Here is a 126719-nt window from a genome sequence, read left to right on the forward strand (position 1 = left end):
CTGTGGCACTGCTGTCAGTTTTATTGGGAAAGTAAATTATGATAATTGGCACATGGATGCTTCATATTGTGGTATCTGTGAAGGTGTTTTTCTTTTTTAATAATAGCAGTGCATTATTAAAAAAGTGCAGTACATACCTTATCATTGGAGCACACAACACGAGTTGAGGAGGTTATCATACACTTTTCTTTGCCTTAGTATCAGGAAAGTAATCAATGTCTGACTTTCTGACCGAGTTCCAAGCAAGAAAACAGCCACAACATTGGATACAACTTGGCTCCCTCTAATTTGTTTACAAGATCCTGTCATTCAGAGGCGGATAGAGATTTCATGCCTCGAGGCAGATGACTTCCAATTTCCTATCATGAATGAGGGCAAAGGAATCCTTCTCTTAAGTGATGTGTGCCAATGTTTATAGTTCCCTTTTCTGAGATTCAGCTACACACATGAAGTGATAATGACAGTCTAAAGGTATGCAAAAGAGCAGTTTGGTCATGCAAAGAACGCACCTGAACAACGTGCTTGGTGTACAGTCATCCAGGATTGACTTTGACACATGAACTCAGTTGCAGTTCAAACTTTTCCATTTCAATATGAACTTGCTATGAGAAGAAAGTTTCCTATTATTGTCCTCATTATCAAATGTTACGTTATCATTTATATAAATTCAACCCCTGCCATTAATGTTATCACGAGTATTATAAAGTATCAAGAAGATGCAGCTCTATAATATAGCTTTGTTAACATGATTGCTGGTGAACCTATGTATAATAGCAACAGAAAGCAAGCATGCTACTGTAACATATCTTGCAGGATGACACTAAAAGAGACTATTAACAGTGCTTGAACAAGGTCCTTGGGCAAGGCACTTCACCCTACTTGCCTCAGGGGGAATGTCCCTGTGCTTACTGTAAGTTGCTCTGGATAAGAGCGTCTGCTAAATGTAAATGTAAACTAACTTTACAAAAGATCAATTGATAGATTACACCCCAAGTGAGCAAGACATGCTAATTTATGATCATTTGTGCACCAGGCTACCTAACCTGGAATTAGTGTGGTGCACACATGAAAGGTGTGGCCATATTAAGTCCCCCCAAAATCTAATGTCTCCCTGGCAGTTTTCCACAGAAGTTTAACAAGATTGCTTTATGAGAAACAAGGTTTTGCTCGGGCGGGATACCTCCTCAAAATTATGTGTTTTCTGTGTGTGTGTTTGATTTACACATTTGCCTGCACAGATCAAAAATCTCCAAACAGTATGTTTTATAATACTAAAGCTGTCCTTTAAACTGCATCTCAAAGCCTAGCCAGGATGTCTGGGTTATTGTCAAGGGCAATCGTCCAGTCGTGGTTCAGTATGATGATTCGTGAGCAGTGGAATTTCTCTTTAGTGGAGGGATGATTAGCACCAAGTTGCCAGGCTTGAGTCAACAGGCCTTCCTCATGGAGGAAAACCTGCTTGTTCTCACTCTGCTGCTTTCAGTAACTCAATCTCACTTACATATTTTTACACACCTTTTATCACTCTTCTTCTTCATTTTCTACCTTCAAATTTTTTTCTTCCTGAGTCCCTTTCTCCATCTGTCCCCTCTTTGGTTGGCTCTCTCTTTGACTGCACTGTCTGCCCCAAACACAGGCTAGTCTGTTAACTCTGTCTCCATTTGCCCCTCCCTCTCTTCTCACCCCCCTCCGGGCCAGATTGACTAAACGGCCTCAGTGAATATTTTTAGGGAGTTCCCCTCCCATTACTTTCCACCTTGTTCCACAAACACACGCTCCATTCCACTTGTGGAGGTAAACTCAATTTGCTCACTCGTTACAGCCTCATCCCTCATGCAAAGTTTGTTTCTCTCACCAAATGCTGGTGTTTGCTTTGCCTCCCCTTTCAACAGGTTAGGAGAATATAACCAGATCAGAGCAGGCCCTTGGTGGTTCAGTGTATAAAGAGGATCAAGTTGGTCGCTTGGATATTTGTTGGAACAAGAAAAAAAGGGATGTTTTAAAGGCAAACAGTTTTATGTGACACATCATGGTGTAGCCCTGATCTCATTAGCCGGTTGTTACAGAACATCGACCTGACCCTCATCCAACTCTTTAAATGCATCTTAGGAGCATTTTTCTCGAATCATGTTTAGATGAGTTATAAACTATGTTTTAACCTAGTCGAAATTTTTACTCTTGTTCCTCTTCACACTGCTGATTCGATGTTGATTATAGAATGTTCAAATGCGATCAACTGTGTTACTGTCAGCTAAGATTTATGAGCCAGGCAGTTGCATCCTTTGACCCTTTGATAACACCATGCAACCATCCAACCAGTTCCGAGGGTAATATGGAAATGTATTCAACATGAATTTAAACAGTTTATTGGCAGTTCAAAGATCTTCACTTCAGGAGTTTGAAAGGGATTATTAAGGTGTGGTCAGTTGCATGTAGACCAGCAGAAGAATAATTGATGTCATTGGTGGAACATGCAGTCCACATCAATGTCTGTTGATCCAGGGATGTGTTAACAATGCCAAAGGAGTAGCATCATTGATACAATTTGTAATTTTGGTTTTTATATGTATCAAACACAAGTTGGTAAGTTAAGGCCTTAGCAAACGTGATGTGTTTGGCTCTGTGAGCCACAGGGAATGGAAATGATAAACGACACTGGACCATACACTTCCTGTTTGTGAACCTGGAGAGCGAATGATGTCCAGGGGAGCTCAGAGACAGGAGGCTGAAAGTCTCCCTCAGAATAGGGAGGCTGTGTTCAAAATCTGTCAGATGGTGTACTTGTGTGTGTGGGGGGGGGGACAACCTTTTGCATAAAGTGTCTTTAAAACTCACTGGGATGTAGGTAACTCTGCAAACTGTTCAGAGACTGGATGTAAGGTCACTTAAACTTGTATGTGTGCGTGTAAGAGTGTGTGTGCAAGCATTCATTCTCAGTCCAAGTCTATTTTTTGACGAATCATCTTCTCATGTAGAATAAGAAAATTCAATTTTGAACATGAAGGTTGGAAGAAAGACTTTTGAGATTGGTCTGGAAGCCCAAGTTTAGCTCCCAGTTTGGAGTCAACATAAGTTGAAGGCTCTCTCAGCGATGCTTCATGCATTGTCACGCAGAAACAGTAACACCTTTTCTCACTGTCGTCCATGTCACCTTTGTCAAGGAAGGAGGTAGTAAGTTGAAGTTTTTAACCTTAAATATCAAATGACTATCTTTCTAGTTAATTAAGCGTGGCAAATATAACATTACAGCAATGAAAGGGTTTATAAAAATATCCTTTTGATACCTAACAGCATTCCATTTTAGGTTCTGTGTAGTTAGTGAGACCTAAATGAATCCCTTCTAGGATGACCTCACACGGTTGGAATCCTCCTGTTTTTTCTTTCCTTCTACCTCTCTTCTCTCTCCACCCTCTCTCCCTCTCTTTCTTGCTCTCTTTCTGTCTCCCACTGTTTCTCTCTCCCCCACAGTCTCTCTCTCTCTCTCTCTCTCTCTCTCTCTCTCTCTCTCTCTCTCTCTCTCTCTTGCTCTCTCTGTCTCTCACAGTCTCTCTCCGACGTCAACACAGGGCCTTCCTCGACATTCCAATCAGGAAGTGTTGTACCGCAGATAACAAGGGAAAGAATGGGAGGGGGGGCCAGAGTGAAAATACAGATGAAGAAAGGTATGTACCGTATGTTCTCATATGTGCAAGTGCGTGGAAACGTATGCATGTAAATGAGTAAGACAAACTCACAGGCAAGTTTGCCAAAACATTGGACATAGAAATGGGGAGACCCGGGGCTAATGACGTAATATCCACCAGGATGTACGCTTTGTTTTCATTGCTGAATTAGCGGCTTGATCTCAGCTTTATCTCTGCCTGCCAGGTTCCCTGTCCTTGGCCTGAAATAGGCCCCACCCTTTCATGGTTGCTGACCACAATGCACCTGAACATGCGCCACTGGCTGAGGCCTGCCCAATCTGAGCAGGCTCAAGTGGGAGTGGGAGACTTTTGGGAGGAGGACTTACTGTAATTGGCTTTCCACCTTCAAAAGGATGAATCAACAGTTGTGTCAGCTGCAGATCTAATCAGAGGAATAAGTGGTCATATCCACCATTCCTTCAATTCTTTTTACAGTAAAGCTCCTTCAATCCTTCCTTTTTCACCTCGCTACTTCTATCTTTCTCTCTGTATTGTAAATGTGTGGATGTTCTGTTTTTACACACAATCTTGATCAACTAGAATTTTGGTATAATCTTAGTCAAATCTTTTACAGCTTTTTTTTCCTCTTTCCCTTTTTCTATCCATGCTTGATTAGCCCTGGCCGCTAACAGTGTAGCATGGTGACTCTGGGATGCTGCATGGCTATATAAAGCCTTGCAAGCGTCTTCTGCCTCTCCTTGCCCCACAGTCTTCCCACAGTCTCTGCTGCCAAGCCAACCCAGAGTTTCCTGGCTCCGGTTCAGGAAAGTGCAGCCACTCATTGCCGAAGTATGGAAACTTAGCGCAGCTATTTGCCTGGATACAATAAAACATACACCAAACACAAGGGTCTGGTGATTCAGAGACAGGGTTGGATAGACACGGGCTGGCTTTATCAACCAACTTCACTTCTGAATGCTTCTTATCAAGACCCTTCATGGCCATTAGCACGAGACACAGAGCCCCCCCCCTTATAAACAGTAAAGAAACCAAAAATGCTTGGAGCTAAGGGGCGTCATTTATTTTCCCTTTCCTCCTCCTTTCCTCCATTCGTCTCTTTTCCCTGTCTTTCTTTATAGCTCCCTCTTTCTTTGTGGGAATGTGTCTTTTTCTTTTTTCCTTTCTATTTTTGTGCGTGGTGAGTCACTTCTGCCTCAAAACACAGAGTTCCCTTCTCCTCCCTGTTTTCCTCTTGTGGCTGGCGAGGAGGCCTCCGTCCTGCCTAGTCTGTGCTGCCTGCAGCTGGGCCAGGGTGAACCACCTCTACAGCATGTGGCCATGTGGTCAGTGCCTTCGGGAAGACCCCTTTACTTTTTCCACATTTTGTTGTGTAAAATTCTTTCACAAAAACTTATTAGATGGTTTTTAAAGGGTTTTTACATTCAAACATTTCATTTACATAAGTATTTAATCCTGTACTCAGTATTCAACTTTGTTGAAGCTCATTGGGCAGCAATTACAGCCTTAATCTTGGGTACCCGACAACAGACCTGTAACCATTTCTTTTTGTGATAAAAATAAATATTTTAAAAGAACCAAGATGTTACTCTACCAGAGTTAAAACAGTACGGACGGAGATAATTGTTGGAAGAGACAAATATTTGTATTTTAATGTAAAAACATTTGACCTCAGACAATGACCAGGAATCTTTGTAAAGTCTCTTTTTCCTTTGGATCAGAAAGGCCATTGGGCACTTGGTCACCTTCCAAAGCCCTTTTCACCCAGTGTGGCTGTACTGTCGGCTCCTGAAAGTCTTGGTGGTTCCAAACGTTGCATTGAAAAACAATGGAGGTTCTTCAGGACTCTTACTCTAATGCTGTAAGTTTTAAGACATTTCCTTTGTCTTGGTTTTTCTCTGACATGCTCTTTTAACTGTGGGACCTTAAACAGACAGGTGTGCAACTTTCCAAATCAGCATAAACTGAATGTACCGCAGGAAAAGACGTTGTAAAAACATCTAAAGGATGATCAATGGAAACAGGATGTACTACTGTATCAAAGGGTATGACTACTTTTTTCAATTAACTTGTATATGTCCCAAAAAGAGTTTTGGCTTTGTAATTATGTAGTATCATGTGTAGATTGATGAGGGAAAAAATTACTGAGGCAAAGAAAAGAAAGACTGAAACGTAACAAAATGTGGAAAAAGCATAGCTGCTTGAATACTTTCCAAAGACACTGTACACAATATGTGTCATCTTGAGTTTATGTTATTTAATGTTGGGACAAGAGCAGACCAGAACCATCCCACTAAGTCAATGCATCACATGCGGAGTTACAGAGCAATAACAAAGTTGTCTGGCACATTAAAAGATGCATGTCGAGCACATATTTGAATTGTCACTGTTTGCTAAGACACGTGAGCTAAACCAAGGATTTGACTTGTATGTCATGTTGTTAGCACACAGCTAGACGTGCTGCCTCCCTTTACTGCGACTACCCTCTGCCTTCCTTTATCGAGACGAACACTTTGTCACTCGTCTTTCTTCATCTCTCAGACCTTTGGTGCCAACTGTGTTTCCTCGCTCCCCCTAAACCCAACGCATTAGGAAATGGTGTGGCCTCAGACCAGTCACAGGATGCAGACACGTTTCAAATATTTTCCTCTCCGCTGTCTTTCTCATACACATAAAAACCAACTGGCACCACCGTGCTGACTGCCAGCAGTAGTGTGTAGATGACGTAGATCCTACCCCACCACAAGTCCCCCTGGCCTGTGGAGCTCTTACTCCGTCAACACTGTCTCCTACCCTGCACCCCCCCATCCCCTCCCCGCCCCTTTACAAACAAATGGAACCCGCTCACACCAGGTAACCATGGCAATAGTTGGGGTTGTTATGGAAATGTGTGTGTGCGATTCTGGTGACATGCTGAATCGCATGCTTTTGCTTTGAGTGGGTACTACAGGAACGTTTATGGCGCATGCTATTGCAGACAGAGAGCAAAAAATGCTTGGGGCCTACCGACTGACCCAGGGAACTGGTCTCTGGGACAGCAGATGAGTGCACTTGCTGCAAGGCAGTGAGATTGAAGGAGTACTTACAGTATCGAAAGTAAAACTACATGAAAGGATACATTTGGATCTTGTTGGACGTCATCTTCGAAGTGAGGGAATTCCAACCTAATAGTGGATTATTTATTTTTTTACAAATCTACAAACGATGTTATAAAGTCATACAAATACTATACACACACAGACACACGCGCATACATACAGACACACCTGTTGTCCCCAACAGGAACAGGATACATGTTAAGGATGTCATAGAAAAACAACCATGTGACCAAATCCAGATGGATGGACGAAGGGCATGATGGACGATAATGTGTGTTTATGGCCATACCGGAGCCTGGCATTCTAAGTTTGTTAGTATAAAACTGCCAGGCTAATGTGGTCTCTCCGCTGAGCAGGTCACACAGCCAACATACCCTCATCCTATGACACACATTGTTCTTCTTCTTCTGCTGGCACTGTGACCCGCTCAATAACTGGAGGAAAAGATGACATGTCTTGGAACGCCACAACGATACTCCAGAGAATGTTTTCTCATTACGCACGAGGTCTTGGCCGATCACTTCCGAGAATTGTATCAGCGGGGGCCGATGGAGGTTAAACGTTAACGTTTATTAGTAATGAGTTTGAAAATAACTCAATCAAGGGTGAAATAGAAAACAACGTGTGATCAAACATTTATACCACGTGGAATAAAGGGAAAACTTGCAAGGAAAAATTAATTCTAATTGGTTGCCTAAACACATTATAGATAAGTTTGCTTTAATGTTGTTGGTGTATTTGTTTTATAGAACACCTATCGGTTTTCTTTGAGATTCATTCAATTCCATCCTTTCCAAACATACAGACATTTGGGGAGGGTACAATCCAGATATTGGTGCAGAGACATGGTGATTGACTTTCTAATTTGGAAATTATATTGATTTGCTTAAAGGAAAACATTTTTTGTGTGTGTTTGGCCAGTGGAAGAACTCACAATCCCCAAATCTTCAGCCTAAATCTAAAATAGAGTTCGAGCAGTTCCCCCATGGATGTAGAACTGTGACACAGCCCATAGAAAGTCAGATTTTACTGGATTGAAGTTCGCACAATATGCTATTCACAACAGTTATAAACATTTCATTATTCCTGTTACAGACACTGCACCTGCCAAATGATACAGCGTTCTAGTTGACATGATGTTGTTGATGTCATGTACATAATCCTTTGTAATGTAATACTGTTACAATTGTGGACTTCTAGACTTTATGTAAGTCGTTTGGACATACATAACATGTCTGTTGCAGTAAATGTAAGTGTCAAAATATAAAGGTGGATTTGTTTGTTAAAATCCAATAATGCCAGTGAATTCCCTCATAACCGTGTACTACTGTATTGTTCAGAGCAGGGCAACAGCAGTACAATGACTCAAATATCCCCCCAAACAATTTCTAACATCTGAGTCTGGGTGAAACTGACTTCCCAACACTAAGTGGATGTAGGCAGTGTGGGAGGCGTCAGAGTGAATAGTGGGAGGTTTCACAGTGGGCACCTACAAGTTCCTGGGAGTCCACATGAACAACAGGGCTGGAGTGGGCTGGTAACATCACCACCCTCTACAGAAAGTGCAGTCGCTTCTTCCTGAGTTAGCTTCGGTCTTTTGATATGTGAAGCTCACCACTGCACACATTCTACCAGACTGTGGTCTCCAGTGCCATCTTCTACACCGTGGCTGGTTGGGGGATGCTGCTACCATCAAGGCAGATGATGCCAACAGAATGAATAAACGGACCAGGAAGCAGGCTCTGTTCTGGGGACTAACCTTGGCACCCAGGAGGAAGTGGCAGTGGTAAGGAAGGACCCCCTCAAAGCTGTGGGCTACGACACCTCCCACTCACCACCTCCATGACTTGGTACTGGTGAAGTGGAGCATCCCTTCAGCGCGAGACTCATCATACCTCGGTGTCACAAGGAACGCTGTCGGAAGTCCTTCTTAGAATTCCTCACTGTGAGCCGGAACACGGGCCGTGCTGTTGGTCTGGACATGCTTGTTCCTTAACTGCAATAATACTGCGTTGATTGCACTGCTCGGTCTGCACTTTTTAGTTGTTTAGTACAAGAGACTTCTCTCTCAGTGTTCTCCCTCGGTCAGGTTTTCTGTATTTGTATTATTTACTTACCAACGCTCATCTTTACAGTGCATGCTGTTCACTGCTTACATGCTATTTACGTGTTATTCAAGGTTAGCAGTATTGCCTGCATTATCTGTGTGTTTCCCTGTGTGGCAGCTACTTTCAGTTGTTTTGTCAAATCAGGATCTGTCTAACAATCTCATTAATGTTCTTACGGGATAAATACAGATCAATGTGTGGCTGCCTGCCCCTGGATGACCTCATCCACAGAACGTTCCCCACTAACGGAACTTCAGACTCCTGGGCTTCATTTGGTGGTTTCCTCTGATGGATAATGTCTCCCCCTTTTCTGCTGCAAAAGAACTGCCTAATAAGAATTGACTCATTACTACTGAAGACATTCCACATAAAGGCCTGTCCTTGACCAAGGTTCAGGCTTAATCAGGCTTTTAATATCTTTCCTAAGCAATTACTAGACAACATACTGTTTTATTACTGATAAATATTCCAGAAATAAGAGTTTTAAGAACTATTGATTCTATATCATTTTATTAAATTCCCTTTATTTGATATCTTTGAGATGGAGCAATGTTTTGTTCATGCAAGGGCAATGCGTGTGAATACGTTTAATAAAACGTTTGGTTCAACTGTGTTATAAATAATTTTACACTGTGGATTTGAATAAGGACATAAATTAACCTTTAAATAAACGTTTGGGTGAAATTATTGTTTTTAGGCAGTAGGGTTAGTTTTTGGTTACTCAAACAGAAAGCAGCATAATAGCACATTTGATAGAATTTAACCAAAGACACTCATGCCCCATTTACTTGAAACAGTCATGCAACTTATCTTGATCTTTATATCTTGCTTGCTCTCTAAGACATCACATCGCACAGGGCCTGTCAGACAATGTAAACGTTCCTTGTGAGATGGGCAAACATACCACACACGGGGCACTTCTACGGGAATGTAAGGAATGCCCCTGTCAAAGCCAAGACTAATATTTGAAACAATGGTGTGGAGATAATGCTTTGCATCGGGAGGGGGAGAAAAGTAAGTGCATATTTTCCAGCTGAGCTCAATAATATTGGTTTCATCTCAAAGCTGTGGCTCAGTAGGGTGTGGCTCAACCACACACACACACAAACACAACACACACACACGGACACGTACACACACACACACACACAATCCTTTTCACACACAAACACGATCTTCAGTGCACTTCGAAGCACAAACAAGGGATGTCGCATGGCAACCAGAGGAAGAAATCCGAGCAGTAATTAATTGCAAAGCTCCACAGTGTAGTACAATGTGAGAGATTACAATTTATTACTCTCAGAGGGGCCATGTGTACACTTCAATGCTACAATTGTGCACAGAGAACAGTACCTCTGCTATTGATGTGTCTCTTTGGAAAAGAAATGGGCAGGGGCTTTAGGGAGACACTACACAAACCCTGTATGCTTCATGGGAAAAAGGCTCCTCTACTGACACTGAAAGTCAGAGTAAAAAAAAACAACTTTACGGATTGTCTTGTTTAATTCTGTTACTGTAATTGGATTAACTATATCTATTTGTCTCACATATGTAGACATTCTCAAATAGTACTCAGCCTAGGATAGCTGCACCAAATATCCCCTTGGCCAGCGAGGCAACGGTTGACATTGTTGCGCTAACCTCGTCTAAATCAGGTCCTGAAATGTATCACCTTGACACAGGAAAAGGAAAGGGGGGGTCACATTCTTCGCTTTCCAATGTAGCCCTCAGTGATCTGCCTTGAGGGAGGCACAGTGTGTGTGTGTGTGTGTGTGTGTGTGTGTGTGTGTGTGTGTGTGTGTGTGTGTGTGTATGTGTGTGTGTGTACGTGTGCTGTTTGTGTTTGTGTGACTGGCACGTATGTGATTGTGTGTCTGTTTTAAGGAGGGGGGGGGGGGGGAACTGGGGGAATACCTTTTCCTAAAAGCTTAACGCATCATACAGAGGAATTTTCCAGCTGTCCAGTTGTGTGTGTGTGTGTGTTTTGGGTGTGTGGCACAATTGTGTCATTTCACAGTGTGTGATTCCACTTCCCTCGGTTGGGCTCTCCCGCCCCTTGTGCTCTAGCGCGGCCAGTGGATGGCAGGACAGAATGTGACAGTGATCAGCTAATTACATTGTGGAAAGTAAGGTGGCTGGCTCAACAGGGACTTGTTCACAGGGCCCAGTCACCATCGGAGGGGCGGCTGCACAGGGCCTTAAAGCTCCGTCTGTTTAGATGATGTGGTTGGCAAACACACCACCCAGTCAGCAGAGATCTCTGCCAGTTAGCCTGAAATTCTGTTAGCAAGCCAATCAGTCAGCCAGTCAGTTAACTAGTCAATTATCTGGCTTGTCAGACTGTGAGGCGACTAGTTTTTTCGATGTACCTCCTAATAAATCAGAAAGCATTAGCTGGACGTTAGCCATTACTGGAGCACAACTTAAATGTTCTAAGGCTAATGTCTGTTTGCTTGTTGCATTGCAACAGTGTTGTAGCTTAATGAAAGGAGCTGGAAGAGTGTTTTCATTCATCGTCCCTCCCATGCCTCGAGAAAGTTATGCAGCCGAGGCAGAGAAGGAGACAAGCTTGACTCTGCCTATCAGGCCTGAATGCCTTCCAACTCTTACCTAACTGTCTCAGAACGGAGAGAACACAGTTTCTGAGAAAACATGTTTTGATATGTCTTGTCTTGATAGAAAAATCCATCTTTTGCTCTTGTGAGTAAGCTTAGTAAGACTTATCCGGTGCACCCTGGCGCATGTACCGAGCATCCAGTGTCTTCCAAAATTGGCCACAGCTTCCACACGCTGTCATCAATGTTTTCATTCCTAATCTTCTGTAAAGCACTGTGACACCCTGGCTGGCTTGTCATTAGAGTGAGATCAGTGTTGGAGTATGACAGCTATGTAGTTGCAGAAGGGCTGCATGAAGCAGGTTTGTCCAGACCAGGACACACACACCTCGCCAGATAGACACCCAGAATAATCTATAATATAGGGGTGTAAGAGATAGAAGACTGCTTCATGCAACCTACTTAACCTCTTGGGACATTCCATGGTTATTTTCTCAACTGTTTGTCATGTTCACTAGAATGTCATTACCTACAGTTCAGGAACAAGACGTTATTATCGCTCACGGGATCCATTTGGTTGTTGTCCCTTGGTAATTTGAACAAAAGGAACACGTTATCACACCACCACAAATACATCAAGATTTCACATCAACATTGAGTGTGGTTTCAATAAACATTCAAATGTAGACACATAATGCTTTATACACAACTTGAAACTGACACATTTCAAGGGAAAGGAAAATCTCAAGCAAGGATGAATGATATAATAATAATAATAACAATGTTGCAAAAATATTTTTTTCTCCCTGAAGCAACAAAATGGAATCTGGTCCTCAACCAGGGATGGTCAAATTAACAAGACCCGGTGCATTGTGGGATGTGTGGCCTTTAACTGATCAACTATAACTGTCTATTATATCATTTTAGGTCAACTAGCAAAGCTTTATGGATAAATAACTCATTATTTGGCAATCAAAGTGTCAAGGCAATTTTCTTACTGACTAATGAAGACAGCTCATCTCATCATTATCATTGAAAATCTTCTATTAATCAGGCGAGTGTGTCTTTTGGAGGCCAGACGGTAGAAAGAAAAAGCATTCCAGTAGGAAAGTGCAGCCAAAGGTGGTAGGTCATGAGCCTGGCCAGAGCTGTCACCTACTTCATCATTCTCTACTCTATGTGTCTAAAGGTCTAACACTGGAACTCTCTCTCAAACACCATTTTTCTATTTCCAGACGATGTCCCACTTGAAACGGGAAGGAAGTATGCGCTGCCCCATTCTCCCCCAAGAGAGAGAGCAAGGGAGAGCTAGTCGGAGAGGGGCTGGGGGGAGGGGGTTGGAGGAATCCCCCTGAAACGGCATTTCATAGGACGCAAGTTCCACAAGTACACAATGCACCTAGGTGTCTAAAGCCCCTTCGGTCTCTCTGACCAGGAGGTTCACACCACCGTGGTTCTGATGGTTCCCCAAACATCGCACTCTCCACTCCCTGTTCATTGGAAATACACAAACATGCCATGCTTAAAAGGTTTTGGCCCCTGACCAGTTACAACCCCTTATGGATGTGTGCGTGCGTGCGTGTGAGAGCGAGAGAGAGCGAGAGAGAGAGAGAGAGAGAGAGAGAGAGAGAGAGAGAGAGAGAGAGAGAGAGAGAGTGAGAGAGAGACTGATTGAAAGAGAGAGAAAGAGACAGTGTGTGAGGAATGTTCCACAACCATATATTCCTTGCACTGCAGTGCTTGATGGTGGGAAGGTGGAAAGGTCTGGGATATTCCTCTTCTTCACTTGTTCCTCCAGGGGTGTGGAACAAGCCTTGCTAGACTCACTGCCAGAGAATTTCTTTTAAAGAATAAAATGAAACTCATTGCTCAATTTGTATTACCATACAAGGCATCCCTGCATTCCTGCAGTGGACATTTATTGGCTCTCAAACAGTGTGTTCCAGGGTTTTGCCAAACTTGGGGGAGGAATTCTTATCTAGCTAGTAGGAAGCTTGGAAAAAAGGGTATGGGTGCTGGTAATTAAGCAAAATCGAGACTGCAAAAAGTGCACTAATTTCTCCTTACACTGTCTGTATGTGTTTAAGTGTCAAGTACATGCATCAACTTTATATGTTCTTGTGTCCTGTATGTACAGGATATATAAAGTATATGTATGTATATTTACAGTATAAATATATATGCTAACACTTTAAATGTACTGTAAGTGGTGTGTGTGTGTGTGTGTGTGAGAGTGCGAGCATTGGTGAGTTTGTGTGTGTGTGTCACATTTCAGGTGCTGTTCATGGTTTCTGCTTTTAATAAGAGGATTACACTTGTCTACCAGGCAGAACGGAGCATTGAAAAAAGTCCTCCACAGTTGACTAAGGAGCCGATGGGGATACTGACTGGGAGAGCAATTCTGTATTCATGACATGGAACAGTGCTTCGGTAATGAGGCACGGTTTCACTAAGCCCACTCTGTGTAGCGTTTTGGAAGACACCAGCGTTTGTGGGGAAGACACTGTACGTCTTTGCTGGTACTTATGCCTTTGAGTGTGTGTGCTTGAAAGAAAGAGAAATGGGGCGGTTGCACCCGTCACCTACGGTCTTCTTCAGACAACCGCCTGGTGGTCCCACCGCTCAAGACCGCCCGGTCCCAACACAAGCTCTTCTCCTGCCTGGCCCTCCAATGGTGGAACCAGCTCCCCACCTCCATCGGGGACACTGACTGTCTCCCCACCTTCAAGAAAAGGCTCAAGAGGCACTTGTTCCGGGAGTACACTGGCACTTAGGAATGCTTGATTGGACCTGATGTTAGTTTCCTCCAGGATCACAATGACTCTTATTGAGAGACTTGTTGCTCTTGTACAACCCCCATGTGCAACCCGCCCTCAAATTTGAACAACGGAATCCTTAGTTACAACAAAGTTAACTCTTGAACTCTTGTACTCGCTGTGATTACTGTTGATTGTTCTTCTACAGGTACAGTCCTGCACTTTTTGGGGGTTCATGTTGATTTAATTTGTAACTTGTATAACTGCATGCTCTTATGGGACTTCCCATAAGATGGCACTTGTTTGGTTTTTCCGCAATGTATGCTTCATGTTTTGGCTGCTCGCAATGTTTGGGACCACCTTGTTGTTATGATCAGTGACCTATGCTCTTTTGTACAGCTCTCTCTTGGAAGTCGCTTTGGATAAAAGCGTCTGCTAAATGCATAAATGTAAATGTTGCAGACTAAGGGGAGTGAGGAGAGAGTTTGCTTAAGCTCACTACCAGTGTGTGTGGTACACAGGTCCATTAGCACATGTACACCTATGTGTGCAGTACAAATCATGATAGCATACGCTTGCCAGGAACGATGTCAGGCCCTCCTTGAAACATACATTTCAAACACACTGGCTTATGTCTTCACTTCGCACTGTATCAGTTTATCTTCAAGTCGTGTGTAGCTCCATTGGTAAATCATGGCATATACACAACCAGAGTTCGTTTCAGACGTGTCTCTGAAGTGTGTGGCCTGTATGGTGGAGAGTCTTTGCGTTAATATTACATAAGCTCCATGGTTAGTCAGATGACAGATGTACAGTGGATGAAGGTGGTGGTGGAGGGGCAACTCTATCTACGAGGTATGGCTGAGGGCTTAACACCTGGCTTTACTGCCTCCCACCCTCTTCTCCCCACTCTGCTCTACCCAGCATATGTGCCTCAGAGCAGCAGCTTCAGCCCACTCGTATCACAACACGTGCTTCTCCTCAGAACCTTTTCTCCGCAGGGTAGATTGCATCTTTGAGGTGCGGTTTGCATGATTCAAAATGGCCACATCTGGTAAAACATTCCTGATAAGAATTTAGCAGGGGTGCATCTAAAAGTGGACAAGGATTCTCACTTTTTGGGCTTTACGCTACTGCTGTAACCTTGAGAGGATGGTTGACCACGCAGTTTACAGTGTATGAATACTAGCAGACTTTTTCCAGCATTGGAAAGAGGAAGTGCTGTGGTTAACAATGAGAGGAAAAGGAAACTTGTAATAAGAATCGGAGTCCTGGCTGCTCATGTTAGCAGACAGAGTGCCATGTTGCTTGCAGGATATGATAGTAATCTGTACTTCTAAACAACATTTTCCCTTATTGAACCTGCAGTACAGTATGTGTGCCAGTGACCTGTATTACTAAGTTCCATAGCTGTGATATGGTTTAGGAAAAAGGAAATTGATTGAGTCATTCATTTCCAGGTGAGAACAATCATCTACAAAATGTGTGTACCCATTTTTTTTTCTTGAAGAACAAAAGAAATAGAGTTGTGGTAATAAAGCTTATGGCAAATGGGCAGGCAGTGAGTGATTCATTACCTCCTAAACAATCATTGTGCAGCTTTTTAGCAATAAAGGCTCATAAACTCGAAAGCTTTACTGTAACTGTGAAGGTATTCTGTGTATTGACATTTGTGAAGATTGATCTTTGACTATAAACTTTGAATGCCAGAGCCACAGCTGTCAGACCACAGTATAGACCAAGCTGTAGCTTTGTGTACTTTAGTCCGCAAAAACATTTGTTTGACTTCACAACCAACCAAGAAGTATCTTTCTACCATGTGGAAAAGCAAGATTGAGTATCACCTGGACAACTGAAAGAATGTCTTTGTTCCTCTGTCGGAGGTCAGTGAGTTTTCAAGGGAGGGTTGTCAAGACAAGGGATGAGCTTGAACTCAACTGCTCCGTTTGATATTTCCACAATGTGAAAAAAGTAAACAGACATTTCTGGGTTTTATCTCGCTAGCTCTGTATATAATTGGCTCTGTCTCCATGGAATCACAGTGATGTCACTTCTGCTGAAGTTTTAAGCTGTAAATGATATTGGTACTCCAGCCATTTGCAGGTGTTGCTGCCATGTTGGAGTGGATGAAGATGTTTATGAAAATGGATTCTCACACCAGGGTACCATAATATCTTGACAGTAGCTGGGCAGTCAGCAAAAGGTTGTACAGAGGCCCCCTACTGGCCAGTGTTCTCCCTGCTCTAAGGTGAAGAGAGAGTGAATGTGAGGTATGTGGGGGTGGGAGGTTTCCTCCTGTTGGAAAGGGAGTGAAAGAGTGCAAGACGGTGAGGGGAGAGGGGAGGGGAGGGGTGGGGAGGGGAGGGGAGAGAGAGAGATGCTTAGGTGGGATCAGCATGTCCCGGGTCATCAGTCTTGTCTGTCTTTTCTGTCTCCACATTGAAATCAAGTGAAGAATCTGGATGCCATATGGTGTGAGATACAGAAACACCAAACTCTTAAAGCAACAGGCATCCCTGCCTCTGTTTCTGGTAATGCTGTGAAAATGGGGGTGTGCGTGAGAGCAAAACCACATTTTAGAGGTCAAAAAAGGAAGGCGAAAGATAAAGAAAAGGAGAAAGAGAGATAGAGAAAGAGGAAAGAGGAAAGAAAAGCAGTGAAACAAAGTATAACAGAAGATTTTGGTGAATAGAATATTAGGTTAATAATTAATGATCGTGAATGATAAGAAATAACAGCAAGGGGCAACATCTTAGGACTGGTATGAATAAAGCGAAGAAAGAAAGATAAAGTTGGTCTTCTCTTTGCTCCAGACGGACCGAGGTGGAAAGGTAAGAGAAGGACAAGAGGAAGAAGGGAACACTGTGCTCCTGGAGCCTGGGGTTATGGTTATTCATAAACAAAACACTGGGGAAAGCGCCCAAAGTGCTCACTTCAAAAACGGATACCTCTTCACATGGGTTGATCCCTTGTGAAATCCTGTTGGGTGTAGGCAAAGACATTTCATGATCAAATGTATAATTAGCAGGTAGCAACTTTTGAAACCAGTTCTGGGAAGTTTTTACCCTTTCAACATTTTATTTCATGATTGTCTGTGAAATGAATATATTTTAATTACACGAAAAGTGGAGCTACTTAGTATTATAGTTATCGTGGTGTACTTGTGTACACTGGGTGGGAAGTGAACTTACAACAAAATAAACTGGGTTTCAACAGGGGTTCCTGGGCACCTGATGAAACTTGCAGTACCAGAATCTCACTGTGACCGGTGAGTGGTGTTGAAGGAAAGCTCAATCCAGTTGATCTGAAAACTCTTTAAATACAAAAAACCTTCCTTCCCAGGTCCTGATTGACAAGTCCAGAGACATTCAATGACGATGTTGCTAAAAAATGAGGCGTTCCCCCTCCTTGCTCTCTCTCCCTCTCTTACATTTACGCTTGTTCCAGGGAGATAAGGAATGCAGACTATGAGGAGTTTTTATACTGCTGACATTTGCCCTGAGATGGCTGCCGCTTCTGAAACCTGTGGTGACTACGATGTTAAAAACATCTTTACATATTCTTTCAGCCATGAAGTGCTGCTCCTTAAACTACCCATCACACTCTATGCAATGTTAAATAAGACGCTGATGCCCAAAGATGAGCAAGATCCTGTAATGTTTCATGAGGTTCGAGTTAATGTTGGCGAGAATTTATAGACAGGGATTTGAGACTATTAATCTAAACAGAAATCCTCCAGATCTTCAGTCCTACGTCCTTGCTTGTGGTCTCTCTGGTCTTGAGCCCTCCCCGCTCAAATCTATGTCAGTGAACAATTACTCGTGGAATTGGAGTTATGCTTTACACGGTGTTTCTGCTAGAAAATCAAATACCAAACCTGCTAGTACTTGAATGGTGTGAACTGCATGTAGCCATGAGTCTCCAATGCCTTTGGAAGTCAAACACACACATCCTCCACCATACTTCATGCTGGGGATTAGGTTGGTTACTGCATGACCATGGCTATTTGACACTAAATCCACCTCCTTGTTAGTTCAGTCTCATCAGACACGTCCAAAGGTATTTAACCCCACATGCTTACATTTGTGGCTTGGTGACAAAAAAGGTTTTCTTTTGGCTATCCTATTATAAAACGTATTGGCAAAACGTGTTTTGATGTGTAAGGGAAGGGCAGTACAGAGGCCTGGTTGCCATGGTGCTTGCATGGTGGGTGACATCAGGAGGAGGAAGGCACTACTGACTGCGTTGTCGATCCAGGGAGTGCATCCCGAGGAGGTCCAGACTGGACCAAAGACTGAAATGGACCAGTAGCACCGAATGTCCTGGCTCAGAACCTGTTTACAATCTGGGGCAGTCGGCATGTCTCCTGCCTATGCATTGTTCTGTAGGCGTTGAGAACCATGAAAATGAATCAGCACATTAAGTATTCTCCAAGGATTAGCATAGAGGGAGAAAAACAAGTTGAGTTTTAACAAGAGGCCGGTAGGCTGGACACATGCATTATGGAAGAGAAGGGAAATTGCATAGAGCTGCCGTTCAGGTTCCTCCAAGTGTTTGGGCTTCCTTGAATTGTCCCCCTGCTTCCAGTGTGGGTGAAAAGACAATCCAGTCAGAGGTGGATTTTCCATGAGCCGTCCCTACTACATACAGAAGGAGCCGTCCCTACTACATACAGAAGGAGCCGACCCTACTACATACAGAAGGAGCCGTCCCTACTACATACAGAAGGAGCCGTCCCTACTACATACAAAGGGAGCCGTCCCTACTACATACAGAAGAAGCCGACCCTACTACATACAGAAGGAGCCGTCCCTACTTCATACAAAAGGAGCCGTCCCTACTACATACAGAAGGAGCCGTCCCTACTACATACAGAAGGAGCCGTCCCTACTACATACAGAAGGAGCCGTCCCTTCTACATACAGAAGGAGCCGTCCCTACTACATACAGAAGTCCCATTGATGCAATAGGGCTGCTATGCTAGCCGAGCCCCTTAGTAAGGTTTGGTTGTGTGTTAACACATTAGCAGCCATTCGCACAAGTGGAGTTGTAATAAGTGATCTGTTGTTAACGCCTCTGGGAGTTTACAAGACCTGTGAATATGAACTAGGCATGAGGTAGTTATTGCAAAAAAAACATTTATTAGGGTCGTTAAGAGTGCAGAAAAAAATATGAAAGTGCAAAGAGGGGTAGGTAAGGTAGACACAGTACATAAGAACTGATAAAGTAAAGAATTTAAAAGTGGTTATTTTTGCTTATTTGCATTGCACTGTACATAGTTGGTCCTCATTTTAATTAGTACATTGTTTTAATGTAGTCTGGAAATGTTGTAGTCTACATAAAATGCATTAAGGGTTTTCAGTGTATTGGACCCATTGCATCAGATAATTACATATTTCAGTGAAATTAAAAGTTCACAAGCATGGCGATCATCGCGTTGACAGTTTGTGGCTGCAGAACAAAAATAAAGCACTTGTTTCCTCTTGAGCAAATATTGCTAACAAAGTGTACTGCTATCGCTAAAGATTCAACTGCATAAAGGTGGACATCAGTAGTACATTCTTTGTGACTTCTAGAAAAAGCATTGCAGATCAGTGGCATAGTACCATAGCACTTTATAGGATACTAACAGCTGCTTCTATCGAAGGACAGTCCTGAAAATAGACTGAAATGTGTAAGGTTGACAAACGTAATCTCATTAAAGAAAAGAAGAAAAAGTGTAAAGTGAAAGATGGAATGGAACCTTTCATGGGCAAAAGAAGGCATGGATAGATCGATATTAAGGCAGTATTTGTTTCACCACTGAGTGTGCTGGTTTTGTTTGGATGTAATATGCATCCTCAGTATTCAGTATAAACATTCAAATAGTCTAAAGAGGAAGTATGAAAAAAAAAAAAAAAAAAAGGAAGTCCATCAGAGGAATTCTACACAGATTTAGTTCAATTTCACTTGATAAGAAAACTCTACAGTTAGCTAGCACGCTAGCTAGCACTAGTCAGTAGGCCTTGGCTAGTAACTGATGGAAGATTGACAACCTAAAGCAACACTCGTTGGCTCGAATCAACACTTTTGATCAGTCCACACTTGACCCATCTAATGTTGTCTGGACAGGGTTTGGAACTTCCAACCAGGCCCGGCCCTAGGCCAGGGTCTTCTTCTTGCACTCCACCGAGCAGAAGAGCATGCCCTGCATGGCCATGAAGCGCTGGCCGACGAGGCACTTGGAGCAGCAGGAGCACTGGAAGCAGTCGGGCTCGGCGTGCCAGTGGTGCTCCCCGTAGGAGACGCGCTGGGCCTCCGGCTCCACCGGCTTCTGGCAAGCCACACACTTCTGGAGAGGGGGGTGAAGGGGGTTAAAGGGCTTCGTGCTTTGACCCCTTATGGCCCATGTGTATGTGCATCGTCAAGCTGGCCGAGCCAGACTCACCACAGCATGGCTCTTCATGTAGCAGGGCTTGCAGACAGGCTTGTCGTTCTCCATGACGTAGGTCTCCCCGGCCAGCACGCAGTCACAGTCAAAGCAGCAGAAGTGCTTCAGGTGCCAGTTCTGTCCCTCCGCCTGTGTGTACTCATTACTGAAGATGAGCTACGTAACACACACACACACACAGACACACACACACACACACAGTTAAAACAGAATACTGTGTATTTAGTACAGAATCAAAGGGTCGATGGGATATCTAGGAATATAACTGACAGCTGGAGAGAAAAAAAATGGCCGCCCAAGGACTGGCTAGGATGAGCTAGGACTGCAAGTCTAACCCACAAGTCACCTCATCACAGCCTCCACAGCGGGGCTTCTCACTGTCACCATAGTGACGGCCGCAGTAAAGCTTGCCCTTCTTCCAGAAGTAGATCATGTCCACCAGCAGCTCGCTGCAGGTGCAGCATACAAAGCAGCCGGGGTGCCACAGCTGGTCATATCCAGCCCGCTCCGCGTACACCGCTGGCTCGCCCTGCCGCATGGGCTGCTGGCACTGGTGGCAGGACTGGAGGGAGGAGCGGGGAGGGGGGAAAGGAGAACGATGGGAAGGGGGAAGAGGAGGAAGGGGACAGACCGATGGAGAGGGAGGAAAGACGGCGGGGTGGGGAGATGGATGGTTGATGGGAAGAGGGGCGGTGAGGACGGAGGCAAAAGAGATGAAAAGGGACAGGTGGTTGAAAAGGTGAAGAAGAGGATGTGGAACAGTCAATATCAGGATATATCAATATGATCAGGGTTGAGTTACATTTAAATGTATTCATTTACATTTGTGTCTCACTAAACCAATGGCACTTCTGTTTCCCAATATCACCGTGACTACGTTCATTTTTTCCAATGCACATTTTGACACTGCCTGACAGCTGGTGTGAATCAAAATCTATTCATTCAATGGGAGTAAGTAACTTCATATGGGGGCTTGAAATAAGTGGTAATTGGGTAAGTTAAACCAGAGCTCAAATACACTGTTTTTTCCCCAGACATGACTAATCTCAAATTCCAACCAAACAAATGGATCTGATGCTAGGCATAATAAAAAAACATCCCAGGTGAATGTCATTACCCATAATTTCCCTTCTAGCTCCACCTTGTGGCCAATCTATGAATAAAGTCCCATTGAAGCGCATCCAAAGGTACCTTCGACCCATTTGGTGTTACTGAGTTGTGTAAAACTCACACCAGGTTAAATGGGATCAGTTTATTCAGTGAGACACATACAGATGACACTCCTACAGATCCATCAACCAGCTACTGAACATTACACTGCCACATTGAACAGAGTTTCAAGATATATTCTTTTCATGACAGTTTGAGTGCCGGTTTCCGATGGAGGCTGAAGATACTGTTTGAAAAGTGCAACCTAGTTCATTCATCAGTCTTTAGAGGCTGAACATATTGGTGACACATTGTGAAGCATTAGTATACATTGTCTCAGGACCTAAGTCTCGAAGCCTGTCTTCAGTTCTTCATCTCAGATAGTCAGTGCATTGTTAGCAATGCTCTGGGGTTTCTAAGCATCAGTTGAACAAAGCTCTCTGTGTCTGCAGCAACCCCCCCCCCTGGGCAGCCCGTCTCACTCGCACACATCACAGCCACACATCCACACACACACATACATGGACACAAAGATGTCACACGTGCGTTCTGAGTCATACTTACAAAGGTCTGTCCAGGAAACTCGGTTGTGTGGCCACTGAGGGCTCCTGGTGTTCCAATGGCTCCAGCTCTGGTGGCAGTGCCCATGTCCCCTGTCTCTCCATATCCCCCAGGAGCCCCAGGACCTCCAACCCCCCCAATCCCAGGAGCCCCAGGACCCCATACCCCAGGACCCCCAACCCCAGGAGCCTCAGGACCCCCAACCCCAAGACCCCCAACCCCAGGAGCCCCAAGACCCCCAACCCCAGGAGCCCCAAGACCCCCAACCCCAGGAGCCCCAGGACCCCCAACCCCAGGACCCCCAACCCCAGGAGCCCATACCCCAGGACTCACAGTCTGTGCTGTCCGAAGACTACCAGGCCCTCCAGACCCTACGCTCTCTGGAAATCTGGTCACAGGCCCACCGCCAGGCCTCACCCCCTGGCAAGGGTGTCCGGTGAGTATAGCACCAGAGCCCACAGTTCCATCCCTGTTCCCAGCCCCAACACCACCAGCTCCAGGACCATAGCCAGCTCCAGCATTGACCCCCCCCACTCCAGCTCCCGGCCCAACCCCAGCCCCAACTCCACCTTCCCCAAGCCCTCCAGGCCTGTTCTCTGGCCCTGGTCTTCCTCCGGCAGCCCCGGGGCCTCCTGGAACCATCGTCTCAGGCAGGCAGATGTCTCCCACTCCCAGGGCCTCGTCTTTGTACTTGCGAACAAACTGCTGCATCTGCTTGACCTCGCCAGGGCTCAGCTCGTGGCACATGGACGGGTCCTGGTCGTGCTCAGGCAGCTGGTGGGCCATCTGCTGCCGACGGTAGGCCGCTCCAACTGTCCCGGCCACTGGACGCCTCTCTGGTGGCAGTAACTCGATGTAGCGCACCGCCTGTGGAACCAAGCGGAGAGGAACTACTGATTAGGTAAGAACCTGGGAAGGGAGGGATATGTGGACGTGGAAAGGGAGGTTCCATGAAACAGACAGAGAGACAGATGGTGAGAAAGATCGGGCAACAAGGAGTTCAAAGTTCGCCTCCCCTTGGCTCGTGACTAAAATGAAGGCCTACTGATGTGAGAGAGAGAGCTGCTGAGATATTACACAAAAATGATTGCTATTTCATGCTTTCATTTTTCAGGGTGAAAACTTTCCATGACAATTGTCTGGATTTAACAGGAACTCATGGATTCCATATGCAGACATAATTAGCAATAGTTTAATTAAACATTAATTCTATAGCATGCTAAATCAAGCTAAAACCTAGATATTACGGTATGAAAGCGAAACATAAGCTAGCAACAGAACTACATAGAATGTAGGCTCACTAATATAATACAAATTGAACAGAATATGTGCTTCTTCGCCAAAATCCCGGACAGAATGTCTTCAGTTGCGTATCATCTTGCTAAGAACTTTCTGTACATGTGGTGTAGGAAATAACACATACTGTGCTGGAAGCCTATTTTCATTGTGCTGCAAGCACTCAACTTATCGAATATACATTTTACTAATCCTTTATTTATTAACCTTGCTTATTTAATTAATGTTTAATTAATGTTTTTTATTCCATTCTAGAGATTCACCACACATATGCAACCCTATATACACGTATGAATTAATGATAGAACAAATGGGCAATGCAAATAGGGCTAGTAATCTGAAGGTTGCCAGTTCGAATCCTGGCCGTGCCCATTGACGTTGTGTCCTTGGGCAAGGCACTTCACACGACTTGCCTCGGGGGGAATGTCCCTGTACTTACTGTAAGTCGCTCTGGATAAGAGCGTCTGCTAAATGACTAAATGTAAATATTCAGGGCACTGTATCCTTACCAGGTACTGGTTAGCTCCCGGCGGCACCCACTCGTAAGTGACCGACTGGGCGGCATCCCTCTTGACTGGCACCACGTTGGCTGATACAGCATTGGGCTTCACTGGCACGGAATTTGCCTTCACTGGCACGGAATTTGCCTTCACTGGTGTGATTTTGGCTGGCATTGTGTTGGCACTGACGGGTACCGTACGGGAACCTGCACCGGGAACAGCTAAGGCAGTGACCTGAGGTGGCACGACAGCGCCCGTGGAAGGTCTTGCCAGGGTGATGGTGACCATGTTGCCCTTGTATGTGGGGACGCCGTCCGTCTTCAGCTTGGCGATGAGGCCTGTGTACTTGGTGTCCTCAAACAGCTTGCCCACTTTCTTGTTTTCTTCAGAGTTCATCTGGACGTCGTGTTCGGTCAGGCCACACTTGCAGTTCCGGCAGATCTTTCTGAGAGGGGAAAACAAGGGAAGAGAGCGTCTTGATACTTTATTTGATGCTAGAATGTCTGTCAGGTTTTATGCATAGGATCTGTGGAAGTGAGGACATTAATTTGTTTTCAAAATTTTCAATTGTTTAGCAGTTTCAATGTCTGAACTATATTCATTGTCGGGGGAATCAAGGATTGCATGTGCATCACAATCAATAGATCCCATTTTGCCTTATTAATGAATTCCTTGATATACGTGCTCCTGTTTTAACCTATCTTGTGTACTGATGATAGTCATGTGTCAGCCTAAGTGTGTAACAAGATGGATCATGGGCATTTGGTGGAGCTTTAAGGGGAAAACAAGCATTATCCTGGTGTCCACTATCTTTTGCCTTGTTTTCACATGCGTTTTGCAACCTAACATTCAATGAAGGATGCTTCACTCATAATTTCAGCGACACTGGCTTGTCTCTGTACAACATACCCCAGATAAGAAGGACTAGGTCATTAGCTAGGACTGCAAGACATGCTACGGCAAGAGCTGGCCTGTACATACAGAATCAAACTGGAAAGGCAGCTCTTAGATATGAAAATTACTATCACTAGACTATCACTTAAGCCAAAAGACAAAGAGTTGCTGCACTACTACAGCTTAACGGGGAGGGAGGTCAGGGGTTGATAGGGAGATCTGTGAGGTGGAAGGAAAGCGTTGATGATTAAAACAAAATTGGTATAAAATACCATAATACTGTATAACATGTCACACTGTAATTATTATTTCAACATTTTCCATTAGCTATTTTTCCATGAGACATTGGTTTAGAAAATGGATGCATTGTGAAACTGTGGAAAACAGGTGTTTGCCAGCTACACCTGCTGTGTTTTTGGGGACTAGTCTACATGTCCCAATGCAAAAGGAAGATATGTTGACAGGATAGAGAAATACAGACCTCCAAAAGTGCAGCTCGAAACCCTCGCATTTGTCCTTGCATTTCAGACACGCAGCCCCTGCACCAAAGTCGTGCCCCAGGGTCATCTACAAAACAAAAACAACGTTTGTAATATTAAAACAGCCGTATTTACTCGTCAATAGACTGTCAGTCTAGTCATCCAATCTACATCTCTCTGAATCTTGAAAAAGAGAAAAGTCCCTTCAAGAGTACTTCAAATTGTTCTGCAGTTGGCTGAATCTAAATATTTAGGTTAGTCACTTGGAATCCCAATGGTGAACTGGAAATGATTGAAGAAGTTCTGTTCATGGTAAATTAGGGTGGAACATTGTTCAAGGACTGGGTCCTCCTGAGCAGCTTAAGTGGTAGTTAGTCACCAATGTAGTCACCTTTTTATATTTACTTTCAGCTACCATGTGAGTGACTCATTCTGCAATAAGGCCTGGTCAGAAGACTGTGCCACACATTTCCGAGGAAGGCAAGATTGATAGTGACTGTTTGTTTTAATAATTACACTGGGTATGGTACACGATTCTTCCATTTTACGATGAGGCTAGTGAATATAGGCTGTTTGGGGATTATAACATCAAATACAGTTGAACTCTATGCACTTTTGACCCTTGATATATTGCTGTACTTTCTATGTGCACTATTTGTACGTCCATTTGGATGAAGAGTCTGCTAAATGATGTCCTGCAATTAAATAATGTTTTGATACGTCCACTGTTGTCATTGTGGCCCTTCAGCACACGATGAGCAAAATGCATAAGATTCTTGTAAATTCATTACATTAACCACATTTAGCTAGAGCTACTTGTGTCAAAACGTGGTGTTGTTGCTCATTATGTACAACGAAAAAACAAACCAACTATACTAACGCTATAGCGTTATTGACAATACGAGACCCCAAATGCAAACATTACGCCTCAAAAAGGGATTATAGGCGATGACAGCTATCTGTGCCTTATGACACTTTCTCTCAGTAGCACCTTTCTCTCGGCGTAGCTTTAGCTGCAAAGTTCTCCTGTAATATTTTATGGTTGACTCGTGCAAGTATCTGCTTGCATTTTGCAATATTATATATGAGCACACGTGTCCTGCTAGATCAATAAATGTGCAATGAGTGGACAGGACGGGACACCCTCAAAACAAATACACAGAGCAGCTACAACGACAAAGGACGGATGAGACGCGAATCAGCACCTCGTTTGAACAGGACTTTTAGTGAAACAAACAATGAACAAAAAAGGAGAGGAAGAAGAGAATAAATGTAGTGAATGTAGTTGTCATCCACCTGTCCTTTACTGCTAAAGGTTGGTTCATTCTGTTGGCTACTCAGGCAGCTATACCTTTAAGGGCGTTACCCATTCCATTCTCTTAAAAAGTTTCAAACGATGCCAAATCTTACCTTCTTTACTTCTTTCTCCACCTCCATTTTATGACCTTTTTAGTATACCAAACCGTTAAAACAGGATATTTTTTATAATGTCTAAGACAAATCAGTGGGATTTTGGTGAGTTTACTTCGCTTCCCCACCGGGCAGTTTGCATCAATCTTTGGATACACTGCCTTGGTGACGAAACAGTCTGACTTCCGCTATCATATTCTCTTGACCAATGGGAGTCAGGGAAAGGAGTTTTTTTATTCCTCATGTTTAGGATTGCTTGTTAGTCTGCCATACATTCCTAGGTCCATGCCAGAAAAAGATTCGTTTGTCCAAATAGATAATGTCAAATGCAAGTATGCCAGAATGTCATACTTGTCCATACTATATCCTACTGCATCCGGTCACATTTTGTAGTACGCAAGCCACCATTTCTGGAGAAAGGTCCAGCTGCTGTCCCAGCACTAATTTGTAGGAAATTTAAGCTGAATTTCCAAATATGGTTCAAATGCTGGTTTGGTAAGAGAAAAGCCAGCGTCCAAACCCGCTCGTCCGGTGTTCACAAAGTAAAAATAAAGAAAGCATTTAACAATAATTCGACTAAAACTAGTTATTCAACATGTTATAGTTTTATTTATATAACATAATTAATATGTTAATAATGACTTGTTGGATGTCATACCGATATGGCTCTTTTGCGGAGTGTAACAACTAACTGGAGGACGTAAAGGAAAAACGGAAAAAAATGGATGGGCCACCAAAAATGTATCGCCAACCTTTTTTCAAAGTATTTAAGGTTTGTGCTATGAACTGTGACGGATGCATTTAGGAAGAGGGTCAAAGTTCAAGGCGCAATGTTATGACAAAGTAGTATGTCCCAATTGCCTGCATTCTTCATGCAACAGTACATGATTTGTGAGGGCAGCTGCAGCATTAACTAAGAGTAGAAAGAAGTATGCAAGTTGGGATACAGGGCATACATATTTGCTAAATATTTTCTGCCAATATTTCACTTACAAGTTTGGCCCTGCGTTGATTAATTTGGGGATAGTATTCTTTCTAACATTTAGAACACACATCATTCAATATACAGTATGCCATTATTGGAAAATAGGCCTACATATGCTCCACATTTGTTATGAAGATCAGCAGCATAAACTTCTCACACTGTCTTGAGAGCTGGGGCTTTGACTCTTATGACTGCAGCACATACTTTTTTTGTGTTATACCACACCCCATTGCAATTTATACATGTACTCATCAATTTACACTATGGCTTACTCACAGTAAAGCAAAAAATGTAACTTGCGCACAGCAGTGTCAGCAGTTGTAGGAAGTGTGTAATACTGTGGTTTAGAACTTCCGGTGCATCAGCTTGCCTTTTCAAAAGAAACATACTGCCTCACCCAAGGGGATGGGTGGAGATGGTGTTGTATGTGAAAAAGACTAGTATCTTGCTAAGTAGGCTATAATGTAGTTCAATTAACATGATTTTAGTTGTTGTATGCTAATGAGTACCTGTAACTGTCAACTAACAATGTGACACCCATTGAATCAACAAAGGCAATGTCAATGATACACTTTTTAGGATCAAACTAAAAGTATCTGATGCTATATTTTGTATACATCAATCCTTATTTTAGATTATTTTAATTCATTGAGTTTTGAGAAAATTGAATCAATTTTTTTCAAAACAAAGTATAACTTTGAAAGGTCATTGACAGATGAAGTAGAGTTAAGTATTTAGAGTAGTATTCTGTGTGTTTTTAGGTGTGTCTTTCAGACTTCTCTGTTAATGAATAATACACTTCCTGAGATGGAAAAAACTATTCTGGTACTGGTGTTATCAGCTGGATTGCGTAAAACTATAAAACTGTTGAGTCAGAGAGATCTAGCAAAGTGTATAACTCTCCTCTCTAATAAACATATTTTCCAAATCCAAATCGAGTTATTTTAGCATAGGTCTCAAATTATAACAGATACCAAATGTTGGATGCTTGGAACTGAAAGTGAATTATGTAAATTGGAACTAGGATATTGTACAAAAAGTGTCACTTTGTGAAAGTAAGAATCTTTTGTAGTTCCATGTTACGCTGTTTAAGAAGACTTGTGATATTTGGTTTGAATTACATTACTAATACATTGATTACGTGACACAAATTTGATCATAAAAGTCTGCCTCATAATGTAGCGTGCACCACTAACACCTCATGAGCACAGCAGTTGACTTACAAAAATGTTAAAAGTATTAATTTAACCCCTCAAACTTCGTCACACATTTTTTTATGAAGGAAAGGATAATTAATATGTGGAATATAATAGCTCTAAAAGTGTTTGCAGAACATAGTCTCTGACCCCAAATTATAAAAGAAATGGAAAATTATCAAAAAACAACCCAACATTTCACAGTATGTCCTGGATGGTGTGGGAAACTGAGCAGCAGGTGTAACACGTCGAGAACCTTAGGCAAGGTTGTGGTCAGTGTCATCACACTGCAAGCATAAAAGCTTGGGGATATACAGTGTAGATCCACTTTTGTTGGGCATGATGAAGACACTGCTCATTCTGATCGCTCTGTTTGTGGCCGTTTTCGGCAAGGAAACTTTTGAGGGGTAAGTGGCATTCGTAGAGAGATGAAAGGCTTCAGGAATCTGTAAAACCTCATTGCAGCGCTATAATATTGGACTGTGTAGTGAGTGGTATAATAACACTAATAACATTTAGAATTAAGAACAAATGGTTCTGATACATTATATGTATGTGTAGGGAAGGTTTTAGCTTCAAAATCTTTCATAGAGATTTATTCTGAATAATAAGAAATAAATGATCTTTAGAAGGATGTTTACATTTCTTTAGCAGAGTTTACTCAACATACATGAATGCAACACATTTTAAGCAATCACAGTCTCTCTCAATTTCCCTCTTGCAATATGATCTCTAACATTAGCCAAGGTCTTGACATTGTGGTGTGTCCACAGGGATGAGGTCCTTCGTATCACTGCAAAGGATGAGTCCCAGCTCGTTCTGATCCATGACCTGTGTGAGATGGAGCTGCTGCATGTGCGTTGTGATTGCAGAGCCAATGGGCCACACATCTCATATAATCACTCAAATTAATTAATTTTAAAACTTCAATGCACTCAATATGTACTCAATTTGTCATTCCCATATTGTCAAGCCATAAATGTTGACGGGTAAATATGTTTGTTCTTTTTCATTCCCAGCTGGATGTCTGGAGAGGGCCTACTGATGTTGCCACCCCTGTGGACATCAGAGTTCCCTTCCACAGCCTGAAGTCCGTCAAAGCCTACCTGGAGGCCCGGGATGTGCAGTACACCATCATGATCAAGGACCTGCAGGTACGTAGGGGGTCTCCAAACACTTAGGAGGAGAAGAGCGAAAGACTACAAACTTGCAAACTCCACCCCCACGTTGTCATGTCCTGAAATGTGCCTCTTCAAATGTGAGACTTGGAATTTTGCCGCTTGGAACTTTTTTTTCTGTCACAAGAGTTACAATAATTGGTCTGAATGCCAAGTGATAACGTCATCATCAGCAACCCACCATAACAACATTGATGTCATTGTTTTCGGAAGGCTGTTCTAGATGAGGAGCAGACACAGATGCAGATGGCCTCTCGCGCTGCTGAGCCCAGAAACACTGATGCATTTGACTACTCTAACTACCACACCATCAATGAGGTCAGTAAAGAGCAGAACATGGTAACAAGTGGCAATTTACTTCGTATGAGATATTTATGACATGCACTACTGACACATGCCATGAAATGCCTGTTGTGGAAATCCACATGTTGAACAGAGAGTTATGTCCTTTGTCTTTGTAGATCTACAGTTTCCAAGACATGCTAGTGGCTGAGAATCCCCAACTGGTCAGCAAGATTGTCATTGGCCAGAGTTACCAGGGACGTCCCCTGAATGTACTCAAGGTAAAAATGTGTTAATATTTGTTTGCTCTAATACAGCCTTTTCACATGACTTAGCATTGTTTCCATAGTTAATGGTAACTGTTATTACATGGACGCTTTCTCTTTATTCTCTTTTTTTCTATCTCTTACTTTTTACCAGTTCAGCACTGGCGGAACCAATCGCCCTGCCATCTGGATCGACACCGGTATCCACTCCAGGGAGTGGGTCACCCAGGCCAGTGGTACCTGGTTTGCTAAGAAGGTGCCTTGAACTTTCCATTTTTCTTTTCCATTGCTGCAATTGCTTCTTCATTTGAATATCTCACCATGTCCTTGTTCTTCTCCACATGGCTAAATGACCAATCTTTTCTCTTTGAAAAGATATAATAAATACAAATATCAAATGATATTTTTTTCACCATGTAGATTGTGACTGACTATGGTAGTGACCCCACCCTCACCGCAATCCTGAACAGAATGGATATCTTTTTGGAGATTGTGACCAACCCTGATGGCTTCTTCTACACCCACAACAGTGTGAGTTCCTTGATGCTAGAACACTGAATATGATATAAGGGCAGGGATATATAGATACATTGTGTGTCTCATGAAGCAGTATATTCGGTACATTTGACATTTGCTAGGTATGGGTGTTGAATAAGGTTTCCCGTCTGACCTAGTTATGTCATGAAGTAGATTAAAACTAGCGAACCATGAGTCATTCCAGGGACATTCTCTGTTTACTCAGAACCGCATGTGGCGTAAGACCAGGCAGCCCAACAGTGGCTCCTCTTGTGTTGGAGTCGACCCCAACAGGAATTGGGATGCTGGTTTTGGAGGTGCAGTATTTCTTCTTTGTGTTTTGTTTTTACTTCGCTTTTGCACTGCTACATCCAACTGGATGTTCTCCTTCAACAAAATGGTGATGTTTTTTTGTTTTTTCCATTGTTGTGGTTTGGTCATACCAGCCTGCAGTTTTTTTTTTTACTTGAATGTTTTGGTTGTAACATTGTCAATTTTCTTTTGTTGTCATGTCTACGGTTCTTCAGGTCCTGGTTCCAGTAAAAACCCCTGCTCTGAGACCTACAGTGGCCGATCTGCTCACTCTGAGTCGGAGGTGAAGTCCATTGTGGACTTTGTGAAGGCTCATGGTAACATGAAGGCATTTGTCTCCATCCATGCCTACTCCCAGATGCTCCTCTATCCCTACGGCTACACTTCAACCCCCACTAAGGACCAAAAAGAGCTGGTGGGTCTAAGCAGAGACAAATATCTACTCTAATTTCTCTCAGCCATTGATAATCATGTGTTGAATATACATTCACTTTACATACCATGTCACTGCATACCAAAATCTGTATTAAAACATTGTTAACCAAGTGTTAGCTGTGGAGATGAATACAGAAGGGTTAGAAGGCACGCTGTGGGTTTGTGGTGAAAGGGACACCTCAATGCTGTAAAGCGGCAGTTGAAGTAATACAAAAACAAGATTGTTAACAATGTTAATCCACACCTGGAAAACCCAACCACCCCCAAACAAAGTTTCACTTTTCTAATAACTGATAAATAGCTATAGTTATTTACTTTTATAGTATAGCTTTAGCTATTATTATGTAGTGACATGGTAGTTAATGTGCCATTGGCTTTATTATCATTACGTTGTTGACAGGTCGTACATCAAACAAGGCATATAGAGTACCATGATGAGAACTATGATACTCATTTTAAAAGACTTTAGTTTTTACCTCTAATAATTTAAGAATCCATTACATTAACAGTACAAGCATATTACACAGTATACATTTAGTTGATTGTATTTTATTTCCTCCAATAGCACGCCCTGGCAAGTAAGGCAATCAATAACCTTGCTTCCCTGTATGGCACCCGCTACAGATATGGTAGCATTATCAACACCATCTGTAAGTATCACACATCCATTGGTAAACCACCAACTGCACATAATTGACCATGCACACCCTCTCAGGCCAACCAATCAACTCACTTTAACAACATGATACTCAACATCCAGTTAAATTACAACAAAATCTAAATTGACTTTTGGCTCTCCATTGTATCAGGTGTTGTTATTTTTCTTGCTCTCTTTCTAAGATCAAGCTAGCGGTGGTACCATTGACTGGACTTACAACCAGGGAATCAAGTACTCCTACACATTTGAGCTGAGAGATACTGGTCGCTATGGTTTCATCCTGCCCGCCAATCAGATTCTCCCCACTGCTAAGGAGACCTGGCTGGCAATGATGACCATCATGGAGCACACCAATGCCAACACTTACTAAAGAGGGTCACTATAATGACACTGGTTAATAACACATCTGAGAAACATTCTTTGTTAGAACCTTAATCTACCAATAAATGACATATCTTTTACCTGCATTTGTCCTCTTTTAAATGGAATTTACTTGAGATTTTTTTTAAATAACAAAGCATAATGGAGACACTGTAGAACTAACAACGTTCCATGATTCACTCCCACACTATAACATACAGTATTTTGGTGCTCATTTGCACTGTACACTATGATTAACGTGTCCTACTTAAACTACCCACAGTTTCGAGGACAAATTAATATTGAAGTATGCGTTCACAGTATAAAGCTTGAATTGTCAGAAGAAAAATATAGAACTGTCTGTATACTACCAGCAGGCTTCACTCTGAGGATCGGATGATTTTAGCATGGTGACAAAAAATGTGAATGTGTGTTCACTCCAAAATTAATATTTAACATTTGTGTTTTTGTAAAAATATATATTAAAATGTGGGTTTACTCAATTATTTGGATAAGTGTTCAATATGATTGTATTCAGAGTCCTCCTTGTATCCATATTTTGGTACATTACAGCCTTTAAAGTCATTTTGGTTAATCACAGCCTGCAACTCAACATGACTAAACAGCTTTTTTCCCTCATACCCCGTAATGAAAAAGCAAAAACATGTTTTACGACATTTTTGCAAATGTTTTAATATTAAGAAATAGTAACACTACATTTACATTTATATTGTATAAAAAATACATATATTCAGATCCTTCGCTGTGTTAAAGTTTTTTTGCCAGTAACTATAGCCTTGTGTCTTCTTGGTTATAACTTTACAAGCTTGGTTCTCCTGTATTTGGGAAGCTCCTCCCATTGTTCTCCGCAGATCCAAGCTTGGTCAGGTTGGATGGTAAGCGTCGCTGCACCCACAATTCATTTGACCAAACTCCAAGCGGGCTGTCATGAGCCTTTTACTGAAAAATGGCTTCCATCTCACCACGGTACTATGAAGGCCTGATTCTGCTGCAGAGCCCATAGTTTTATTGAGCCATTCTAGGCAACCCTCCCTTCATCTCTTTTTTGACAAACATTATTCAGCTGTACTATGATGTTTTCAACTGTTTAAAATCATGCAATCTGGACATTTGATAGGTTTGCAAAAATGATTGTGTTGTTAATGTGATTTAATTTGGATTTGCCAACCAGGTGTATTAACAGATACTAAACATACCTAAATTAGGGAAATCATCCTATTAAAATATGTCATTGTAACTGTTGTCTATGATTGTATTACTGTGAACACAAACACTCACTGGCAAAGCACATGGAAAAGGAGAGGCACAGCTGGAGCCAGACCAGAGCCAGCTACACAAGTGTTATACAAGGGTATATGTGGGAAAAACAGCAGCAGGTTTATCAGGCAAGGTCATGGTGAGGTTATTTGGCCAGGGCATCACTCTGCTTGGCAAGATGAAGGGGCTGCTCATTCTGACCACTGTATTGGTGGCTGTTTTCAGCAAGAAGACTTTTGTGGGGTGAGTGAATTTTGTGACATTTGTAGGCTTTCCAAATGACTTGCTGGATGAAAAACATTGTAACTGAAGTCACATCTCTGTCCAACCGAAATTAATTAGTCTCACATTTGTGATGTATTTGAAGGGATCAAGTCCTTCGTGTTATTGCGAAGGATGAGGTACAACTAACTGTCATCCAGGACCTGTGTGAGATGAAGCAGCTTCAGGTGTGTTCATATCATCATGTTCGAAATGAAGGACAAGAAAACATGGCTATATTATCACAAGGTGTGAACTGTGTTTCCTCTCTCATCTTGTTGCCATATTCTAATGATCGATTATCTAAAAGTCAGGAACTCCCGCTAATTCATCAGTGGAAATGTATGGAAGTTGAATCATTGTTTAAAATTATAAACTCAGAGCAACCAAATGTTCAGCTATACATTTTGTGAAATCTGCTCAATCCTTTTCTGAACATTTTTTCAGTTCACAAACAATGAAGCGGAGCTGATTCATGCAGGGGGACGCGAGACATAGTGCCTCAGTAGCAGCGCGTCACTGGCAGCGCGTCATCACTCAGTAGGGGCACACCTTCTTAGCAGGGCGGGCTATTTAATCAGGATATTGCTGCACTCTGCTTTGCGAGTGCGACACAGGATGCTTTCTGTTAATCTGCTGCCTCCGCCTCCCCGGCCTCCACCCTTGGTTCTGTGTTTCTTGTTCAAGGGGGAATGCGTCTCTGCTCTCTGCTCGGATGTCGAAACTGTGTCTCCGTTGGGTGCGGCAGGGAGCCAATGCAAGCAGAACCATTATGCCAAATCAATTGTTACAATGATGTGTTGTACCGTGTGAATAAAGTATCAAGTAAATACTATACTGAGTCCTCCTGCCTGAACCTTCCAACAGGATGCAAGTGATGAACTCGCCCTGGGCGCACAATGTGCTAGGACCGACACTGCCTTCAAATCCATTTTTGTGAATACTGTAAAATGTAGAATGTATTTTAGATTAGACCATGTGCTCCTCATTCCATACCATCATGATCAAGGACCTGCAGGAAGGTAGGGGTCAATTGGAATTGACTCTACCATTTGTTTTTGAATATGAATTGAACAGCTAATATTTAACCCCCAATCCAGTTTCTAATATTTTTTCTGAAATAAAATAAAAATGTAAATTAATTACGTGACACAAATTTGATCAAAACAGTCTGCCTCATAATATGGTGTGCGCCAGAAACTCCTCATTAGCACAGCAGTTGACTTGCAAAAATGTTAAAAGTATCAATTTAAGCACTCAAACCTTTTCAAAAAAAAAAATATGAAGGAAAGGATCATTAATATGTGGAATATAATAGCTCTAAAGGTGTTTGCAGAACATATTCTCTGACCCCCAAATTATAAAAGAAATGGAAAATTCTCAAAAAACAACCCAACATTTCACAGTATGTCCTGGATGGTGTGGGAAACTGAGCAGCAGGTGTAACACGTCGAGAACCGTAGGCAAGGTTGTGGTCAGTGTCATCACACTGCAAGCATAAAAACAGGTGGATATACAGTGTAGATCCACTTTTGTTGGGCATGATGAAGACACTGCTCATTCTGATCGCTCTGTTTGTGTCCGTTTTCGGCAAGGAAACCTTTGAGGGGTAAGTGGCATTCGTAGAGAGATGAAAGGCTTCAGGAATCTGAAAAACCTCATTGCAACGCTATAATATTGGACTGTGTAGTGAGTGGTATTATAACACTAATAACTTTTAGAATTAAGAACAAATGGTTCTGATACATTATATGTTTATTGTAATGTGTAGGGAAGGTGTTAGCTTCAAAACTTTTCATTGAGATATATTCTGTTTTTTATTAATGAGATTTATTAATAAGAAATAAATGATCTTTAGATGGATGTTTATATTTCTTTAGCAGAGTTTACTCAACATACATGAATGCAACACATTTTAGCAATCACATTCTCTCTCAATTTCCCTCTTGCAATATGATCTCTAACATTGGCCAAGGTCTTGACATTGTGGTGTGTCCACAGGGATGAGGTCCTTCGTATCACTGCAAAGGATGAGTCCCAGCTCGTTCTGATCCATGACCTGTGTGAGATGGAGCTGCTGCATGTGCGTTGTGATTGCAGAGCCAATGGGCCACACATCTCATATAATCACTCAAATTAATTAATCTTAAAAATTCCATTCACTCAATATGTACTCAATTTGTCATTCCCATATTGTCAAGCCATAAATGATGATGAGTAAATATGTTTGTTCTTTTTCATTCCCAGCTGGATGTCTGGAGAGGGCCTACTGATGTTGCCACCCCTGTGGACATCAGAGTTCCCTTCCACAGCCTGAAGTCCGTCAAAGCCTACCTGGAGGCCCGGGATGTGCAGTACACCATCATGATCAAGGACCTGCAGGTACGTAGGGGGTCTCCAAACACTTAGGAGGAGAAGAGCGAAAGACTACAAACTTGCAAACTCCACCCCCACGTTGTCATGTCCTGAAATGTGCCTCTTCAAATGTGAGACTTGGAATTTTGCCGCTTGGAACTTTTTTTTCTGTCACAAGAGTTACAATAATTGGTCTGAATGCCAAGTGATAACGTCATCATCAGCAACCCACCATAACAACATTGATGTCATTGTTTTCGGAAGGCTGTTCTGGATGAGGAGCAGACACAGATGCAGATGGCCTCTCGCGCTGCTGAGCCCAGAAACACTGATTCATTTGACTACTCTAACTACCACACCATCAATGAGGTCAGTAAGAAGCAGAAAATGGTAATAAGTGGCAATTTACTTCGTATGAGATATTTATGACATGCACTAGTGACACATGCCATGAAATGCCTGTTGTGGAAATCCACATGTTGAACAGAGAGTTATGTCCTTTGTCTTTGTAGATTTACAGTTTCCAGGACATGCTAGTGGCTGAGAATCCCCAACTGGTCAGCAAGATTGTCATTGGCCAGAGTTACCAGGGACGTCCCCTGAATGTACTCAAGGTAAAAATGTATTAATATTTGTTTGCTCTAACACAGCCTTTTCACATGACTTAGTATTGTTTCCACAGTTAATGGTAACTGTTATTACATGGACGCTTTCTCTTTATTCTCTCTTTTTCTATCTCTTACTCTTTCCCAGTTCAGCACTGGCGGAACCAATCGCCCCGCCATCTGGATCGACACTGGTATCCACTCCAGGGAGTGGGTCACCCAGGCCAGTGGTACCTGGTTTGCTAAGAAGGTGCCTTGAACTTTCCATTTTTCTTTTCCATTGCTGCAATTGCTTCTGCATTTGAATATCTCACCATGTCCTTGTTCGTCTCCACATGGCCAAATGACCACTCTTTTCTCTTTGAAAGGAAATAATAAATAAAATCATCAAATGATATTTTTTTTCACCATGTAGATTGTGACTGACTATGGTAGTGACCCCACCCTCACCGCAATCCTGAACAGAATGGATATCTTTTTGGAGATTGTGACCAACCCTGATGGCTTCTTCTACACCCACAACAGTGTGAGTTCCTTGATGCTAGAACACTGAATATGATATAAGGGCAGGGATATGTAGATACATTGTGTGTCTCATGAAGCAGTTTATTCGGTACATTTGACATTAGCAAGGTATGGGTGTTGAATAAGGTTTCCGGTCTGACCTAGCTATGTCATGAAGTAGATTAAAACTAGCGAACCATGAGTCATTCCAGGGACATTCTCTGTTTACTCAGAACCGCATGTGGCGTAAGACCAGGCAGCCCAACAGTGGCTCCTCCTGTGTTGGAGTCGACCCCAACAGGAATTGGGATGCTGGTTTTGAAGGTGCAGTATTTTTTCTTTGTGTTTTGTTTTCACTTCGCTTTTGCACTGCTACATCCAACTGGATGTTCTCCTTCAACAAAATGGTTTACATTTTGTCCATTGTTGTGGTTTGGTCATACCAGTCTGCGTTTTATTTTTTACTTGAATGTTTTGGTTGTAACATTGTCAATTTTCTTTTGTTGTCATGTCTACGGTTCTTCAGGTCCTGGTTCCAGTAAAAACCCCTGCTCTGAGACCTACAGTGGCCGATCTGCTCACTCTGAGTCGGAGGTGAAGTCCATTGTGGACTTTGTGAAGGCTCATGGTAACATGAAGGCATTTGTCTCCATCCATGCCTACTCCCAGATGCTCCTCTATCCCTACGGCTACACTTCAACCCCCACTAAGGACCAAAAAGAGCTGGTGGGTCTAAGCAGAGACAAATATCTACTCTAATTTGTCTCAGCCATTGATAATCATGTGTTGAATATAAATTCACTTTGCAAGCAGGCTACATACACTACCATGTCACTGCATACCAAAATCTGTATTAAAACATTGTTAACCAAGTGTTAGCTGTGGAGATGAATACAGAAGGGTTAGAAGGCACGCTGTGGGTTCATGGTGAAAGGGACACCTCAATGCTTTAAAGGGGCAGTTAAAAGTGTTACAAAAACAAGATCAATGTTAATATACCCCTGGAAAACCCAACCACCCCCAATCAAAGTTTAACTTTTCTGATAACCGGTAAATAAATAATAGCCATAGCTATTTACTATTATAGTATACCTATAGCTAATACTATGTAGTGACTTAGTTTTTACCTCTAATAATTTAAGAATCCATTACATTACCCTTAGTACAAGCATTTCACATAGTATATAGTTGATTGTATTTTATTTCTTCCAATAGCACGCCCTGGCAAGTAAGGCAATCAATAATCTTGCTTCCCTGTATGGCACCCGCTACAGATATGGTAGCATTATCAACACCATCTGTAAGTATCACACATCCATTGGTAAACTACCAACTGCACATAATTGACCATGCAAACCCTCTCAGGCCAACCAATCAACTCACTTTAACAACATGATACTCAACATCCAGTTAAATTACAACAAAATCTAAATGTACTTTTGGCTCTCCATTGTATCAGGTGTTGTTATTTTTCTTTCTCTCTTTCTAAGATCAAGCTAGCGGTGGTACCATTGACTGGACTTACAACCAGGGAATCAAGTACTCCTTTGGTTTTGAGCTGAGAGATACTGGTCGCTACGGTTTCATCCTGCCAGCCAATCAGATTCTCCCCACTGCTAAGGAGACCTGGCTGGCAATGATAACCATCATGGAGCACACCAATGCCAACACTTACTAAAGAGGGTCACTATAATGGCACTGGTTAATAACACATCTGAGAAACATTCTTCGTAGGGTTAGAACCTTAATCTACCAATAAATGACATATCTTCTACCTGCGTTTGTCCTCTTTTAAATTGAATTTACTTGAGATTTGTTTTTAATAACAAAGCATAATGGAGACACTGTAGAACTAATGACGTTCCATGGTTCACTCCCACACTATAACATACAGTATTTTGGTGCTCATTTGCACTGTACACTATGATTAACACGTGTCCTACTATCCACAGTTTAGAGGACAAATTAATATTGAAGCATGCATTCACAGTATAAAGCTTGAATTGTCAGAAGAAAAATAAAGAACTGTCTGTATACTACCAGCAGGCTTCTTGATTTTAGCATGGTGATAAAAAATCGGAATGTGTGTTCACTCCAAAATTAATATTTAAAATTTTGTAAAAAAAAAAAAAAAAAAAAGAGGGTTTACTCAATTATTTGGATAAGTGTTCAATATGATTGTATTCAGAGTCCTCCTTGTATCCATATTTTGGTACATTACAGCCTTTAAAGTAATTTTGGTACATCACAGCCTGCATTTTTGCAAATGTCTTAATATTAATAAATAGTAACACTACATTTATATTTATATTGTATAAAAAATACATATATATTCAGATCCTTCGCTTTGTTAAAGTTTTTTTGCCAGTAACTATAGCCTTGTGTCTTCTTGGTTATAACTTTACAACTTGGTTCTCCTGTATTTGGGAAGCTCCTCCCATTGTTCTCTGCAGATCCAAGCTTGGTCAGGTTGGATGGTAAGCGTCGCTGCACCCACAATTCATTTGACCAAACTCCAAGCGGGCTGTCATGAGCCTTTTACTGAAGAGTGGCTTCCATCTCACCACGGTACTATGAAAGCCTGATTCTGCTGCAGAGCCCATAGTTTTATTGAGCCATTCTAGGCAACCCTCCCTTCATCTCTTTTTTGACAAACATTATTCAGCTGTACTATGATGTTTTCAACTGTTTAAAATCATGCAATCTGGACATTTGATAGGTTTGCAAAAATGATTGTGTTGTTAATGTGATTTAATTTGGATTTGCCAACCAGGTGTATTAACAGATACTAAACATACCTAAATTAGGGAAATCATCCTATTAAAATATGTCATTGTAACTGTTGTCTATGATTGTATTACTGTGAACACAAACACTCACTGGCAAAGCACATGGAAAAGGAGAGGCACAGCTGGAGCCAGACCAGAGCCAGCTACACAAGTGTTATACAAGGGTATATGTGGGAAAAACAGCAGCAGGTTTATCAGGCAAGGTCATGGTGAGGTTATTTGGCCAGGGCATAAAAGGTAGTGGCAACTCATGGCATCACTCTGCTTGTCAAGATGAAGGGGCTGCTCATTCTGACCACTGTATTGGTGGCTGTTTATAGCAAGAAGACTTTTGTGGGGTAAGTAAATTAGTGACATCTGTAGGCTTTCCAAATGACTTGCTGGATGAAAAACATTGTAACTGAAGTCACATCTCTGTCCAACCGTAATTAATTAGTCTCACATTTGTGATGTATTTGAAGCGATCAAGTCCTTCGTGTTTTTGCGAAGGATGAGGTACAACTAACTGTCATCCAGGACCTGTCTGAGATGAAGCAGCTTCAGGTGTGTTCATATCATCATGTTTGAAATGGATGACGAGAAGAAATGGCTATATTATCACAAGGTGTGAACTGTCTTTCCTCTCTCTTGTCTGAAAGGGAGGAACTCCTGCTAATTTATCAGTGTAAATGTATGGAGGTTGAATCCTTAAAAAAAAAAGAAACTCAGAGCAAACAAATGTTCAGCAATACGTTTTGTAAATTCTGCACAATCCTCTCCTGAAATTTTTTTCAATTCACATTTAACCTTCAAATCCATTTTTGTGAAACATTGTAAAATGTAGACTATTTATATGCTTTGAGATTAACCATGTGTTCCTTATCATTCCCAGCTGGATGTCTGGAGGGGACCTACTGATGTTGCCACCCCTATGGACATCAGAGTTCCCTTCCACAGCCTGATGTCCGTCAAAGCCTACCTGGAGGCCCGGGATGTGCAGTACACCATCATGATCAAGGACCTGCAGGTTGGTAGGGGGTAATTGGAATGGACTCTACCTCCGTTTGTTTTTGAACATGAATTGAACAGTAAATACGATGATTTTAAGTGTATTCAATCCAGTTACGGCTAATTTTTTTGAAATAAAGTAAAAAGGTAAATTATTTGAATGTCAATGACTGCCCATGGTTGAATATGAGACAACACCCTTCTGCCCTTTTGCCAAAGGCTGACATTGACAAAGAGGAGAGACAGATGCAAAGAAGTTCCTATGCAGCCAAGACTACTGATGACTTTGACTATGCCAACTATCACGTCCTTGATGAGGTAAACACCACAGCACCAAAAATGTACAATAGTTGTTTATTTTGCTTCTGTACCAAACACCAAAGTCATGTAATATCCCATGCACATTAAGGTTTCCCTAGGACTGTTGGGGCCAATATGAAAAGCTGTGTGTTTTCACCAGATCTACAGTTTCCAGGATATGCTTGTGGCAGAGAACCCTACATTGGTCAGCAAGATTGTGATTGGCCAGAGCTATGAGGGCCGTCCCTTGAATGTGCTTAAGGTAAGCTGTTAAGAGATAAGAAAGCTTCTGTGTTTATCATATCTGTAAACATCAGGGGTGATGATTAAATAAGAGGATATCAAGCTATTTCCTTTCTTTCTCCTAGTTCAGCACTGGAGGAACTAACCGTCCTGCAATTTGGATTGACACTGGCATCCACTCCAGAGAGTGGATTACTCCAGCCAGTGGTGCATGGTTTGCCAAAAAGGTGACCAAATTCTGATTATTTCTTTTTTATATACTTTAGAGAGAAGATTTACCATCTTGTATTTCCTTGCTGTGATCCTGTACATTTTATTTTGTTCATGATATTGTTCCCTGTCCTGATATGTCCCTGTCTATAAAACTGAAGGGGGTATGATGAGAACTATTTCCCATTCAAAGTAAAACTCATCCATTCATCACCTGCCCTCCCAAGCACTATACAATACTTTATAGTAACTGGTTAAATGTTTAATGGACAGATTGTGCTTGATTATGGACATAATCCTGCCCTGACTGCTATCCTGGACAAAATGGACATCCTTCTGGAGATGGTGGTTAATCCTGATGGCTATCACTTCACTCATACCAGTGTGAGTTAGTAAAAGTCTGATTCCCTGTCTGCTTTGGAGTGCACAGACATTGTCAGACTGTTAACAAAGTTGTCTAACCTGAGCCAATATGCTGACAGAACCGCATGTGGCGTAAAACAAGGAAGCCTAATCCTGGTTCTTCCTGTGTTGGAGTTGACCCCAACAGGAACTGGGATGCCGGTTTTGGAAGTATGTCTAATTGTCTGATACAGTATAGATTTGTGACGACTGTAAAGCAAGTTAAAATGACCCTGACATGTATTTGGACAACGATCCCACCATCTCACCGTTCCCCAGCTGCCGGCTCCAGCGGGAACCCCTGTGATGAGACCTACCGTGGTCCAACTGCTCACTCTGAGTCTGAGATCAAGTCCATTGTGGACTTCATGAAGGCTCATGGAAATATCAAAGCGGTCCTTTCCATCCATAGCTACTCCCAGATGCTCCTCTACCCTTACGGCTACACCAGCACCTCTGCTAAGGACCAGAAAGAGCTGGTGAGTCCAGCAATGTCTTTCTCAACCCTATCAGTTTCTGATAAGAGGGGTGACTGTTTAGTTTGAGCTAGGAACAGCTGGTTAAATTCTCAGATAAATCAAGTCTGGTACAGTACAAACAACATAAAATGTTCAATATTAACTGCATGTGAAACTTTTTACTAACGCATTTTTCACATGAATTAAAAGCAATTTTACAATATATCCACAGCATGAACTGGCTAAAAAAGCCATCACTGATCTGGCCTCCTTGTATGGAACAGCCTACAGATACGGGAGTATGATCAACATCATATGTAAGTAGGCTATCAAACATTCCCTTACACCATCTCACCCCAGGTTTCTTATTGTAAACCTAGTGTAAAGCATTGAAAAAGATGTATTATACTGGAGGTAATTCCCATAATTTCCAGTTTTGCATTCAAGATGTTGCTATTATTCTTGACTTTGAATGAAAATGGCTTCCCCACAAATGACTTGCTTGATTCCTCCCAGATCAAGCCAGTGGCAACACCATTGACTGGGCCTACAACCAGGGTATCAAGTACTCCTACACGTTTGAGCTGAGAGATACTGGTCGCTATGGATTTATCCTGCCCGCCAATCAGATCATCCCCACTGCTAAGGAGACCTGGCTGGCACTAATGGCCATCATGGAGCACATCAATGCCAACACTTACTAAAGAAGGTCACTATAATGGAACTGGTTAATAACACATCTGAGAAACATTCTTTGTAGGGTTAGAGCCTTAATGTACCAATAAATGACATATCTTCTACCCGCGTTTGTCCTCTTTTAAAGGGAATTTACCTGAGCTAGAGGGGTGATTGACTGTTTTTTGGGGGGTATGTCACACTGTTCCTTAAGGTCTCCGAATAGGGTATGTAACATTGGTTGGGCTGAAAATGGCCCAGGGGCTGTTCTATGCCCGCTGATACATCCAGTGAAATTTTCCCGGGAAAAAACGCTAGGTTTTCTCCTCATGAAAATATAGATTGGTTGGTTTACCACGAGTGAAGCTGCGGAGCAAAGATGCAACATGGCCAAATAGTGATGGGAATTTCGGATCCTTAAACTGATTCGGTTCTTTGAATCTCGTTCTGTAAAATGAACAAATCTTTTTTCGAGTTTTGAGGGGGGGGGGGGGGGGGGGGGGGGCTATACGCTATACGTCCACTGCAAACACTTATCATATTCTCATGTAGGTTAGTGCATGACATGTGCACCAGCAGATACTATTTCAAAAGAAATTCCTGCATTAAAATAATGTATCATGACAGTTTGTATGATTTGGTCATTTATTATCACCCTGCGAAAGTTATCAGGACGTTGCAAAGGAACGTCCCCATGACGTCGCAAACAAACATCCCCGGGACGTCCATGTAACGTCCTCATAACATTTATGTGACTATATCCGTATACATATTGACATTAAAAAACTATTCAACTTATTACGACCTCGGTCATGTGTGATAAACAGACGAAAATGTCCAATCATACTGGACATCAGAAATTGCTATATTTGATTGGCTTAGGTTGGTTTTGGGAGCAGTGTTCCCGCCTTCTTCTACGGAGACACAAAACTTTTTTGCAAGTACGCAAATCGTTTACTACAAGACACAAATCTTTTTTGCAAGTTACAAATCTTTTGTGCAAGTACACAAATCTTGCCTTCTTCTTCGGAGACAAAACTTTTTTGCAAGTACGCAAATCGTTTACTACGAGACACAAATCTTTTTTGCAAGTTACAAATCTTTTGTGCAAGTACACAAATCTTGCCTACTTCTTCGGAGACACAAAACCTTTTTTTGCAAGTACACAAATCATTTTGTACAGTCGTTTTTGCAAGATACTAATCGTTTTTGCTAGTACACAAATCTTTTTTGCAAGTTACAAAGCGTTTTTACAAAGCTCTATGGGCTCAAAACGGGGCCAAAAGTATTGCAAATGCGTATAGAACGATCCACAAATGTAAAACGGGTTCCACAAATGTAAAATATGTTCCGCAAATGTAAAAGGTCTTTCGCAAATGTAAAACTGGTTCCGCAAATGTAAATTGCTTTCCGCAAATGTAAATCAAGATCCACAGTATTGTGGATGCGTATGACTATCCATGAATGTAAAACGCAATCCACAAATGTAAAACGTGATCCATGAATGTAAAACGCGATCCACAAATGTAAAACCTGATCCACAAATGTAAAACTGGTCCCGCAAATGTGAAACACATTCCGCAAATGTAAAACATGTTCCACAAATGTAAAATTTGTAGCGCCCCCTAGCTTGTCTTATACTATTTTGAAGTGCGCTCCCCGAATTCTTCTTTTAGCGAGAGATCTCTCTCTCTTAAATTAATTAATTAATGGCCTAGTATTCAGCTTTATCGTTTCCTATCTAACTTTTACTTATTACTATTTTCCCAACAAGAAGATACCCAGCTGGCAATTTGATTCCGCGCCGGATCTGGCCCGAATGTTGCGCAGCATTCGGGCCAGATCCGTAATACAGAGTTGGGCCGGTGTCTTTTTGCAACGCGGCCCAATGCTGGCGCGGATCCATTTTATGGATCCATAACGGAACAGGGCCAGGACTGGCCCAGATCCGTAAAGCGGATTGTCCCGCATTGCAAACGGACACCGGCCCGGCTCCGTATTACGGATTCATTTATCAAGTAAAATGGCCCATGCAGTTGTAAAATGTGATTGTTCGTGGACAATTAATCACATTTGTGGATCTTGATTTACATTTGTGGAAAGCAATTTACATTTGCGGAACCAGTCTTACATTTGCGAAACACCTTTTACATTTGCCGAACATGTTTTACATTTGTGGAACACGTTTCACATTTGTGGAATACGTTTTAACATTTGTGGATCGTTCTATACGCATTTACAACACTTTTGTCCCCGTTTTGAGCCCATAGAGCTCGCTCTCCTGGCACTAATTTCACGCCACACAAATCTCATCAGTGTTCCGCGAAGAGCGTAAGTGTTGAGAAAATATAAATTTTTTAAATATCTAAAACGATTAAACTCATGTTTGTGCAACATGGTATGTGTTGAGGTTGAAGTATATTTCTTTTGTTGAATTAAGAGGGGAGAAAACGTGCTTGATTATGGAGGATTGTAGGGGCCAAAATGAAAGAAATACTTGGATAAATAAATAATTATATGACACAAAGCTTAAATAAATGACTACTTATATAATGAAATGCCTATTTGACATTCAAAATATATAAATTACAAAATAAATCAGTCGTCCGCCGTCACCAAGTCAGGGGGCGGGTTAAAGCCTCTGATTGGTGAATGAACAGTATTACCTTATTACCAAAGTAATCTGTGTGTTTTGTTGTTGTGAACTGAGCTATCATCGCAGCATGTTCAGTTTGAAATACCACTTGATGGCCAATTGCTTAAGCACACGGAATTCTCCGCCCCCTCGTCAAAGCCAGGCTATTGCAATGTTGTTTAAAAAAAAATGGCACTAAGCAAGCCAATTCACTTTTCCATGTTGATAAGAGCATTAAAATTAGAACAAATTATTGGACAAAAATAAATCAAGGGATATTTAGTAGATAAATATGTGCGACTAATTGCGAGTAACTATGACATTAATGCGATTAATCACGATTAAATATTTAATTCGTTTGACAGCACTATTTTAATCATTACGGTGAATGCTGACAATGTGAATGGTGCTCTGAAGCCTGTTCCAAAAAGCGAGTTTACCGAATAAGTCACACTTCAGTTAGTCTGACTCATTTCTTTCCTTCGGTTCCATAAAGCTAGCTCGATGTAGTTCGAACTCAGTTACTATGGTAACTGATGCTTCGAAACTAGCCTGGTCCGGGTCAGGCTAATTGTCAGGCTTAGACCATGTTCTTGCTTAACCAGAAGTTCCTGTAACACTGACCCAAATCAACTTAAATAGCCTCCATAGACTACAACATTTAGCATAATACATTAAACAATGATAAATGATTTGATACACAATATAACCACGTTAAACGTATGGCTTTACTGTATGATAGTTTGTGATTTCAAATGTTTAGGCATCAGACATAGGCCTATTTAAATTATCTGATTATAATTATCATTGCGATATAATTGTTAACAGTAGCCTACAATTGCAAAACGGCTACATCTATCCTCCTTTGTCCTGACACAACAACCATGTTCAAAAGTTAGGCTGCTGGGTCTATTGATTAATAGTAGGCTATTTATTTCAAACAATGTCAAAAAAGTCAATTGGGCAATTGCACAAAAGTAGAATAAAGAAATCCAGGATAACTGGAAAAGCGCTGGGGGCTATTGCACGGAACCAGGATAAGGGATTAAGTTGGGATATTCAAGTTATCCTGGATGAAATTAGCTTTGAGTTGGTTGCACGCCAGCAGGTTGAATTAAACCCAGCCAAGTAACCATGGAGATTCATTCTTTGCAGCTAGCCTGCTCCAAAGCAGGCTAACAACCAGGCTAAAATTAATCCTGGAATCTCATGTGTTAAATCAGCTGCCGCTCTGATCCGAAATATACGTTTTTAACAGTTATTCCGTTGTCTTCTGAATGTGTTCTTACATATTTTTTATTAACCCTCCTATTGTGTTCGGGTCAAATTTGACCCATTTTGAAGTTTAGATGCATGAAAAACACCTTAAACTTTTTCTGATCAAAACAAGGTTTCATTAATGCCTCCACGGTGGTCTACTGAATACAATCAAACACAATTTGATCAGTTTTATTTTTTTTAAATACCTATAAAAAAAAACATCTGTTACAAAAAACCAGTTACATCTGTGGTGTTGTGGGTCAAATTTGACCCGGTAGTAATTCTGGGTGGTTTAAGCAGGCAAATAAACAGTACATTTTTCCAAATCATCATAAATAACTAAAAGGTCAACAACACATAAATACTATGAATAAAAACCTTCAATGATAGTATATTAATATTGTGTAAAAGTATTCAAATCATGTTTCATTACACTGAATCGCATTGACTTGAATTCAATTGTAACATGCAGCAAATACTATGATCCACACACACACACCCATCCCACTCTCTCTTTCACTCACTTCCTCCACCCACCCCCCCACCCACCCTCACTCACCCCCACCCACATCTCTCTGTCCCCCAAGCTGTATAGCAGTATATAGGCTTGGACTTTCTCATGCTTTATTACCAACATCTTACTGCACCATGTGCACCCACATACACTCACACAAACATAAAAATACAAATTCATCTCAATGAAGACGATATACAATGCTCAAAAAAATAAAGGGACCACTAAATTAACACATCCTAGATCTGAATGAATAAAATAATCTCATTAAATACTTTTTACATTTACATTTATGCATTTAGCAGACACTTTTATCCAAAGCGACTTCCAAGAGAGAGCTTTACAAAAGAGCATAGGTCACTGATCATAACAACGAGGTAGTCCCAAACATTGCAAGCAGCCAAAACATGAAGCATACATTGTGAAAAAACTAAACAAGTGCCAAAAGGGAAGACCCATAAGAGCATGCAGCTATACAAGTTACAAACTAAAACAACATGAACCTCAAAAAGTGCAGGACTGTACCTGTAGAAGAACAGTCAACAGTAAAATATTTCACAGCGAGTACAAGACTTAACTTCATTATAACTAACCTACAAGAGTAACAAGTCACTCAATAAGAGTCATTGTGATCCTCGAGGAAACTAACTTTTTCTTTGATTCCATTGATAATTGATAATTTTTGTGTGATTTTGTAGTCAGCACATTCAATTATGTAAAGAAAAAAGTATTTAATGAGATTATATCATTCATTCAGACCTAGGATGTGTTATTATAGTGTTCCCTTTATTTTTTTGAGCAGTGTACAAAGTCCCATTCACCTGTGTTTCTTACTGCACCATGGCATGCCCATTTCTGAACTAAGTTTTGGATGACGAAGCATTGATATTGAGACGTGCTTTCAGACGTGAGAGGCTATCGCCCGATAGCACTGACCTCTGTCATCTTGAAGTGCTTTGAGCGGCTAGTCAAATCATTCATCTGCTCCTCGCTGCCCCCCACCCTGGACCTTATGCAGTTTGCATACCGGTCCAACAGGTCTACAGAAGATGCCATCGCTTTGACTATGCACATCGCTCTCTCCCACCTGGACAAAGGGAATATGTGAGGATGCTGTTCATTGACTACAGCTCAGCATTCAAGACCATCATCCCCTCCAGACTGGTCTCCAAATTTGTGGACTTGGGACTAAGCACCTCCCTCTGCAAGTGGATCTTCCACTTCCTGACTGGGAGGCCACAGGTGGTGAGAATTGGTGACCGCACCTCATCCGTACTGATCACCAACACAGGCACCCCCCAGGGCTGTGTGCTCAGCCCTCTCCTGTTCTCCTTGTTCACTCACGACTGTGCGGCAACGCACAGCTCCAACCTCCTTGTTAAGTTTGCTGACGACACAACCATCGTGGGCCTCATCTCTGACAGTGACGAGTCAGCCTACAGAGAGAAAGTTGACACCCTAAAATCATGGTGCCAGGACAATAACCTCTCTCTCAACATCAGCAAGACCAAGGAGATGATTGTGGACTATAGGAGGCGGCAGGAGGAGGAGCATGCACCCCTACTCATCAACGGATCTGAAGTGGAGAAGGTCAGCTGCTTCAAGTTCCTCGGGGTGAACATCAGCAACGACCTCACCTGGTCTGTTCACACGGACAAGGTGTTCAAAGCGGCCCATAAACGCCTATTCTTCCTGAGGAGACTGAAGAAGTTTGGTATGCTCACTAACCTTTACAGATGGACTATAGAGAGCATTCTGACTGGTTGCATTACAGTGTGGTATGGGAGCTGCACAGACAAGGACCGCAAGGCCCTACGAAGTGTGGTCCGTTCTGCTGAGTTCATCATCGGCAGGAAGCTCCCAGCCCTACAGGACACCTACTACAAACGTTGCCTCGGGAAAGCTATATATATTCTCATGTGATGCCTTCTTGCTGCATACAAATTGCCCTTCTGGAGCAAAGAAAAAACTAAGCTGAAATGACTTCTCATCCATTATGGGCTAAATATGCATTTCCATACGATTTACATGATACCTCAGGCCTTCTGGAGTCCAGTGACACAGTCTCCTCATCATCAGCTGCAGAAGCCACATCCTATACTTCAGAAGTTCCTTCCCCGTGCCATATTGAATCTAATTTGTGTTGACAGGATATGCCAAGCCATGTGCTTTTAATAATTAATAATCACTGGATCTTTGTCTGGTGGCAGGAGAGTAACTGTGTCGCTGTTTTAAACCAAGGAAGGCCAGTGATGGAAGGGATTCAGGGTGGGACAGCTACTGACCACCTGCCAAAAACTGCTCTTACTCTTTGTACAAGGTACTTGCAGGCCTTGTGTGTCCCGCGACACAGTTACTCTCCTGCCACCAGATGAAGATCCAGTGAGTATTATTTATTAAAAGCACAAGGGTCAAATCCTCAGCTGGGATGAAGCCTGGAGCTGCTTGGGAATGGGCCTCTGGATGTATTAATCCGAACAGGACTGTGTTCATTGTGAATAGAGATTTATCATTTATATTTGTGATTGAAATGAAGCAGCTGTGTTGTATGCAAATATAAATGTTATATTTGTGTATGTTTCCTGTAGGAAAAGAGGCTACTACCATTGTCTATGCGGCAATCAAAATTAATTTATTGCAAAGGCCATTCTCAGTTTCTGTGAATAAACATAGGATCCGGCCAGAGTTCCGTAGACCCCGGATGTAGCACAATTAAAGCTGCACAATTACAAGTGCAGTCAGGAATAAAACAACCAACAGCCATTTCACTTGTGTGCCTAGTCCACCTGGGGGGTATTCCAGAAAGCAGGCTATGCGACATACCGGGTAAGTTAACTCCCCAGCTGGCACCCAGCGTTGCAGCAACATTGCCAGTGGGTTTCTGCAACATTGTAAATCATATGGTGGGTTAACATAACCAGTTATGTTGCATAACCTGCTTCTCTGGAATATGTGTCCCTATAAAAAGGGTCTATACGACGCCCCTACGTGACAGTATGTGCGGGGAAAAACAGCAGCAGGTTTATCAGGCAAGGTGAGGTTATTTGGCCAGGGCATAAAAGGTAGTGGCAACTCATGGCATCACTCTGCTTGGCAAGATGAAGGGGCTGCTCATTCTGGCAACTGTATTGGTGGCTGTTTTCAGTAAGAAGACTTTTGTGGGGTGAGTGAATTAGTGAATTGGTGACATTTGTAGGCTTTCCAAATGACTTGCTGAATGAAAAACATTGTAACTGAAGTCACAAATCTGTCCAACCGTAATTAATTAGTCTCACATTTGTGATGTATTTGAAGGGATCAAGTCCTTTGTGTTTTTGCGAAGGATGAGGTACAACTAACTGTCATCCAAGACCTGTCTGAGATGAAGCAGCTTCAGGTGTGTTCATATCATCATGTTTGAAATGAAGGACAAGAAAAGATGGCTATATTATCACAAGGTGTGAACTGTCTATCGTCTCTTATCTTCTGCACAATCCTCTTCTGAAAATGTTTTCAATTCGCACACAACCTTCAAATCCATATTTGTGAAACACTGTAAAATGTAAACTATTTATATGCATTTTAGATTAACCATGTGTTCCTTCTCATTCCCAGCTGGATGTCTGGAGAGGGTCTACTGATATTGCCACCCCTGTGGACATCAGAGTTCCCTTCCACAGCCTGATGTCCGTCAAAGCCTACCTGGAGGCCCGGGATGTGCAGTACACCATCATGATCAAGGACCTGCAGGTTGGTAGGGGGTGATTGGAATGGACTCAACCATTTGTTTTTGAATATGAATTGTACAGCAAATACGATGATTTTAAGTGTATTCAACCCCCATCCAGTTCCGGATATTTTTTCTGAAATAAAGTAAAAAGGTACATTTATTTGAATGTCAATGACTGCCCATGGTTGAATATGAGACAACACCCTTCTGCCCTTTTGACAAAGGCTGACATTGACAAAGACGAGGGACAGATGCAAAGAAGTTCCTATGCAGCCATGACTACTGATGACTTTGACTATGCCAACTATCACGTCCTTGATGAGGTAAACACCAAAGCACCAAAAATGTACAATAGTTGTTTATTTTGCTTCTGTACCAAACACCAAAGTCATGTAATATCCCATGCACATTAAGGTTTCCCTAGGACTGTTGGGGCCAATATGAAAAGCTGTGTGTTTTCACCAGATCTACAGTTTCCAGGATATGCTTGTGGCAGAGAACCCTACATTGGTCAGCAAGATTGTGATTGGCCAGAGCTATGAGGGCCGTCCCTTGAATGTGCTTAAGGTAAGCTGTTAAGAGATAAGAAAGCTTCTGTGTTTATCATATCTGTAAACATCAGGGGTGATGATTAAATAAGAGGATATCAAGCTATTTCCTTTCTTTCTCCTAGTTCAGCACTGGAGGAACTAACCGTCCTGCAATTTGGATTGACACTGGCATCCACTCCAGAGAGTGGATTACTCCAGCCAGTGGTGCATGGTTTGCCAAAAAGGTGACCAAATTCTGACCAAAAATTATATACTTTAGAGAGAAGATTTACCATCTTGTATTTCCTTGCTGTGATCCTGTACATCTTATTTTGTTCATGATATTGTTCCCTGTCCTGATATGTCCCTGTCTATAAAACTGAAGGGGGTATGATGAGAACTATTTCCCATTCAAAGTAAAACTCACCCATTTATCACCTGCCCTCCCAAGAACTATAAAATACTTTATAGTAACTGGTTAAATGTTTCATGGACAGATTGTGCTTGATTATGGACATAATCCTGCCCTGACTGGTATCCTGGACAAAATGGACATCCTTCTGGAGATGATGGTTAATCCTGATGGCTATCACTTCACTCATACCAATGTGAGTTAGTAAAAGTTTGATTCCCTGTCTGTTTTGGAGTGCACAGACATTGTCAGACTGTTAACAAAGTTGTCTAACCTGAGCCAATATGCTGACAGAACCGCATGTGGCGTAAAACAAGGAAGCCTAATCCTGGTTCTTCTTGTGTTGGAGTTGACGCCAACAGGAACTGGGATGCCGGTTTTGGAAGTATGTCTAATTGTCTGATACAGTATAGATTTGTGACGACTGTAAAGCAAGTTAGAATGACCCTGACATGTATTTGGACAACGATCCCACCATCTCACCGTTCCCCAGCTGCCGGCTCCAGCGGGAACCCCTGTGATGAGACCTACCGTGGTCCAACTGCTCACTCTGAGTCTGAGATCAAGTCCATTGTGGACTTCATGAAGGCTCATGGAAATATCAAAGCGGTCCTTTCCATCCATAGCTGCTCCCAGATGCTCCTCTACCCTTACGGCTACACCAGCACCTCTGCTAAGGACCAGAAAGAGCTGGTGGGTCCAGCAACGTCTTTCTCAACCCTATCAGTTTCTGATAAGGGAGGTGACTGTTTAGTTTGACTTAAGAACAGCTGGTTAAATTCTCAGACAAGTCAAGTCTGTAAGTCGCTCTGGATAAGAGCGTCTGCTAAATGACTAAATGTAAATGTAAAGTCTGGTACAGTACAAACAACATAAAATGTTCAATATTGACTGCATGTGAAACTTTTTGTTAACATATATGTCACATGAATTACAAGCTATTTTACAATATATCCACAGCATGACCTGGCTAAAAAAGCCATCACTGATCTGGCCTCCCTGTATGGAACAGCCTTCAGATACGGGAGTTCATTCAACACCCTCTGTAAGTATGCTATCAAACATTTCCTTACACCATCTCACCCCAGGTTTCTTATTGTAAACCTAGTGTTAAGCATTGAAAAAGGTGTATTATACTGGAGGTAATTCCCATAATTTCCAGTTTTGCATTCAAGATGTTGCTATTATTCTGGACTTTGAATGAAAATGGCTTCCCTCACAAATGACTTGCTTGATTCCTCCCAGATCAAGCCAGTGGCAACACCATTGACTGGGCCTACAACCAGGGTATCAAGTACTCCTACACATTTGAGCTGAGAAATACTGGTCGCTATGGATTTATCGTGCCTGCCAATCAGATCATCCCCACTGCTAAGGAGACCTGGCTGGCACTAATGGCCATTATGGAGCACACCAATGCCAACACTTACTAACATCTGATTGGTGTAAAATAGAAAGAACGCCCATGAAGTCATGCTGTAATGACTAATAAACAAACTTGAGAAAAATGAGAATATTTTAGGTTGTTGTCTTTTGTCCATTTGCCAAACAGAACACCAAACAATGCATTTCAAAATGAGCAATCCAGTGTATATAGTATATGATTGTGCATTTTATTTGACAGTAATGTACAAAAGCAATGAACTGTTATCAGTCAAAACAGTTTTTAGATTGAAACTGACAAACGCTGATGAGTTCATTCAGGTACAGCAAGTAGAAAGGGCAGCCTTTTGAAATTCTCAATGTCTCTCTCACTCGAGCATACACAAACCACAGGTCAGACCTTAGATACATCTCTCAAGCCCCAAACATTACAGTACATGCACTTGTTTAAGACCCAGTGATGTGGTAATTTAATTTTTTCCTGGTACAAAAACTAAAATTACAAAGAAAACTCGAACAAAACAAGTCACATATGACATTTCACATGTTAAAAGTTTCCCAGTGGGGATCCTATACAAGTCACCATGACCACCATATCATAATACCTGTGTTCTCAGCAAAACTGAATTCACCCTCATTAACCAATATGACTGCATGAATGCATAAACAATCACCAGGAACATGTAGTAGTAGTGTACAATTTAGATTGATAAATTCTCAATTGATATTGTTCCTTTTCTACTTTCTTGAGAATGTTACACAGTAATATTGGTCTTTTGTTTTTGGAATACATTTACAACACACACTGGGGAAAACCTTTTGTGCAAAATAATACACAAACTGCAACACAAAACTAGCTAAACAAATGCATGTATTTATACAAAAAGGCAAGGATTTTAAGTGTCATCTATAAATTAGTGTTAATTCAGTGCAAAAAAATTTCCTCAATTTCCCATTAGATGTTTTGGTCATAAGTGACATCCTAGTCAAAAAATGTTTAACTGACTTCTCCAGAAGAAAATCGAATTTACAATCCAACATAAATCCTACATTTTGAAAATATAGGCCTATAGGGAAGGGCTGTCAAACTAAAGCCACTTGATGGTTTCAGTGTCTGCAGACATCACACAAGGTATGTACTTTGAATAACTGATCAAGGACAGATGAAAAGCTTTCAGGGCTGCCACAGTGAACGTATGCTGCCCTATCACGACAGTAGGTAAAGGGCGGCTCATGGAAGTGCACTGAGGTATTGATACTGAAATAAGCAGACTTACAATTTAAAGGGAGTCTTCATAAGCATTCATGACACCTTTATGAAAACACTCCTAATACCTTTGTGAGTGCTGAACCATTCATAACACATTATTTTTATGTTGTTTGAAAGCGATACGCAAAAGCAATTATAACAGTTTTGAGTTGTAACAAATAATGACGTTAGCCCCAGTGAAAAATGCAACATACACTATGAGTGCGTTTGTCTGTTTGTTGCAAGGCAGAATACACTGACAGAAACCCACTCCTAGAACATATCAGATGTATGCTACACAGTAAAAACAATAGGTATTGACTACCGAATATATATATTCCACACACACAAAGGTGTAATGAATGTTCATAATGGTGTCGTACATGCTTATGAAAACTCTTCATGTGAAGTGTTACCGTAGACTTTATTTGTATTTTGAGTGGATTGGGCGTAGTGATGATCCGGGGGTTAAAGTTATTTCCAGGGTCTGCTGCTCTGGGATCTTGCACTTTCAGGGCTAGCTAAAGAGGAGCTCTTCCGACTCCGAGCACTAGAAGCTTTGGACAATGTGCTGCTGCTCGACATGCGACTGCTGAGACGGCCTGTGAAACACACAAGCAAAGGAACAGAAAAGTCAACAAAGGAAAAATCTGGTTTACGTGGTGTGTAGTGCAGTGACACTTATTGGTAGGATGGTTCAATGTTGGAAGTCACTGAACAAAAAAAAGCCTCAAGATCTATGCTTTCAAAACACCCCTTGCTACAAAGTGATACTCATGTTAATGACCTTTCCACAATAATTCAACCTTTTTTATATTGTCACTCCTTAAAACACCTTCCACATATTCAGTCAACTTCAGTTTGAACCCAACCTTTCTCAACTTTCCTTTGCTGCCAATGTAACACAAGTGTGTTCTTACTGTTGGGATTCGTCGGTACAAGCATTTCCTCCAGGTAGTGCTGGATCTTAGCTAGGTCGTCAGATGAGAACCTCCACTTCCTCTCTGCTGGCAGAAAGACCTGGCGAGGCGTGGAACGCTTCCGGCCAACCATTGTCCCTGTGGGAGACGGCAGGCAAGAGGCCGGAATGGAGCCTGTTGTCAGTCCCAAAGGGAACTTCTGAGCTATCACTTTGAGACCTAGAAGACGGGAGGGAGGAGAGTGAGAATAAAACACTAAGCCCAAAACTGAAATAACCAGCGCCACAAAAAATGTGTACACAAAGTGTTGTTTGCGTGTCATTATTCTGACTTTAAAGCAATCGTACCTTATTATGTAACATATTCAGAAATCGATTTGTTTGGAGGGATGCACTTTTGCTTGCAAACGAAATCTTTATACACTTTTTTATACAAAACATCACCGTGGGCATAGCAACAATGTAGGCTAATTGGTGTAAGGCAAATATCCTTTTGGATATGTCAACCCCCAAAAACCAATGCAATAGTTTACCTCCAGACAGCAAGAAGAGATTCTCAAAACCTCTCTCACACATGGTGGTGGCAACCTGACTGGCCATCCTCTCATCTTCATCGTACACTATGATGATCTTTCCCGAGGCGTTTTTCTGAACACACTCTCGTCAAGGGTTTACAAATACAAATGTTGTCTTTCAAAAGGATTCAAACATCCATTTGCCCACTTTTCTTTTTCTTTACCAAAGGAATTTCCATCTCTAATGATGATTGATTCTTGACAAGCAAATGTATTTCATCAAGAACAGAATCCCTAGAGATGAAACTTTGGAAAACGGTATACAAGTGCAAGGATACATAATCCAACACTTCCCTAGTGTAAGGATTCATTGTTCTTGAGAGGGTGGCAATGGGGTAACTGTATGCTGCAGGGAAAAAAGGAAAGTTAGTAAGCGACAAGTTAAAAAGAACAAAAACACAACTGTAATGGTGAATAATAGAGATTATAATGATTCCTGGTGAGAAAAATGTGTTTTCCTTGAACTACTCTTAGTTTTATTGCATCAAGAAAACTAAATGAACTGACCGAGAAATGTAAAGGATTCTAAATAGCTTGCTATTTAACGTCATGGCCAGTTCTCTCTATGAAACCAAATTAATTGGAATTCTCTGCACCTCATGGGGTGTACCTACCACTGATGATGTGGCACTGGTCATACTGCTCTTTGTCTCGTACATCCAGCAGCAGGTAAGGACAGTCAGGGTAGCGTGTGTCTGTTTCCCGATGACTGGACACAGGCGTCAGAATGACTTTTTGATCTTCCTTGTCCAGGTCCAGTTCTCCCACACCACTTATAACACTGTAGGGGTAGCAGTGATTGTTTCAGTAAACGGACAATGGCATTCAAACACACTTGACATTATGCCATGTCACACTTCCAGATAAGCAAAGGACAGCTAATACTTGCCTGCCCATAGGCAGGAAACAGGGGATTCTTAATTTGATTTTTAAGAAAAGAAAAATGGCACGATGAGAACCATTTATATGTGTGGGGCTGAATTCAGACAGGGCTGAGAGGTTACAGCTGAGTTTAGGGTTCATAGTTATTTACAGTCGGTGTGAGTGTATGTAGGCAGCATATATGAATGTGTTAGAAGGATGGACAGAATAAATAAAAATAAGGGTGTAGATATCCAAGTATTTAGGAAGGAGCAGATGTTTGCATCGTCTGTACATGACCAAAGGACACAGGCTGTCAATGTTGTGTAATCTAGTTTGGTTCTACAAACCCTACCTTTGCAGTGTCGACCTTGGAGAAAAGCCAGCATCCCCTGCGTTGTTGCTGTTGTCAAGAAAATGTGCGGGTGTGGGGTACTGCAGGGGAGACCCGTCGGTATTCTCAGACAGGCGCTTTATTTCAGGCTCCGAAAACACGGACATATTGTCTGGTGGGGTCAGGGAAAAACACCAACTGTTAACCATCCACATCAGATCAGCACACTCGTGATCTGTTACTTCTAAATACACTTGAAAAAACGGTTCACTCTAGCCTGATTCATTTATTGAATTGTATTTGCATTGCAAGACAATTGAGCATATTCATGCATACATACTGAAGGTAATTAGACATAAAGAGTAGGTTCAGTCATTACCTTCAAGTCTTGGTGTTTCATCTTCATTCACACTTTCATTCAATTCTGATACCGATGCCACTTGAATAACCTGATAAAAGGAGAGTACGTTTGAACAAAGACTCCCTCAATTATTGAATACTGTAACCAGATATATAGTCTTGATCCCGATAACCCTCTACTGCCTCTCAAAATCATTTAGTTTGAAGAAGAAAGTGTATGTAAAAAACAAATATTACTGGTGTCAAAACCAATCGCAAAGCCGTCTGGCACGTAAAGTCAGATGATTAATGCACTGTCTCAAGCCAAATATTATACAAAATGTTCATATAAATCTTGTTACACATCCATTTAAACATTTAGCATGACCATTACAGCCACAACCCTAACATCTATTCTACCTGTTGGCAGTCATTTGCCTACTGTACTTCAAACATCATGTACATCGTGAAAAATCTTGTTTGTGCATTGGTAGAGAGAGGGTTGTGGTGGTCATTTAAATTTAGTCAACTTTCCTTCGAGGATTTTAACAAATCCTAAAAAGAATATTTGTTGTTTAGAATGTGACTCACAGAATGCATCATTTCTCACTTACCAACTGTGCAAATGTTGTCACTTTTAGCCTTTTGAAGAGTTCATCCTTTCTGTACCTGTAATCTAAAAAGGGATTTATTTAGTCAATCCTGAAACAGATTTCTCACACATATCTTAACAACATTAAACAGCTTTGATGTGGATTCTCTGTCTACTAACTCAATCTCGACCCACCTGGGTCTTGAATGTCAGATTTTTGCTTTGCCTCTTCGTGTAATCCTTCCAAAATATCTCTGGAGCTCAAATCAACAGTATTGGCGTCCATACCGCCTTGCAGGCATACCTCTATCACACCCAATGCCCAAGTCAGGCAGCTCACCCTTCTTTTAACACAGGCTTTGGCACTGAGATGACCCAAAGTATGACCTTGTTATCTCACTCTCTTACTTGTCAAAAGCCCCTGTTGGCACCTCAACAGTGGAGCCTAACAAATCCTACATCAAGGCCCACAGAGAAATTATTGTCGAAAACTTTACAATCGGCCCAGAGTTATATAAAGGACTCAGTGTTACTTATCCCTGAGAAATCGTAGAGCCAGAAAGAAAATGGCCACTAGGCACAAAGTGCTTATTCACCGTGGTTGACCAGGTTACCAAGCTGTAAAATATCAGTAGGACAGGGCTTCTCCGGTGTACCTCTGAAAGTACAGACTTGAACACCGAGAGGAAATTGATATTGTACTGGAACTCATCTTATGAAAAGCACATGCTTTGAGAGTCTAGATACATGTGTCCCACAAACAAGCCTGGGTCTAGTACAAATGCAGACTTGTGTTTTGTCTACGCAATAGTTTAAACAATAAAGACAAATAAAATGTTATTGTGCAATAATCCCTACACTACAATATATCTGATCGTCATTTTACACCTTTATATTGTTATTACTTGTTCCTGTTATATTTATCTGACTTGTACAATATATATTCTGATGTTATCCTCACTGGTAAGTGTCTGTCAAGGTTTTTGTCAAGTTATTGCAACCATTACAGCACTACAAATAGTCGATCTTTACAAAGAGTGGACTTACTTTTCTTGATTTCTTCTAGCCTCTCCATGTACTTTGTCAGGCTGCATCCTGCCAAATAAAAAACATTCAACTACAGGCTGCAAATAATCCACATTCATTCTACCATCATATGAATATGTATATTCACATTACTAGATCTAACTAGTGTAGGCCTTCTGCAAGAAACATGGTATCTTTTAGCATAGTCATCTGAGGACATTTAGCCTACCTGTATCCAGCCTGGTTTTCACATGTTGATATTTTGGGTTCTGTGGAATTCTCCTTTTCAGGTACTTGATATGGGGAATTAGGTAAAAGCTCTGATTATATAGGTTACAACTTAAATAGCAGTGGTACAGTAACAAATAGGTTAACCAAACAGGTTAGAAACTGTGTAGTGTGCACGCCAGTTAACAAAATGGCTAGTTTGGTGTATAACGCATTAAATGACCAAAGAAACAGTAGCACTGCAATCCAGATTAGCATGAGAAGTAAAACAGCAAGAGCAAATTAGTAATAATGAAGGTTGTTACTTCTTTAGTCTACTGTAACACCTGCCTGGCCAGAGCAGGACCGGGGAGAACATAGCGAGTACTGTATTATGTTTTGCTTAGTAACTGCTGACGGGAAACATGATCACGACTTGAGAATGATCATCTTAAACCGTCGACACGACTATTACTAGAATGAAATGACCAAACAAATGTTAAAATAAAGTTAATGTAGTCGATTTACCTCTGTGTTTCCAATACTCTGTTTGGACGACATCTTTTCAAACGGAATACTTATAAAACATCGATTGCCAAGTTTAACAAACTTGGCGCTGATTGATTGAAGCAGAATTCTAAACCAATCAACAGAGCTGATACTCTGATGTCGAAATCCATCGTTCTACAGTTTGCTGTACCAGTTGCCTAGCAGCAGAAGACGCTTAGCTCCTCCCTCACGATACTTTCTTGCTGTTGGCACAGCGCTGGTCTGAATTTATGTAGATAATCTAGCTAGTCTACCCATTTAACCAATGTTTCATTTTATTTTCTAGTCCTTCTTACTAATAATAATATAGCATCAATGTACAACTTCTAATCACTTGATGATGAGACTCACTAGGTACTCGACTAGCACAGTCTGACAGACTTAAAGCGCGCATTGTTTCCCCTTTGAAAGATGGAGGAGTACATGGCAAACTTTCTCCGTTTTGCTTTTCCAAAAGCAAGTGTGTAAGGATTATGCTGACTATTGATGTCAATGCACTCAATGGCATCTGTTATGGTAAGGATAATGTTTTAGAAATAATGTGATTGTCCACAAGCTCAAAGTTGATTGCAGTAGTATGGTGAAAGATAAAACTATTTCGAGCTAGCTAGCAAATACGTTAGCAGTACAGTAGCTATCGAATTAGCAACTCATTTGGACAACTAGCCAATGGCGCTAGTTGTACACAGCTCAGATACCAGGTTTTATTTTATAGTTGGGTATACTTTTTCAATGAGCAGTGCCATTATTGTATTCTGGAGCATGAACAAAAGAAATGTGACGTTTTAAGTGAGCAGCTGACGCTGTGGGCGTGTAGAAGGGATGTCAATGGGGGAAATTAATTGACTGGAAATTCCTTAGCTGTCAGATGGCAGCTTCCTCTTAATCGGAAGGGCGGGGTGATGGGGCATGAGACGCAGCTCACTAATATGGTCTCTGCAGGACGACCCAACCCTTCAAAGCAATTTCAAAGGCCACAAAGATGCCATAACCTGCGTAGACTTCAGCCCTAATCACAAGCAACTAGGTAACATCACAGTCCTATTGCTTCTCACTATGCACAATCTGCATGCTATCATACTATCTCACCATTAAAGGCTAGTAGTATTACTCTCATGCTGCCCAGTTCTACTTTCCAATAATTCCTCCTTTTTCTCCTTGTTGTCATTAGCCACTGGGTCGGCTGATAAGTCCCTGATGATCTGGAACCTGAGTCCCAAGGCCAGGGCCTTCCGCTTTCTGGGGCATAAAGATGCTATTACTGGGATCCAGTTCTCCCCTTTTGGTGACCTTGTGGTATCTGCCTCCAGGGACATGACAGTCAGATTGTGGACCCCTAACATGTGAGTTTTAAAGAGAGCAGCTCTGTTTTCAAGGTTGGGTGGAAATCACTGTTCTTCTTAAGTTGCCGCAGTTTACTTGGCTGGCACACATTAAAAAGCTAACTTGTTTAATAGAGTTTGGTGTAGGCTTTTTCAAACTGTGCTGTGACACGATGCCAGACAAACAGTAGTTGGACACTTGGTAGTAAAATCACACTCTTGCACACATACCAAGTAAACAGCTTCTCAACAAAGCATGGGCGTATCTAGCCCTCTGCTGAAGCCCCCCCAAAAGTTTCATTAGCCTCCCAAAAAGGTTTTATATAAAAAAATAAAATATTTTTCTTTCATATTTTAAATCTAAATGCGTTAATTTCTCTAAAACCCACTAGAGGACCCTTTTTAAAATAATATTTTCACAAATTTATTCTGGGAGAACATGCCCCCAGACCCCCCTCGTTTTGCTGGGTCACAGGAAAAATAATAGGTTTTATCTAGGGGCTTAGCCCCCCCAAAGGTGGTAACCTAGATTCGCCCCTGCAACAAAGTGTTTCTGTTTTCAGTAAAGGAGAGTCCACAGTTTTTAAAGCCCACACAGCCGTGGTGCGAAGTGTTAACTTCTCTCACGACGGCCAGAAGCTGGTGACGGCCTCCAACGACAAGTCAGTGAAGGTCTGGAGCGTCCACAGACACCGGTTCCTCTATTCCCTCAACCAGCACACTAACTGGGTGCGCTGTGCCAGGTAATGTCTGACATGGTTTCTGTTGTTTTTTCGATCTGTTGTTTTTCAATATTAGCATGCTTTCAATATTTATTTTTCATTTATTTCAGCTTTTTCAATATTTCCTCCTGTTCTTTGCAGGTTTTCTCCCGACGGACGTCTTCTGGCATCTTGTGGTGATGACCGCACGGTCCGACTATGGGATGCCTCCACCAAACAATGTGTGAACAGCTTCACAGACTATGGAGGGTAGGTATAGTAATACTGTATGTTCATATAATTTTTTTTATCCTGAAGGTCTTGGAAATAACTTCATACGTGTACTTTTCACAAACATTTCAAAACTTTTGAAAAAAAATTTGGGACAATTGTAGTTGCTGTAATAATAAGTGCTCATACAAAACATTTTCATTACTTAGTGGTTTCAATGAACCCCCATTCATTAATATAGCTTCCTCTCATACCCCATGTTTAGGTCAGCAACATGTGTAGACTTCAACTCCAGTGGTACCTGCATAGCATCCTCAGGATCTGACAACTCCCTGAAAATCTGGGATTTAAGAACTAACAAACTACTTCAACATTACCAAGGTAGCCAACTTTCTACAGAGATGGCCACAACGTTACTTTTAGTTAAACGTGATTCTGTTTGCAATTTGTGCCAAGTAATAATTTCTGTTTATCTAAACCTCTTGTCGTGGAACAGTCCACAGTGCGGGGATCAATTGCTTTTCCTTCCATCCATCGGGTAACTACCTAATTAGCGGCTCAAATGACAACATGGTGAAGATCTTGGACCTACTAGAGGGACGCCTCATCTATACCCTCCATGGCCACAAGGTAGCGCCAGGATTATTTCCAATTAGCAGTTTGCTTTATGAATTTTACATGCGTGATGACTGTTGCTGTGCTCTGTACATACAGGGTCCAGTCTTCGCTGTGGCCTTCTCTCGAGGGGGGGAGCTCTTTGCCTCTGGGGGTACAGATGCCCAGGTGAGCTGGTCTCCACTACCACAACACAAGACCTGATCTGATTGTAACTATGTCCATAAGATGTTTATACTGGTCTTCTTTGAGGATTTCATTTGAATCTCAGGTCTCTGATCTAGAGTAGGGCAACTGTAAAACTCTTGGTGACATTACTTATAATGTAAAATAGTAAAAAAGAAAAGGTATAATCATTTTTCATGACCATATTTATTTGAGACCAAAAGAGATGTTTACGGATGGAAATTTACAGATGGACAATCTTGACAAAATTACATAATTCCCTTTTTTATTTAATTTAAGGTTTTGGTGTGGAAGACCAACTTTGATATCATAGACTACCGAGAGCTTCTGAGCAAGCACAGCCAGCGGGTCAGCCTGGACCCCCCCCCTCATCTGTTGGATATCTACCCCCGAGGACCCCACCTCCACTCCTCCCAGTCTGGGGCCATAAAGGTCAGAGCTCCAAAGCAAATATTTTCCTATTATTATTCCTGTTAAATGTTATAGGCATACTAAAGATTTGAAAGTAGTAACTGGAGTTGCATTTGAACATGTTGCTGTATAATATATTGCAATGGGACCATTGCTCTAGATCAATCCCGTTGTGGCAGACACCCAGTCCACAGACCCTGATGTCATAGATGTGGACCAGACACTCTACTCCTCTATGGTAAGCTTGCAATCTCAGCCAATAGGTAACAAGGCACTACCGATTGTCCAAACATAGACAACTCATCTTTATTGATTCTCTGTCAGTCAACGTCCCCTGCAACAACTCAGATTAGGAATGAAGGTCCTCCTTTAAACTTTCAGTAAAACTCTTACCGATGAGCCATAGGAACAGTCTACTGTAGACGGGTTCAATTTTACACACACAAATTAAACTCATTTACTATCAGTATTGTCTATGTTTCTATGAGTTTACTGCAGCTGTATTTTATCACCAATGAATGGAAAACGTAATTGCTCAAGATATCGTCTAATCTTTATTTTATGTATTTAGTCTACTGGCCACTAGAAAGCAGTGTAGGGCAGTCTTTTATTTCAACAAATGGGACTGCTCAATACCTTCTGTGTGCTCTCTGACAAATGCATGTGGGTCATGTACAGACTGAGGCCACAATGCCATGGGGAAGGGACTGCGACACAGCAGTAAACAGTACAACACGTGTTTCAATTTTTGTCTTCAAATGTAGTTTTTTTTCTGATATTTGTACTTGTTTATGAGTTATGAATTAGCTTTTTAATTTATGATCTTATTATTTGAATTAGGGATATTAACGGGTTAACCTTTTAATCCAATAATCCATTAACCACCAAGACAATTTTTCTTCCGGTTATGTATGTCGCTCTATGGGTTCATTTGCATACACGGCTAATGGCTTTGCTAGCTAGCAGTCTGAGGTAAAAGATGATGCGTGCTATACCAAGCTCGGTGTGGGAACTTTGAGTCCAGAATGGCGGCAATGCCAAATTTAAATTGTGTGATGCTAGTCTTCAGTTTAGTAGTCCTGGTTGCACTGTGCTACATCACATTAAGAAGCACCCGACTACCGTGCTTGAGAAGGATGAGCTAAAAGTCAAGCTAGGCAATAAACTGAAGCCAACAGAAAAAAAGACACCATTTTTTTTTTTCTGCACATCCAAATCTTATTTAGTTGTTAAGTTTAAATTTGATTTTTGAATTGTGGTAGATTTTATAGTGTGTAAATGTTTCTTAATGAGCATGAAAATTCACATTCAATTTAGAATCCTTTGGATTTCTGTTTTTCAGGCACCATGTTGCTTGGAGAAATGGTGTCCTTGTCTGAACGGTGTGTCATGTAGGGGTTGCTGCGCATTATCCACTGTAGTATGTTGCTTGGAAAGAATTCTCCTTTCTGTAGTCATGTCCAGTTTGTCAGAGCTGACACGTCCATTCTTTTTTCATCAGCTTGTTGAGTCTGATCATATCATTTGTCTTGATGTCATTTCTGCCCTGCATATTACTGCATAGATGATGGAGCTGGCTATGACAGACTGGTAGAACAAGTTGAGTAATGTTTTTACAAACGCCAAAAGACCAAACTTGCTTGGAACGTATAGTCGTAGTGAACTTTTTAAACTGGGCAACAGTGTTGGGTGCATATCTCAGTTTTTCCACCCAGGTCGACTGTAAGGTACTGTGACTGGGGCCAGCATTGTTCAGATGTTAATGGTTCTTTTAGCAGATAGATGATTGCGTCATCGACAAGTATGTCTTTCAGGCAGGCAAACCAAAAGTGTTTTGGACTCTGCATTCAAACATCTTTGTAACCATCTCTGGCGGCTGTCTTAGTGTCACCCTGACACCTGTCTGTCAAATGTCCAACCAGAGAGAACAACAGCCTTGCTTTTGAACGCTAAAGAGAAGAGGGCTTTTACTGCACACTCTCTGGACTGGTCAGATTGTTTGGTTCCTCCCACACACGCAAAAGCAAAGCAGCCTTTCACAATTTAGTGTGAATGTCTTTTGATGAAATGAGGTATTCAATGTGCCAACAGTATACACACACACACACACACACATATATATATATAATTATTTTATTTTTTTACATTTGTATTAATGCCCCAAGCTCATTCATTAATTGTAGGTTGTTAAAGCACCTTGAAGTACCATTTGTCTTTCATGTTAGGGTACACTCTTTGTGTGTCCCATCATCCTTTCCACCTCTACCCTCCCTCACTCTTTCTCCCCCCTTTGCTCTCATTCAGCCCCCCACCCCCCCTCCCCGACAGCGTTTTTGCTCTCTGACCCCTTCCATCACTTCCTGTCCCCCTTTCCCACTCTTTCTCTGATCCCTTTTCTTTATCTCTGACCCTGTGTTAGGTGGCGTTAGCCGGGCTCCCTCTGAGAGTCACCCATGCATGGCAGAGCGGAGGCCCATACCCGCCGGGGAGAGAGGGGCATGAGGAGAGGGGATAGAGGGAGAGAGAGGGTGGAATGGAGGGAGGAATAGAGAGAGGGGAGGAATACATGTGCCTGTGTCAAAGCCTCCTGGGTCCCCCCCCCCCCCAACCAGAGTGCAGCAATCCTAATAATAGATTCCCGCTCTGCCTGTCTCACGTTGACTACCTCGCAGCTAGACACAGACACATGTATACACACAGAATGGCTAGACAGAAGCCACCACTCTGTAAAAGGCACATGACGGCCTACTTGGCGTCTACTAAAGGACTCTAAAGGACTCTCAGACCATGAGAAATAAGAGTCTTTGCTCGGATAAAAGCAAAATATCCGAACTCTTTGGTCTATATACCAAGCATCATGTTTGGAGGAAACCAGGCACCACTATTTACATGGCCAGTAGCATTACAGCACCATCTGTTGTGGGGCCTAGCCCCATAGGCCTGTAAAAATGGAAAATAAAAAGGAAATTATGACATGCAAATGTTACACTATTTGAACTGAGATTCACTGATTTGCGCAAACAATCCCTTCTCTCTCCCTTGACCTCAGTGAGCCAAGGTCTTAACAAGCCAGCTGAGGTTCAAACTGGCCCCAAGCTCCTAAGAGCGTGCCATCACAGGAGGACCAGAGCAAACATCTGTGTGTTTTACTCATCTTCTCCCATCTCCCATGAGCACCTTCCCTCCGCCCTGAATCGGTGTTTCCTCTCTACTTCTAATGGTTGCCAGCATAGGCAGCGGAGCATGGGTCCAGGCCGGGGGCAGCAGCACTGCAGCCAATCTCTGCATTCATGAGACATGTATATCACTTGTAGAATGTGTGTGTGTTTGAAAGGAAGTATGCGTGAAAGTTTGAATTGTCCCTCTCTTGCCTGTGCATAAATGTCCGTGACGGAGTGTGCGCGCGCCATTGTTTGCGTTGTTTGCGCTTCTTTTCCCTTTTGGTGGGATGAGTTTGTATGTAGTGTGACGCATTTTGGGACCTTGACGTAGTTCACCGCTGGTGCTTTCTCCTCACTTGCTCTTTTCCCTTTTCGTTCTCTCTCTCCATCTCTTTCCCCCTCTCCATCCCCTGCTCACTTTGGAATTGGCCATTAAGTAGCCCTGTGAGCTTGCGGCATTAACTGGGTTCACTGCTTCTGAATGGATGGGTTAGCAGCTAAAGCTTTGTCAGCATCTCACCCAGGACCACAGAGGCGCTATAGGAGGGAGGGGAAAGGGAATCCTCCCAGGCTCCATTGATATAGGCGTAGACCCCCGTGGCCTCGAAATGGAGTCTTGTGCTGAACACATTCAAGTTCACAGGTAAAAATGTCAAGAGGCAAACTTCACCATCCCTCCAGGAACAGGCTTGTTTTCATGTTAAGTTTTGAGAACTAGTGAAAGTCGAGGGACTGAAGTCAGTACAATGACTGGTGTGTGTATTTAACTTAACTGAATGAAGTAATGTTTTAAAATTATTTTATAATCCATAGCCAGGGCTAGAATATTTGTGTTCAGTGGATTTAGATTTAGTTTTTCTTTACACTTTGTAGAGTACAAGTTGTCCAGACTCCAAGTTGAAGTTTATATAACACTACATTTGAAAGAGGTCTTCCTAAACATTAAGGAAACATGAATGAAACCATTCATTGCATTCTTTTGGTGCTGGGGTGTGAAAAATACTTTTGTTTTAAAACTACACTTCAAACCAGACCTGTGAAGGTAGCTGTAATACATGAAGATTAAGATATTATTAATGTTTTATGAAGACCCCCATCAAGGAAAGTGTTTATCTTCTCAGAGATGTCTGTACAGCCTGCACTCGAGTCTCCATAGCTGACGGTGAGAGAAGAGACAGGGTTACAATGTCAAGGCATAGGGCTAAATACAGCCAGACAGGTCTATTACAGGTGTTGGGGATACCTGAAAGGCAAGTGGTGCATTTCTGTTAGCCTGTGGTACCTGGTTTCCATCTAATGCCAGGGCCTATAATCATTTGATATCACGTCAAGTGAAAAGCCCTGACGTGAAATGACTCCAAAGCAACAACCAAAAAATGTATATGACACGTGCATGTTTTATTAGATGTCAAATGTTTGGGCTTGAGTTGCATGTACTGGCTACCATAAGTCTTTGCTGTGAATCAGGCTTCATCAGACAAGACATCTCCAACCAACATGGTTCTATTAATGTCTGTCTGTGTATATGAAGAGTTCTGTGGTATGGCTTTCCATCTAACCATTAGAAAGTGCTAGTGTCTGTGTGTGTGAGATCATATTATGTGTGTGTGTGTGTGTGTGTGTGTGTATGTATGTGTCTATATGTCTGTGTATAAGCACCTGCCAGAGCCTCCTTCCTTCCTTCCTGTTCAGGAAAGTACAGAATATTGGATGGCTCGGAGGTGTGGATAGCAGATTTAAGTGCTGTAGCAGAGCACGAGTGACAAGGCATGGCGGAAATGGCTAAAGATAGACACTGTTCCAAGGGAGGCCTACTTTCCACCAGAAGAGCTTTCAGAGATTTCCTAACAGCGGGAGAGTGAAGCACATACACTCGGACACCTGAGGCCTTAAATGTTCAGAGTATTTCCCTTGATTTTGTTCAGGGATTTGGACACTTTGCATTTGTATGTCTTTTGTTTCAGGAGGTGTGTGTGCGTGTTGAACTCCATGGCCTTGCTTGCGTTTGCTGAAGTATTAGGTTACGTCGCGTGACATTTCCTAACTGCTTGATCTGTCGGCGACAGGGGAGTCAAAACGGAAACTGTCTCGGGACACCGAGTACGTCTCTTTTGTCGTCAGACACCCGGCAACCCTGGGCTCCGGTGGCCACATCGGCATGTGAGCGTCCAAACATGATCGCACTCATGAAAGATACAGCAGGGGCAAGCCTTATCACTTATTCAGCAGGGTTCTCTCTTAGTTTCCTTCCTGCTCTTATCCTATCTTCCGCCCCCTTCGTCCTCTCTGACACTCTATCTTAACACCTTACGCAATGCTCACCGCTCAAAGCACTCCGTTGATGCTTGAAGGCTGTGCTCGATAAAGTCACTTGGAACGAAAAAGCCTTTCTAATGGTTTTCCCTCACTGTCTTTGTATGTAGATGTCGTGGTCTGAACTCATTTTTTCTTTGTGATTTGTTGGTATAAATTCTACTCCAAGGCATTACCAATGAGCCCTTGCTTTTAATGTGCACACCAATAAAAGCTACTGCCAGAGCTGTCTACGGTATGTGCTCCCTTGTGTTTGTGATGCAATATCATTCTCAAAATCCAAGCATGTTTGATATCTGATCCACTTCTACTTCAGTCAATAAAAAGCCTTGATCTCCTTTTTTCATATTCTATAGTCTCTGTCAATTGGTCGTATTTCCTGGCCAATAAGGTACAAGTATTATCTTTTTCTATTTGTATCAGTTTGTATATTAATTGGATCAGAGACATACTGCCGAAGCTTTATTAGATTCTTCTTTAGAATCACCTAGTTTAGCTACCATCTGATCTCTAAATGTGAACCCTTCAACGGTTGTGCAGCCCGTGTGTCGGGTGTCCAATAACATGCCTTTAAACGTGCTCTTTAAGAGCCCAATGCTCACCTTTTGTTCTCCCTGTGCGAGACTTCCCCTCTGTATGTCCTTTCTTTCTAAATGTGCTCTCTCAAAAGCACAGGCTGTGCCCCAAGGGGCCTCTGCTGAGAATTCGCTGACAGTCAGTCAGTGCGCAAAGCTAAAAATAGAGTGCACAGGTCTATTACAGGTATTGGGGACATCTCAAAGGCAAATTATGCACTTGTGTTTTCCTGCTTGCCATTGCTGTGTCTGAGGTGAGAGGGGTAGACAATGGAACGAAAACATCTCCCGAATGTTTTGATAATAGTGGTGGTTTCATCCTGAAGTTGTAAAGTGTTACCATTGTTATATCTTAATAATAATATGAATGGGAGTCAGATGGCTGAGCGGTGAGAGAGTTGGGCTAGTAATCAGAAGGTTGCTGGATCGATTCCCCGCCGTGTCAAATGATGTTGTGTCCTTGGGCAAGGCACTTCACCCTACTTGCCTTGGGGGGAATGTCCCTGTACTTACTGTAAGTCGCTCTGGATAAGAGCGTCTGCTAAATGACTAAATGTAAATTAATATAATAATGTATTCATTTAGACGCCTTTATCCATAGGTTCGTATGAGCTTTGAACCAAAACCTTTTGATTTGCAATGAAATGCTCCTACACTGAGAGATCTCCTTAATCCCCTGAATGTGTTTCTGATTCACAAGTCAGTTATTTTCTCTCTGTTCCTTACAACAACAACACATGCGTCACAATCAATGCCCAAACCCGGATGTCACTTTGTCACATGAGGTCCTTACAAGGACCAACATTTTGGGCAAAACCCAAAATGTAAACACGAATTAAACGCAGGGTAGGTAATGTTGTTGAGAAGCACTTTTTTGGGATATTTGTTGAAATAAACTTCTCATTCTTATAGCAACCAATAAAGCTAAAGGTTTGACACTAAAATGAAATCAAACCAAAATCTGTGGGCGTTGCAGGACCGTAATAAACATGACTAATCATTAAGGTTGGACCGGCTCTAATGAACTAATGAATCAGATTCTTGGGATTGTCCTCGATTTAGCTTATTCAGTACAGTAGCACAGGAGACTGTCATATAAGTAAGTTTGCTTGTGTATGTGTGTGTGTTTTTCTTCTTCTTCATTGTTTCAGACAGTTGCACACCGGTACATGTGACATGGTCGGGCTCTTTGTATAACAATAAAACCCTAATGTGTAAGGCAAGGGTTGTTGGTCTAGATTGATTTATACATAGTCACGCGTTTAGTGTAGTTATTTGTGTCCTATTGAATTTATGAGTTGTCTGCATCTGACCCTATCCATTGCTGTATCTATGGCTTTGTGTGAAAACCGGCTACCTGTGTTGATGGTGCTATTTCTGGGTGAGTGTGGGAGGCTGAGAGCCTGTGGCCTGTTGCACTGTGTGGGGAGATCAAATGAAGCACCACTCTGCCACTGCCATGGATTGGTCTTTTCAATATGTTGCACGACAAACCCCCGAGACAAGAATTTTATTTATTTCTTTTGAGATCATTTTTCTCCAACAAACAATGTTTTTCCAGATGAGGATAGCTGACAGGTGAAGGTCAGTTAACAGGTATCAAACAACAGGTGCACTTGGAGAACGTAAGGGTTTCAAATGGCTCTTACAGTGGGTTTTGTTTATTTTTAATATTATTCATAGTTTTTCTTGTACTTGTTTCTGTTGTGTGGGAAAGGGAATTTTTAAGGTCCATGTTTAAGATGGGTCGGTAAGGAATTTAAGTTTTTCCATTGCATGTTCCAGCCGTCATTATTCACATTTATACTGATACAAGAAGCTGATGGAATCGTGTCAAATGTTCTGTATCAAACTGTCGATATACGCTTAGTGATCGTAAAATAGTCGGATAATGAAAGCAAGTACAGCATATTACAAAGAAAATTGTGTGTGGTGTGATTGAAGTTTTCTGCAAAAGGGAAACAAATTCACTTCCTGTGAGAGGAAGGAGCCCAAAGGGGTCATGGTCTCTCCGGAGGTATGGAATGAAACCCAACCCTGGCTCAGTCCCAGGTTAAGCCATCATCAGTGGACTGTCCAACAGACCACCTGTTAGGAAGTCATTCATCTGTGCCCCAACAGTCTTGTATGATATTCCCATGACCCAAAACCTTGTCCAAAATAAGTTTGGTTCTACAAGTCCTGAATGAACTTCCCACAAGTCAATCCCTAATGGTTTTGCCAAATAAGTCCAGATCCAGAGCAAAAACCAAGTTCAGTTGACCCCTTGTCTTGACTTGTTGCTAACGCATCAGCTACCCACGTCCATCCATGAGACTTTCCGATCGCAACCAATCCTGAGAATTTCATTCAATGTGTTTTACCGTCTTTAAAATTGCTCATGGTCTGCATAGTAATGTGAAACGTATTACCTGTTTTATCCCCCTGATATCTACAGACTAACCATTACTTTTGAGTTCTGTTTCTTATTTTGATTAATTTGTATCCAGGTCAAGATTGTGTCAAAATACCAGATCTATACATGGCCACTGCTTTACTTTTGCCATAGACATACAGAAAAAGTTCTGTTAACCAATGTTTTCTTTGTTAAGGTATTGGACTTAAAATTCCCTCAATTAAATCTGATTATCTTTTTGTTGGTGGCAGTTAGACTAGTATGTGTGGGAATGCAGGAAAGGTTCGATGGCTCCAAGTCTGGATCTGGAAAAGGATCTGGTTTAGCCTGGGACTCCTATTGTTTTACTTAAGGGGAATTAGCAAATGGCAGGCAGCTTATAGTAAATTGTGAGTTCCCACAGGTGCTTTGCAGAATGTTAGGTATAAACTGAAAGCAGATTAGTAGGCATTTGTTGAGCAACGCAGCTTGGCCCTCAGTAAATCCCTCAGTGACCCCTCCTGTTCCAGCAACTTTTTGTGTATTGATGCATTTTGCCTCGTTTTCTGAGGCTTTATGAAATTGGAAGTTGCTTAATTTTGCTGTACTTACCATTCTTTGAGTATTTTCTCTCTCAATCCTCCCGCCAGTGTGTGTGTTTTATTTATGTGGTCAACTGTTTGCTAAATTTCCATTTGTTGGTCCCACCTGTTATTTTTTGCAGTGTGCTACAGTGTGAATAGGATGGCTGGTCTGTGTGTCATAAAAGCTGTGATCATGCCTGGCTTTGGATTTTTGTCCAAATAGCTTGAACAGATTCCACTGTCCTACATGCATGTATACACACACTGATGACACGTACTTTACACCTCTCCAAATGGCATATTACCTTCTCTGTCCAGATATTTTCTATAATTGCATGTTTGCTTTTCCTTTCCCTCCTTCAGCCTCATTCCTGCACTCACCTATTTCATTTACAGTGCCCTCCAAAAGTATTGGAACAGTGAGGCGAATTCCTTTATTTTTGCTGTAGACTGAAAACATTTGGGCTTGACATCAAATAATGAACGTGAGACCAGAGATCAACGTTTCAGCTTTTATTTCCAGGTATTTACATCAGGATCTGATGCACAACTAAGAAAATATCACATTTTGTTTGAATCCACCCATTTGTCATGTGATCAAAAGTATTGGAACAGATATACTTAAAACATATTTAAGTGAATAAGACTTAATATTTAGTTTCAAATCCTTTGCTTTCAATAACTGCAGCAAGTCTGTGACCCATTGATGTCACCAAACTTTTGCATTCTTCCTTTTTGATGCTTTCCCAGGCTTTCACTGCAGCCTCTTTCAGTTGTTGTTTGTTTTGTGGGGTTCCTCCCTTCAGTCTCCTCTTAAGCAGGTAAAATGCATGCTCTATAGGGTTTAAGTCTGGAGATTGACTTGGCCAGTTTAATACCTTCCATTTCTTGCCCCTGATGAACTCCTTTGTTGTTTTGGCAGTGTGTTTTGGGTCGTTATCTTGCTGCATGATGAAGGCTCTGCCAATCAGTTTGGTTGCATCTTTCCTTAAATTGGCAGACAAAATGTTTCTGTAGACTTCCGAGTTCATTTTGCTGCTGCCATCATGTGTTACATCCTCAATGAAGATTAATGAGCCCGTCCCAGAAGAAGCCATGCAAGCCCAAGCCATGACATTACCTCCACCGTGTTTCACAGATGAGCTTGTGTGTTTGGGATCATGAGCAGTTCCTTTCTTTCTCCAAACTTTAGCCTTTCCATCACTTTGGTAAAAGTTAATCTTTGTCTCATCAGTCCATAAAACTTTGTCCCAGAATTTTTGAGGTTCATCTCTGTACTTTTTGGCAAATTCCAGCCTGGCCTTCCTATTCTTCTTGCTAATGAGTGGTTTGCATCTTCTGGTGTAGCCCTTGTACTTTTGTTCATGAAGTCTTCTGCGAACAGTAGATAGTGATACCTTCACTCCTGCCATCTGGAGGTTGTTGCTGATCTCACTAACAGTTGTTTTAGGGTCTTTCTTTACAGCTCTTACAATGTTTCTGTCATCAACTGCTGATGTTTTCCTTGGTCTACCTGTTCGACGTCTGTTACTTAGTACACCAGTAGTTTTCTTCTTCTTCAGGACATTCCAAATGGTTGTACTGGCTATGGCCAATGTTTCTGCAATGGCTCTGATTGATTTTCCATCTTCTCTAAGACTCACAATTGCTTGTTTTTCACCCAAAGACAGCGCTCTGGTTTTCATGTTGTTTTCACCTCTGAATACAGTCTGCATAGACAAAACCTATCTTACCCAATCTGAACCTGAGTGTAGACATTCAGTGGTATTTATCGATTGAATAATGTATGTAATAGGACACACCTGGGCAACAAAACACACCTGTCAGTCACATGTTCCAATACTTTTGCTCACGTGACAAATGGGTGGGTTCGAACAAAAAGGTGATATTTTCTAATTTGTGCATCAGATCCTGATGTAAATACCTGGAAATAAAAGCTGAAACGTTGATCTCTGGTTTCACATTCATCGTTTGATGTCAAGCCCAAATGTTTTCAGTCTACAGCAAAAATAAAGGAATTGGCCTCACTGTTCCAATACTTTTGGAGGGCACTGTATGTATTAAGTGATTACTTAATATATGTATTTATATAAATTAGGAAAAATTGTACCCATAATAGATATAGATTAAATATAATGAAAAAGTATTACGGAAGTTATTGTAAAAAACTAAGAAAAACTCAATCTTATCCCCGTCACTTTTGTGTCTAGTTCCCCTTGTGACCATTGTTTTTTGCTTGCTGTAATTGATCCTAATTAAAGGAAGTCACCCATTTTATTCTGTTTCCACCAGTGTATTTTTAGAAAGTTTTTGTCTTCTGTAGAGAATTATAAGTACCACTTCAAAGGCCCAATTTGGAATTGATGACATGACCTTTTTCAGAGAACCTTGTGATGATGTTCCAAGGGTTATTTGCAGAATGGCACATGTGAGGGCAACCACTCAGAATGCACAAATAACAAGCAACATACTGATGTCTTATTTTAGCATGGATCAATCAGATTAGGCCCCGAGAATCAAATTACCTTTTTTTCATGGAATTTTCCTGAACAGGAGTCATGTGTTTTTATGACATGTGTTTTCAAATTTTTTGTTCATGAGACTAATTTTCTTAAATGCACATCTAGACCAGCTGCATTTGGCTTCCTTGGAGTGTGTCAATTCTGACTTGTGGGTTGTTTTGGATCATGGTTTGAACCAGGTTCGCCAAATTCAATAAAATCAAAATAAACCAAGACAAATTACTCAAATGTTCCTGCTCAAAAATAAATTAAAACATTTAGAAAAAGGTATAAAGTATTCAACATTTTGACTGCCAGTGATTTACAGAATAAAGAGAAAGCTTGCCTAAAATTTCCAAAGGTTAATTAAAAGGCCCCACATAGATACATCATTGAAATAAACCAGTTCCATAATACACAAAAACTCAGAATGTCCATAAGAGGACCAGCTAAAGTCCAGACTTGGAACCTGAGAGAAAATCTGTATGGAGATCTCATGATTGCAGTTTACCAATGTTCCCCATTCAATCTAGGAAAGCTTGATTATATTCCGCTTGAAATCTTTTTTTGAAACTGCCCAAGTCCAGGTATGCAAAGCTTTTAGAGGCATACCCAAGAACTCTTTATTTGGTAATAAGGCATAGGTAATACCCTCTGTTCTGATGCTGCATTGAATGATAAACACAACTCCCTTCCTTCACCTTTTTGGCAGAAGGGTCAGGTTGTCACTCATTACTAATGTCCTTAGAAAAATACAGTTTGACGGCGTGCTCTATTGCGCTAAAACCTTTTTAACCTTTGTCACCTAAAAAAATACTACATCGCTTTTTGACATGATTCAGTCCATCATTGTTTTAGCTGCATTTCTACTACTGATTTTGCTGTACAAGCTTGGTGGCCTCAGCCCAGACTTCAACAGTGGGGAAAGCTCTTCCAGAAAGATTTTGCGGATATATTTGATTCAGTCGCTTGGCCACAGTAAACATAGGTGAGAATCACATATTGAAAGCTTAGAAACATTTGGAGCTGTTATAATGGTCATGGGAGACATGTTGGTATTGCATCATTAAAGTTTTTAGAAGATCAATGTTAACGTTTATGGATTAGTTACTTTGCCTTAGTGTCAGTACATTTGACCCCACATGCACAAACGACTTGTTAAAAATCTCTTTGCACAGACACCTCCTGCACTTTGGGAATGTGGACTAGTAGGAGAGTATCCTGTTGTTGGGGTGGGATATTAGCAGTGGATGTCAGCCATATTTAGCTCTCCAACTGGAAGCACCCTGCGACTCGCCGTTCTGAAGCCTAGTACTGTAGCTTGTTATTCTAGCTGGTCTCCCATAAGTTTGTACTGCTTGTTACGAGGGTTTAGTTTGTGTGCATACCATGAAGACAGCAGCAGTGAGCATACTTCATCTTAACTGCACGTCGACAGAAACAAATGTAGCATGCGCCCCCGTGGAGGGGTAAACAACCCCACTATCACCTCCATGCTGTGGCTTTTCTGTCGCATTGCCTCTTTCTCTGCAGAAATCAATTTTTCTCGCCACACATCCAACTATTTCCCATCTACCACACAAACACATACATGGACATACCACTCCTTACCAACCTATTGGTGAATCCTTTACTTGGTAAGTCTTGAAGAAAGCACTCAATAAAAGATAAGGAGGCGGTGTGTGCCACAGAGTCCTTAATGATGCACCACAAAGTCCTCTTGCAAATGCCGAGGCCAGGAGCAGCTCTCTCCTGTCCCCCCCACTGACACAGTGAAGGGCAGAGGCCCAGCATGACCTCTCACCCCCTGGAGCTCCACCTGCCAATCAACCTCCCCATTCAAAGCTTTTCTTCCCCCATTCTTCATTTGCTGATGGCTGGTGGCAAATGTCGTCACATGTTCATTCTGTAGAATATTTGACCTTTCCGTTATTTTCCTTCCTCTTCATATTCCTCGCTGTCTGTCTCACTACTAATCTCAGATCTCTTAATAGTTTCAAATAACCATTACTTGACATTTTAAACTGTGTGCTTGTTACTACCATACATCATCCAACTCATTACTAGCGTAACGGGTCGTAGTCGCGCTGCTCGGAAGTCATCCCAATCTTTCCCCTTGCTGGCACTCGATCCTCGCGACTACTAGCCAGCTACACCAACAAGAAGCTAGCTTTTCACTGGCGTGGTGGACTGCATTTATATCTAAGGAGTGAGTTTAACCGATTCACATCGGTTCCACAAGCACAAGTAAAAAAAATCCAGTGCTTCTTGTATTGGCTGTTTTTGCTTTAGTGATGCCTGAGAATAATTAGGAGGTAGTAAAATGCATATGCAATGCGGATCTAAAATATGCTTTTACATTGGGGTTTTTATGTCTCCCCCTTTTGAAAAATATGTTACTGGTAAACCCACATTGAAACCTGGTTGTTGGTTTCAAAAGGGTAACACTGGCAGCTGTTTTGAAACGTGTCGTTCGGTTTTCCCACCAACTGTTGAGTAGTTGCGTGTCGGTGAGCTTTGTTGCCTAAAAGCCCGTCCTACGACTCACACTTTGGGATTTCAGTTAATGGGTGTAGACTTTGTGTCCATTCAAATTGAATAAAACTTTATAAGGGGCTTTAAAGTGGGCTAATCTTTTGCAAAGCACAATGACGACCATTCGCTTAAAGGATCTGCCTCCGCTTCAGACTTAGGTGGGAAAGTGTGTCTGAAAAACCACCAGTTTTAGCGATTACTCTCTTCAGTAGGAGTCTTATTTCTCTTCCAAGAAAGCCTACTCAAGCACCTCCCAAGTAAAACAGTTTTTATCTGTCTTATCGCTAAATGCCAATGTGCTGTATTTAGCACAAATCGTGCTTTTTGACAATGCAGCATGATGCTTATCTAGCACCTCACACAAAAGCATGACAAGCTCATTCTAGAAACACCTCACTTGATGTGGAATACGAAGTTGCCAATGTAAAAAAACACTACTAACAGAAATGGTCAAAAGTAGGTTCAAATGTTACCCACTTCAGGTGAGTTCTCACTTTGAGAGGCGGTCCGTGATAGGTGTAGGTACATGTTGGCCTATATTGAGAAAGAGTGCTTAGAATGTGAATGCTGTTTGGTTTTTTAGTCCCTGAATTTGGAAAAAGAGTGCTTATTGTCTCATGTCAAGTTGCCCTGCACACAACGCCATGTGAGTAACTACTTTGTGGAACAGGATAGATGAGGATTACAATCAATATTACAGTTTGTTGAAACATGGGAAAAAGCAAAAGCTACTATTTAGTAGGCTAATCTGTCTTATCACGTTTGCTACACGTGCTGCAATTTTCAACAACAGTTTACTGTTAGCAGTGAGCACATGGAACACAAGCTGGGGCACAAAGTAGCAATCTCTTCTGTGTCACTCCATAATACTGTTTAGTATAAATCCTTTGTAGACTGTATAATTTATAGACAATGGCATCAGTATTCCCACTTCATGGCCTGACCGTTGTGTCTGCTAGGCTTATATGATATCCGCTTAGAAAGGCCCCATGGCAGTTGTTATGGCTGACCCCTGAAAATAAATATGTTGAAAAAAATAAGCCATCGTGCCGCATTGAGCCAAGCCAAGAATTGAAGTCAATCCCATTTACACGTTCAAACATTCAAACCCCAACGTTGAAAGTAATTAATTGGATTGTGAACTTAATACAACTATATGAATTGGAGCATTTGAAGTGTCTTCAACTTGTAAATGGATGAAAATGTATTAAGTAGACACATATTTACATTTTAAAGTACATATTTCTGTCCATAGAAGCAATGGGCAAAATTTAAAAAAGATTGTCAGACTGTAGCCAATGCTGCAGTCTGACATACACATTTTACATTCCATTCCTGATGACTCACGTGGATGCAGCCCTTTGCATTAGCGTTTTCATTTAACCACACATACACATTCCAGACAGTGAAATCCATGTTATGGGTCACAGACTGACAAAGAGATAATTTAGCAGAAGTGGGAAGAGGAAGAAAGAGAGGAGGTTGACAGTGCTGACAACAGTAAAATATGTGGAAGAGCAAAAATACAGGAAGGGAACTGAAAAAATCACCCATTACCTAAAAGGATTAAGAAGGCCTGGCATGCAAGTGGATAGCTAAACCCACTCTGAAAGTAATCTGACATAGGGAATCTTTCTGAATTCAATTGAATTTTCTTTTCCCTGTCTGATTACATGTTGACTACCACTAACTGACTCTTTATAGTTGTGGCCAAAAGTATTGGCAATAACAAATTTAGTGTTTTGCTAAATTAGCTGGTCCAGTATTTTTAGATACTTTTTTCACATGTTTCTGAGGTATACTGGACAACAATAATACACATTTCATGTTTTAAAGGCTTTTATTGGCAAAAACATCAAATATATGCAGAGTCCCCACTTTAATAGCAATCAGCATGCTCTTTTAATCCAATCAGAATGATAGGGACTTCACCTGACTATAACTTGTTCACACGTTCCCATTTTTTTAATTACAGTATACCCCCCAAGAAACGTTTTTGTGAATTTGATTGTAACTCCTTGTTTAAAGATACCTTAAGCAATAGAAATCAGGCTAAACCATAGTAAGTCATTTGTGTAGTCTACACGGCAACAATTGTAGCTAATAACCTCAGCTCATTCAAAGCCAAGGTAGAATTATCCCTGCAAAACTGAGGCAGAATAATCATTCATTACAAAAATGTCATATATGGAATTAAACCAGAATGGGTGTTTATTAACGTACAGACCTGCAAATCTGGTGGCACCGATGTTGATTAACTGAGGTGACTACTGCCATGAGACATGATGCTTGGGTGTATAAGCTACATAAACCAGTGCCCTGGGACCCATTTGGTGAAAGAACCAGTGCAAATACTATATTCAGCCAATGACCTTCCTTAAGTTTGATAGATGAGCTTCTTAGATCTCTTACAGTACATCATTCTTGCAGCAGGGGAAGTGTTTGTCCTTGGCTTGAGCCAAGCTCTGTATTGTCTATCTCTGATGTTCCTATGTGAGCTTCTGCAGTACCACCAGATCACATATTACCTCTCTAAACTGTACCTGTGCCTACTGTCAATCCAGCACATCTTCCACTCTCAGGCAGACGGACTACAGTCATTATTCATTTCCGGCTGGGAGGGCTGTAACATCAGCCGCTCAGAGCTAGCCAGATGTCATGCCCCATGTCCAACTTGTCAACCCAATGTTAATGTAAGGCCATGTTCCTGATCTGATGCATTACAGACGCGCCTCATAGCTGTTTCTGTTGCCATTGTCTCCAGCATCTCCCCCTGCACACGCACGCGCTCATGGCGAGATTTGTGACAGATTCGGATTCTCCCAGGCTCGTGTGACAGCTGAGTAAAATGTGGTTGTCGTGGCAACACCGTGATGCCCAACTTGATTTTGTTCACGTTAAGCTATCACCCATGTCCCTGTTTTAAACATCCTTATAGGTTAATGTCTCCACCATCTTATTTTGCTGCGAGTGAAAATTCACTTGAGTATTTGATATATGTCTTCTGGAATGCGGAGTCATTTCCCTCTAACTACGTCTATCTTCCTCACTCCGTTGACTGTCACTCATTATCTGCGTTTTAGCCGTCTGAGCGCTAGAGTCTAACTGTGATTCAGACACAGTCGCAATGTGTGAGTTCCACATTCAGGGACGGCAGCCAGACACGGGAGACTTGACCTCCGCTTCCCATCCACGATGACTCATCCAACCACAACATTGAAAGGGGGCGGGGCTTCAGAGGTTCATCTGGAACCCAGCCAGTCGCATGGGAGGGATGCCCAGTTAACATCCGTCAGCCAGCAGTAAAACAACTGGTTTGGAATGTTGCTACCATTTCAAGGCGTGAAATTGAATAATGCCAAATCTACTAGCTAATAGGTCAAAAAAAACAAAGAAGAAAAACATGAATATTCAATGATACAAATGTTGACAAGGTTCCACACAAACCTTGTGGCTCACAAGGTTGTTGCTTCTTAGAGTACTGTGTAGTAATGTAGCACCTCACTGATCCAGGAGAGGGTTATGGGTTGGACAGTGTTAAAGTCATAGGAGAGGTCACGACAAAATAGAATATTTAGAATCTCAAAAATACAGTAGCCAATGCCCCAGTCTGACATACACATTTTACATTCCATTCCTGATGACTCACGTGGATGCAGCCCTTTGCATTACCGTTTTCATTGAACCACGCATACACATGCTAAACACAATCACAGTTATTGATGTACTTATTTAGGATCTCTCTGTTTTCTTCTGCACTGTGTCTGAGTTGCTTGCCTCAGGGCCAGTCAGGGGAGACGGAGCCTCCCCTGTGTTGCTCTGCGCACTGGCAGGGGCTGTGAGTCACCAACTGTGACTTGGAGCGGCTCAAGAAACTCTCATTCATGCCCTTGCAAATGGGTCAGGGATAACCCATCTTCAGCCTCATGTCACCTCAGTCTGTCTCCCGGGCTAGATACCTCTGTCTCTTGCTTCTGTCAGCACGTTCCGCACCCCTTCCTTCTTTATTTCCTCGCTACTCGTGAACGGCAATGTTGGGTATGTGCGTGGGCGTGCACACAGGAGGTTGGAGACAGCAGTCAACCTATTATCAAACCATGGCGTCTCAGTGCATTTTTTTTTTTTTTTTTTTTATTGCTGTGACTTATTTCATGTTCTCATTCGAGGCAAACAGACCTAACCGCCCAGTCCCACTGACGGTTACAAAATACACAGACAGATAAAAGGTTGATGGTATGCTTGAAACCGGATGTTTCAGTCAGCATGTGTGGGCGGTTGCGGTGCCGAGTTATGAAACGAAGGTTAGAGATAGACGGAGGGAGGCAAGAAGAGAGAGAGGGAGAGGGAGGGAGAGATGAAGCAAAGCAGAGATATAGAGGAAGTAGACAGTTCCTCTGGCAACCTCATGACTCACATTTTGGGTTTCCGATTCTCGCTTTCAAAATGTACATGGTGCAAAAGTGCACCAAGACACAAAGTCCTGGGGGCGAAGGATGTTTGCGGGAGACCTTCAAGAAGGGAAACGGAGATAGACACAGAGAGAGAGAGAGCCGCCAGTGACATGTTTTAGAAAGAGAGAAGGGGATGATTACAGCATGCACACTTAAATCAGTCTGTAATCCTTACAGCATTATAGCAGAAGCGGAGCATTAGAGCTGTTCGAGCCTTACCCATTCCCTGACTTCCTGTTAAATGTCAAAGGGCAGGGGGACAGCTGTGGCTACCACACAGGAAGTGGATGACATATGAGAGCACACACGATCACAACTAGCCTTTAGTACAGTATTTTGCATCTCTCTCCAGTGAGCCTGTTCTAATGAGGTTTTCAAACTTTTTTGTCACTGACAACAGGACAAGATGATGTCACAGAGCCTCAAGCGTGTGTGTGTGTGTTTGTGAGTGTGTGTGTGTGTGTGTGCGTGTGTTTGTGAGTGTGATAGTCTAGGAGGGTCAGGGGCCACTAATGCCTCCTTTGATTTGAATAAGGATTTCCTTGTTTGGGAAAAGCTTGAATTTAATGGCATTACATGGCATCCTGTGACCAGAAAATGTTCTCTTCCCCATCAGCGGAACGAGAAGCCTCTTCAGTCCTGACATACTGTTACGTGCTTAAGACGAACAGAGTGAGAGATATTGTACACACAGATACTGCTGTATTTCATCTTATTAAAGTATCTTTCAATCTTCCTTGGTTTTGCTTTGACCTACTCTGAATAACTGGACAAACAGTAGACCCTTCTAGAACAGATAACCAAATAAGCTTGATGTGAACTCTGGTAAATTAGGGTTGAAGTGGGGAAAATATACAGCCATGGGCCTTTGCTGATATCTTACTTCCTGGACGGATACGGCCGACAGGAAAAAAAGAAGCAGTTTGAGACGCTTTGATTGTCTCATTGTTTAGTCTGGTCGGGAACTCAGTGAGCCCTCACTGAAGTAGCTCATAAATATTGGTAATAGGAGGGATGAGATGGAGAGCTTAGTGAGTGGCTGAGAGGCCAGGGCCAGCGAGGATAAATTACTTGGCCGTGCGAATGAATGGGGGGACTGGATACTGTGGATGGGGAGCTGGGTGAATATCTTCCAGTGTTGAGTGGCCCACCTGGGCTCTTTTCAGTAAACCAGGACTACCGTACATGGCTCACTAGTTGCTGAGTGGCCTAATTGCTGAGTTCTTTGGCCTTTTCTGCTTGGGTTAAAGAAGAGAATGATGCTAGTCATGGCATACATGCTAATAACCTTTTGAAATGATACACCTTTCGGTAAAAGAACATGAAGCCATTATGAACACATTCATGATAAATGAAAAAAGGACACACTGTTTTTCTTGTGAATAAGTCAATTAATAAATGACACATCCAAGTAGTCCCATCCAACAAGATATTTGCGACACGATTTTGTTTGCGTAAAGTATTGGAGCTAAACTGTGATACTGTGGACATGTTACCAGTCAGACAGTGATAAACACAGGACACTACAAGAATCTAAACAAACCACACTTTTTCAATACTTGCCTACATATAGAGCAGTAAGTAATTATATTTTCCTTTCCCAAAGGATACACATCAAACATACCATACCAATCACATAATATGAATGCCCCAATATCAACAACTGGTATGCCTACAGTATATTCCACATTTATAGTAGAACAAGCCTTGAAATGTGTATTTTTGCATACAATTATATTTTTGCAGGGGATAATGGGATTCAACATTAAGTTCAGTGTAGAAAGATGGGTACTTTAATGACCCCAAAGAGATATTGTGGCATCAGGTGTTATGTGTTCAGATGACAAAAAAAATACTGGTAACCAGCGAACTGTACAAACGAGTGTCAAATTAATAAAGACAAAGCTGTAATATAGAAGGAGAATTGTGGCAAGTACTGTGAGATGTACCTGTAGCCATGTTGTAGCAGTGTTAGCAATTGGAGTACAGCCACACTGTTATGTCATCAAAGTTTTCACAATGACCCTCTTGTCCAGCTTGCCACTCTCACTCGGACTGCCCAGTTGGGCTGGCAGCGAGCCACTGATGGCCTTGGTTGCCGTGACAATGCTGATATGTGGCTGGCAGCTTAACAGGTTATTAGTCGTGCGTGTGCGCGTGGTGCATGTTTGTGAGAAGGAGATTGACACGTGGACACGTGTAGTCATGGAGCATCCCGTACCCTCTTGACGTCCGACGGCAAAAACGTCCTGCTGGAGAGACTAAAAAGAAGAGGTGGAAAGAAGGGGTAACATGGCAGACCAGTCTGCTGTGCGCTAATGAGCTGAACAGATGTAGCCCAGATGTGGTAGAGGTGCGTGCGTGCGTGTGTATGTGTGTGTGTGTGTGTCAGTAAGACAGAGAGAGTGGGAGGATGCAAAAAAAAAAAAAACACAGAACATAGGGGAAGAGGGGGCAGCCCAGGCAGACTTCCCATTCACACACTGACAGGATGGACCTCCCTCCCCTCCTCTTATACCTTCCCCTGCTCTCGGCTCTCCAGTCCTCCCCCTCCTTCGCCCGGCTCTTTGAAGTGAAGACAGTGCACAGGAAGCAGGCCCGGAATCGATTCCTCCATGCATTAGGTTAGGAATGTGTGACCCCCCCCCACCCCCGACCCCTCCTTCTACTTCCTCTTCCCCCTGTTCCTGTCTCCTTTGCTCTTGTTTTCCTTTCTGTTCCTCCGTTGGGGACGGTTCACTTCTCTGCCTCAGGCACCAGGGTTGTACATTGTCTTTGTTTGCGTCTGCCAGGCACGTATGTTAAAGGAGCCCATCGTCCACTGGCTAGCTCTCTACCCTCATCAGGGACTTGTAATGTAAAAGCAATGACTTTTTTAATATGACGTCACAGTATTGCACTTTAATATGTGACACACGTAGGTCAAACCGTTTCGGTTTATGTATCCTATAGTGATGTGTCAGGAAACTTTTTCTCTTCTCTTTTTGACTGTTGGCGTACAGGGGAGTATTCTCGGTCATTCATACTCTCCAACCAGAGTAGCCTGTAAAATGTCAAGCTTGGTCATCATTCAGTCAGAAGTTAGCATTGCTTTTTAATGGACATTTGCATGAAAAATAAAATTACTCAACTTTTATGTCCCACAAGGATATTCAGTTGGGTTAATTAAGCATGTAAGACCAGACAAGATATTCACTGATACACTGATTCAGTGTATTTGGCCTACATCCTGTTAGTGCACATTCTGCCCTTTCCCTTCTTTTCTTCCAGGTTGTCAACCGGTTGCCAGTGCTGCATGGGAACACTGACTTCCACTGTGCCGGGTTGCCCGGGCGACAAGTAGCCAGTCCGGGTCCCAGTGAGGGGCCCAGTGACTGTGGGCGGGGTTCACCCTCACCGTCTGGGCCAGGTGGAGGGGCGGAGGAAGGGGGGAGAGAGGAGACGGGGGATTGGACCATGCAGGAGGTGCCCTCGGCCATGCCCACGGGGTGCCACACAACCCTACAGCACATTGTCCACCAACTTGAAATCCTCACTCAGGTGAGTGTCCAAACCTGGCGCGAGTTCCAAAACCACCCTCTTTACAGACCAATATGCTGCCTCAAATGAGTATTTGTAATAGTTGTGTTGCTTTTGCTTCTTTTTCATTTTTTCCACGTAAGGAAAGCCGTGTTTTAGCGATTCGATCGACCACGTTTTGTTTTTCTTTGCCAACAGAATGTGTCGATGTTGGAGAAGAGACTGACACTGACGGAGGATAAACTGAAGGAGTGTCTCCACAACCAAATCCAAATCCTGCATGGACAAGGGGAGAAGAAGAAAAGAGAGAGGGAGACGGCGGAGGAAGAGGAGGCAGGGCGCAGTCTCCCCCATTTGGGATAACTCCCTCCACACTGCAGCATCTAGCTGTGAACAAGGATTATGAACAAGGTGTGTAGGTGGTCACACTTGTTCGTGTGGAGGTGGTGGGGACTGCTCGGGGGTCTTCAGCTGTGTGCATATGTGTTTGTTTGTTTCTGCATGTCATCATTTGTGTGTGCATGTGTGGTCTCCAGGTCATCATCTGTATTTCTGTATGAAAACATACGTATGCCTGAATGCACAACTTTTTTCTTTCTTTCTTTGTCTGTTTGCAGGTAGCCTGGGTGTCTCCTTCTTTGCCATATGACTTTAACCAAAAACATTCACATCTATCCACAAAAAACTAGCTTTTATTTTAAAGCTTGAATCCAGAATGGGGTTAGAATCAAGATTGAGATACATCATTTGTTCATTTGAAAGGAAACTTTTTCTTGCGTCTATACACATGGATTCCCTTAATAATGATTTACTGTCTATTTATACAAATAAATAAAAACATTTATATATTTTGCCTATAAGCATATCAAGTATCTTGTGTTTGTACATGTCCTTCTCCATACTTGCACACAAATGCACAACAGAATATGTCTATAAAGAATATGTAATGGCGCACAATGCATGTTACCATAATTTGGCGATCTAATAAATGTTTAATGTCTGTTCTATAAACTTGATTGTTGATTGATGATTGTTTCAATTGCGTGCTGACTACAAATGCACACAAGGCTCATTTACATATTCAATTCACCCTGTTTTTAACAGAAGACATATTTAAATATGTTACCAACAACTGGGAACGCCAACTTTGTGAAAGTCTAATCCCTCCTGTGTGTTTGTGCCAGCCACATGTGAAGTCTTGTTTTTGCGATTTCCAGATTATTGGTTCATTTCAAAATACACAATGCATGACCAATTAAAAGATGAAGATTTGCCTTGCAGACTCATTTAACAAAAGAAAATTCAAGCCATCATTCACTGTATGCCTGAGAAGAGTTTTAAAATGTTAAATGTATGTCAAATAGTCAGCTCATTGTTTTGGTGTTTGTATCACATTATTGTACCATATATATACAGTACATATACTGTATATATTCTATACGACTATATCAGATGGGGGTACGTGGTGGACTATATTATTTCGAATTGGGAATGCAGATTATAAAGTTTGTATAAAATTATCCCAATCTTTGTCATATCTTAGTCCCAACCCATGTCTTTGTGTATACATTCACAATTTGTGTATATATTCACAATATAAATATATTCACAATGTATTTCCCCAACAGACAGAGTAAGTGCCACAGTTAGGGAGACCCCATGTTTTAGTTTCTCTGAGTGGAGATGTGATCGGAGGTGTTGTGGCCAGGGCCCGGGGGCAGAAACTGCTCTCCGTTTGCTCTCCTTACCACATCCTTCCTGCCCCCCCCCCCCCCCCGCCCCCGCCCCCATGACCATCCCAAGAACCAGAGCAAAGGACATAACCACTTCACCACATGTGGGAGAAGGGATTGGAGAAGGGAACATGAGGGTTTCTTGAAACATTAGACTTGGGAATCTGTCACTGAAAAACACGTGCTGTGATGTTCCACTGTAACTGATTATGTCGATTACAACCAGGGACTGCATATCAAGGAACCTAACATACACATAGTATAAATTCCAATATGTTGTCATATTCTGTGTTGTGAACTGTGTAAGCTCATAATCTGCCTTTAATGACTTCCTTGAGACTGAACTGCTTGTTGATGTTGTGTAGAGGCTGACAGATGGTGATTGTGTTGACCCACAGCCTATTAGAATGCATCCAGCTTAGAGAGAGCTTTTCAGGGCTAATAAAAAAAAAGTGTATGTTAAGAAGTAGTAGAAGTAGTCATGTTTGTGACTATATAGTGATGAGGCATGGAAATGGTGTGTGGGCTCAGGGGGAAGTAATGGGTCATGATAAAGCAGTTCTCTCTCTGGTAGACAGTGGAGGGGCCGGAGAAGTGGAAGGTAAACATTATCTTTAAACCCCCACAGACTTCACAAGCCTCTCTTCTTCCTCTCTCTCCTCGTTTTCTTCTTTCCCTGGCTCGGGCTCAAAACCTTAGGAAAACATTTCCCTTTTTCTTCCTTCAGGGGATGGATAGATGTATACAGGCCAGAACAAAACAGGGATCTGAGCGACTGGAAAGAGAGAGAGAGAGAGAAAAGAAAGAGGAGGATGAGAGCAGGGAAGGAGATTCCACCCACCCCTACTCCTGTTACAACACAGCCTCTTGTCCTCTCTGCTGAAGTTGTTCACATGTACTGCATGTGCAGTACACACATACACGCACAGGGACACCTGTTCAAATACGAGGAGGAAGGACAGTTCACCACATTACCGATACACTGTCCATTTCTATTTGTTCCAGTTGTTATGGTTTTATGTCATCCCGCACAACATGCACACACACACACTGTCTATCCACCTGCTTCCAGTCCTCATTCCCTCAGCTATAAACAGTCAAATGAAAGCAGTATATTTATAAGTAGAAGCAACGGTGGCCCGGCTATTCCGATTATTGGAACATTGGCATGCTGAGACCACATGTTGTGGTTCTGGTTTTAAGATGCTTGAGGAAGTGTTGACAGGGGGTGGGGGGGGCATTAATGCATTCATTTGCAATCATATACTTGATATACTTTGCATGTAATACTTGCTCCATTGTACTGGATAAGCGAAATAAAGTGCTCCTCGAGTATTGGACTGTATTTGACCCTGGTCCGATTGCCACCCACTCATGTTTCACACTCCCAACCTTTCAACAACTCTCAGCAGGACCTTCTAAGGTCTTTATCTGCACTGTGTTTCCAGGAAATTCATGTTTCCCACAAAGCCACACAAACTTCTAACCGTCAAAGCCATATTGTGTTATTCTGCAGGGGTTCGTTTGGAAGAATACGGAAAACGTGAGAACACGATGTCCTCAACCCCCGAATAAAAAAACGGTGGACTTCCCAGTTTCCTGCTGTGTGACCTGCCAAGGAGATGTGATCTCCATCCGTTTGGGTGGAAGGTCTCGTAAGGAAACCGCACATCCTTCCTGTCTCCAACCTATTATTTTCTGATTGGCTCTGAGAGGACACTGGTTTATTTACTTTTTGTAAAGCGAAAGAGAAAGAACGTTTTTGCTGCATGTCTTGCTTAAGCTGTGAAGTGTTGAAGGTGTTTGAAGGTGCGGCAAAACAAAACTTAAAGCATACATACAGTTCAAGCACATTCCTCTGATAAGTTGATCTTATGACCACAAAAAAGGTGGATGAAATGATTGTGTGAGTGGATGTCAAATGCTTTTCATGGATGAACCCTGCTGAACCCTTCGGAGGCGTGGGTGTCGGCGGAGTCTTCCGGGATGAACCATCTGGCTCGTGGGTGGCTGGTCCAGCGAGCGCATATCCCATTTATCCCACTGGTCACACACTGACACTCACACAGACACTCTCACACACAAACACACAATCCCTGCCCCCCCACCACCACCATGTCCTCGAATCCCAGATGTTGGCTTTGGCACTGCTGCACAGGTCTCATACGGTGTGTTACTGCCTTCCACCCCCAGCACACTTGTGGCAGGCCCCTTTTTAATGACTATTTCACAATTGGGCAGTGATTCACCAATATTTCTTCATGTGTACATATAGCATAACGTGGCTTGGTTGTTAAGATAGGTAGCAGTGTGAGCGTAGTATCATGAAGTGGTTTGTCCGACACGGATGTGTGTGTGTGTGTGTGTGTGTGTGCCTCGTGATCGTTTTGTCAGTGTGCCTCAGAGTTTTAAATAATGTTCACACCGTGATGGCAGCTCGTCAGATGACTAAGTGCCAACTTCTGTGTATTTGTGTGTGTGTGTGTGTGGAATCAAGCTCAATGAGTCTCGATGGCTTAGTCATCTCAATGACCTTCCTGTGGGAGTATGTGTGTCAGTCAGGGAGCTCTTTCTTCCTCCCTCTCACACCGTCTGACCTGCAATCTCCAGTCGTCCATCACTCCTCTCTCGTTCCTCTCCTCCCCTTCTCTTCTCCATCCTTTCCTCCCTCCCTCTCTTTTCTTGCCATGTGCCTCCTCAGTCAAGTGTCTGGCTCTGAATTCTACTTTCTGATCTCGGTTAAGACGTTTTCCCTCAGCCCTACTTTCAGTCTCCGTCTGTTCCCTGCATGGACAAGGCTGCATCTTCCTCTCATCCGTCAGGACATGGATCACCTCAGCGACGCCATGTTCCAGAGATCACGACAGCCAATCAGAATAGCTTACACTGATCAGCCATCACACCACCTCTGTCCCTTGAACCAAGCAATACGGCTTTTCTGTGGGATGCACTTTTTACGACAACAGTTTCAGGTCATTGCTGTAAATGCTCCTTTTCTAGTGCGATAGCTTCTATAGTGTCAAGGAGATATGACCTGCATTTACCTGAGTGCAAATGACAGTGTGTGTGTGTGTGTGTGTTTGTCCATTTGGTTATTTCTGCAAGCTTAGATTTGAGCTGCAGGTGTGGGGTGTTTTTTATGTAGGCGTTTGTCTGTGTTTGTTTCATCATCCGCACACTGCCTCGGGCTAAACCTCTCAGATAGCCTTGACAGTCATTATCTACTTTAGTCACTTCCTGTCTTCTAGGAACTAGTTATTTGCTATTACCAAACCAAGTGATTATTGGTTTAAGTGAAGCTTTAAATGACTAATGGTTACTCTCTAGATTATAAAGAATGTCGATCTTTCTTTCTTTCTTCCTTTCTTCCTTCCTTCCTTCCTTCCTTCCTTTTGTCTTCCCTTCCTTCCTTACCTCCTTGCCTCTTTTCTATCTAAGTTAACCGGAGGGCTCAGATATAACCAAGGTATATATTCGTGGTTGTTCAATTAACTCACACTTCAAACCTCCATAACATTTTAGTTCAGTGGAAAAAAAACGATATTCTTCACACACAAGTTTTATAAAAAAAAAAAAAAAGGTTTTCCCTCTACGTGACTTTAAACTGTAGGTGCTTTGATTTACCCAGGTGTAAATTTGTGTTGTTCCCTTGTGTGTGATCATGTGTGCATGTCGACAGGAATACAGTCTCTACCTCTAATCCAAAGAAGTGCCAACAAAGCACTGGCCCAGTGAACACAACAGAGCTTGTTCTGGGTTAACCCCCCCTCCCCCCTCTCCCATCATCCCTCTTTCTAATCCTCACCAGGTGTTGTTAGATTAAAACCCCCACCTCCACCACTTCTGCTCCTCCTTCTCTCCAAACCTCTGCCCCTCTTCCATGTTGTCATCCCTCCAGTCCAGTAACGGACATATTTCCTGGCTGTAAAGTTGGGAAGGTTTCTTGTACCTGCCGACCGGTGTTGTTGATTCAGCTCAGAGGCTTCCCTCTATTCCTCACCCTGCCCTCTACATCTGTATTTCCTCTCTGTCAACTTTCATCCCTCTCTTGATTCCTCCCTCGTGTACACATCCAGCAACCCTTCAGCAGTACATTCTGGGCCCATGTGTCTGTGAATCTGCCAGACTAGAAAAAGGGATCCAGAGATGGCAGAAAGGGAACAGTTGACAGATAACAGACAAGGAGAGTTAGAGCTGCAGGCTCCAAGGAGGGAATCGGCACTGTCAAATGGACACTTTCTTGAATGAGAATTTATATCTACATTATTTTAGTCATATCATTTTTCAATGCTTTGGCACTACTATTTAGCACAAATAGTCTTTTTTATTTTTGAAAAGTCCCACAAGGATGATTGAGGAATCCTCAAATAAAGGGAGGTTTTCTGAAAGAAGTAACCAACACACTGTTAACACTCTTGTAGTCCCTATGGGACTTAAAATGACCTCCTTGTGTTGGAAGCGTTCATTTTCATGGGAACGAACGGGGTACCTTCTAGGGGCTGGAGATCCCTCATCATCAATCCCAACCATGTGTAACCCAATAGGAGCTCTTTGTTCGTTACATCAAAGAGCTTTCATTGGACCTGAGATCAATCAGCAATTAATAGTAAATGGGCATCCCCTCCCACGGAGCTTTGCTCCTGGGGACCCTCAGCTGAGTGAGAATGCTGCCTCCTATTCAAACTGATTGATTGGCTTTCTCAGTTGGGTCTACTAACCACAACAAAGACATTTTCTCAAACCCTCAGTGGTGGAATTCAGAATGCAAGGCTTTGGAAATTTTTGAAAAAAACTTTGACCATATAATAAGTGCATATTTTGCACTCATGAATTTTACAGAAATGCATGCATTGCCTGGTCTAGTATGCAGGTCATGCACCCACATAACAACATCATGACCTCTTAGAATCTTAGGAATGCAGCAATGACCACAAAGTAAACACAGTTTATACAGTATATAGTATATAAAGGTGACAGGCCTCCTCAATGATTCTATTTTCAATGTCATTAATTAACACAACATAGTCTTGTTGTCTGGCTCCGGGCCCTGGGCAGCCAAACAGGATGTGATGTAAAGGCCTTTCTATGTCTCCTCCTGTGAGAAATGGCTCTGCTTGGCTTGGTTAATGAACATTTTAAAGAAAAGGTCACTGATACAGTGCCCTCCAAAAGTATTGGAACAGTGAGGCGAATTCCTTTATTTTTGCTGTAGACTGAAAACATTTGGGCTTGACATCAAATAATGAACGTGAGACCAGAGATCAACGTTTCAGCTTTTATTTCCAGGTATTTACATCAGGATCTGATGCACAACTAAGAAAATATCACATTTTGTTTGAATCCACCCATTTGTCATGTGAGCAAAAGTATTGGAACAGATATACTTAAAACATATTTAAGTGAATAAGACTTAATATTTAGTTGCAAATCCTTTGCTTTCAATAACTGCAGCAAGTCTGTGACCCATTGACGTCACCAAACTTTTGCATTCTTCCTTTTTGATGCTTTCCCAGGCTTTCACTGCAGCCTCTTTCAGTTGTTGTTTGTTTTGTGGGGTTCCTCCCTTCAGTCTCCTCTTAAGCAGGTAAAATGCATGCTCTATAGGGTTTAAGTCTGGAGATTGACTTGGCCAGTCTAATACCTTCCATTTCTTGCCCCTGATGAACTCCTTTGTTGTTTTGGCAGTGTGTTTTGGGTCGTTATCTTGCTGCATGATGAAGGCTCTGCCAATCAGTTTGGTTGCATCTTTCCTTAAATTGGCAGACAAAATGTTTCTGTAGACTTCCGAGTTCATTTTGCTGCTGCCATCATGTGTTACATCCTCAATGAAGATTAATGAGCCCGTCCTAGAAGAAGCCATGCAAGCCCAAGCCATGACATTACCTCCACCGTGTTTCACAGATGAGCTTGTGTGTTGGGGATCATGAGCAGTTCCTTTCTTTCTCCAAACTTTAGCCTTTCCATCACTTTGGTAAAAGTTAATCTTTGTCTCATCAGTCCATAAAACTTTGTCCCAGAATTTTTGAGGTTCATCTCTGTACTTTTTGGCAAATTCCAGCCTGGCCTTCCTATTCTTCTTGCTAATGAGTGGTTTGCATCTTCTGGTGTAGCCCTTGTACTTTTGTTCATGAAGTCTTCTGCGAACAGTAGATAGTGATACCTTCACTCCTGCCATCTGGAGGTTGTTGCTGATCTCACTAACAGTTGTTTTAGGGTCTTTCTTTACAGCTCTCACAATGTTTCTGTCATCAACTGCTGATGTTTTCCTTGGTCTACCTGTTCGACGTCTGTTACTTAGTACACCAGTAGTTTTCTTCTTCTTCAGGACATTCCAAATGGTTGTACTGGCTATGGCCAATGTTTCTGCAATGGCTCTGATTGATTTTCCATCTTCTCTAAGACTCACAATTGCTTGTTTTTCACCCAAAGACAGCGCTCCGGTTTTCATGTTGTTTTCACCTCTGAATACAGTCTGCATAGACAAAACCTATCTTACCCAATCTGAACCTGAGTGTAGACATTCAGTGGTATTTATTGATTGAATAATGTATGTAATAGGACACACCTGGGCAACAAAACACACCTGTCAGTCATATGTTCCAATACTTTTGCTCACGTGACAAATGGGTGGGTTCGAACAAAAAGGTGATATTTTCTAATTTGTGCATCAGATCCTGATGTAAATACCTGGAAATAAAAGCTGAAACGTTGATCTCTGGTTTCACGTTCATCGTTTGATGTCAAGCCCAAATGTTTTCAGTCTACAGCAAAAATAAAGGAATTGGCCTCACTGTTCCAATACTTTTGGAGGGCACTGTATGCTGTGTGTGCATAGCATCCAGATATGCACATAAACAGAATGAATACTTGCATAAATGGTAGCCACAAATAAGAATGGATCATTTTGTAACATTACATTAAATATAGCCTACCAATACATGGGTGAATGATGAAACTGAACACTTCCTCTTCAGTCAGTTTATTTAATTACAATTAAGTTCATAGCCACACAGACAAAGACAGATGAACCGATGAATCAGGGGTCAGTGTCATCAAGCAGATTCTTAATCCAATCCACTGAGATTTCCCTCTCAGCCAATCTTGACAGCAGGTACTGCAACACAAGGCGCCTACAGGAAGTCGGGTGATGCCAATGACGTTTGATCTGTTTGAGAGCTGAGCCCTGTCTGTGACTGAGGCTTTTTGCCATTAAGAGGTATTAGAGGGAGATCCTTTTAGATGGTAGGCTACCGGTGTGCACACCGGGCAGCTGGACACGGGCAGATGGGATGAAGAGAGTAAGAGAGGTGGGGGGAGGAGGAGGGGGGGGGGGGGGGGTAACTATAAAGCAGGAAGTAGGAGGATATGCTGCCATGTGGCCCTGGCAGGCTGCACAAACAAACAGCAGCAGCAGCACAAAGCAGCAGCTAAAGAGTCACTTTGAAGGGTTTGGGGGGATGCAGATTCCCTGTAAGAAAGGAAAATGTGCGCATCTCTAAATGTCTTGTATTTGGTTGGATGTGTGTTTGTATCATTATATTTGTGTGTGGATGAGTAGCATAGGGGGGAAAGCATGGCCGTGGGAATGTGTCTGTTGAAGTCACTCCTTGATAGTTTGTGACATGTTGTGGCGCCAACATGTAAAAAGGACAATTATTAGCAAAACTTTGGAAGGATCTGGCCATTGCTCAGGTGCACTTCAGGTACATTCATACAATTGTTGTTATCTGGATGTTGATAATAGCGGCTAGCTGTAATTACAGGGCTCCTTCACTGAAGTCACACAACAACCTTGGGGAGGGGCGGAGGGGGATGGAGGAGAAGGAAGGCGGATGGGTGGGTGGGTGGGTGGATGGGGGAGGGGGTGGGGAGGCGGGTTAGGTTACTTGGAGCTGTAGAATGACGGGGAGAAACAGCTCCTTTAGGGTGGAGGGGATTTCAGTCATAACCAGTACATGTTACACATGCATGCCACCGCTGAACTCTCTAGCAGGGATATTTGCTTTATTGGGCGTTTCATACCTTTGTGAAACAGCTTATTTTGATGTCATGAAATCTAAATTCAGAACAAGATTGGACTCCCCAGCATAAACCTCTCTTGTGGACTCCATCAGTGCCAGTCATCTGACTGACCGTAGAAAAAGGTGAATGCAATCTTAGTAAATTAATCTTGGTTTTTGAACACAGTCAAAAAAGAGTTAGAAACACATACACTCACTCATTAATAACAGTCCATTCCCTCAATAGTATTAAGTGAACTGGTGAGGCTAGCTCCACAGTGCATATACAGTATCTTTAAGTATGTGTACGCAAGATTGACGAGCACACTTACACGGACTCTACCTGTTTTCTACCTGGGGACTATGTTCACACTCTCTGTCTGACACATCCCTTATTTCCATTTCTTTCCATTTTTTGTTCCTTTTTTGTACCACTATTTTTGTACATGAAATCATCTAGTCCTAAGACATCCACCATGCTGGGCGCTTAGGTTGCTGCTTCCTGTTTACTCAGTTATGAGGGTTCCAATGGGACTGCTTGTTTACCACTGCTCTCGGGGGAGAAGGGGGTGTGGGGAGGGGGTCAGTGTAACACTTCCTGTTTTTATTGAGAGACTAAAACAGGACAAGAATGTCCTTTCCACTACCATAGCCTGTTCCAATGTTCTAATCCAATCTAACATCATGTGTAAATCAATGTACGTATGGCTAAAGTAGTTAGCTACATGTGCACACGCACACAATTACTGCACATGTGGGCCAACTGTACATCCTGTGGAGATGGAAACAAAGTAAGACATTCTATGTGCAAACACACTAATACTCATACTGTGATGTTGTTCAGTGTCAGTAAGTCAGTATGCTGAGAAAATAAGCCATATTAGTCATATTACCAGAATGAGGGCATAGCCAGAGGATGTGGACACCCAACAAGTGGACAAAAGAAGAAATCCTCCCTTCCTTCACTGTCACACGCACACACACACACACACACACATCCACACTCACACAAACGCACACATACTGGCCTTGGCTCAAAACAGAGAATGAAACTTTATTCAACTGTTCCACCCCTATCCTGTATGACTCCTGACCCAGAGTCTGTCAGATCTTTGATCTGTCACATAAAACACACAAACACACACACACACACACACCGGCAGAACAACAGAAGCGCCGGCATAATGCAGAGACAGGGTGATGGGCCAGGCTGATAAGGGTGGAGCCACCATTGTATTTCGAGTGCTCAGACGAGGTTAAGTGGATGTGCTCTCATGAAACAGCAACAGCCGTTGGATAGCAGGATACTGACTGGCAATAGAGGCTAAATGGTGTGTAAGAGTTAGAGGGAATTATTAAGTGTTTCTGGTGAGGTGAATTTTCAACACTCTGACAACAGGAAGAGAAAGAACGTGTGTGTTTCCAAATGAGCTTCTTATCCCCAAGGTAGTTTCCATTTGGAGTGTGAATGCTCATCTATTTCCATTTGAATAGATTTAGATAGTTAACTTACACTTGTCTCAGACTGTCATGACTCATGGCCCATAACAAACTAGTTCAGCATTACAGTGAAGAGTTCCCTCTCATTTGGTTACATGGAGAAACCTTTGCAAATGTAGCCCTTTCCAATTACTTAATTCTTAAATATTATTTGACATACAGTACATGTCAGAATCAGCTTTATTTGCCAGGTAAGTTGCACAAACAAGGAATTTACTATGGCAGGAAGGTGCATACAGTGAACATATGAGTAATAATACAATTTTTAAAAAATACATTTTTTAAATGTACAACTGTATCTAAATAATTCAAACCACTACTATAAAATGTAGGACAGTTAAATGTCTGTGTCATGCTAAAGTCTGTGAAACTTTCATCCCCTTTGTTCTGTGATGACTGAGGAACGGATGTGTGTGTCCATGGAAACTTGCATATCACTTTGTGTCCAATGCATATTTGCTTACATGTGTATGTGGGTACTCAATATGTCTTGTTCCTGTTTGCCTTTGACACAGATTACATCACTGTTGTGATAACAGAGTTGGTTTGTATCAGACAACACCCATGTGTCAGGAGCCTGACGTGCTCTGTGTTTTGTCTTTGTGGCCTTGTTTGGATCTTCACTTGTCTCCAGCTGTCTTCATTGGTGGGCCATAGGACTACATGACTAAGCTATCTGGAAGAAAGAGCAAAGAAAGGGTAAGGTGGGTTAGAAGGAGGACAAGTAGGAAAAGAGAGAGAGAGGGTGGGGGGGTTGGGTTAAAGGAAGGGGGGGTCATTTGTTCTTGAAAAGAGAGAATGCATTTGAACCTGAAAGGACTCAGCATGGCCCCATGCAATGCGAACAATGTCAACCAGAACACCATTTGAATGTGACTGCAGTTGGGCCAAAGGTCTGTTGTACGGGCTGGTGAACATTTCATTTGCTAACTGCTCTTAAAGGTCAAAGTTATAAACTTAACCAATGATAATTATGCAACAAAGATGACTGTACTTGTCATTGCCAGAAGTTTCCACAACAAACTTAGACAGACTTAACAAATGGACCATGTAATGATTTACTAAGAGCGATTGATTTGTCTGCATTGATGACAATGGTGGCCCTCTTTTTCACAGTAATACCATCTTGTCAAACAGTTTATTGAGGTGTGAATGAGGACATCAGGAAGGAGGGGATATGTAGCGTGTAGTCCAGTTTTTTTTAATTATTCAAAATACATAGTGAAAGGGGTTTTTGTTTCACTGTAGTAATATATATATAGTGAAACCGGTTCCAGCCAAGGGCATAAAAGTAGTACCAATTCAATGGTGTCTGAAGGTATTTGGTTTTCATATAAGGACCTTGCGAGACAAGACTGACTGATGTGAACAGCAGGGGTATGTGTATATGTTTGCACTATTTAAAAACACGTTGCTCTATTTGTGTGCATTAGTAGGAGCAGAATTTGATAATTTATTTAATAGAAACAATCTTTGTGGTGGCCTTTGGAATCCCCAAAGACCCAATCAATTTAGCTGCTGACATTCTGCCTAATCTTAGGTTTATTTAACTATTATTTTCAAGTTGGCACATCCAGCAATATTCCTGAGACCAATCATTACCTTTTATTTAACGATCATTACCACATTTTTTACATTTTACTATGACTTTGTGAAGTGAATATATCCAGCTCACTGCAATTAGATGATGTGAATTTCTGAACCATTTGGCCAAGTCAAATCATTATAGTTGAATATAGCTAGCCAACACAGAGAGAAACTTGTAGCCTTCCCTAAATATTTACATTGCCTAAGAAAAAGATTGCGTTCATTGGAATGTCGTAGAAAAAAACGTACGCAATTTGTTTTAGATTAACATGTAACTATTTAGAACTAACATGCATTCATATGCATTATTAATTCTTGATGACTTTGTAATTTACAGCCTATTCAAAAGAAACATTTACATTAAATAATAAAGAATACCTCTGAGCTCTGCTCATTTCTAAACATACACAAATGAGGTGCTTAACATAGCTCAACCATTACGAAACAAGGTACAAGGTAAGGATCTTCTCACTCGAAGTAATGCCCGTCTCCTTCCTTCCCCTGCAGAGCAGCTTCTGTTTGTTTGCACTCACTTGATCCGGAGCGGAAATTCCTTTCCGTTTTTGTGAATGACAAACTTATTAACAATTCATCAACACAGTCTGTTCCATCCGGTCCGGTTTCCAAGGCGACGACTGCTCTACGAACTCTGATTGGCTGGATGACATAACGTATCCATTGAAACTCCCCGCGTTTGTAACCATTCACTAGCTTGGCGCTGCCGAGAGCGGTTCGACTAGATAAACAAGAAAAGACGCATTTTCACAACAGCAACATAGGGAAAGGACGGCAATTCAACAAACGAATCAAAAGGAATACCACTGATTTGCAATTGCAGCCAACTGGTGGATGTTTTTGATTGTTGAACAAGCAATTCTACTGAATATTTTCTCTGCAAAAGCGGGAGTTATATAACAAGAAGACAACGTCAGTCCATTGCCTATTCGCTGGCCCGCGTGAGTCATTGATAAATACATGACCATTATTCACGCAGTTGCATGAATGAGAGCTTGTGTTGGAAATTTGCAGTAGGAAATCTTAATCATATATTTTTGGTCGAACCGATTAGGACGCAGGAACATCTACCTGATATTCCTTGAGAAATTATTTGAGAATATATGTTTTGAACATTTGCGCAATATATTTTTCTCAATGATACAGTAATCATTGTGTCGTTCACAGCCTCCTGCTGAAGTCGACGCGGACCGAGTTAACACTTTTCCTGTAGCCAAGTGTCCAGCTTTTTTTGCTAAATGCTTGACAAGCTCAAGCCCGTGCAGTTCGATTCGGTAATGGCGATCAGCATGACCGTGGAGTGGCTCCGGGACCAACTGGAGACGCGCAAAGACTGCCTCTTGGTCATGGACTGCCGAGCGCAAGAGCTTTACGACTCCTTGCACGTCGAGACTGCGATAAATGTGGCGATACCGAGTCTCATGCTCCGTAGACTGAAGAAGGGCAATCTCCCCATGAAATCTCTTCTTTCAAACGGCGAGGACCGAGAGAAATTTGCACGGAGATGCAAGACTGATACCATTGTTCTGTACGACGAATACAGCAGGGAATGGAACGAAAACGTCGACGGGGGTTCGGTTCTGGGTTTACTGCTGAGGAGAATGAAAGACGAGGGATACAAGGCATATTATCTTGAAGGTGAATATTGTTTTTAATTCATAATTTCACAGATTGTTAGGCAGATGATTATGCAGTCGTGGTTTACTTGTAGCATATTGTCAGTGTTTATAGTGTCAGAATATCAGAGCAGAATAGTAGACTAGAGTTTTAACATATTTATATTTGTCAATTCATGGCCACGTTTGATTAATTGGAATGCTAATAATGTGTATATATATTTTTACAGGTGGTTTCAGCAAATTCCAAACTGAGTTTCCTGCCTTGTGTGAGACCAATCTGGACGGCAGCTCCCACAGCAGTTCTCCCACTGCCCAGGTGCTAGGTCTCGGGGGCCTGCGGATAAGCTCCGACTCCTCAGACATCGAGTCCGATATCGACCGAGACCCAAGCAGCGCAACTGACTCGGACGGCAGCCCTCTCTCCAACCCCCAACCCTCGTTTCCTGTTGAAATCCTCCCGCACCTATATCTAGGCTGTGCCAAGGACTCGACAAACTTGGACATTCTGGAGCAGTACGGCATCAAGTACATCTTGAATGTGACCCCCAACCTCCCCAACTTGTTCGAGAATGCAGGGGAATTCAAGTACAAGCAGATCCCCATCTCAGACCACTGGAGCCAGAACCTTTCCCAGTTCTTCCCAGAGGCCATCAACTTCATAGGTAAGCAAAAACCCTCTATTTACCTCGACACATCTTTGTGTAAAATTCAATTTGCGAAATGCATCGGATGCATTGGACATTCAGAGGACATAATATAGGCTTAGAGTAATTCCATTATGTAAGTTTGATTACCATGGAACCATAGAAAGATATCCTCTTATCACCAAGTCTTCCGGTCTTATTGTATTAATGGGATTATGTGTGGTGTACCTGGGAACTACCTTATCCGTCAATCGAGAGGTGCACACAATGCAGATTAAGGACAATGTGCTAAACGAGAAATACAATTCCTATCAAAATGCGATGCCAAATTCAATTATTTGACTTCAATGGGAGACATTCAGACTTTAGTCACTGAAGGCTTGTGTACTTGTAATACAAAGGCTCATGTTGAAATAAGAGAAAGCGGGGGAGGGCAGTAATTTGAGCGCAACAGGAAGGAAGCAGCATTGAAAGTAATCTAGGACAATGCACCCACCCCCCCTTCACAAAGAGAGCCATTTAAAGGGCCTGTTGACATCCTGTTCTGCCTCGACAAGGTCCCCTTTTGACTCCTACGTTTACACGCCCAAATGGCAGCATTGTGAAGTAACTCGGGCGTGCGGAAGAATGGTTTAATAGAGCGTAATAGTCGGTTTCCCCCAAGTCGGGTACTCAAGGCCAAGGGAAAGAATGTCGGCTCTGTTTTCGTGCAAGCACCGCTACCTCGTTTGTTGATTGACACAACTGGGCGGTAGTCTCGAGATAATAACTTCCACCGTGCACCCCTGGACTGAGTCCATTGTTGACTACTGCACTCCATTGTGACTATTTTCCCCATGGAAGCTTACTTTCAGTGTTGACATTCATATGTATCAGTCATGGCTCTCTTGCACCTTTGATCATCTGTATAGTTAACTGAGCATGAGCATTTTTAGGATGTACGAGCTAGGAGGCAAGAGCTAGTGCGTTTTTTCTTTAGATAATGCAGCGTGTTGTGTGAATCTTAAACAAAAGGTTATAATTGTCCTCTTGTGTTTTCTTCTTATTGCAGACGAGGCACGTGGACAGAAATGTGGCATCCTGGTCCACTGCCTGGCAGGCATCAGTCGCTCCGTCACCGTCACAGTGGCCTACCTCATGCAGAAGCTGAACCTCTCCATGAACGATGCCTATGACATTGTCAAAATGAAGAAGTCCAATATCTCGCCCAATTTTAACTTCATGGGCCAGCTCCTAGACTTCGAGCGCACCCTGGGACTCAAGAGCCCCTGCGACAACCGGGTGGCCACCCCGTCCCAACCCCTGTACTTCACCACCCCAACCAATCACAACGTCTTCCAGCTGGACCCTCTGGAGTCCACGTGAGAACGCGCCAAGGCCATCCCCCTACCGGCACTGCAAAGTTCCTCTTTTTTTGCCACCTGTTGCGACAGGGATTGTGACATTGTTGACACAGTTGGCTTGAGGTGACGGCTGCCAAGTGTGGCTGCTGAAGGTCCATGTGGTCTGCCCAGAGCTCCGTGCTGCTCCTGCAACACCAGGACAGAACCAGAGGACGAGGGAAGAGAGACATGACAAAGTGAAAGCATAGACACTTTCTATAACCCTATATTGCTAACTGAGCTTTCTTCCCACTATGTTTTTGTCAGCAAGTAAGTGAATCGATGGACAATTGTGCATTAAACTCCACGTCAAAAGGCTGGTGTGCCAAAGAGACTTGCTCCATGCTTGTTTTAAGTGGAAATGTATATACATACATACATACATACATGCATATATAGATATATATATCTACATATATATACTTCTATGTTTTATGGGGGTAGCACTTGCACCCGTGAGGCTATTTTGGGGTGCGTATCTCTTGTCTTCAGTGAAGACTTGCCTGTTCAGGGATGACACACCCCAGGGTTATATGGCACAGTATATTGAACTCAATTTTACATGTGTGGAGTCGTTTGAAACTTTATACACATGTAAATATCTTTAATATAAACAGTTGAGCTTAGTGTATACCCTTTGCAACAAGTGGGTACAGAGTTATCTTTTTTTCATTATTATATGTAAGCAAACAAACTCGATTTTGATCAGTATCTTTAAGTTGATTATGCCAAAAATCATGTTGTTGTTTTTTTAAGAATCTTACAAATGTGAATATAGTGTGTGGGTGTATATATATATAATATATTTCATATTTGCTTTGTGTGAATTCAGCCGACAGGCCTTGTTTGCATCCACCCTCACATGATTCTGAATGCCTTAGTTTTGTACATAGATGCATTATTACACATTAACTCTCAAAGAAATTCCCCTGAGCAATGCTCACAATCGAGTTCTAGTCAAATAAGTTTTTATACGACCAGCTAGTTTTTTGATCCTGAATCTTTCTTAGGAAAGCACTGGTCCATTTGACAGTGCGTCAAGGAACATGCATTATGTCGACAAAGCAGACGGCCTACCATGTCTTGTTTGTTAAGGGACAATCATATGAAACCAAGTTGTTTTTACCCAGAGAAGATTTGTTTATTCTGGAGAGGCTTGTCTGCTCTCCGAGAGAAGGCCTGTTTAATGTGGGGCTCTTATCTGTGAATCTCCAGCCCCCCCCCCTCCACCACCAATCCACACTCCTCTCTTACGAATGTAAAGAAAAGATAAGTTATTAATAAATTGCTATTTTGTCTACAAATCTGTCTACAACCTTCTTCCTTTCATGTAGTTTGTGTTGTGTGTGCCGTTTTACAGCGACCATTTTTCAAGATAATCCAGCAATAACTATTCAGTATGGTTGATTTATCATTAGACATTTATAGATGGGCTTTTTTATTTAACCCCACCAGCCCCTCAATCCAAAGTAAATAGCAGGTAACACATTTCTATTCATGTCATGCAACCTTACGTTGACAACATTCTCTTGGGGAAAGATTATTTGAAAAGTTAAAATTTTAACGAACAGTTAATTTAGTTACTCAGTCACTCACAATTACTGACAGACTGGGTTTTCCAGGTACTTTCCTGAATGCCTTTGGGTTTCCAACCCCCTAAGGTGCTTCCTGGAGGCGAGGCCTTTGGGTTTCCAAGCCCCTAAGGTGCTTCTTGGAGGCGGGGCCTTTGGGTTTCCAACCCCCAAGGTGCTTCCTGGAGGCGGGGTCTTTGGGTTTCCAAGCCCCTAAGGTGCTTCCTGGAGGTGGGGCCTTTGGGTTTCCAACCCCCAAGGTGCTTCCTGGAGGCGGGGCCTTTGGGTTTCCAAGCCCCTAAGGTGCTTCCTGGAGGCGGGGACTTTGGGTTTCCAACCCCCTAAGGTGCTTCCTGGAGGTGGGGTCTTTGGGTTTCCAACCCCCTAAGGTGCTCCCTGGAGGCGGGGCCTTTGGGTTTCCAAGCCCCTAAGGTGCTTCCTGGAGGTGGGGCCTTTGGGTTTCCAAGCCCCTAAGGTGCTTCTTGGAGGCGGGGCCTTTGGGTTTCCAACCCCCAAGGTGCTTCCTGGAGGCGGGGCCTTTGGTTTTCCAACCCCCAAGGTGCTTCCTGGAGGCGGGGCCTTTGGGTTTCCAAGCCCCTAAGGTGCTTCCTGGAGGCGGGGTCTTTGGGTTTCCAACCCCCTAAGGTGCTTCCTGGAGGTGGGGTCTTTGGGTTTCCAACCCCCTAAGGTGCTTCCTGGAGGCGGGGCCTTTGGGTTTCCAAGCCCCTAAGGTGCTTCCTGGAGGTGGGGTCTTTGGGTTTCCAAGCCCCTAAGGTGCTTCCTGGAGGCGGGGCCATTGTTTCAGCTCCAACTGACCATCAAAGGAAGCACCAAGTATGCAAAAACAAGGTGTTACCCGACCCATCTACAGCATGTTCCTGACAAGCCCCAGGTTGTGACAGTCGTGGTGGGAGGGCCTTACTTAACATCTCAGATTGCCATGTAGAATGTCTGTTTAAGTGGGAGGGTTGATTGTATATAGAAGGGCTAGTGTATGTAAAAGTAACTGGCTCACTGCTGGCACTACTTTTTCAATTTTCATCTTGATAGAATTGACCCTTCACCTAACAATAAGAGTAAATTATTGTCCATGTGACCAAAACAATTTGATGCACACTCATAATCTGATGAAAACTCAATTCCATCCAAATTTTTCTTTGTTTTGTCACACTACTTGCGTACTTTAAAGTTTATTACATGCATTTAAATAAAGTCTTACTTACTTAAATAACTGAGAATATCAAGGCAAAAATTTTAAAACAGAAAAACTACATTTATGTTAGTTTGCAAACCCTTTGTACTACTTTGAAGTTTCTTTTTAGAGCTCCAAGTCTTATTAGATATGATGCCACAAGCTTGGCACCTGTTTTCTCCATCCTCTGCGGTTCCCCCCAAGCTCTTCAAATTAATCATAGTTATTGCTGGAGTCAATTTTATTGTCTCTTGATAATGGTAGGGACATGCCTCTATTGTCCACCCTTAAATCAACCCTGAGGATGTACTCATATTCTTATGCAACACATGCTGTAGATTCACCAAACAGTACAGCATGATTTACCAAAGGAGGAGAAGAGTAGATTATTAGTAGAAGCTGATGTCATCGCTCATTGGTGATTGACGCACGGAGGTATGTGTGGCCCGCCACAATGCCCGGGGGATTTGTGGTTGGCCTTCCTGTCTGCTTAAAATGCTTTTAATACCAGGCACAGGGCACAGGAAACTACCCCTCTAATATTAGAAAGGTATGTGGATGTGCTTGGTACCCACGCACTCCGACGGCATTTCTGCCATGCCACTGACGGATGTAGAACTGTGTAGGAGGTTAGGGTCTGTATAGGTGGTGGTAAATTGGGTTTCGAAAGAAAGTTGTTATTGTAGTCTACCCCCTTTTTCTATCTCTATGGTTCCTGGCTATCACAATAATAAAAAAATGAAAATTTGCTAGCGACACATTCCTAAGTTTACTCCCTTTATGGGAGGGAGGTCTCATACTACAGTGTTTACTGGAACCCTTACACTGTCTGTGATAAATGCAATTCTTCCATAAATTGAGTTGGTTTTGGTTATCAAAGGGAGGTCGTTAAAATGGCTTTATGTGGCACAGTCCTGTATGGTATTGGGCTTTGTCTATGAAACATAGCAAATAGCTAAGCAAATTGTGTGAATCGTTCTTCACAGTTTCCACTATATCTACCCCCTTTTTACCAATGTACAGTTCATTTTTGTGAGAGATTTATGACCATTTCCTGAACCAGTACTCCAATGAGAGGCCAGTGCTTCACCATGCTGGCTCTTCTACCACCAAAGTCATTGGTAGAAAGCCTGTGATAAGACATTTCAAGGGAACCTGATCATGTGGAAGAGTCACAAGCATGTAAGCTAAGAGAGTCAGCCTCAATCTCTACTTCAACAATTTGGCATGGCCTAACTTTACATTAAGATTACATTAACTACATGCAATTACATAGCAATACGTAAAGTTAAATCATTGTTGCTATGTAATTAAATGGTGTGAAGGCATTATAGGTTGATACAAATGTGTAAGAAGGCACAACATAGTGGATGAATGTGAGGGGGAAGTGGATGTTGCAAAGGGGCCATTGAGTGTTGTTACCAAAACTAGCCCAACCCCAAGTTTTATTTGTGCCACTAAACTGTATTTCAGTCTAAGTAAATAGCACTTTGTATGTAACTTCAGTGTTGTTCCTATAGGTATTGCTATGTTCTACATTACATGGTAACTCATGTTACCTTAATGTAAAATGGTGATAAAACCTGATAGTTGGGCTAAACTGCATTGATTTAATGTTAACAGTATAAATTCTTATCAGAATATAAACCCTGTTTTGGGAATATGCATTGAAAAAAAAGTGCCTTCTTGCCTTAGCGTGTTCTTCTTACAGTAACCTGTTCTTTGAAATAACAGTCCACAGATTCACAAGCTCTATCATGGGTGTACATAGACATGTGCACAAACACAGGCATGCTTCCCATGCTATCATATCCACTGTCAGTTTACACACACACACACACACACACACATTTACATGTACATTTAGTCATTTAGCAGACGCTCTTATCCAGAGTGACTTACAGTAAGTACAGGGACATTCCCCACGAGGCAAGTAGGGTGAAGTGCCTTGCCCAAGGATACAATGTCATTTTGCACGGCGGGGAATCAATCCAGCAACCTTCTGATTACTAGCCCGTCTACCTCTCCGCTCAGCCATCTCCCTCAAACACACACACACACACACACACACACACACACACACAATCCTACTGCAATACCACTGCTGCTCTTTCTTTTTTCTTCCTTTTGCATGAACTGTTCAACACCTCCTTCTCTCTTTCCCTCTCTCCCTCTCTCTTGCTCTCTCTCTGTCCCCCACCGTGACTATCTTGCCCTCACACACTGTCCCACCGATCAGGCAGATTAATAATCCATGACAGGTAACAGTCTGTAACGGAACCATCGGCGCAACAGATGGGTGAGCCACAGCAAAGTCCTGTCTTAGGATCTGCCAGCGAGCCAACATGTTTCCTGCCCAACTCTCCTCCTGCCTTCCCTTCTCTCTACCCACAAACACACACCAAGCTAGATGTCACAAGCGATGGTGACTGTATTACGGTGGAGAGAGGAAGCTAAGGGGACAAAAGAAACTGGGTTGGGGTCGACACTGACAGGCTTGACAAACACTGTGCTCGATTAGGTGCGTGTGATTTTGGGTGTTTGTGAGCATTTGTGTGTGCCTGCGTGCAAAAGTGAAGGGTTGTTTGTGTGTTGTCAGGTTGGACATTTGTTCTAATTAAGCAGCAGACTGATTGCTAATTAAAAGCCCCCCAGGCATTTTACATTTTCCCTCTTTGTTGGCGGCAATAGCGCACAAAATTATTTCAAATTATACCCCTTGGACCCTGTGGCCTGCTGTTTCATTTCATGAGCCCTTCCCTTTGTTTAATTAATCACATTTAGGGCAATTAAGTTAAGTCTTTTCATTTCACCACGCATTCTTTCTTTTATTTGTTGATTAACAATGACATTCATGCATTTGACTTTATTTTGTCCACTTCTTTATTTGTCTCTCTTACAAAAGGAAAATACTCCTTCCCTCCCCCCTCCCTCAGACCTTCCTTTCTTCCTTCCTTCCTATCTAAGGTAACTGCTCAGCATACAAAACTCATGTATTTTTGGTTGTTGAATTAACTTAATTTCCTCCGTCCCTCCTCTTATCTGTACCTTCCTTCCTCCTTTCTTCCTTCCTTCTTTCCTTTCATCCTTCCTTCCTTCCTTCCTCACTTTACTCATCAAAAACACTTTGGTCGAGAGACATTAACCTTAACAGCGTCACTGAGTACAGCTAAACAAATGATGTCTCATGTCATATTGAATCAGGCTCCCCCCTCCTACTTGGCCTATTACGGGTTGGGGGGGAAAGAAAGCAATGTGTGGAGAGAACAAAGTTTCCAGGCACTTGAAAAGGGCTACTATCAAACTCTACTCTTATGAGCACCTCTCCTCTCTAAAACAATGCATACGGAAGGAGCTACCGGCACTCACTCACTTACTCACCACCCGAATAACTCTTCTCTTTACCTCCTGTGCTCTTTCTTGCTCTATCTCTTACGTGCAAAATTTCTCTCATGAAAGAGAGGAGCTTAAAATAATATTTAGGGCTTCTCTTTTGCTGACAGCTTTGGTCCTGTTCATTAGCAATCATCCTGCTCCCTAAGTGTATATGTGAAGGTGTTGGGATACTTATTACTGTAACGCAATTTATTCTTCCCACTATCATCCATTGTGTGGACCCGATCCATCCACACCCTCTGTTGAATGCTGGGAAGGAAAGGAATGTGTCAAGTTTGGGCAGCTCGGAAGAGCTTTTTTGGAACTGTGTTTTTTGTGTTGCTCTCTCTGTGTCCATAAACGTGGCGTACATACCTCGTCCAAATTCACGGAGAACTCCATGACCCTGTAAATGTAGATATTTCAAGTCAAGTCAGTTTGCCATCTATTTTTATCCACTGAAAAAATTAAGGAATTTCCCTTAAATCTGCAGTTTATTTGCTCACAGAATATTGAGGTAGATAAAGATAGGTTATTTATATGTAAAATGTATTTTCCTGAGCACCAGCAGTAGAGAGGTGTTACCTTCCTGTCTTACTCTGGAATTTTCTGTTGTGGCTGAAAATAGACACACCTGTCTTTCAGAAGCAGATGTATTCCCTACACTTAAGAGTGACGTTCCAGTCTCATTTATTTACTCTCAAATTTGTAAGTCCTTTGAACATTTCCAGTGTTGGCTATCCATCCTAAAACATGCATCAATGTTGGTCAAAGGCTTAGTTCCCAGAATTGAAGAATTTAATCTGTGCTGATTTTTTACTTTGTCGCTTTGACTGCTAGGTCGATGGACGCCTTCAGTCTTTCTTCACAGCCTGCCTGCCTTTGGACAGTCCTTCCCAGTGAAGCATGAGGGCTTTTCCTCACCTTTAACCATGCACACTTGCAGTCTCTTCTCTCTCCTCTAGCCTGCCTGTGGTCGGTCTTCCTCACCTGACTAACTGTGACCTGTCTCTTCTTGCCTGCTTGCAGTCTCTCATCCAAAGTGATGTAAAGCAATGTAAAGTGTCAACTGCGATCGTCAAGGTCAGGCCCTTGAGGACTACAACCAATCAGTTCAGACTCTGAAGTTGGTATGAAGACAAAGGACTCCACAGGGAAATTCAACACTACCTGATTGTGTAGGAATAGGAACCAGATGTTAGTCTGATATTACCTATTCCACCCCATTTTATGAAACATGGTTTAGGATGTGCATGTCTGGCTCAAGCTGAAAACGTTAACCTTGAGACTCCCTTATATCTATATGCTTCGCCCAATAGTTTCTGTCCTCTACAATGTTTTATTATTAAACTAGAGCGAGTGGGTGGGAGAGAGTGGGCTGGAGTGGAGAAAAAGGATGACACAAGCCGAGTATCACAGCTTGTGAATCATCTTCTGTGTCTTTGGCAGCCCACATGGCAGGCTGAAAAGAAGTATAAATAGTGATAATCATTTAAGGCATTTTAAAAATAACACCAAGGAAGAGCAAAGGGAGAGAAACCATTGTGCTAAACCACGCAGCCTCTAGCACATGATGTGGTATATCAGGTCTACCTCTTAGTCAGGAATTGTGACAATATCTTGTTGTCTTTTTTTTCTCATCTTTGTCCAATCTTCTTTTCTTCCACTGTTTTAGAATTTCCTCCCCTCTTCAGTGTTTCTTTCTGTATTTCACTTACCTGTTTCTCCCTCTTGCTCTTTAATGATATATGTTCTCCCTATAGCGTTCCGTCATAACGTAAACTCTCTGTCTCATCCGTTATACACCCCTTTGCTTTCTCGTTCCTCTTCCTCCCCACTTTTGGAAAACCCAGTTTCCAGTAGTCTTTGTCCACCCACCACAGGTTGTCAGCAGGGTGGTAAGCAGGAAGGGAGTAGTTAAGGCAGACTCTGACCTGCCCGCCCAATGGATCTCCTCCAGGTTTGAGTAATGGCATTCTCACTGCCAAGCTACTTCAGAACCAAATTACCATACTGAGGAGAAAAATGTGTGTGTGTGTGTGTGAAATGTGTCGGGTCTGTTAACTAATATCAAATGACCATAAACGTTGACGTGAGTTCTAGGGGTTTTCTCATTGCTCTGCCGAAAGAAAAGTCTGTCCCAAATATGTAATGCCTAAAATTTTGGCATAACTGGATTGTGTATGACAGAAGCATACCAACAAAGTCACCGGTTGTTATGGATTCATCTGAACTGCAGAGGTAATACTGTAACAATAGTCTACTAATATACCCATCTTTGTAAAACCATCACAGTTCATTTTGAAATCTAATCAAAAACATGACTTATCTCTGAGTGATGCAACTATAGCCTCTTAAATTCTCTTTATTTAGGACAAATATTTGAAATACACCAAATCCCCCTCTTAACCTGTCTCCTCTTAGAAGCCGCTAGAGTTTGACTCACTACACAGCACTGTTGGTTGCTAAGCCAATGACAGGCAAAATAAATAAAAAGAAAATCCAATAAAAAGCCTGCAGAGGTTTGAAATAAATATAAAAAGAAAAAAAGAAAGAAAAGTGAGAGAAGCAGCAGCACGATCTGTCCTTGGTATTGAATGAGGTCTCTTGCTTTTCTCCTATAAATAGCGCGAGTGAGACAGTAAATGGATGCGGTTCGGCCTGACATCTCAGGGCCCACTCACATGTGTCCTCCAGGCAAAATGCCGTTAGGTCAGGTGGTGAACGGCATTGCACTCCACTGCACTGTTGGACTGTCTGGCTGTGAGGGACTTCACTACCTGTCTTTTAGTCATTACCAAAGAGAAAATGTCTCTGAACACTGTCGTGGACATTTTTGAGAGAATCAATCGTTTAAGCTGAAGTCGGGTGAAGTACAGAGTTAATGTTTATTTGACGTAGATGTAAACATAACGTTACCAACATAACACAAAACAAAAAGTCTGTGAGTCCGTGAACGTCATATTCTTTCAGACAAGGCTCAAACTCCAGTTTCACGAATAAAAGTCTCAGCAATTCTTTTTGTAGCCCGTGACATCTGTTTCACTGAGCCAGCGCGCTATAAGAACTATAGCTAATCAACTAATTTATGAACATTGGGTCCCCTTTAGATGAGGGTGTTGATTGCTTGATAGGTAATGCAGGCTGAGGAACTGATAGAGGCTTGTGATATTTTGGTGTCTATTACGATATTTTCTCACTTTCGCTGTAGTCAGGAGATTCATTCACTATCTCTCTTTTCTCTGCACCAACCCCGCCTCCTGTGGTTTAACACCTCTTGTTTTGTTTTGATTAAGAAACCAAAGGCATAAGGGGAGGTGAGGAAAGGTCAATAGAGAATGACATTTCAAACGTAATGAAAGTAAAGTTTTTTCAGGGTTAATTAAAGGGTGAGCAACTGTTATTCACTTTGCCATCCTCTACTGTTTGAAGGAACATAGTATAAACTGTGTAACTTGAAATGCTGTAACACTCAAGAGAAAGAAACCTCAGGTTCCATAAGTAGCCTTTCACCCAAGAGACATTTATTTCCCAAATTCCTGTAGTCTACAAAGCATTGAGACATGGTGGCACCAGCCCAAATGAAAGGAGAGTACAACATACCCTCTGAGCGGCATGTTTGCAGTGTAAATAGGACGCATGGAGACACGGAAGTTAGGGCATGTGAAACCTGCAAGTCTGTGTTCCGTCTGTCGGATTGACACTGAGGTGGAAAGTAAGAACAGGAAACGTAATGCAATCAATATCCCCTTTGTGCCTAACCCGTCCACAACTCTCACAGAAAAATCAGCTGATGCCGTGTGGAAATTGAGATGAGGTTGATATGGAGAGTGTATCTTCCAGATGACACTTGCAGTTCAACTAAATACATCATTTGGCCATTCTTTAGCCAACAAACTTCAACAGACAAAAAACTGATGTAGCGGAAACCTTCAAGGCTCATTTATTCTCAGTTTGTTTATAAAAGGAAAGTCTCATTTTGTAACTGTGGAAATGGGATTAAAAAAATAAGAATAGGCTTCCCCACACTCTTTCCCTTTACACTGCCACCCCACCCCCTTGTCCACCCCAGCCTCTTGTCCACCCCACCCCCTTGTCAACAACTTGCTTCTTGTGATTTTTACCAGCCCCATTCTGCTTTCAGCTCTTCTGGATCACCCCCACCCCCATCCCACGTATCCCCTAATCACAGGAATGCAGATGACCCCTCTCTAAATTGATCACCACCTGCCCAGTCTTGACTGACCCACCCCCTGCCCCTGACTTCAATGCAATGGTGTTAAATTGCCTTGACCCTGTGTTCAACCCTAACCAACTTTAAGTAGTAAAGACAGATGGATGGAGACAGAGTTGAGTGTCCTTTGTTTGGCTTGCTATAGGGTCATAAGAGCTAGCGTAGCCAGCTGTAGCCCAATGGCCATGTTAGGGTTTCTCAGTTTAGCCTATCCAAAAAATTGAAAACATTAAAGACCCAGAAGCTTAGTATGAAAATTCAATGATAATACTTATAAGATACAATACTTATTTAATTTCCATCTCAACTGGGTTAATTAAGTCATTTTAAGTTAATAAAGGTAGATAAAGGGGTAGGAACTTTATTGACCGGATAAGGGAAATAGCAATTTCAATTTAAGGGACATATTCATAAAAACAATGAAACAAACAATAAATAGATGTTTACCATTAATAATTTGACTTTCAATGTTGTATGCTGCACTGGTATTCTGTTCCTAAAAGCTATCATTGTCAACTTCCTTCATACATTTTTGGGAGATGGAGAGAGAATGAAAGACAAAGCAAAAGACAGAAAGGATGAGAAAGTGTTAAGTAGGAAGGTAACAACTCTTACATAAAAAATTTAAACTATCCCCCTTCCTGCTTTCCTGTCTTTTGTGACTTGCCTGCTCCCTCCCTTTCCTACCCTCAGGGCAGATAATATAGAACTGTGAGCAACAGCTGCACTTTAACTGCCCCTGGAGGGTATATGGGGGAGAGGTTTATGCTGGTGGAGAAAGGGATGATGAAAAGGTTGGGCAAAATACATTCTTTCCGATGGAGCAAGTGTGTGTTAGAGGTGAAGAGGTCAATATGATGTCACCTCACCTATGATCAAGTGACTTCCTCTGCCCTCAGGCAGACATGTCACAATACTGAAGCACACACACGTCCTCCTTTGAACAAAAACCCACGACGAGGACTGGACTTTGAAGTTGGTTAAATGTGAGACCTGGGGTCTTTGGGTAGGATATCTAGCTAGAGGAATTGGCTTCAATGTGCCATTAGCGGAAGGCCTACTCTGACTAACCCTTGCTGCAAGGCTCCAGCCTCAAGTCATTGATCAGAACTAAAGCCTGATGGGTTCTGGAGAAGGCAGACCCATGGAGAATGCATTAAAAAGAGGGAGAAAGTGGGGAGTAATGGACGAGTGCCCCCTTCTCCACAAAAGGGCAGATTTCACGCTGTCTGAGAGAGGAAGGGAGCACATGGACTGTGTCTGAGACGATAAAATGATAGAGAAGGGGTTGAGCCGGTCAATGAAAAGGGGTCAGATTGGGGGAGGGGGGGGATCAGGTTGGGGGTAGGGTGGCGGTTGAAAGGAAAAAAAAGGATTCCCCTTTCCCATTGCATTGCCTTCACCAGCACCCAGGGGTTCTTGAAGAGGATGTTGTTTTCGCCAATAAACATACTTTTTATGATGTTTGTGTGTGTGTACAGGCATCCCAGGTCAGTGTGTGTAGAATGGAGTGGAAAAGCATTGCCCACCCTGTGTTAGATTCAAGGGCTGTGAAGTAGCCATAAAAGAGAGTGGGGGGCAAGGGTTAGGGCATCCTACAGGATGTGGAGCAGGGTGTTTTTCCTGTCAAATATTTAGTCTGCTGCTCCTGGGGCCGCCAGGGTCATCACAGGGTCAAAAGGTTCCCTTGCTGGGGAGGACTCATCTGGTACACAACTGGGGTGAACTGTGTGTGTGTAATAAAACTATCCTCACCACACGCAAACAGAGTTTGGTGGAGGACTGACCCAACAGCGAAGGTGGAGGTGCTGTGCTTTGGTGGGGGAGGTGCAGAGGCATAAGCGGGTGGAAGAAGTCAAAGGAGGACAAGAGTTTGGTGAATGTTTAGGGTGTAGGTGGACAGGTGAGTAATGTGTTGCTGAACGGCATGCCAACTGGCGCGCCCATATCTCAATGATCTGGAGTTCACCGTAGGGGCAGGGGGGAGAGGTGTTAAGAGCTGCCTCCCTCCCTTCCTTCGCCCTGGCTCTCTCTCGCTCACACACACCGGTACACACAAGAATACGCAGACACACATTCAGACATACACACATACATGCACACACACATTCCAACTCCCACACACATCCTGTGCAGACATGGGCAAATGAAAAATTCACTGTACTGACAACTAAAAACATTTGCTGTGTTTGTCAATGCTTGATTTGTGTGTGTATGTGCAGACACATTTTTTTGACACGTCTTTCTCTTTCTTTCTCTCTTGCACAAAAACACACTTACACTCATCCTTAGTCAGTCTATTTTCCGTAGGCTGCTTGTGTAGTATTTTATGATGGATTGAATGTGTTTTAATACCTGTCTACAAACAAATTTCCCCTAGTGGGATCAATAAAATTGACTTGACTTTTCAGTTTTCTTTTGAAATGTGACCTCTCACCTCTCTTGCCTGACTTTGTTTGTTTTTCCAGGGGCAGCCTTGTTTACTGCTGCCACCTTAAAGTAGTACTGTGCTTCGGTGATTCCCTTAATATTATGTTATCTTTTTTGTGCTCACAGGATTTGAATATTTGAATGAAATTCTGTTATTGTGGGTGAACACCTGGATGCCTTCAAGTCACCTTACATTAAACCTGTTAAAAAAAGTGTGATACCTCCAATAGCCTATAGGATTTTACTGACTCTGTTAGTAATCCCTAATTGGAAGAAACAGTCAGTGATAAACTCAATAATCCCCCGGCCCTTCCATATGTCCAGGCAAACCTACGTGACCCCGACCTGACCCTGAAGCCCCAACAGACCAAAAAAATAAAGCTCTTTTTTTATGGTTGCCCAGGAAGGAAGTGCGTGAAAGAGGAAGGGGAGTGACAACAACAGAGACAAGCTGTTCCCTGTTTACAACCGCTTCTATAAAATGTAATAAAAAAAGAATTGGGGGATACCTTAAGATTTTTGTTCGCTACCAAGTGCATCAGTGTAAGTGGGTGAACATTAGATAGAAAGAATAGTGGTGTCACCTTTGGCCCCCTGTCTGAGAATATGTTCTTATCAGTTCATTTACATTTTTCACATCAAGACTTATTCAGAGTCTTTATCAGTGAGGAGATGGAAGCAAAGTTTGGCTAACCTGTTAAAAAGGTCAATAAGACCAGCCGGCTATTCAGTGACAGGAGTGAAAAGATGGGTGTGGCCAGGTAGCATAGAGACAGCATTAGCTTTGCTGCAGCAGCCTGTACAGTAAAACAGTTGTGGAGGGGAGTGGCCGTAGATGAGATGTTGGGTCATGGCGGAGAGGTTAACTTATATAACTCCTGTATACAATGTAAAGGCTGCATGCAGAGTGGAAGGATGTGGCTGTTTGAGTTTTTATGGCTCAGTTGGAATGTTTTCTTCAGTTGTTTAGTCAATAGCCCGATGGGTAGGATATCTTGCTAAAGGAGTTGGCAACGTTTCCAACATTGTATTAACCATTCTTCTGGTCATCAATACAAGTGAAAGCTTTTGCTTTCTGTCCTGCCATTAAGCTCAGTTGACTTGAACTCTGAGCTGGAGGTCAGAAACTTGGTACTATAAAGTAGAACAGCCCTCATTTAAAGAGGACCACTTGTGGAACTCCCAACAGACCTTCTATGTTGTAAAAATGTCTGTGCATCCTGTTAAACACCACAAATTACAACCCCCACAATGAAGTTCAAAAGGTAAGAATGGATTCAGGCCATGTCTGATACACACAGCAGTTTTCTATCTTGCCCTAGAGGTATTGCTTGGCAACCTTTAAACCCTACTAAAATAAATGGATATATGGCCGTACAAAGTGTCAACTTCTTTACTACTGTAACATTTTTCTGTACTTCTTGTAAACACATACCTCATGCTCTGCATAATGTCTGCTGTTCCATGTGTGTGTACCGCTTGCAGTTAAACCGCCAAAAAAATCCTTTATTTTTAAGTACTTAACATGCAAATAAGGAGCCTTGACATATCTTTTGATTGGAAGCAACTAATTGGGGAATACCAGAAGCCAAGTTATATTTAGTTGGTCAATGTACACAAACCTTAAATACCTATAGACATTTCACTATACTTCATAATATTTTAGATCTATCATAAACAAAATACCCAAATATTGTAGCATGGAGAATTTGGAGCAAAGACTATTTCTTGGGGCTTTTTGGGTTAGAACTTAGTGGTAACTGCAATAGGGGCCTTTTGCACTTAACTGATTGTTCTTCAAAGAAATGAAGTAGCAAAAAAGTCAGCACTGTCATTAAGGAGGATTTTCAAAAATTCACAAATAGTACAGAGAGAAATTTACAAGGGTCTTTTAATTTGAATAAATGCACCCATGCACCCCTCACCTCCAACTCTTAATTCATAGTTTTTTATTTATGAATTGTTTAACTTAACACATCATAGCTATTGCTCTTTTTGTTTGGTGTAGGGTTTTGGATAAGCATAGGAATGACGGGGCAATTACAGTTACTTCATTTTGTATCTGTTTTGAGTGAGGTAAGACTGCTGTGTGTAAGCTATGCTGCTGTATGCTGCCATCACCTCCTGGAAGATCTCATGGTGCAGGAACACAAACTGTCCAGGGGGAAGATACACAGTGAGCAACTGAAATATGGATGACAAAAATGAGGCATGCACTCTTGCACAACACAGTTATGTGTGTAAGATGTTGCATGCATTTGTTTTGATTTGTGTGCTCAACAGAATTTTATGAGAGCGATTTTTGGTTTAGGCCTGATGCATATATTGCTACCATACTCCCTTTATTAGATGAACAACAACAGTGGATTCAAGCTGTATCGGGGATTAGTAACAGGGTGAAGGTTTGAGAAAGAAGGGGACTCTGGGATGACTCCCACTCACTAATGACATCATGTAATAGCGTCATGCAACAGTCATGGACATTTGTCCCCTCATTCCACCCAAACACATTATATTAGACAAGCAGAAAAGCTTACACAGCTAATTCTCTATACATGGTATTGTTCAATTTAACAAGAAAAAGGAAAGCCAATATGGAGTTTAGATAACTGAACTTCAAATATTGTTTTGAGTTTTGCTAAGTAAATATAGGAGAGATCAAATGAATATTTGGTATCTTCTAAAACTCAACATTACAGTATCTATCTATAATTCCAGGAATCTGTGTGTCTGTGGATTGATGTTCTCGGGAAACGGGAACTGTATGAAGTTGAAATGAAGCAAGACTGAAAAGGCTTGCAGCAAAGTGTGTGAAGTTGTTTGGACGTGACAAGTAAATAGTATATTTGAGGCGATGTATTAAAATGAGCAGCTTGTGGACATTATGTATGTGTGATAGTGTCTTTCTCCTCCTATGGCTTTGTGTATGAGTGAATAATAATACACTCAAAACATTTTGCTTATACTCTGATTTGTGAGTGAGTATTATCGTAATGGCACATTCTGGTTTAACTACAAAATATGTTTTTGATGTCATCCAAAAGTTAGTTGAGTTCATCATTCAACAATACTTCTCTATTATGATTGCATGCAAGCTTTGCCAATTGAGAGAAAGAATTTCACATTTTGTCTAAAGCCTGTTCCTCATCTTGACAAACAAAAAAACTCCTTATACCGGCACACACTTTGCATTCATCCATGTTAAATGCAATTGGGACAGAGAACCACACCCTTGGAATACACCAACGACATGGGCCGGAGGATTCCCTTGGATGATGTCATCTTCAAGCACCCATGCATTATTTATCCTCCAGCCTAGGAGAAAGGTCATGCTTGCCAGTTATTCTCTAACTACCGTAAAAAGCACTCATGGATTTTTAATGATCCGTGCTTTGGTAAGAGCAGACGTGCTGTGAAAGCGTGCTGAGTCTTGCTTGGCCTTGATGATGTTGATGTTTCAGAGCGAGGGACGTAGTGTGTTTGTGTGCGGTGTGTGTTTGTGTGCAGTGTGTGTTTGTGTCATTTTCTGTGTGCGTTGGTGTGTGTTTATCACCTCCGGAGAGCTTTGGTGGGGCCCTTGGGCGCCAGGAACTGATGTAATGCTGCTACAGTAATCTCCTGTTAGTCCTCTACTTCAGTAAGAGTAAGACTTGGAAATTAGTTTGTGTTGTGTGTATGTTTGTCTGTGTGCATGCATCTAAGTATTTCTCCACCTACTGTTATGTATAATTAAAAATACACTACAAAGACTTGCTGATGAGTTCAAACTTTGTGGTGTGTTTCTATGTTGTGCATTTGAGTGAGTGAGTGAGTGTGTGAGTGTGTGTGTGAGTTAATGAGTGTGTTAGTGTGTGTGTGAGTTAATGAGTGTGTTAGTGAGTGACGCGCTCTTATACAGTGTTGTGAAATAAAGTGAAAACTGAGTGTCCGTAATGGTTGCGCTCTGTTCCCACATGCAGGTGAGGTAAGTCACTTTACATAGCAATGACCACTCAAATATTTCATTCAAAATACTATTATGGGTGTTTATCTCAGATTGGTTATGTGCATGCATGTGTATATATCTGAATTTTGACTCCGTCCCAGGGCAATCTTGAACTCGTAACATTAATGATAAAAAGTGTTTTACAGTATTTGCCTTTCAGGTTCATTTCAGACTATTTTACAATAATAGCCGAGAGAGACATAAAGGCTTTATGTAGTGACAGAAATTTAAAGTGATTCAAGGGCAGCAAGAAAAAAACAAACTTAACTAAATTATGGAGCAAGCACTCCATGACAAACTTTAGTTGGGGGGCAACACAAACTACAAACAGGCCTAAAACACCACAGCATGTCGTTAGTACATACGACAGAGATCACATGATTTTAGCAGCATCCCATAATGCCACCAATCTCCACAATCAGCTCACAGTACCAATGTTCGGAGCAGAGCAGAGCTGTGGGCATATTGCCTGATAAACACTTTCCAAAATAACACCTTCAGCCAGGAAGCAGCACCACCCACTGAGTGGAGAGAGAGAGAGCTAACTTGTCTTTGTTCTCCACACTTAAAGGCTTGGCATGCTTCAACGTATATCCCCCTCTATCTCTATCTCTATCTCTACTCACATACAGCACTCACACTCTCTCTTTCCTTCCCTCTCAGCTCCGGCAATGTGTGAGATAGCGCCAAGAGGTGCAACGTGTTATTCTTAGCCCCCTTGTCAGCATTTTTCTGTCGTTCTTTTTGGCGAAGTCTCACAGGCAGGCTGACGCCCCCCTTGCCTGCCACTTCGCCCGTATGCGTGATTTCTAGGGGTCGGTCATGAAAATTGGAAGTGGGCAATGTGTGAAAAGTGCCACCTATCTGTGTGTGGTCAATATTACAGTAAATCTGAGATTGTTTGGGTCTGTCAAGGTCCAAGACAAACACAAGCCATGAAAACAGTGGGAAATGTTTTGGTATGAGAGTAGTTAAAAGGCAGTCAAGAGCACTTATGCTTTTTGGAATATGACTGCATTTTCTACATTTCAAACACATAACTTAGAATATCTCAAATATATTTTTTTCGTTTATATATTATATATTAGTTTAAAGGGCTCCGGTGCCTGTTTTAAAACGACATGCTTTGATGGCTTTGATGTTCTGTTTTTCTGACTCTGCTGAGTTCCAGTGGCATGTCAGCTTTTTGGGAGTGTGCCGTCATTTTACAGCCTATTCTGTTCCAGCAATCCTGTCTCAGCCATTCACCTTTGGCGAGGCGTGCCTACCTCCATGGCTTATGTTGTGAAACTCTGGTCAATCAAAGTAGAATGCGGGAGTTCAAAATTGGGGGCACTGTTTCTCATATTTGATTCATCTTTTAATAATTGTTGTTGTTGTTACCCATTGAAGCTTTAATTATGATTAGTTATCTATCCTATGCCTTTCTTACCACAAGAATATTACCACAATATTCAGAAAGACGCATTTGCGACAAGAATTATTCAATGATTTTAATACCGATAATGTGCTAAAAGACAGATACATTGTTTTGTTTTTTTCTTGTTTTGCAGGAAACTCCTCTGTTCCAGAGGCCTTGGCAAGTTAATACAAATACCTCATCTCTTTAGTGCGGAAAAAAATTGAACATCAAACACATTCCCTAGCTAGCTTCCTGAGTCTGGTAAACAGTGCTGGACTGGGCATGAGTCGCTAGCTCAATTTGTTCCCACACCTGCCTGCCATGTTTACCTAGGAGCTACTGTGCCATCCAGTACTTGGGTCACTTGGGTTTAAATGTTCAATTTGGTGTTACAAATGACAGTGAGCTCATGTGGTATGCTCAGATATGCATGCTATATTGCAGAGAACACAGACCTGACTGATTTCCACAGTCCTATTTTTACTTTGGCATTTTTTGGGCAATAACTTTGGCAATAAACGTGATTTTTGACCAGGTTGGACACATTTGGAATGAATTGAAAGTGAAGTTCATTGTGATAAATAAAGGAAGCCGTTAGAAAGAAACATTGTCATTTAAACCTTTAGGAGTGTGTCCCAACTTTTTTTTTTTTTTGTATTCAAGGGTTGGGGAGAGGTAAGTAAAAGGGCAAAGGTGTGGCTAGGTAAGAAACACCCCATGAAATGAGCAGGAAAGGGGGCAGGGTTTGTCTCATTCATCCACCCCATAGGCAATTTATTTTTGGTTGAAAAGAAACAGAATCCATCAGGGAAGTTTGAACTCTGCAGGACGATGAGATGAGTGAGGAGCCACATATGCCTGGAGGGCATCGGCTCAAAATAGGCCTGTCTAGTATTGCCGGACACAGTGCAGAAACCCTAATAGAAATGTCCACTTTCTACCCTTGTCCTAAATTTTACACAGAACCCCCCTGCTGCCCCCCCGCCCAACCCCACCCAACCCCACCACACACACAGAGCCCATTCATAAACGTCATGCCCTATTCTCTAAATGGGTGACACCCACCAGTTTTGAGGCCTATCTGATGGCCCAGTTAAAAAAGCATCTCACTGTACTCCCTTGTTATGTAGGGCAGCAACGGAAAGAGCTCAGCTCTCTCTCTACCCCTCCCACTGAGACAGAAAACTGAAAACACACACGTACACATTCACCACAAACCTACACTGGGACAGCTATTAAGACATCATCGTGGCATGCTACCACTTAAATTGAGAGAGTATTTGTCTGTGTCTAGGTTCAGATTTGCATCGCGAACCATTCCTCCCATCGTCACTAATTCTCCCCAAAATGTTATGAAGGGGTTGACGAGAAGAAAGACAACACCAGGCCAAGCCAGGAACCCAATACTTCCTGCTTTTTAGTCCCCGGAACTCAATTCGGTTCCTGGTTCCTGGAATAGAAATACAGTGAGTTCCAGGGTATGGTTTCTAGTTTCTGGGTACAGTTCTTGTAATGGAAACGCGGATATTTAACTTATTAGTTGAAGTTACACATAGCCTTCTGTTGTGCAGTAGTCAAATAGACTACTCTATGTATTCATTACTTAATTGGTCTGATGAACCAATATTGAAAACTGTGTCACAAATAATTTGGTCGCATCCAAAATGTTTCAGCACCGCAGAACTGCGTTGTTGCATTTCTAACATTGTGCATTATTTGTTTTTGTTGCCATTATGTAACACCAAAACAAATGACTAGCATCCATCTGGGGTGGAGGTCAGGGGTGAATTAGGGGCAAAAGGTTAAGAAAATTACTACTCAACATTAGCTAAAGATGGCTATGGTTCACTGTTTAAAATTCCATCTCTCCCGCTACTACACCCTTTACAAATTTATACAAATTCAAGTAGACTGAGCCTGGACCCAACCTTGTTTACATGTCACTTACTGTGTATAGGTAGATCTGATCTTTGATGCTGAAATCAGTAGGAGGGTTATGAAACATGCCTGGCGCTAATTGATAAGCGATAGAAAGGATCCTCTGTGGTTATGTAAGCTGTTAGTCATCATCATGGCATGATTCATTCTCTCTACCCCCCACCATCAGTCTGACTTAAAAACACTTCTGTTAGCAAATGTGCTTCTTTGAGAGATGGAGATGTGGGCTTATTTGACCCAGTGGGTGGAAAGTAAGATTCTGGGTCATAAGACATGAGTAAAACCTTCATTTCAGCAAGTGCTCATCAACAGTTCGTCACAAGCATATTGATTTAGTTGACGTCTCTTTTTCATAAACCACAGTAAACAAACATTATTTAGTATTGTGCAGCTTTTCTGTTATTCATTAAGCAGTTATGCATTCAATTTGACTTTTGACATGAACATGAAGGGGTGAAGTCTAGCGGTCTCAGTGTTCAGTTAACATTAAAGTAGGCATTTGTAAGCAGCAGTGACTATATCATTCTTATGGAAATCCCCTTTGACAAGCTACAAACTGTCATCAGAGTTGACTTACATATACATTTATGCATTTAGCAGACTCTTTTATCCAAAGCGACTTCCAAGAGAGAGCTTTACAAAAGTGCATAGGTTACTGATCATAACAACGAGATAGCCCCAAACATTGCGGGTAGCCAAAACATGAAGCATACATTGTGAAAAACCAAACCAAATATGCCCCACTTGCTGGGAACTAACTCACTTTATCTGCAGTTAATAAAAGAGATATGCCTTTGTTGTTGTGTTTGTCTATAACGTTGAGCTTAAAACTATTATAAAACCGCTCTTTGATGTATAAATCATGCAACATTTCTATATAGGTGTGGAAATAGTGTGAATACAGTAGGGTGCTGCATACTGTATGCAAAAATTCATTGCGCTGTGTCAACATTAATACCTCACTGAAAGCTGTGCATCCATGATGTGTGTTGATGTGTGTGCAAAAGAAGGAGTTCAAATGGATGCGGTGCACTGCATCACTGCTGCTGCCTGCAAAGACACTCCAGCCCTGCTCCCTTTCCGCAGTCTGCTCTGCCAGCAACCCATCACCAAGCTGTGACATCACCAAACCCCGGCACACACTCCAGAACACACACCATCGTTATCCTTCACTGTGGGGTGACCACAGTGGCTGGCTGTGTAATGATGGATGATATAAGGGTATTGGATCCTGAGTATTCCTCGCCTTCCTCTCCTTGGCTCATGTGACAGGGTGATCTGGCCTGCTTGCGGGCTAACAGGGGATCTGATTGAAGAGAAAATCATGAATGAATCAGCAGCCATTCTTCATTCTCTCTCTCTCTCTCTCTCTCTCTCTCTCTCTCTCTCTCTCTCTCTCTCTCACACTTTCTCTCTCTCTCTCTCTCTCTCTCTCTCTCTCTTTCTCTCTCTCTCACACTTTATCTCTGTCTCCACTCTCTCTTCCCTGTCCCTTCTGCTCTCTCTCTCCATCTCTCCCTCTCTCCCTCTCTCTCTCTCTCTCTGCTCATGTTCACTCGCTTACACAGCACTCTCTCTTTCCTCCTCTCTGTTCCGCATGGAGTGAGGCTGTGCTGTTGCCGTGCAGATTACGGGCTGTAATCCTTGCGCTGCGTGTGTATGATATATGTGTGTGCAATAAAGAAAGAAACAGACTTGTTTTTATCTCATTTTAACGACAGTGACCTCCATCATTATGGGGAAAGAGAGAGAGAGACAGAGACAGCTGTACCACCGCTGGGGGGAGGGTTCTTACCATATGTCCACTCAAGAAAAACAAAAACTGAGAAAGGAACTGTGGAAATGTGCAAGAGAGATTGACAGGGAAGACAGAACCCCAAAGAGAGAGAGACAGAGACAGAGAGTGGGAGGGGATATAAGTCTTCAGAGGAAATGTGCTCATGTGTTCATCCATCCTACATGGAGGGGAAAAAAAAGACAAGCAGATTGAAAGCCTGGAGAGGAGAAGGGAGGAAGAAGAGAAGGGAGGAAGAGGAGAAAGGAGGAAGAAGAGCGACACCCTGCGTGATGTTTGAGCTCTCTGAGGAAAGCAGAGAGAAGCAGCCTGCATTCAGGGCGATGGCTGCGAGGAAGGATGGAGGAGAACAGTGGAAGATAGGAGTCTTGTGTGTCTGCAAAACGTGAATGAATGGGCTCATGTGTCTATTCATAAAAGAGAGGAAGGGATGAGGAAGAGACAGTGTGTGCTGGAGTGTTATCATTCCTATATCCCTTTCAAAATAGTGGAGTGAAAGAGTTAGCCAGTGTTAGGTTAGCTGTATGCTGTGATGTAAGTGTGCTTGCATACATGGTTCATTTCATACCCACTGCAGTGTTATGAAAAGACTGAGATTGGGATTGTGAGTAAAGACTGGAGGAAGTACAGAAAAATATTTATTTTTCTACAGAAAAAAATATGAAATATGAAAAAACAAACAACATTAGAGCAAAACTGTTGTTCTGTTTAAGTAAGGTATTTAATTGCTACAGTGACTTCAATGAAGCTCAAGGGCTGTCTTTGTTTCTATGTCACATACACAATGTTTTGAGTGGCCACAGTGTGTGTGTGTGTGTGTGTGAGTGAGTGAGTGAGTGAGTGAGTGAGTGAGAGAGAGAGAGAGAATGCACACTGGGGTATTGATTGGCCATTTTAATCTGACCTGATTTGTGTGAGCAGACATGGAAGCACTGCCCACCCCAGAAATTGAAATACTGCAAGGAAAAGCATACAGGAACACATACAACCCCCACGCCACCGTAGAGTATGCCTGTTCAAAAGGACAACCGGTTCCATTATCTGCCCATTCTCAAATTGGTAATATGATTAGATGTATATTTACTCTGTCTCTAGACAGAATGTCCTTGGGGTTTTGCCACCTGACCCACTTCCTGTGCAAGTGGAAACTGAGAAACACACACTGCTGCCCAGCGTCTGTTAACTGGCAGGCGCTTAATGCCAGACCATTTCTTGCAAGCTTACGTGACTCTACGTTAATTGTGGGCTACTCTTGTCTGATATGTTCACATTAAGTACTAAAGTATCTTTGTCTGGCTGTCCATGAGGGGTTGGACTTTTGAATAGTTTACTCTATGTATGGCTGTTGTTTACTTAACAGTATGTATGTTTTTTTATTTATAAAATTGTATGTAGGCATCCTTTACTTGCCCGAGTAACTGTTTGTTTTATTATTTATGTCTTCTTTGATATATTAATTCAATATTTTATGTGTTTTATTTATTTATTTTGGAAAGTATCACAAAGTACATTATGACAGTGTACAATTACAAGTACTTGGGCAGATTCCCTGCAGCAAGGTACAGTATGTGACTGATGTCAGCAAACACCTTGATTCTCTGAGAGCAAGGCC

General features: G+C 42.1%; 8 protein-coding genes across 10 annotated transcripts; 6 read left to right on the forward strand and 2 right to left on the reverse strand.

The window, feature by feature from the left end:
• Positions 1-19276: 19276 nt before the first annotated feature.
• On the reverse strand, positions 19277-27060 carry tes (testis derived transcript (3 LIM domains)). Its single transcript, XM_047033441.1, has 7 exons — positions 26878-27060; positions 25470-25555; positions 24104-24539; positions 22302-23165; positions 20935-21150; positions 20586-20744; positions 19277-20489 (listed from the first exon to the last, which is right to left on the reverse strand). The coding sequence occupies exons 1-7, from the start codon at positions 26902-26904 to the stop codon at positions 20298-20300; spliced, it is 1980 nt and encodes a 659-aa protein (XP_046889397.1). The 5' UTR covers positions 26905-27060; the 3' UTR covers positions 19277-20297.
• Positions 27061-29388: 2328 nt separating this feature from the next.
• Positions 29389-33166, forward strand: cpa5 (carboxypeptidase A5). Its single transcript, XM_047034799.1, has 11 exons — positions 29389-29465; positions 29832-29913; positions 30078-30212; positions 30450-30554; positions 30698-30799; positions 30939-31040; positions 31205-31315; positions 31527-31617; positions 31828-32027; positions 32613-32697; positions 32888-33166. The coding sequence occupies exons 1-11, from the start codon at positions 29398-29400 to the stop codon at positions 33073-33075; spliced, it is 1269 nt and encodes a 422-aa protein (XP_046890755.1). The 5' UTR covers positions 29389-29397; the 3' UTR covers positions 33076-33166.
• A 2956-nt stretch (positions 33167-36122) lies between these two features.
• LOC124477167 (carboxypeptidase A1-like) lies at positions 36123-39842 on the forward strand. The gene is made up of 11 exons (XM_047034800.1): positions 36123-36213; positions 36606-36687; positions 36852-36986; positions 37224-37328; positions 37472-37573; positions 37713-37814; positions 37980-38090; positions 38302-38392; positions 38595-38794; positions 39284-39368; positions 39559-39842. Exons 1-11 carry the CDS (start codon positions 36146-36148, stop codon positions 39744-39746), a joined length of 1269 nt encoding a protein of 422 aa, XP_046890756.1. The 5' UTR covers positions 36123-36145; the 3' UTR covers positions 39747-39842.
• A 1266-nt stretch (positions 39843-41108) lies between these two features.
• Positions 41109-44189, forward strand: LOC124476678 (carboxypeptidase A1-like). Its single transcript, XM_047033958.1, has 11 exons — positions 41109-41195; positions 41319-41400; positions 41729-41863; positions 42064-42162; positions 42305-42406; positions 42513-42614; positions 42871-42981; positions 43080-43170; positions 43279-43478; positions 43690-43774; positions 43974-44189. Exons 1-11 carry the CDS (start codon positions 41131-41133, stop codon positions 44159-44161), a joined length of 1260 nt encoding a protein of 419 aa, XP_046889914.1. The 5' UTR covers positions 41109-41130; the 3' UTR covers positions 44162-44189.
• Positions 44190-51639: 7450 nt separating this feature from the next.
• LOC124476346 (carboxypeptidase A1-like) lies at positions 51640-54695 on the forward strand. The gene is made up of 11 exons (XM_047033442.1): positions 51640-51704; positions 51836-51917; positions 52136-52270; positions 52475-52573; positions 52716-52817; positions 52924-53025; positions 53278-53388; positions 53487-53577; positions 53686-53885; positions 54153-54237; positions 54438-54695. The coding sequence occupies exons 1-11, from the start codon at positions 51640-51642 to the stop codon at positions 54623-54625; spliced, it is 1260 nt and encodes a 419-aa protein (XP_046889398.1). The 3' UTR covers positions 54626-54695.
• An 89-nt stretch (positions 54696-54784) lies between these two features.
• Positions 54785-61276, reverse strand: cep41 (centrosomal protein 41). Of its 2 annotated transcripts, none has more exons than XM_047033890.1 (11): positions 61206-61276; positions 60700-60763; positions 60492-60539; positions 59467-59528; positions 58893-58962; positions 58535-58685; positions 57933-58099; positions 57597-57664; positions 57277-57391; positions 56745-56963; positions 54785-56426 (listed from the first exon to the last, which is right to left on the reverse strand). In XM_047033890.1, exons 1-11 carry the CDS (start codon positions 61236-61238, stop codon positions 56299-56301), a joined length of 1125 nt encoding a protein of 374 aa, XP_046889846.1. In that variant the 5' UTR covers positions 61239-61276; the 3' UTR covers positions 54785-56298. The 2 variants fall into 2 exon arrangements, with proteins under 2 accessions (XP_046889846.1, XP_046889847.1); XM_047033891.1 differs by lacking the exon at positions 61206-61276 and adding an exon at positions 61004-61114.
• A 141-nt stretch (positions 61277-61417) lies between these two features.
• On the forward strand, positions 61418-88865 carry poc1b (POC1 centriolar protein B). Its single transcript, XM_047034832.1, has 13 exons — positions 61418-61742; positions 62169-62253; positions 62398-62569; positions 63112-63291; positions 63412-63519; positions 63746-63861; positions 63977-64110; positions 64195-64263; positions 64561-64713; positions 64853-64930; positions 86457-86726; positions 86904-87116; positions 87323-88865. Exons 1-12 carry the CDS (start codon positions 61713-61715, stop codon positions 87066-87068), a joined length of 1560 nt encoding a protein of 519 aa, XP_046890788.1. The 5' UTR covers positions 61418-61712; the 3' UTR covers positions 87069-87116; positions 87323-88865.
• Positions 88866-100245: 11380 nt separating this feature from the next.
• Positions 100246-103517, forward strand: dusp6 (dual specificity phosphatase 6). 2 transcript variants are annotated; one of them, XM_047034420.1, is made up of 4 exons: positions 100246-100481; positions 100708-101178; positions 101387-101821; positions 102855-103517. In XM_047034420.1, exons 2-4 carry the CDS (start codon positions 100779-100781, stop codon positions 103166-103168), a joined length of 1149 nt encoding a protein of 382 aa, XP_046890376.1. In that variant the 5' UTR covers positions 100246-100481; positions 100708-100778; the 3' UTR covers positions 103169-103517. The 2 variants fall into 2 exon arrangements, with proteins under 2 accessions (XP_046890376.1, XP_046890375.1); XM_047034419.1 differs by having other exon boundaries at positions 100246-101178.
• Positions 103518-126719: the final 23202 nt, after the last annotated feature.

Source organism: Hypomesus transpacificus, chromosome 14, assembly GCF_021917145.1.
Source record: "Hypomesus transpacificus isolate Combined female chromosome 14, fHypTra1, whole genome shotgun sequence".
Classification (NCBI taxonomy): Eukaryota; Metazoa; Chordata; class Actinopteri; order Osmeriformes; family Osmeridae; genus Hypomesus; species Hypomesus transpacificus.

What these genes read in the sequence shown, in the direction of transcription:
- LOC124476346 (XM_047033442.1), top strand. Translation starts at nt 51,640, where the DNA reads ATGAAGGGGCTGCTCATTCTGGCAACTGTATTGGTGGCTGTTTTCAGT. An exon ending in CTGGGATGCCGGTTTTGGAA is followed by an intron (nt 53,578 to 53,685) that starts GTATGTCTAATT and finishes ACCGTTCCCCAG; the next exon opens with CTGCCGGCTCCAGCGGGAAC. An exon ending in CTAAGGACCAGAAAGAGCTG is followed by an intron (nt 53,886 to 54,152) that starts GTGGGTCCAGCA and finishes ATATATCCACAG; the next exon opens with CATGACCTGGCTAAAAAAGC.
- LOC124476678 (XM_047033958.1), top strand. Translation starts at nt 41,131, where the DNA reads ATGAAGGGGCTGCTCATTCTGACCACTGTATTGGTGGCTGTTTATAGC. An exon ending in CTGAGATGAAGCAGCTTCAG is followed by an intron (nt 41,401 to 41,728) that starts GTGTGTTCATAT and finishes TATCATTCCCAG; the next exon opens with CTGGATGTCTGGAGGGGACC. An exon ending in GTGCATGGTTTGCCAAAAAG is followed by an intron (nt 42,615 to 42,870) that starts GTGACCAAATTC and finishes TTTAATGGACAG; the next exon opens with ATTGTGCTTGATTATGGACA.
- LOC124477167 (XM_047034800.1), top strand. Translation starts at nt 36,146, where the DNA reads ATGATGAAGACACTGCTCATTCTGATCGCTCTGTTTGTGTCCGTTTTC. An exon ending in GTGAGATGGAGCTGCTGCAT is followed by an intron (nt 36,688 to 36,851) that starts GTGCGTTGTGAT and finishes TTTCATTCCCAG; the next exon opens with CTGGATGTCTGGAGAGGGCC. An exon ending in GTCCCCTGAATGTACTCAAG is followed by an intron (nt 37,574 to 37,712) that starts GTAAAAATGTAT and finishes ACTCTTTCCCAG; the next exon opens with TTCAGCACTGGCGGAACCAA.
- cep41 (XM_047033890.1), bottom strand. Translation starts at nt 61,238, where the DNA reads ATGTCGTCCAAACAGAGTATTGGAAACACAGAG. An exon ending in GAAAACCAGGCTGGATACAG is followed by an intron (nt 60,540 to 60,699) that starts GTAGGCTAAATG and finishes TTTATTTGGCAG; the next exon opens with GATGCAGCCTGACAAAGTAC. An exon ending in CCAAGGTCGACACTGCAAAG is followed by an intron (nt 58,100 to 58,534) that starts GTAGGGTTTGTA and finishes CTACCCCTACAG; the next exon opens with TGTTATAAGTGGTGTGGGAG.
- dusp6 (XM_047034419.1), top strand. Translation starts at nt 100,779, where the DNA reads ATGCTTGACAAGCTCAAGCCCGTGCAGTTCGATTCGGTAATGGCGATC. An exon ending in CAAGGCATATTATCTTGAAG is followed by an intron (nt 101,179 to 101,386) that starts GTGAATATTGTT and finishes ATATTTTTACAG; the next exon opens with GTGGTTTCAGCAAATTCCAA. An exon ending in AGAGGCCATCAACTTCATAG is followed by an intron (nt 101,822 to 102,854) that starts GTAAGCAAAAAC and finishes TTCTTATTGCAG; the next exon opens with ACGAGGCACGTGGACAGAAA.
- cpa5 (XM_047034799.1), top strand. Translation starts at nt 29,398, where the DNA reads ATGATGAAGACACTGCTCATTCTGATCGCTCTGTTTGTGGCCGTTTTC. An exon ending in TCATGATCAAGGACCTGCAG is followed by an intron (nt 30,213 to 30,449) that starts GTACGTAGGGGG and finishes TGTTTTCGGAAG; the next exon opens with GCTGTTCTAGATGAGGAGCA. An exon ending in TAGCATTATCAACACCATCT is followed by an intron (nt 32,698 to 32,887) that starts GTAAGTATCACA and finishes TCTCTTTCTAAG; the next exon opens with ATCAAGCTAGCGGTGGTACC.
- tes (XM_047033441.1), bottom strand. Translation starts at nt 26,904, where the DNA reads ATGGAGGTGGAGAAAGAAGTAAAGAAG. An exon ending in TTCGAGCTGCACTTTTGGAG is followed by an intron (nt 24,540 to 25,469) that starts GTCTGTATTTCT and finishes TTCCCCTCTCAG; the next exon opens with AAAGATCTGCCGGAACTGCA. An exon ending in GCTGTGGAGGCTGTGATGAG is followed by an intron (nt 20,745 to 20,934) that starts GTGACTTGTGGG and finishes TGTGTTACGTAG; the next exon opens with CTCATCTTCAGTAATGAGTA.
- poc1b (XM_047034832.1), top strand. Translation starts at nt 61,713, where the DNA reads ATGTCAATGCACTCAATGGCATCTGTTATG. An exon ending in CCCTAATCACAAGCAACTAG is followed by an intron (nt 62,254 to 62,397) that starts GTAACATCACAG and finishes TGTTGTCATTAG; the next exon opens with CCACTGGGTCGGCTGATAAG. An exon ending in AACTTGAAATCCTCACTCAG is followed by an intron (nt 86,727 to 86,903) that starts GTGAGTGTCCAA and finishes CTTTGCCAACAG; the next exon opens with AATGTGTCGATGTTGGAGAA.